The sequence below is a fragment of the Juglans microcarpa x Juglans regia genome, unplaced genomic scaffold (assembly GCF_004785595.1).
Source record: "Juglans microcarpa x Juglans regia isolate MS1-56 unplaced genomic scaffold, Jm3101_v1.0 JmScfU0001, whole genome shotgun sequence".
NCBI lineage: Eukaryota > Viridiplantae > Streptophyta > Magnoliopsida > Fagales > Juglandaceae > Juglans > Juglans microcarpa x Juglans regia.
Window position 1 is genome coordinate 387,602 of NW_024475745.1, and position 144,179 is coordinate 531,780.

General features: G+C 37.8%; 3 protein-coding genes and 2 long non-coding RNA genes across 7 annotated transcripts; 2 read left to right on the forward strand and 3 right to left on the reverse strand.

Annotated features, from left to right (window-relative positions):
• Positions 1–24,223: 24,223 nt before the first annotated feature.
• Positions 24,224–30,971, forward strand: LOC121245214 (endoribonuclease Dicer homolog 2-like). The gene is made up of 11 exons (XM_041143488.1): positions 24,224–24,238; positions 25,041–25,264; positions 25,348–25,523; positions 25,665–25,930; positions 26,025–26,434; positions 26,555–26,658; positions 27,138–27,334; positions 27,890–28,099; positions 28,824–29,228; positions 29,883–30,161; positions 30,350–30,971. Exons 1-11 carry the CDS (start codon positions 24,224–24,226, stop codon positions 30,710–30,712), a joined length of 2,649 nt encoding a protein of 882 aa, XP_040999422.1. The 3' UTR covers positions 30,713–30,971.
• Positions 30,972–33,679: 2,708 nt separating this feature from the next.
• Positions 33,680–84,255, reverse strand: LOC121245183 (dehydrogenase/reductase SDR family member 7). Of its 3 annotated transcripts, XR_005936578.1 has the most exons (14): positions 84,060–84,255; positions 83,854–83,909; positions 83,705–83,738; positions 70,143–70,241; positions 69,920–70,068; positions 64,599–64,637; positions 64,295–64,387; positions 63,860–63,958; positions 37,687–37,788; positions 36,174–36,257; positions 35,785–35,825; positions 34,512–34,628; positions 34,344–34,409; positions 34,051–34,124 (listed from the first exon to the last, which is right to left on the reverse strand). XR_005936578.1 is itself a non-coding variant. In XM_041143457.1 (12 exons), exons 1-12 carry the CDS (start codon positions 84,136–84,138, stop codon positions 34,038–34,040), a joined length of 987 nt encoding a protein of 328 aa, XP_040999391.1. In that variant the 5' UTR covers positions 84,139–84,255; the 3' UTR covers positions 33,680–34,037. The 3 variants fall into 3 exon arrangements, 1 of the variants encoding a protein (XP_040999391.1); XM_041143457.1 differs by lacking the exons at positions 34,512–34,628; positions 35,785–35,825 and having other exon boundaries at positions 33,680–34,124; XR_005936579.1 differs by lacking the exons at positions 34,051–34,124; positions 35,785–35,825.
• Positions 82,160–83,698, reverse strand: LOC121245184. Its single transcript, XR_005936580.1, has 2 exons — positions 82,483–83,698; positions 82,160–82,347 (listed from the first exon to the last, which is right to left on the reverse strand). It is a non-coding gene; the product is annotated as an uncharacterized LOC121245184 (long non-coding RNA).
• Positions 84,256–98,041: 13,786 nt separating the features above from the next.
• LOC121245202 lies at positions 98,042–100,466 on the reverse strand. The gene is made up of 3 exons (XR_005936586.1): positions 100,347–100,466; positions 100,150–100,251; positions 98,042–98,299 (listed from the first exon to the last, which is right to left on the reverse strand). It is a non-coding gene; the product is annotated as an uncharacterized LOC121245202 (long non-coding RNA).
• A 30,159-nt stretch (positions 100,467–130,625) lies between these two features.
• On the forward strand, positions 130,626–131,429 carry LOC121245215 (uncharacterized mitochondrial protein AtMg00860-like). Its single transcript, XM_041143489.1, has 3 exons — positions 130,626–130,759; positions 130,880–130,997; positions 131,088–131,429. The coding sequence occupies exons 1-3, from the start codon at positions 130,626–130,628 to the stop codon at positions 131,427–131,429; spliced, it is 594 nt and encodes a 197-aa protein (XP_040999423.1).
• Positions 131,430–144,179: the final 12,750 nt, after the last annotated feature.

Below are 144,179 nucleotides of genomic sequence, written 5' to 3' on the forward strand. Positions count from 1 at the left end.
ATCTTCAGCAAGAACACTAAGCAGGATACTCAACTCAATATTCTGAATACTGTAGGTATAAAGGCCTCGGGTCCCTTTTAAAAATACTTGGGACTCCCATCTTATGTTGGCAGATACAAAGTAAGGGCCTTCAACTCAATATTGGACAACATTAAGACTCGATTGGGAAGCTGGAAAACAAACCTGCTATCCCAAGCAGGAAAGGAAATACTCCTTAAGTCAGTTATCCAATCGATCCCCACCTTCAGCATGGGTATATTCAAGATCCCCAAGAGCATTCTCAAAGGCATCAACAAGCTGATACAAACTTTCTAGTGGGGCCAAAAGGAGAACAAAGCTAAGATACATTGGATGAAGTGGAAATACTTGGGTAAGTCTAAGAAGGAAGGGGTCTTAGTTTTAGGGATTGTGAACAATTCAACGTGGCTCTACCAGCTAAACAAGGCTGGAGGGTACTGCAAAGCCCTTCTTCTTTGGTTGCTCGAGTATTACAAGCAAAGGATTACCCCAAAACAGGTTTCTTTTAAGCTAAGGTGAAAAACAATGACTCTTTTATTTGGAGGGGTATTAGTTCTGCAAGACCTCTCTTAGTTGAAGGTTTAATGTGGAAGATAGGCAATGGGGATAGGGTGAGCATCTGGAACGATAAATGGATCCCTTCACCTAGCTCATACAAGATCAAATCCTCTCCTATAATTCTCGAGGAAGGAGCAAAAGTGGCGCAATTAATAGACCAGGACATGCTGCAATGGAAAGTCAATCTGATCGAGGAAGTTTTCAGTGAGTTTGAAGCAGAAATCATTTCTAGAATCTCAATCAGTCTATGCAGGAGCCCAGATATGTTGACTTGGAGAGGCACCTCTAAATGCATTTTCTCAATAAAATCTGCTTACCACCTTCAAGGATCCATTACAGAAAGCAAGCTGGGTCAACCTTCTAGACCTCCCAACCAACTGGTACGTGGCATAGTATTTGGAAACTAAAAGGTCCTAACTCTATTAAGATGTTCATCTGGAAAGGAGCCAAGGAAATCCTTTGAACAAAACTCAACCTTCATAAAAGGAAAGTGGTACAATCACCCACTTGCCCCATTTGTTTATGCCATCCTGAAAATGTTGCTCATGTCCTATGGGGTCAAAGTTGCCCAAGCTATATGGAGCCTAAGCTTGAGGAGGATTTAGAAGTGCAGTGTACTCGATGCCCCTTTCAAGGAAGTATTAGACCACCTTTTCTCCATTCTGTCTAAAGAGGAACTCATTGAGTTTGCCATAACAGCAAAATATATATGGCATCACAAGAACACTTGGGTTTTTGAATCCAAGTTTACCTCTCCCCTGCAAGTCTTTACTACATTAATCTCTTTGAACCTACTTGATATTAGTCAATGTAGTGTTCAACAAAGACAGAAACCCAACCCTGCCTCATCCTCAAAGCAGTGGTGTGTGCCTCCTATTAATCATTTGAAGGCCAACTGGGATGTTGCTATTAACAAAGAAAGGTGCAAAGTAGGCATTGGTGTGGTAATTAGAGACTGAAATGGAAGGGTTACTGATGCCTTAATGTCTTCTCAGGACCTGTTTCCTGAACCCCAATTAGGTGAAGCCTTTGCAGCATTGAAAGTTGTCATACTATGCTCAAAATTGAAGATCTCCAACATTGTACTAGAAGGAGACTCCTTAAGTGTGGTCTTGACCATCAATGGAGCAGAATGCAATTCGAGCTTGATGGATCTACTAGTTAGAGACATCAAGAAATATTTAGCATGCCTTCATAGCTAGTTTGTATGTCATCTTCCTAGAAATTCCAATGTTGTGGCACACTGTGTAACGCCCGTCTTTGTAACGCCCGTCCTTGTGGTGGGTCTTCATATAAAATATTTTGAGAAAGGACGACGGGAATTATCGTCTGATTTAAAACTTTTTGCTTCTTCCCAGGGTGCGAGACTCTACGTTTATAAAATAAAAATGTGCTTTTACAATAAAAGAGGTTTACAGCGGAAAACATCATTTTTAATAATAAAAAAGACCTCTCTTACATTTAAACCTCGTGCCTAGACTTCCGTGCCCTTCCCCATGGGCCGTGTTCGTCCCGACGCGTACTTCATTTCCTTCCCTGTGGGGGGAGGGACATGCATAAAAACTAAAATGAGTCGAAGACTCGTAAGCATTACTTCATGCAGTTAAAATATAACAACGTAGGTATTCATTCATGCATTCATCATTCGTACATACTATACATACATGCATGCGTGCATACGTGCGTTCGTTTGAAAACGTCACTGGACGGGGTTTTCCTTTCTTTTCGTAAAACGTGTCACCCGTCAGTGCCTTCATTTCTTAAAGTGCATTCGTGCATGTGTACATACGTACATACATATATTCTTTCTTTTCACTTTCATAGGCCGGTACACACTGTTACGCCCAGTGTGTTAGGGTTAGGGGCCCTTTCACATGGATTTCGCCCGTGGCCATAGGTTGGGAATCCCTTTTCATAGGGAGCAGCACTGGGTACACTACCAGTACTACTTACCTGGCATTGCAATCTGCCCATTCATTGGTACCCATTCATTCATTCATGTGGCCGTTACGTATCTTCATACATTTCATGCTTTCATTCATTCTTTCATTCATTCATTCATGCTAGCTCTGAAGAGTTGGAGCTTTCATTCATTTCTTTCTTTCATTTAACATGAGAAAACATTTCTTTTCATGAGAAAACATCATTTCGTGAGCATGGGCTCGAACGTCCTCTTTCATGACGTCCACGAGCATCACCTCGTGGCCTTCCCAAAAGTATCGGTTCGCACCGTCCATAAAACATAAAGCACGGGCTCAAACTTTGCCTTTCGCGGCATCCGCAAGCATCACCTTGAACGTCGGCCTTCGCGGCGTCTGCGAGCATCACCTCGCGGCACTCGCGACAGCGTGCATTTACATCAATTCGTTTTCTTTGAAAATACGTACAATAGATACATCTTATAGTTATCCTTTCGCATGCGTACAATTAATAACTTTGGGTACGTAAAAATGGGCTTTCATGGAAGGGCCGTACATACATATACGTTTGAAAGCGTGGCATCTTCTTTCGTGAACATTTTCTTAAAGAGAAGAGCTTTTCCTTTTCGTTTCGTAATTTCTAGAAAACTCCAGGAGGGCATGAACGTAATACTTACCTGGACTCTATGCTATTTGCATATCATGCAGTCGATTCATGCGCGTGTCAGCTGGCAACCTACATGCATACATCACCTTAACGTCATTCTCTATCTAATGCATAAGCAACTGAACTAGAAATAGAACTACACTATACTTGAAACACTCTCCTTCTATCTCGTGCACTTACGTGTCATTCACTACGTTAAAACCTTCAGGGACCCATTTCGGTCACCCCATCTTCCAACTCAACGTCTTGCCTCGAGTGCTCATTCACTAAAGTGAACCCATGATTCATCTTAGGATTAAGATACTAAGTCCTCTGTCTCATTCTTCTCATTAACCACGTTCTAACGCATGACTCAGACCAACTAAGTCACGCATCCCTTCCATAGACAGTACACTCGTCACTATCTTCATGCATCTTAGCCCATACTAATCCTCATTCCCATCCATACAAGACACACGGTTCTACACCAACTCTGAGGCTTAAGCACCGTGTACCTATGCTTTCGACAGATTACCCATTACATATGGTGAATCCATCCGGCACATGTGTCTAACCAGATTACACATGTACCTTACCCCTTTATCACCTAAAATCAACATATAACATGTTGATTATCTGCTCATAGGGATGAGGGCCATATTCTGATACCAACATTCTCTTAACTTGGCTAGCATGACTCTTCATGCTATCCGTCCCTTCTTACAGTTCATCCCAACACTTAACGCGACAAGACTCCGTTCACAACTACGCCCTATGTCACATCATATAGCTTAAGACTATTCCCAAGCTACATAGTCACCTTGTCACATCACCTGACATCCCGCTACGTCATTTCTTACATCAACCCTTAACTCATCACGAGTACGGTTCCTCACGTACTCTCATAACATCGTGACATCTCGTCACGTTCCCGTTACGCCATTCCAAAGCTAACTCCTTATCCATCATAAGCATGACTGTCAATAACCATGTCACTTCGTGACGTTGCCCAGTCATGCTTCCGCTGTGTACTCTTATACTTGTTCTGCTACTACACCCATACTTCTAGCCATAAGTCCATCACGGTGACACTTGTCACCATAGACTACAGGCTACGCCATAACGACTTCGGGACACTGTTCCACAGTTCCTGACACTATTCATCACATTCTACGCCCATCAACAGCACAACCATCCTTATTTCTGCGACACGTCACATGGAGTGTCACTGCCTCGTGGAGTACACTCCACGTATACTCCATTTCCACACGCTACAACCTATCATCAATATGGCATACCAATCATACGATGCATCACTCTACCATAAAGAGTACACTCTGCGTGTACTCCCTTTCGACATGCCACATCACCACTATGGCATACTTGCCATATGGTGCATCTCTCCACCACATAGAGCACACTTCACGTGTATTCCATTTCTATTTACACTCGTTACGCCACATTACCATGATGGCCTATCCGCTGTATAGTGCGTCACTCCATTATATGGAGTACATTCCACATGTACTCCCTTCATACCCGCTACAATCCATCATCAATATGGCATACCGGCCATACGATGCATCACTCCACCACATAGAGTACACTCCACGTGTACTCCATTTTCCACACGTTACGCTACATCACCACTACGGCATACCCGCTGTATGGTGCGTCACTCCATTACATGGAGTACACTCCACGTGTACTCATCCCGTTCCACAATACGCCAGGAGGGTATATTTTACATATACTCACCTTATCTCACACTACACCACACACAGAGTACACTCAGCGTGTACTATTCCCACTCCACATACGCCAGGAGAGTATATTCTACATATACTCTCCTTATCCCACACTACGCCACACACAAAGTACACTTACCGTGTACTATTCCCACTCCACATACGCCAGGAGAGTATATTCTACATATACTCTTCTTATCCCACACTACGCCACACACAAAGTACACTTAGCGTGTACTGTTCCCACTCCACATGCCATAACATCCATACAGCACATGCCCCACAACTACACTGCACAGCACAACCATGCCATAATTACGGCACAACTCCACAACTACATTACACAACACAGTCTACAACACTTCGCACATACGCCCAACACTTCACATACACAGCACTACACAATATGCCCAACACTTCACATACACGGCAAATCACATCACCACACTACACAGATATGCCAAACACTTCACAGCGCACTACATAGCGCATCTCCATACAACCCAGTCAATCCCCTAATACCAACAGCACAGTCCACAACCTAATCAACTAATCAATATCTAACATAATTAAAAGGTATAGTGAGTTATACCATCGACGGGATAACCCATGCGTTGCCCATTGACCCTCACGGTCGACGACGTTGGAAGGGTCGTACGTGGCGGTAAACCCACGTACGTTGACTGTTTGGGCGTTTGGATAGCTAAGTGTGGTCTTGGAAGGGCTCGTGATGGCATCATGATGGTGGTAAGGGGCATAACATGGCGGCTCTAGCCGTGTACAATGGCGGTCAGTCACGCGCAGTGACTTTCCATCACGTCAATGATTACCCACCACGTAAAGTGGTGGTTTGGACCTAGGGCTTGGCTAAGGGAGGTACGGTGGAACTTGTGGTGGCGTCGAGGTGGCGCCAAGGTGGCTCACGACTGCAGATCTGGCCGCACGATGGAGGAAAGGCCGTGGGAGAGTGAGAGAGAGTGTGCATGCATGGGTGACAGATCGGGGCCGTGGAAGGTTGGGTTGGCCTCGTGGTGGCCTAAGGAGACCGGAGAGGGTGGTTACCCACCGTGGGTGGCGGTGCACGACGGTGGAGGACGTGCAACTCATGCGTTAAAGAGAGAGGGAGGTCGTGCGATGGAGGAGGGCTACTGGCCTCGGGTCACACGGAGGAGGAAGGGGAAGGGGAGGAGAGGTCCATGGTGGTGCCTGGTGGCCGTGGGTACCGCGCACGGCAGTGCACAGTGAGGAAATGGGTTAGAGACCCATTTCGGGTTCTTGCCATGGAAGGAGAGGGAGGGTTGCGCAACAGGGGCTGGCTTCGGTGGAGGATGATGGCCGGCAGGAGGAGAAGTTGTCGTGGGAGTGGTGGCGCCGTTGGGCGGCGCTACGTGCATCAAGCCCATTCGGGCTTTGCACTTCCAGCGGAGAGGAGGAGAGAGCGTAAGAGGGAGAGGTTACTACGGGGAGGCTCGCCGGAGGAAGGGGGAGCTGGTGGTGACGGTGGTGAGGGTTGCCGATGCACGGCAGCGTCGAGCTGAGGCATGGAGCAGTTCGGGCGTAGGAGCTGCGTACAACGTATGCCGAAGGAGAGAGGGAGGAGAGAGAGAGAGGGCTGGGGAAAAAGTGAGGGAAAGAGAGAGGGGGTCTGGGTTTATAAGGACTCGTTTGTTTTCAGGAAACATCTCATCTCATCTTATCTCATCTCACTTCATCATTACAATTTTCTCAAATTCCCACACAAAATAAAATAAACAATTCAAATTTTTCAAATCTCAAAACAAAAATAATATTAAAAAATATATTCTAACAATATTTTATTCAACTTTTTAACTTTAATCTCATCTCATCTCATCTCATCTCTGAAAACAAACGAGCCCTAACTTAATTAAAAGCACTTAGAGGAATTAAGGTAAATATTATTTTAAACTAACTTTAGTTTATAAAATAATATTTCTTCATCATTAATAAAATGATAAAGTCTTATTTAATATCTTTAAGAGAATAAAACCATTAAATTAATTAAAGCTTTCAACATAATTTAAATCCCATAATATTTTAAATAACTGGAATCATTTTAATATTAAATATTAAAATGATCTCCAACAATTATAATATTTTGGAGCTCATCAAAATATTATAATTGTCTCATTTAAAAGTAATTTTAACTCAACGATACTGGAAACACCTCATATAAATATTTTCAGTACATTTAAAACACTAGGCGTACCTTAGAAGTCACCTAATATCTCGAGAGGCACGTTGTCATGGTTCGGCACACATGACGATGCTCGCAGTCGCCAGAAAGAATGGCAGACTGTTGCATAATTCCGTCATCAGAATTTGCTTACGTCAGAAAGGAGGAACCTTAAGTAAGAAAGAGAGAAGCTTACGTAAGAAAAAAGGAGCGGGGGTTACAGTCTTTGTGGTGGGTCTTTTTATAAAATATTTTGAGAAAGGACGACGGGAATTACCGTCTGATTTAAAACTTTTTGCTTCTTCCCAGGGTGTAAGACTCTACATTTATAAAATAAAAATGTGCTTTTACAATAAAAGAGGTTTACAGCTGAAAAACATCATTTTTAATAATAAAAGGCCCTCTTACATTTAAATGCTCGTGCCTAGACTTCCGTGCTCTTCCCCATGGGCCATGTCTGTCCCGACGCATACTTCATTTCCTTCCCTGTGGGGGGAGGGACATGCATAAAAACTAAAATGAGTCGAAAACTCGTAAGCAATACTTCATGCAGTTAAAATATAACAACGTAGGTTTTCATTCATGCATTCATCATTCGTACATACTATACATACATGCGTGCGTGCATACGTGCGTTCGTTTGAAAACGTCACTGGACGGGGTTTACCTTTCTTTTCGTAAAACGTTTCACCCGTCAGTGCCTTCATTTCTGCAAGAGTGCAGTGCCTTCATTTCTTAAAGTGCATTTGTGCATGCATACATACGTACATACATACATTCTTTCTTTTCACTTTCATAGGCCGGTACACACTGTTACCCCCCGTGTGTTAGGGTTAGCGGCCCTTTGACCTGGATTCCTCCCGTGGCCACAGGTTGGGAATCCCTTTTCATAAGGGGCAGCACTGGGTGCACTACCAGTACTACTTACCCAGCATTGCAATCTGCCCATTCATTAGTACCCTTTCATTCATTCATATGGCCGTTACGTATCTTCATACATTTCATGCTTTCATTCATTCTTTCATTCATTCGTTCATGCCAGCTCTGAAGAGCTAGAGCTACATTCATTCATGCCAGCTCTGAAGAGCTGGAGCTTTCATTCAGTTCTTTCTTTCATTTAACATGAGAAAACATTTCTTTTCATGAGAAAACATCATTTCGTGAGCATGGGCTTGAACGTCCTCTTTCATGACGTCCACAAGCATCACCTCGTGGCATTCACAAAAGTATCGGTTCTTACCGTCCATAAAACATAAAGCACGAGCTCAAACTTCGCCTTTCCCGGCATCCATAAGCATCACCTTGAACATCGGCCTTCGCAACATCCGCGAGCATCACCTCGTGGCGCTCGCGACAGCGTCGGTCCGTAGGATCCACGAAGGCGTCGGCTCAAGCTCGTCTTTCATGCATTTTCATTAGTTCGTTTCTTTGAAAATACATACAATAGATACATCTTATAGTCATCCATTCGCATGCGTACAATTAATAATTTTGGGTGCGTAAAAAGGGGCTTTCATGGAAGGGTCGTACGTACATATATGTTTGAAAGGATGGCATCTTCTTTCGTAAATATTTTCTTAAAGATGAGAGCTTTTCGTTTTCTTTTCGTATAATTTCTAGAAAACTCCAGAAGGGCATGAACATAATACTTACCTGGACTCCATGCTACTTTCATACCATGCAGTCCATTCATGCGCGTGTCAGCTGGCAACCTACATGCATACATCATCTTAACGTCATTCTCTATCTAATGCATAAGCAACTGAACTAGAAATAAAACTACACTATACTTAAAACACTCTCCTTCTATCCCGTGCACTTACGTGCCCTTCACTACGTTAAAACCTTCGGAGACCACTTACGGTCACCACATCTTCCAACTCAACGTCTTGTCTAGAGTGCTCATTCATTAAAGTGAACCCATGATTCACCTTAGGATTAAGACACTAAGACCTCTGTCTCATTATTCTCATTAACCACGTTCTGACGCATGACTCAGACCAACTAAGTCACACATCCCTTCCTTAGACAGTACACTCCACATGTACTCATCCCGTTCCACAATACGCCATGAGGGTATATTTTATATATACTCTCCTTATCTCACACTACACCAGACACAAAGTACACTCAACGTGTATTATTCCCATTCCACAATATGCTAGGAGGGTATATTTTACATATACTCTCCTTATCTCACTTTATGCCATACACAGAGTACATTCAGTGTGTACTCTTCCCATTCCACACAACGCCACACCATCCATACGGCACATGCCCCACAACTACACTGCACAGCACAACCACGCCATCATTACGGCACAACTCCACAACTACATTACACAACACAGTCCACAACAATTCACACATACGCCCAACACTTCACAGTGCACTACACAATAAGCCCAACACTTCACATACATGGCACATCACATCACCACACTACACAGATATGCCCAACACTTCATAGCGCACTACACAGCGCATCTCAATACAGCGAACTCCACAAATACTAACAGCACAGTCCACAACCTAGTCCACTAATTAACATCTAACATAATTAAAAGGGATAGAGAGTTATACCATCGACGGGATAACCTGTGCGTTGCTCGCTGATCATCACAGCCGATGACGTTGGAGAGGTCGTACGTGGAGGCTAACCCACGTACGTTGACTGTTTGGGCGTTTGGGTAGCTAAGTGTGGTCTTGGAAGGGCTCATGAAGGCCTCGTGATGGTGGTGAGGGGCATAACATGGCAGCTCTAGCCGTGGGCAGTGGCGATCAGCCACGCGCAGTGACTATCCATCACGTGCAGTGGTTACCCACCACATAAAGTGGTGGTTTGAACCTAGGGCTTGGCTAAAGGAAATGCGATGGATCTCGTGGTGGAGTCGAGGTGGCGCCACGATGGCTCACGGTGGCGAATCTGGCCGCACAGTGGTTGAGAGGCCGTGGGAGAGTGAGAGAGAGTGTGCGTGCATGGGTGGCAGATCGGAGCCATGGGAGGTTGGGTTGGCTTGGTGGTGGCCTGAGGAGGCTGATGACGGCGGTTACCCACCGTGGGTGGCGGTGCACGACGTGCAGCCTGTAAGTTAAAGAGAGAGGGAGGCCATGCGATGGAGGAGGGCTACTGGCCTCGGGTCACATGGAGGAGGACGGGGGAGGTAAGGGGAGGTCCATGATGGCGCCTAGTGGCCGTGGGTGCCGCGCACGGCAGCGCTAGAGGTTGCACACGGTGAAGTCATGCGTGGGTCTCCTTGTGCGTGCTTGTGTGCAATGGAGGGGGAAGGTGGCTGCATGGGAGGTGGTGGTTTTGCTGGAGGGTGGTGGCCAGTGGCAGAGGAAGCTGCTGTGGAAGTGGTGGCGCCGGAGGACGGCGCACGGCAGCGCTAAGGACAGCAAGCCCATTCGGGCTTTGCACTTCCAAGGGAGAGGAAGAGAGAGCATGAGAGGGAGGGACGGCCACATGGAGGTTCACCGGAGGGAGAGGAGTGCGACGGGCGGTGAGAGCTGCCGACACACGGCGGCGCCGGGCTGAGGCATGGAGCAGTTCGGCGAGAGAGGGGCTGCGTACTACCTTTAGTTCATAAAATAATATTTCTTCATCATTAATAAATGATGAAGTCTTATTTAATATATTTAAAAGGATGAAACCATTTAATTTAATTAAAGCTTTCAACATAATTTAAATCTCAATAATATTTCAAATAACTGGAATCCTTTTAATAATTAATATTAAAATGATCTCCGACAATTATAATATTTTGGAGCTCTTCAAAATATTATAATTGTCTATTTTAAAAACAAGTTTAACTCAACAATACTGGAAATACTCATATAAATATTTCCAGTACATTTTAAACACTGGGCGTACTTTAGAAGTCACCTAATATTTCGAGAGGCACGTCGTCATGGTTCGGCACACATGACGATGCTCGCAGTCGCCAGAAAGAATGGCAGACTGTTGCATAATTCCGTCATCGGAATTTGCTTACGTCAGAAAGGAGGAATCTTACGTAAGAAAGAGAGAAGCTTACGTAAGAAGAAAGGAGCGGGGGTTACACACTGCCTAGCTAAGAAGGCCCTAACTCTCTCTGTGGAGTGTATCCTTGTAAAGGATTATCCTCCATCTATTCACAACCTTCTCCATTTGAATTTATAATGAAAGAAGTCCATATTTCCAAAAAAAAAAAAAAGGAATAGCTTGGGCCACATCTTTTATTAATATTTCCCAACCAACTTGTGATAAGAGTTTTTCTTTCAAACCTTGTAATTTATTTCAAACATCAGACTTCAAATACTGAAAAGTTACAGATTTAGAACGTCCAACAAAAGATGGCAAGCCCAAATAACGATCATATGCTTGAATGGAGTGTACATTCCAAATATCCTTGATAGTCTGAATTTCATTCACACCAGCATTTCTAATAATTAATAACTCTTTATTTTTCAGATTTAATTGATGTCCAGAAGCCGTTTCATAAATCCATAGTAGATTCTTGAGAGCATAATTTCCAGCAATAGTAACTTGACAAAACAACAAACTATCATCAGCAAAAAACAAGTGACTAATTGTTGGCACCCCATTACATACTTTTACCCCCCCCCCCCCCTCCTCAATCATCCTCCTATTTTCAACATCTTGAATAAGAGCAAATAAACCTTTAGCACACATAACAAACAAGTAGGGTGACAACAGATCAACTTGTTTCAATCCCCGTGAGGGGACAAAGGATGATGTAGATACATCGTTAATTAAAATCTTGTATGATACCGAAGAGATACATGACAAAATCAGCGCTTCCTTAATCAACACTTATTCAAGAAACTTCCACTCCACCCTATCATAAGTCTTATTCATATCAAATTTAATATACATAACCCCACGTCTACCCCTCCTCCTTTTTATAGAATGGATAGCCTTATAAGTAAGAAGCATATTTATCTGTGATAAGCCTCCCCAAGAGAAAGGCACTTTGACTAGAAGAAATAATTTGTGGCAAAATATTTGTCAACCTATTTGTAATCATCTTAGCAATTATTTTGTAAACATAAACTAATAGACAAAAAATCTTGGATTTTCTCAGGCTGACTTTTCTTTGGGATAAAAACAATAAAAGTTTCATTCAATTTAGAAGGAATAGTACCTTGATTTAGAATGGACATCACTATCTTTTTCACCAAATATCCGGCAATATGCCAATACTTTTGGAATAAAATCAGAGACATCCCATCCGAACTAGAAGCCTTCATGGGTTGCATTTGGAATAAAGTTTGTTGTATGGAGAGGTCTTTTCAACCTTGTTAAATGGCCCAACAATACCGATTGATGCCTATACGAGAGGCCCATTGAGTTGGAAGACTACGGGAATACTGTACACTCGCTACCATGAAATTGTGCCACCTAACAGGATTAATACGATAACCAATACTGATAGCTAGAGATATTCCCCACTAAGGAAATAGCGGGATATTCACCTAAAAAAGGTAACTCATTCCTTCTTCATCTGAATCCTGGGAACTCAATAATTGAGTCCCCGAGATCAAGGGAAAAGATCAAACTATCCTTATTAGCAAGAATTCAAGTCTATATATGCTAGCACTGGTGATCCAAGGTAATTTTTCCCAAATCTTTCGTTATAGTACGTCGCACCTATATTTCTAACTTAGGCATCAGAGATGCACCAGGCACACCGGGCTCACATCTTTTCTTGTCATAGGCTGATAGCACAAGGTGGTGAAACACATCCTCAACAATGTTGCCGTCAATGGGATCAACACATAATTCCTTGTGGCATCTCAACGTGTTTTTCACATGCCTACTACAACATGCTTCCATACAACCTGTGACCAAGAAACTACTTCAATGAATATGGAAGCATGGCTTTTGGAGATGGAAGAACAGTTGAGGAAGATGGGTATAGCAATAAAGGCCCTCTAGTGAGAAAATGAGAGCCTTAGACGGAAAGATCCCGATTATGGCAAGGGTGCCCAAGCCATAATGAACGACTAGATGAGGAGGCACACAACGCTGGTGGAGTGAATGCCGAGGATGCAGAGAAGAAAAAGATGCATGACGAGTTGTGCAGTCTCATCGATACATATGAGGAGATGGTCAAGTAGATGGGGGAGTCCTCCTCAATCGATCAGCTGCTTATGTGATGCCCTAGATTCCATTGGGATCGAACAAATATCTCAAGCATCAGGACATGTAACACAAGGTTATTTGCTCCTGTTCATAACAATTAAGAGCACTCTCATTGGATTAACTAAAGTTAAAGGACATTTTTTATGAATGTAAGAGAAATTTGACTTTTGATTATTCCATTCACATAAATCTTCACATTGGAATAGCTATTTTTTTATTATATAATAATAAAATAATATAAAATGAATTTAGTTTTAGTTATTCACATCAAATCTCCACATTAGATTATACATTTATTCATTATATAGTAATGAATCACTAATCATTTCAAAATTATTTAATTTTTTTAATTATTAATTTATTTTATTTTATCATATTTTACTATTCTACCTATTATATATTAATTAATAATCATATTCTTATTAAATTAATATATCACTAACTCAAATTAATATATTAATTATGATAAAATATGTGATAGAAAGAAAGGGAGAGAGAAATAATTAATAAAATATGTATTTGATGTATGTACAATAACCTTCAAATTTGAAAAAACTTTTGAAAGTCACTATAGCCAAATTCCAACATATTTGGAATTTGGCTAATCTAATGTGAGCATATTTTGCTCTCTAATAGCTAAATACTTATTGGATTTAGCTTTTAGCTAATCCAATAAGAGTGCTCTAAAGATGTAATACACCTAGCATGCATCTAGCAATACATAAGATTCACAGCAGATAATTGTTTCCTTTGAGCAATACTATGCACCAAACTAAAATATTCCAAATACTTAAACAAAATCCATACATATTGGAATACTTAACATCTATGATTGAAATATGAGTCTCAAAAGGACTGTAATCTCAAAAGTGATGGAGACAGAGCTCCATAATTAAATCACCAAAACATAATCACTAGGCTAGTTCATCGAGCAACTCGCGTAACTCGACTAACGATGCCATCATATTGTCTATAAATCTAACTATGGAGGCCACAAACTCTGCGTCGCGTCGACGCCGCCTAATCAACCTCGTCCAATCCGCCAAGCTCAATTCTCTCCTAGTCCTAACACATTTCCTATCATTTGAGGGAATGATAGTTTGGACTACCATGATGAGATTTGAGTATAAATCTCAAGAAGTTAACAGAGAACTTCCACATAAATTAATGATGCATGCATGGTAATAAAGGCATGAATGTATAATCTAAGTCATAAGCAGGCATAAAATAACTTGATGTGTAACATGGTATAATCTGACATGACTTGAACTAAAATGTGAACTGAACTTGGAACTTGACATGACGTGAACTTGATCTGCACTTGAACAAAAAACTTGAAACTGAAACATGGACTGAACATGAACTTGAAAACATGATTGAGCGTGAAATACATGAACTTAATTGAGCATGACTGAACGTGAAAAACATGAACTAAGCATAGCATGAACATGAATGTAAAGATTCATGAACTTGGAATCTTTTCAATGAGCATGATAAATAAACGTGAACATATGGGTGAGACACAATTTCCACTCGATCCGTGTGTCCCTACCGATTATCACATCATAACACAAGTGTAACGTCCCATACCCATAAGCGGTCGGAGATTTACTATATGTCACTTAAAATCATCTCCACACAATATAAATAATATTTTCAAATATTCCATAAACATGAATTCACCTATTTCAGCCAAACATATATACAATCCTTACCAAGCTTTCAATGAAATAACCCAAAAGGATAAATTAATAACTCCACAAATTCTCCAAAATAATAATAAAACTCCCAATAAATCAGATCAAAAAAATAACAATATCATGATCTACACTAAATAAACTCCCTCATAACCACAATATCCTTAGGTAGTCAATAAACAATCCATAGCCAACCATGCCCATGCTTCCTAATCTTGCTTCTTAGCTACGTCATCAATATCATTTGAAAATATTATGAAAATAAGGGTGTGAGTTATCAACAACTCAGTAAGTAGATGACATATATCAGTATGTAAACATAACAATTTACAGAGTACAGAATGCATAACAAAACCTTTCCAGTGCCAGCTTGCAGAACAAAGCACGTTATCAAAGTTAACAGAGCAATGGTTCAAAATATTTCTACTCCAAAGTCCTTTGGGCATGGCATAAACTGAGCACATCATCATATCACATGAACGCATCACATCATAGCAAAGGCCATGTTTTACCCTCGTGGTAGGGTTGTGCTATTCCTAGTGGCTAAACCAGACAGAAATAGAAATAAATCTTCTCCTTATCATTTTCAAAGCCTCTAGTGTGCACACAAGAAAAATCAAACAGAAATTACTTTATTTACAAAGTGGGTGCAATCAAAGATAGAGAAGTTGGTACCAACCATATAACAGAGGCCACAGTTTTATGCCCACAATAACGTTAGAGCAAAGTAGAGACATAATCAAATACAAAATTAGAATGTCATGCCAAAAGTTTTCAGATGCCACATCATATCCAAAAAAGTACTAAACAAAATCATATCATCTTCACATAACATGCACAAATTTCATGAGTAATGCAGAATAAATAACTAAGGTTATTTCAAATTTCTTTTCATTCCCAACCACTCCAATACGGAGGTTTGATGAAGACGCAGATCTTGGTAAAACCCATGTGAACACATCTTCAACACTCACTAATAAATTGCCGAAAAGAAAAAGAAGTGCAAAGGAGTGGAGAAAAAGGACTTACCGTCGTTGATGGCGATCTCGGTGAGAAGGCTCAATGGTAACACCTCTTTGAATAGACCCATGAATGATGGCACTCTAAGTCACAAAAATTCCTTGTGTGAGTGAGAGAAATACAAGGAGGGAATTCAGAGTGGGTGTGTGCTTGTGCGAGAACAGAGCGTGAGTGAATTGGGGTGTGTGTGCATGAGTGAAAGTAGATAGTGAGTAAGCGGAAATGGAAAACCCCTAACTGGCACTGCTTAGGCTGTGGGAACCGTCAGTGACAAAGACTTGAGAAGCAAGGAGCAGTGGCGTGAAACGCCAAGTTCTCTGACTGACACACGAATGAAGGAGAGCAAGAGCAAATTTGTTGTGGGTGAAATTAGAGGGTGAGGGAAAATGAATGTGATTGAGCAACAGAAAGGGAAGTGGGGAAAATGGGATTTCATGGGAGAGAAAATGAGGGAGGAAGGTTAACAAGGAAGAGGGGATTTTGGGAAGAAGAAATTGGAGAGAGAGAGAGAGAGAGGAGAAATCGTCTAGGGTGGGGAAAACAGAAGGGAAGAAGAGCATACCTGACCATATGGCATCGTTTTATGTGGTCTTCAAAGGAACGACATCATTTGGCTAATCCAATTGAGCTCGTCTGGGTTTGGGCCTGGGTCTTACAACAAGTATCTGCACCAGCTATAAATGCGTTAACATAAGTGCCAGTTCACAAGTAAATGCACATGTTGTGGACACACATAATGTACGTAGTATCTGCACCATCAGCATTAGTGTTTGACTTGCTCCGGTGACCAGTTAATTAGGCCTCATTCAAAACCTATTGATCTTTACCTTATCAACCCAAGGAATTTCACACTAGTTTAGATATTCCAGCATGAACAAAAGAGTTCCACTAGGATATTACTCCATCATAGCGCATAGGGTCGTGATAAACAAAAACAAACTTGACTTGACTTGAAAGATTGTTCCCGAGATACACAAATTGTACTCGAGACAAAACGTGACATGAGATGAAAGGATAAATGCCCTGACGTAACATGACATGAGATGAACGTGAGATGAAAGACATGACGCGTAATACGAGACAGACAACATTCATAGCATGGCATAACATATAATAGAAAATATTTTATAACATGACATAATGTGTAATAGATAGCATTAAATAACATAAAATACGTGTAACAGATGCCATTACGTGACATGACATACGTGTAACAGATTGTAATGACAGAATAAGTTATGTAACAGATAAGTATTTCATGACAGAGTGTAACACATGAGGTGACATGGCATAACATGGCATATAGGATAACAAAAATAAATAAACAGTAGTTCCCTTACCCAACACACATATACAATAATCTGATAGTAAGTTAAGAGCTAACTTACACTCGCTATCGCATTTTACGAAAAAAAGAACGAAACACGAGAAACTGTAAGTAGGAGTTCTAAGTGTTAGAAACTTTATCACTAATAATTTAGAAACATGAAAACTAATATCTTAAAGTAAAATTATCATTTTACCTTCTACATGTGAAAAAATGATCATTTTACCTATAACTTAGGAATTTCACATCCTAACTCCAAAAATACCAAAATTTACATTGCTCATGTAAATTTTATCCTAAACTCAAATATCTAATTATAGAAAGTTAAAACAAAACACAACCATGAGAAAAACACCATGGCCGCACTCCAAAGGTCATATCTCTTGATTTTGTTGTAATTTCATCTAACTTCAAAATTTATGATCAAGTCGAAATGTTGCAATAAAGATCCCCATATCCTAAGTTTAAAAATATGCTAAAAACATCCAACAAAATATACTTCACAAAACAAAAAGTTTTTAAGCAAAAGATTCAAGCTTTTAATCAAAACACAAACCCTTAACTCAAGGTTTTGACTATTTTCAAAATAAATCTCCAAGAACTCCAAAAGTTCAAAAAATCTCTTCTAACATATTCATAACATACTCCTAAGAAAACTAACATGCTATGAGTCAATACATAAATGTTACCAAAAATTACAAAATCCCACTTGAAGTACTCGGCTCCAACACTTGGACAAAAACATAATTTTCTTAACTTTGGTTTTTATCAAACCTCTTCATCTAAGACATATCATGATAAAAACCACAAACTAAAAACATCATATCGTTTAAAAAATATATGTTATAGAAGATCCAAGCGTTAAACTTAAAATCACATGGTGAAGATTAAATCAAGACATGGATCTATCCAAAAACCTCATATGTTTTACTTAACCAAGTATCTTCATGCATAAAAATCATATCTTTATAAATAAACTAATTAAATCTTCAAAAAAATATTCTAACATGTAGATAAAAGACTTAGAATCATAAAATAAAAATATCAAAGTCATTGGAGTAAGATTAAACCACAAAAGATCCAAACTTTCTTAAAACATAAACTATTTTTCTCCTTCCAGCTTCTAAGTTTCTAGATCTGAGAAAATATTTAATCAAAAGCTTTTATCATGCAAAAACTCCCTAACAAACATTCATATAAACATGTTAGCAACACTCCATAAAAATTTTGGACCAAGATCTGTCTATTAACTTGGTAAAAAACTACAAAATGAAAACACACTATCCTGTTTATCACCTAGAATAACCTTTACATGGTTAAAGCAACTTTTGACCATTAAAGGCCATGAAATAAAAAAAAAAACAAATGTACCCACAAAACGTAGACTCAAAGGGGAACAAGTTTAATGATGGAATCATCATGATAAAATACTTACAAGGATTGCAAAAATTGCAAGTCACAAGGCTCAGAAAACTGCTCGAGAGAGCTTTTAAGTTCATCTCTATAAAGCGTGTGGGAAAAGAGATGAAATGAGAAATAGAATGGTCTGCACTCTTCTTACACAAACTTAAGGGTGAATTGAGGTCTTGAGTGACACTTGAGTGATGGAAGTCTTGGCCAAAACTAGGGGCAAACTGCCCATGGTATGGGCTGCTTTGATGTGTCGTGTAGGTGGTTATGATGAGGTGGCCTTTGCTTTCCCATCAAGGACTATTTGAGGGCTCTCTTGAGCAGTGGGTGGTCAACCTTGGGTAGGTGGAAACTTCCTCAAGAAACTTTGCCAAGGTGGCCAAAATTCGTGGGTTTAATGGGCCTTAACCAAATTAGCTTTATTTCGGGATTTAAAGAGGGTTTGGTTAGGGTTTGAGATGCTATCAAGCTCAAATCCATTTTTTCTTGACCTAATCAAATTTCCAAGATTTAAATGGATGAATATATATCATAACATGAATTTGAGGGATTAATAGAATGTGAAAGTGATTTAATCAAGTGATTAAACACAATGCTGAAATCAAGTTTGGGGTTTGGGGTAACTGTTTAGGATTTCGGTTTCATCCAAACCTTTTGGAATTTCAATTGAATTCTAGGTATTTAGGGTTTCACTAGGGTTGAAACCCTATTTGGTTTGGTTTGACACAAAATGGATGATTGAATGGAATAGTGTTGTCCAAATAAAACTTATCTAACCTTATTTGGACATTACACATTGTGATTTTGAAAATACTTCACTTGGTGCTACTATCGAGGTTACTATTCACTCCGGAAAAAATGAAAATAAACTTAGCGTTGTAAAATCCTAAATATACATATTAACCTAATAGTGGAGACCTTTTATCAAAATTCAACCCTAAAGTGTCTCGAAATAATCAAAATGCATTTTCGAACAAGCGTTTCATCCAAAAACCTAAAATGGGTTTTGTTGCCCACATGACTAACACAACAGGGGGTGAATTGGGTTGTACTTAAAAACTAACAATTATAAATCAAATGCACAATATAAAATATGTGCAAAATACAAAGCATCAATAAATATAAGGAGTGAGGGTAAGAGAGAAGCAAACTCAATATTTTAACGAGGTTCAACCCCACTGCCTAGTCCTCGCCCCAAGCTACCTCTTGAGGATTCCCAAATTCACTATTCAACCTCTTTCAAGTGGAGATAGAAACCTATTACACCTTTAAGCAATACCACTACAAAGAATCCGTGTAGAACACCCTCTACACTTGCAATCACCTTACACGTGGTGATTCAACTATTCCCTGTGTAGAACTTCTTTTACACACACAATGGTTATACACACTCTTTTACTGATACAAGAGCTGATATTGGGTAGGTTATCGGAAAACACTTCTCAATGAGTGGAATAAAAACAATACAACGCAAACTATATATCTCTCAAAATAAATAAGGGTTAAGGCTCAATGCTTAGAGAATAGAGAATGAAAACTTTGAATGGATGTTGTAAAACTTACAATTGATGTGTATGTGCTCTTATTGTTGTATTCTTGATTTGAAGATCTCAAATGAGCTATTTATAGGCATATGAGACTACTTTTTCAAATTTTAAAAGATTCACATGTCAAAGACAACATCATTCATTTTTCAAAATTTACAAATCAAAGTTTCACTTTTCGTAATTGTAAAAAACAACATCATTCACTATTCAAAATATTTAAATCAAAGTTTTATTTTTTGCAATTTTCAAAGACAACATCATTCATTTTTCAAAATATTCAAATCAAAGTTTCTCCTTCTTGCAATTGTCAAAAACAACATCATTCACTTTTCAAATTTTCAAATCAAAGTTTTACTTTTCGTAATTGTCAAAGACAACATCATTCATTTTTTCAAAATTTTCAAATCAAAATTTTACTTTTCACAATTGTCAAAAATAACATTATTCACTTTTCAAAATATTCAAACAAAATCATTTACCTTTTGCAAATTTTAAAAATAGCATCAATCACTTTTGAAAAGTTTCAAACAAAACATGCACATGTGAAATATAGCAATCAATCATCTTTCAAAGTTTCAAAATTCAAACTTTTAATCATGTCATGCACATGTGAAAGATGATAATCAATCATCTTACAAAAATTCAAACGTCAAACTTTTAATATTCAAATATGTCATGCACATGTGAAAAATGCAATTTGATGCTTTATGAGAAAATATTAATTTTGAGCCTTAATCCAATTTTGAATTTTATTTAGAGATATACAAAATTACTCTAAGATATTCATTTGTGATTTTGTTCCCTTTCTTGCTCATGCTTGGTTCATTGATGTGCTTGGCTTCCTTGTGTAAGCAACTTGAGCTTGAGACTCCTTTATGCTTGAATTCATTTGTTATCATCAAAATTTATATGTAGATGTGTAATTATATGGAACTTGAAACCTTGTGTTCAACAAGTTTATGGCGCAGACCATAACCTATTCTGAAATTGTTAACTACCTGAAATAAATAAAATCGCATTTTTGGCCCCATAGTGAGTGGCAATACTAACTATGCTGATAGACCAAAACCTACGCAATGGGTCGATTTGTGAAAACTTACGAAGTTTTCATGAGATTCCTAAAGCCTATAGAAATTCCACGATTGAATTTCTAGCTAGCTGTTACACCTTCCCTTCCTAAAAAAATATTTCGTCCTAGAAATCAACATGAGTACTAACAATCAATAATACTAAGGAGAAGATACTGCTCACCAAGCCTACTGTCCATCACTGGACATATCTTCGCTGGTCGGTGCCGGTGGTGGTGCGTCGATATCCATTGGTTTGATGTGCTAGGGTAAGTAGTAGAACGTGTCGTCGTTCGAATCATACACCACGTTATGACCAGGGCCGGGGTGCTACTCGACCTCTTCGTCATCGCTATCTAGTTCTTGACCCTCTACCGGCAAACTTCTATGGTGAGTCGATGACATAGATGATCCTGACATTGCAGGCTTAGTGTTGGTGGTTACGGCGCGAAGCTTTACCGATTCGCTGCATTCAACTTGGTCCTGAACCATCCTTGCCTTGAAACTGTCCCAGTCTATCCATGTAGTCAGGTGTAAAGGCAGGTAACATTCTTCACAAGGTAACGCCTTCCTTTCGTAGCCCACACCGTTACTATTGAAATCCATAATGTTAGTACGGTGGTGTTCTTGACATTCCATCTTTTGCCAGTAAGCGACTATCTCTCTATGTAGTTCAGCAAGTTGCCTCCAATGACGCTCTTCTCTCATCTCACGCACTCACTGTGCGGAGAGGGTCAATTTCCTGGTAGTCTTGCGCTATCGTGCCATGGAACTACAAAAAGACAATCAAAATTGAGAATAATCCATAACATACACACTAAAGATGGCCCACATAACTTTGAAACTTAAACACACACCTTTATTCGATATCCAAACAAAGAAGTACAATATCTAATACAAACATCCTGAACATAAGTGAACCACAAAAATATTGGTTGAGCCAAGACCAAAACAAAAACAACAATGGCTTAGATGTTAAATAACTGGGAGTACTTGGCTTGCATGTCAACTCCTTCTCTCATGTTGCCTATTGAACATTATGATTTTGCCACAATACTTTGACCAATGGAATATTGCAGCTCCATAACTCTTTTTCCTTCTAGTCAATGATCTGTACCGGCTTCTCTTCATAGGTCAAGTTGGATTGCAAAGGTATGCTATCGAGATCTACCATTGTTGGTGTCTGATTCCCAAAATTCTTCTTCACTGAAAACACATGGAACACATTGTGGATTCCATGGAACTCAGTTGGCAACTCCAGACAGTACGCAATTGCTCCCACTTTCTCCACTATCTCATAGGGTTCTACTTATCTTAGACTAATTTTCTTCTCACTCTGAAATGGCTTACTCCTCTCATAGGAGATACCTTCACATAGACCCAATCTCCAACTTCAAATTCTATACTCCTCCTTCGGTTATCAGCGTAAGGCTTTTCTCGACTTTATGTTGTTCTCATCCTTTCTCTGATTGTGTGGAGTTGGTCTTTTATCTCTTGCAAGACTTCCGGTCCAAACACTTTACTTTCTCATATTTCGTCCCAATACAATAGGGATCGACACTTCCTACCATACAAGACTTCATATGATACCATCTAAATGATGGCTTGAAAACTATTGTTGTAAGCAAACTCTACTAGAGGCAGTTGCTTCTCGCATTTCCCTTCATGTTCCAATACACAGGCTATTAGTATATCTTCTAATGTCTGAATCTTCCTTTCTGTTTGTCCATCTGTCTGCGGATGGTAGGCACTACTAAACTTCAAACTAGTGCCCATTGAATTCTGCAAACTTTGCCAGAATCGTAACTTAAAACGAGGGTCTCTATCCAACACAATTGTCTTAGGCACTCCATGCAATCTAACGATCTCTGTTATATAAATTCTCGTCAATTTCTCCAGAGAATCTATATTCTTGATGGGTATGAAGTATGCGCTTTTTGTTAGACTCAACTATCACTCTAATAGTATTATTCCTAGCTGAAATTCTTGAAAAACCTACTACAAAATCCATCGAGATATCTTATCACTTCCATTCTGAGATTGGCAGTGACTGCAATTCACCTGTCGGCTTCTGATGTTCTACTTTAACTAATCTGCAGACAGAACACCTGTTCACAAATTTTGCTACGTCTTTCTTCATTATTTCCCACCAGAAATGCTGCTTCAGATCCTGGTACATCTTCGTACTATCGGGAAGAGTGGTGTAAGGTGTGTTATGAGCTTCATTCAACACCTTTTTCTTTAACTCTTGATCTGCTGGGATGACTCTTCGATTCTTGTAATACAGAGTCCCATCTTATCTGATATTGAAGTCTTTTGGTCCTTCCGACTTCTCAACTTTTCTGACGACTTACGAAAGCTTGCTATCTTCTTGCTAACAGTCTTTCAATTCTTCTCAATCCAATGGAATGAACTCTTGAGCTGCAGTTAGAACGACTTCTTGACTATAGTTCCCGATCAACAGTTTCATACTACATAAGAGGGAACTTACTTTTGACAACAGAATAGACGAATCTTTCGAATTGTTCTTGGGACTCAAAGCATCGGCTACCACGTTGGCCTTTATGGGGTGGTACTTGTAAGACGGCATGCTTTTCTTCTCCTGGCCCTCGAACGCATCAGCCGAGCATATGCAAGGTGCTTGCTCGCCCACCCATGTGTTGGACTGGCTACACTTTGCAGCACCTACTGTTAATTCCTTAGACCACTGGTTTATCATCTTTTCCTTTCTCTCAACTCCAAGAATGGTTTGTCCCCTTTTTGGGTTAGGTTGTTCCTCACAACAAGTATTAGATCAAGTCTCAATTTATATAGTGCCACACATGTAAACGGTAACCTAGAAAACTCGGATCGGACCAAAAAAGCTAAAAGTTCCGGTTTTTATGATGAATTAGTCGGTATCGGTTCTTAAATTTTTAAAACCGATGTCTACTAATTCGGTTTTAAAATTTATTCAAAATCAGACCGAACCGGACCGATTATACCTCTAAATAAAATTTATTTAATAATTTGCCAAAGGGTATTCTCTACTTCCCGCCCTAAATGCACCACCCGTATTTATTTTTCCCTCCCAACTTTCTATTTCTTTCTTCTGCTGATCAAGTAATAAATCAATAATATTAAAGTGGAGCTCATGAGTTCTCACTTTACTTGCTGACCAAGTTTGAATAACTGTAATTGGACTCGTCTATTTTTGGAGATGAGATGAGTTGAGATTAAAGTTAAAAAATTGAATAAAATATTATTAAAATATATGTTTTAATATTATTTTTATTTTAGGATTTGAAAAAGTTGAATTATTTATTTTATCTTATATTGGAAGTTAAAAAAGTTGTAATAATTAAGTGAGATGAGATGAGATGAGATGAGATAAGATATTTTCTGAAAACAAAAGACAGTCTTTCAAGCTTTTGTTTCAATTTATTTGCGATCCAGGAGTCATACGTGCTATGATGCTATCATCGTCAATTAAACTTTAATTAGTATTACCACTATAATTAATAATTTAATAAAGAAATAGTCCTATGACTATGCCTACGGAGGAAAAACAGAGGCAGCAGCAGCAATGAGCGATAGCGATTGGTTTGTCTTTTTTATAATAATAATGATAGTAATGCTTTTTTCCGAAGCCTTGGGCAGGAAGTGCCTTTCCTAGGAAGCGAACAGAATTTTCCACGTCTTTTTCCCGTCACCCAGCACGAGCCTCCGCTATGATCTCTTAGCTGTCTGTGTATAACATAGCGTTGCAGCAAGCTTCATTCTCTGCAGCCCAGTTATTTGTCGAAGTGTTCTTTTAAGATTCTTCCCACCCACTCCCGTACGCTTTGGAACTCTCCTCTCTACTCCTTTCTCTTTTTTCCCTTCAATCACTCTCTGCTTCAACTATATTTGATTCAATTGACGAGAGATTTTATAGTGTTGCAAGCATTGTTGCAAGTTGCAACTGTGACTCTATCTTCAGATTGGTTAGTTGTTCCTCGTCGGTAATCTTTATTGTCTCATGCTGCTATGTGTTCTGTTCATTGACTTGTAAACTTCAAACTTTCAGGGATCAGAAGACTTGCACTTCCCAAGAGCTTTCCTTTGCAAATATCTTTGTTGAAAAAGGAAACATGAATTCTGAGATCATCAAAGAAACTGCCTGCCCTGAAGCATGCAATCAACATCGTGAGATTGGTGCATTGAGAGATAATCTTGTGGAAGAAGCTAATGCTCAAGAAAGGGGTAAAATTTATTGTATTGTGGGTGTTTATTTCTTCACGCATTGACTGTTATCAATTTTTTGCTTACAATGCCTTATATGTAAGGAGTAAACCTTTTGATGATTGCCACTTATACTCGTATCTGTAACTATTAAATCTACAGGGAACGAACCTTATATTGATGAGCAACCCAGTTATTTCCCACCTGAACTGGTCGGTCATGTTCCAAAGAATTCGAATTATCATTACTACTTAATGGAGCTGGAGCAGAAATTTGTTTACGATATTCCAGTTCATGATATTGTGCTTGTACTGAGTAATAAGCTAGAAGCTGAACTTGGAAGCTTGCATTTTGACTTGGATGTTGGCAGGGGTAGTTTGACGGTGAACTTTAAATATTTAGGAGTGATTAATCTCAGCACAGATCAGGTCACTTCTCTCTCTCTCTCTCTCTGTTTTTTTCACTTTGCTTTACTTTGTTAGTTTAAGTGATATATTAAATAATAAAGCATTTTGTTTGCAGGTCCTTTTGTGTAGAAGGTTTCAGAAAACTCTTTTAAGAGTTCTTATTTATCAAGATTTGAATATGGATGGAGATATTTTGGGAGCAGAGACTGATTATCTTTTGCTTCCAGCCACGGGAAAGCATCAGAGATCTGTGATCATTGATTGGCATTGCGTTAAATCTGTGCCATTTTCGTGTGAGAAGAATGGTGAATTTCACTTGAATTGTGCTTTACCCAAGGATTGTGCTCGTATTGTACAAACCAAAGATGGTCCTGTATGCACTTGCCTGCTACAGAATTCTTTGGTGTACACCCCTCACACTGGTCAGGTGTATTGCACAATGGGGATTTTGGGATTGAATGCAAACTCACGTATGCAGAACCGTCAAGGCAAAATCAATACTTACAAGGAGTACTATGAAGAACGGTATGTAACTATTATAGATTGTCGAATGTAAATGTACTGTTGTTCTTTAAGAATATATATATATATATATTGTAATTGTGGAATGCTAATTGTAATTAATCCAAAATTTTCCAAACACAGGCATGGCATCAAGCTGTGTTTTGAGCACGAATCATTGGTTCGTGCAAGACCTGTTTTTCGGGTGAAAAAATACCTTCAAAGATGCAGAAATCAGAAAAAGAAAGGTTTGAAGTTCTTACTTGTTATATGTCAGATTCTCATCCTTTCTTTTGACAAAAGCCCTAGTCAATCACGATTCTCTTGGGTAGGCTTTCAGTTTAAATGTTAGTCTTCTTGGCTCTACCCTATGTTTGGCATATTGATATGGTTTGTATAAAAAGAAATAATCCAGCCTTGTTTATTTCTTTTTTATTCCACTAGTCTTCTGGGTTACAAGCTTATTTAGATTATATTGTTGGCTTTGGACTTATCCGATTCATTTTAATTAGAACAAAATGAATTATCTCTGCTGGTCTTTTTTTTCTATGCTAGTTGTTCATCATCATTTACTCCTCAAATCTAGGTTGCATTATGATATTTTGATGAGGGATGGAGTGAGAATGTATAAGATACCCTAGAGGAAGTGTGCATGAATAAGATCTTTGACATGATTAGACCTATGATACTTCTTTATTAGTAAACGTTACATGTTTTATCTTTTCAGAATCAAGTATGATGTCAGTTGAATTGCCTCCGGAGCTTTGTTCTATACTTATGTCACCAATATCAACCAATACATTTTATTCTTTCTCATTTGTTCCTTCAATCATGCACCGGTTTGAGTCTTTGCTTATAGCTGCCAACTTAAAAAAGATGCATTTGGATCATTGCACACAAAATGATGTTATCCCAATTTCCAAGGTGCGTTATCCTTCTTATAAATGTGCTCTTTATAGTTGTTGGCATTAATGTACTTAAGGCTTGGTTTGGGTAGTGAGAATACTTGAGAAGTGTTGAAAATGTTTGTAAATAGTAGTAAAAAAGTAATAAAAAAATAATAATAAAATATTGAATAGTAGTAAAAAGTAGGTGAAAAGCAATGAATAGTAGAAAAATAGGTAAAAAATAATAATAAAGTAAAGAATAGTAGTGAGAGTACTTGAGATACTCTCACTTGCCAAACACACCTTAAAAGTCTTACCAGTCTATCATCGGCGACTATTTATCATTGAGAAAAGATTTGAAAAGATTACAGTTGCTGTTACGAGCGGGCAAGATCAAGCATGCTACTGTTAGGACATTGGGGATAAGCCGTCATTTTTTCCATATAGTTGCTTGATAAAGCATATTTATTAATATTTTTACTGATATTTTGTATTAGTAAGACTTTCATTCCTTTTGAAGATATGCGGTATCAGTATCACTGTCATTAACGGCATGTTGAACATTTGTTAACCATATCTTCATGCATGGCAGGTCTTGGAAGCAATTACTACAAAGAAATGCCAAGAGACATTTGACTTGGAATCCTTAGAAACGCTTGGAGATTCATTTCTCAAATATGCTGTGAGTCAACAACTTTTTAAGACCTATCAAGATCAACCCGAGGGTGTACTTACTTCGAAGAAAGTAAAAATAATTTCAAATGCGGCTCTTTGCGAGTTTGGATGTCACCGCAAACTTCCGGTAAATGTGTTTTTACTAGTTCTTTAAATTCTTGGTGTTGCCATTCTCCTCGTGAATTTGTAATATTCATATCTCTCTCTCTTTTTTCCCTATCTGTAATAGATGTATTGTTGCTATCATATACATATATATATATATATATATATAAAACAATCTATATTCTTGTGTGTGTTTGTGTATCTGATATCTTTTCTTTTTGGTATTAAATTAAATGCCAAAAGGATGTTGACTTTGTGTTTGGATTGAAGGTTGTACCTGTTTAGATCCTTCGACACATCTAAGATTTTCATTCTCAATTCTGATAGTATTAATTTATGTAATCTCTATTTATTTATTTTCTTGTTGTAACGGCTTGCATATAATTCTTGTGGGCTCTTTGTTTTTTTTTTTTTTTTTTTTAAGTTTAGTTGAAGTGTATACTCTGCCTACGAAGCCCTTCTCTACTCCCTCTTGTAAATATTTTTTCCTCAATGATCCTGAGCTATTTGTATGAATCGACTCGAATAATACTGCCAAACCTCCTCTTTTAGTGGATTTGTTTTGAAAAAATCTTTAGGCATTTAGTTAACTTATAGATCTAACTTTTTCATCGAAATTTAAGGTCATTTTGGATCTCCCTTTGTGACATGATAATCTATATTGCTTTTCTATGACTATACTGATTACTTTTGTTTAATTTTTTTTTATCGTATATGTGATTAGCTTTACATTCTTCAAATTGTAGGGATTTATTCGAGATGAGTCCTTCGATCCGAACAAGTGGATCATTCCGGGTGATAGATCGGGTAGTGCATTAAGTGAGGAGTTACTTTTTAACATGAGAAAAATCTATATTAGGGAAACTAGGAAGATGGAAAGTGAAACTGTTGCTGATGTTGTGGAGGCACTGATTGGTGCATTTCTAAGCAATGGCGGTGAAACATCAGCATTATTATTTATGGAATGGTTGGGTATAAAGGTGGACTTTCACATAACACCGTATGAGAGACCCTTCCTAATTCACGCTGAGAAGCGTCTCAATGTCAGACATTTGGAGTCCCTATTGAACTACTCATTCCGCGATCCTTCATTGTTAGTGGAAGCATTGACCCATGGTAGCATGCTTCGTGAGATTCCAAGAGATTATGAGGTAAATTTGACAGCAATTTAGTTGAGAATTATGCCATTAATTTCCTCAGGCAACTTGCATAGCAACTTCATATTGTTGATGGTATATGTTTTTTATACAACTTTTTACTGCATGTTTCATGAGAAAATCCAAAGAGCAATAATTTTTCTGTCTACATATACTGTCAATAATATGAATTTTCTGATGAAACACAGACACAAAACCCCTCAAACACGTGATCTATCTCATGATGCCTCTCTTAGTTCCGCTTCATGAGTTTTAGCCTTGTTTGGATTAAAAGAGCCTCTCAACTCATCTCATTTCATCTAATCATTACAACTTTCTCAAACTCTCACACCTTGTTTGGATTAAAAGAGCCTTTCAACTCATCTTATTTCATCTAATCATTACAACTTTCTCAAACTCTCACACACTAAACACAATAAACAATTCAACTTTTTCAAATCTCAAGACAAAAATAGTATTAAAAAATAATATTCTAATAATATTTTATTCAACTTTCATCTTATCTTATCTCATCTCAACTCATTATCCAAACCTTCTTAGTTATCTTACTTCTCTTTGTTTCCTAGTCTTTATGACCTTCTTAAACTAATTAGAGATCCCTGAATTTTTGTTATTCTTGACTTTGTTAAAGGTTTGTTACTTGTGCAGCGTCTTGAATTTCTTGGGGACTCGGTTTTGGATTATCTCATGACCAAGCATTTCTACTATGAATATCCTGGGTTGTCACCAGAACAGTTAACTGACATGAGATCTGCTTCTGTAAATAATGAATGTTATGCACGATCTGCAGTTAAGTTTGGACTACACGAACACATCCTCCGTGACTCACAAGAACTCGACAAGCAGATAGTTATAACTAGTAACAATTTTGAGAAGTTATCATCAAAATCAACTTTTGGATGGGATGCCGAGACCACATTCACCAAGGTTATTGCGCTTACTGCTGTATTTGTTTTCTTGTTGACTTTTATGTTGATGTTTGGTGTCCTCTTTCTTCTTCTTTTTTTTAAAGGACCTAACCTTTATACTTGTGGGTGTAATACAGAAAGGTTTTGGCTTTTCATGTTCTTTGATTTTATTCGAGAAATCACAAGATATTTTCTTATTTGTGACAGGTACTTGCTGATATTATAGAGTCTCTAGCAGGTGCCATTCTTGTTGATTCTGGATACAATAAGGAGAGAGTCTTTGGCAGCATAAGGCCCCTTTTAGAGCCTCTGATCACACCTGAAACAGTAATGTCTCATCCTGCAAAAGAGCTGAATGAACTATGCCAAAAACAGCATTACATTATGAAAGAACCCATCAAGTCCCGCAACGACAACGAGGGTCTTACTTCCATTACAATAAAGGTATATGCTAAAGGTCTCTCATTCGAGCATACAGCTACAGCTGGCAACGGAGAAACAGCAAAAAAATTAGCTTGTAAACAAGTTTTGAAGTCCTTGAAGGATTTCGCTTTACATGGTAAAAGTTAAAAGGATAAGAATATAAAGCCTAGGAGAATTTGCACTTATCCATGTTGAGTTATTACTGTTATATTTCTAAGTATGATCTCTTAAAAAGTTCTCATTTGATGTAAAGTGATTTTGTAATTCCTTTTCTTGTTTTTTGTTTTCTGGCTCCCTCTCTAAAAAAGCGGTGTTGGTTGTTGATTTGGCAAATTTTGCAAGTCGCTGCAATAAAAGCAACGTTGTAATTTTGGAAGTGTACTTGTTTTTAGGAAAGGTATTGTCATTCCCTTCGGCTTCAGCCTGACTGTTAAAAGAATTTTGCTAAACAGAATACATTATGTGATATGGCATAACGTATAACAGAATACATTACATAATATGGATATAATATTGTATAACAGATAAATATTTTTCTCTCTACTAATAATATATATATTGAATATTTTAACCAACTCTGATATTTACACGCAAATGTAACGATGTGTCTATTTAGAAATACAACTGTTTTTAAATATTTTTAAACTATTTTATTATTATTCACAAACTATATACTATTATTTATAAACTATTTATTACTATTTTACAGATTATTTTCATTATTATTATGCACAAATATTTTAAGATATTCTTAATTTCCAAACGAACCTAAATGCTTATTACACCAGAGCAATTTTAAGTTCTTCAAACAAATCAATTATATCATAAATAACTTTTCTTTTAAATAATTGATTTATGAAACCAGTCAAAGTGTGATACACTGATGTGATTGAAATGGTAAAATCCATAATAAAGAGAAGCATTGCTCATTATAACGTACTAATAACGTTTCTAGTACTTTTCAAATTTTTATAATACTGCATTGTCATTATCCGCATCTCATTATATTGATGCGACCATCTCTCATAAAAAATTATTTTCATCAGTCATATCATTTAACACCTTATATTTTATAAAAAATACGCTTACATCTTATAAAAAATATATTTACATTCTATAAAAAATAAATAAATAAATAAATTTTTAAGTCATGTGTAAGATATATGATGTGAACAGTTATTGATTTATAACAAAACTTATCTATCAATATATGAATTTATTATTTAAAAAATAACAGAGGATTCAATAATTGATAGATGGTATCACATAAATACAATGGAATGATAATAGAACGAGTCTAGGATATCTTGCATATCTATGACTATATAGAAGAAGATAAAGGTGTGAGTGGACAGACAATAGGATTGCCCTTTCACTGTGGCTAGACCTTTTCTTTTTTTTTTTTTTTTTTTTTTTTTTTTACCGTTGGATTTCTTACCTCTGCCAAAAACCTTGATGTAACTGCTGACTGCACTAATAACAATGTTGCAATTTTGGAAGTGTACATGTAGATATTATCAGTACCGTAGGCTTCAGTTTCTTATCTTCGCTGTTTGATAAATGTTTGAATAAACCAAAAAAATTTATAAAATTAAATTTATGAATGGATGCATTTTCTTGTGATATGTAAGATTGTAACACTATTTTTATTATAAAGTAGATTTAATATTTCACATCAAATCATATCAGTTTATAAGTTTATTTTGTAAGATCTCTTTGTAGACTTAAAACTCCTCTGTTTGTTTTGACCCAGGGGCGCGAATAAGGTTGAAAGACATAGCCATACTTAATTTTTAAAAGAATCTAGTATCTAAATAATTTTTCGAAGCATTTCTTTAGTCATATTAAGTTTAGTCAATAATTTATCCTAATTAATTTTATTATAAACATTTAAACAGATTTGATTTCATACAACCTTTTTCTTACTCATTAATTTTATTTAAATCTTAAATGACCTTTTTTTTTCAAAAGACCTTTTGATTTCTACTTATTAACATAAATTGTCGTAAATTTAGAATAATCTTAAAGGTCATGCAGTTTAAAAACTGTCTTCTCTTATCATATAGCATTTTGTCTTCTTTCGACTCAGCCATTTTATTTGTTCATGTGTTAAATAACTATAAATGTAAAATAATTTAATGTATAAGATTTTTAAGGCTAGTACCCTTTGTTTTCTTTAATTTATAATATTTTTTCATCACCAAGGCAAGTGGCTCAATAGTTTTTTTTTTTTTTTTCTCTTTTTTAATTTATTGGGGGAAAGAGATTTCAAACTCCATATCTCTATTTTTAGAGGCTGAAAGTTATACCAATAAGGCGTTTGGGCTAGGGAAGATTAGTTAGAGTTTATTGATAGGCCATAGGCCAAAAAATTTATTAAAGCGGTTAAGGAGGATATTGTTGGGTCCTATAATTCAGTTAAGGTCATTTAATGTTTAGGAAACAATGGGCCCCATTTATAGAGTAATACGCCTAAGAAATTATTTAAAAGCTTGTAAATGTTTATGCGACGTGTTGAGGTTACTTTGTATATAAAGGCCCATTACTGGTTGATAAGTGATTCTAGGCCCATGAAAACATAGCCCAATGGACCTTGTTAGACCACTACGTAGCCCAAGAGAGTTGCTAAAAGCCCATAAAAAGGCCCAGTAAATTTTACTACTATACTAATACATACAGTTAGATTGGTTGATTTAAAAATAGATGTAAAACAATATCAGACATGTTTTATCTTACTGATCTTTGTTGAATGCTTCCTGCAATGTCTGTTGCCACAAGTGAAAGCCAACCTTGTAACAAGATTACTTCAGTACTCCACGGGTTATCCTCTGTCACTTTCTCTGTAGGCAATCTCAACCTACAATCGTTCTAATGATTAAGGTTTTTGTAGAATAACATAACATTGATACTTTCAAATGCCTTTATCATGTACAAGAAACTAATGTAATGGTAGCGTTCACAAATGATATTTTATTTACCTAAATCTAAACTACGAGTATTGGTAGGTAAAAGCGGTTTGACGCACCAAACTTCATACCAACACTCACATAACTTTTTTTATTAAAAAAAATAAAAGAAAAAAAATTTTAAGAGAAGAAGAATGTCCTCTATCTCACGAAAATCATTTTTTTCTTCATTTCGCACTGTTTCATTAAACGGATGCCTTACATTTAACATCAGTGTGCAGTTTAATGCGCGAAATCGCTTGTAAGAAAACTTTTCCAATTATAAAATGGGATATCCTTCCAACTCAGATAAAGTCACAGCATTGTGCACAATGTCATGGCTCCAAGCCCTTCCAACACAAAAAATATCACCTTCGATACCATCTTTGCCTCTTTCCTGGAACTTCATCTGTGTCCTGACTTAAAAGGGACCTCTATATAGATTTTGTGTTGGTGCATGAACAATTCAGAAGCTATAGACGTGCTAGCATTTATTGAATGTCTGTAAGATGGGTAGACAGAGCTATCTATGCTGTCTTCTTTTTCCCAAATAGTAAGCCCAATGAATATGTGTTTCCCTTATGTGCAGCAGCTTCTACTCGATTCGCACCGATCTAGAAATGTTTAAAAAAAAAAAAAAAATGGTGGTAAACAGTACTGAAAATAAATATAAATTCCAAAGCAGTTCATAGCATCAATTGTAAGGTGTATTAGATAACAAAGAGTCACTTTGCATTGATATATTTGGTCCATGATGCTGTGCTAGGAATTTATAGATGGTTAACCACCTTTTGTGTCACAAGAATTTTATGGAATGCGTTGACCATAATTACCTTGTCCATGAGCCAATAGCCAACAGTTGGCATGTACTGCACCATATACATAACAGCAAGCACAGGCTGCATGAAATAGCGAAAGGACTTCAGATTTTTACCTAACAAGAGTTGTGCAATGATTAAAAAATGTTGAATATCCTGACCAAGAAGAATGTGCACCCCTACATTTCTCATAAAAATCTCAAAAACCAGGAAATGTGGAGTATCAAAAGCAGCCAGCCTTGTGGCTGCAATCGATAAATTTTCTTGCATGCCTTGATCAATTTTTCAAAATTTTGAAATCTGCATGATCATATTCAAAATGCAGCCAATCGGCACAATTGTATAAATAAAAACAAGGCCTATAGAAAGGGGGAAAAAATCAAGAAACAGAACCAAGAGATAAATAAATAAATTTAAAGGTGGCATGCTAAGTTATCCGCTAGAATACACTCTAAATTAGCTCCAGCCCAGATTGCCTAAAAGTGCACCTACCATATTTGCCATTCAGATGTCCAGGGATAGAAACTGGGAAGCCAGAGATCAATCTGCCTATGGACACATTATCACCTTATTTTAATTCAAAAACACTATATGTAGTCACTTTTGCGTACTCCATTAATATGATTGGCAGCATCACTTTTTTTTAATATAAAATAACTGTTTCAACCAATCACATCAGTGTAGTGCACAAGGAGTACAAAAAAGTGACTGTATGTGGCAGAACTCATTTTAATTACATTCATCATTATCCAATACCAGATTATGCCTCTTCCAAAACGCTTCAATTCCAAGTTCAGTTCAGACACTACCTCCTGGTCATACTAACTATACCAAGAAGGTTTTGCTTTTCATTTTTTTTATAACTCTCTCCCTAACATTTCTCTAAGACGTCTTCAACAATTTGTGGGCATCCACTAGACATATTTGCATAGGACTGTCAATGACCCTTGCCTGCTTGGTATCAGCAAAGTCAAAACTTGGTCAATAGCTTAGCTTGGCTAATTTATTAAGAAAAGAAACTTCGTTGAAGCCCACTTTTGAGCTCATTTGAATAAAGGTTAGCTTACAAGCTCACAACACCACCATTATGTTTTGAACTTCTCACAGATCTGGGAGGGGATTTATGTGTGTCTCCTTCTCAACTACCCCCCTTAAAGTCCACATTAAAAGTTAGATCTAAGGAGAGCCATCAGCAGGCAGCTGAAACTCCAGCGATTAGATTGTACTAGTTTTGGCCTAAATTGTTTCCCAGAAATGTTTTCCGCATTTTCTGGAATTTGACGTAGGCAGAAAATATTGGTCAACAGAAAATAGTTCCAGGGCATATCAGAACAAGATTTCAACCTCAATAGGAACATGGAAAGTCTTAACAAATTGACTTGCAAAGTTGACAACTGGTAGGAGTTGAGGCATCAAAATCAACTTCAGAATCACAAAGTCATTTACAATTACTCACCTCATTGAAAATTGATTACCGTGCATAATTTGCATGATGATCTGGACGCCAAAAATCATAATTCATAATATCTCAAATTTAGCGAGTCAGATAATCACAATATATTTTTTGATAAGTTAGATAATCACAATATATTTGAACTGTTGTACAAGTCTTTGTTTTTATCTTGATCGGCCTTCTCAGGTAACAAGTGCATAAACGTTTAAATAGCATTTCGTTCATTCTCTTATTTTTGTATGTCTCTTGTTTTAAGTTTTCCAAGCATTTCTAGATCTTATGGCAATCTTCTAAACCCAAACCAACTGACCATCAGAGTATGTAAAAAGCACATCGCAATATAACTTATGTACGTGTGTTACAAAGTGAGTTGCTAATACCAATATATATACCTGATATGATATCCAAACTTCCTTTAGACCATGGGTGGCAGCAATAATAGTGAGCTCAGCACATCGTTCTGATGACACTCGCTTCTGCATATGAAAGAAAATAACATAAAATACACCGAGTAATTTGAACATAAGATTAATTGATAAAATGCCCATCGCCATTAAAACCCAATGATTGACCAAACAAGAAGAATGAATGCAGAATAGAAATGGCGTCAGAACGAATGTCCCTACTTGCTATTCAAGAAAGGATGGGGCAAACATAACTGAAAATAATCAAATTATGATATTATCATCGCCTTCTGAAAGAATTTCTCAGTTCATGACAGCTAAAACATAAATGCTTTAAACGCATCATTGGCCCAATATAATATAAATCTTGTAAAATCACTTGAGAGTCCCCAGACACAATTATCATAGATGTAGGATCTATTCTAACAAGCCAACTGATATTAACCAAATATATAAACCAACTTTTTATTACTCTGATATGTAAAAGGGACCAACTATCATGGTTTAATGACCCAGATGCAGTCTGATGCCACACATGATATGCCTTATTTTTCAGTAGTCTGTAAAACTACACTTGTTTGTATCTTTTAGGAATATGGTATGCTTTTCGTCATTGTTCAAATGCAAGGGTGGCAATTGTGATATACCCGACAATGTGCAGTAATATCAACATGAACGTGTTATGTTTGCATAACCATTTTATGAAATAGACACTATTTCCCCCCAGGATCGATGGCACAAGGTTATGCTGAATATTGTTTGAGCTCAAAACAGACTGAAAGGGATTCCCTTTTTAAGATGGATCAAATCTTGTAGATATCAGAATTAGAAAACAAATGTGTAGAAAAAAATGAAACGTAAAAGGAGGGAAATAAGACGATTTCTAAAAATCTTCAAAATTCAAATATTTGAGGAAGGCTTCGTCTGAACTTTTCAAGTTAAATTATCATATAATATGAGTAAAGCGATGGAAAGGCAATTTTTAACAGATTTGAAAGATTAGTAAATGTTTCATGTGATTTTACATATACTTTATTTTAGACCAATTAAGAATTTCATCATTTTAAATGAATTTGTTGAAGTGGAAAGTTTGATTCAAATATCCCACAAGGATTATAATGTACTCTAGGTCCTTGACGAGGTCTTTGGTCCTACTGTAAAAATGTATTATGCTACGTGTTTTTAGCGTGTGCCAAGGGTTGGAACACCATACAGAGCTATTAAAAAAATTGACACCTATCTTAAGATTGGGCATCAAGATTATACCACCTCGCTTATTTTCACATATTTTTTTATCCACCTTAATGACCAATATTGAATGATGGTACTATTTGAACGTTGGCAACAGTTGAAGGGTAGAACGTGTACACCTCACAAAACAGAGTAAAATGTGTTTTTACCCTTTGTTTTTTTATAATTATTACTTCAGCGACAATTTCTTTCATGTCGAAACCCATTGACTTTTCCAATTTTCTCTAAGAAGAGTCTGATAATAACTCACCTCAGGGGAACCCTTCTTTGCTGAGGCTTCTACATTGGAATCATTCGACGTATCAATTGGCCCAGGACATACAATAGTCACCTTGATTCCTTTTTGGAAGAGCTGTGATCATGAATGAGTAACATATCAAAACAACAGCAAATGAATAAATTTTAAGAACAAATATAATAATAAGAAGCTAAAACCCTGATAGTAGAAAGCAATGTGAAAGACAATAAATTAGCAAATTATTGACACACTTCCCAGTTTTTTTGCTTGTTATATGTGAAAGTAAAAGTTTATTGGTTGTAAAAGGCATAGCCCAAGTACAAAAGAAGTATGCACTGAATCACTTCTAAAAAAACGTATACACTGAATACACCTAATAACCACTAAGCACTAGTGATGGATACAGCAAATTATGAAAACTAGCTCCATGACAAACAAGACAAACAATGACTGAAGCCCAGGAAAATAGAGTGCTGAAAAAGAATCTCTTCAACTCATCCAAGGAAAGATCCCGGTCTTCGAAGCACCTACCATTTCTCTCCATCCACAAACACCACATGATATAATGAGGAATCATTTTCCACACAGTGGCGATGTGAACACGACCCCGAAGACATTTCCAACACTTCAAAAATATCCACTACTCTTCCAGGCATAACCCATGCCACACTTTCCAGTCAAAGATCTCAATCCCACACGAACATATCCATCTCACAATGTAGCAATACATAATCCAAAGTTTCCCAGTTTTTCTTACATAAGAAAGACATCCATAATGATGAGACCTCGTTTCCTCAAATTGTCAATGGTGAGAATTTTCCCAAGGGAGGCAGTCCAAACAAAGAAAGCAATCTTGGGAGGTATCTTAAATTTCCAAATACTCTTCCAGGGAAAGTTACTATGATAGCCTGAAAAAGCCTTATAAAATGATCGCACCAAGAATCTTCTACTCTCACCAGGAGTCCAAATCATCCTATCATAGCATACAACAACTGAAAAAATCAGCAAAGGTTCCAAGTTCCCAATTCTGAGCCGCTCTCAAGAAACAAACATTCCACTAGGTAAAGCCATAGGAACAATCCAACAAATCAGCCACCAAAGCCTCTTTGTCACTTGCCAACCAGTAGAGAGTGGGAAAAACACACTTAAGAGCCCTTGCACCACACCAAAAAACAATAAAAGGGGATTTATAGCTTTGGCACGAACAGACATTTAACAATGAAGAACATCAGATACAGTCTTTTACGGAAGAGCTACAAGCCAATGAAAGTGTGGAAAAAATGTGAGATTTATGTGTCAAGAGAAGATGAGAAGAAATCAAGGGAGAAATGAGCTTGAGCAGGCTACGTTAGAAGAAGAGGTGAATGGAGGCAGAAATCCAGAGCTTTTCGGTTGAAAGAGGGAGACTGGTGCAACATTTTTTTTATCGAGTGGCCAACTTATATCAGAGAAATAATTATAATGATACTTATAAAAAAAAATTATAATGATGCTCTTGGTTGATGGCTCAATCTCTACCGATCAAAGTGAGATTAGGAGACATATAATGCAGTTCTATGCAGTTCTAGGAGGCCCAAATTGGATGGCCTAGCTTTGACTCCATTGGGAGGAGTCATCTTTGAGGCTTGAAAGGCCTTTTTGAGGTAATGGAGGTTTTTAAACTGGTGAAAATTATGAATAGAGATAAGGCATGGGGCTCAAATGATTTCTACATGGTTTTCTTTTCTGCTGGGATGTGATCAAGGATAATATTATACAGGTATTTCACAATTTCATGCCCATGTAAGTTTGGAAAAAGTAATGATGCTACCTTCATTACTCATAAAAAAAATATCAAGGACTGTGGATCTTTTTTTCTTTTTTTTGATCGGTAAACAAGATTTTGTTGATCAAGTGAATAGGCAACAGCCAAAGTATATGGGACAAACAAGAGCAATGCCTAGGCATGCTTAGTTTAGAGATACAAGGAATTCATGAAATGACGAGCAATGAAAATCAATTACAATAGACCAATGGAGTAAACTATTGAAAAATAGACTTTTAAGCTCTTTCATTGACCACGCTTGATCTTCAAAACTTCTTTCGTTCCTCTCCTCCAAATACACCACCATAAACATATTGGAACCATCTTCCAAATAAGGGCAATTTGAGAGTTACCCTGAATGGTTTTCCAAGAAGCTAGAAGGTCCACTACCCATCTCAGCATCACCCAAGCTAATCCCACCCAAGCAAAAACTTCATTCCACAATGTCTTGGCAATCTCACAATGAAGTAATAGATGGTCAACCTCCACTCCTTTTACACATAAAACACCAATCCAAGAATATGAATCAACGCCTCATTAGATTGTCTAGAGTGAGGCTCTTCCCCAAGGAAGCCGTCCATACAAAAAACCTTGCCTTTAGGGGGGCCTTTGTCTTCCAAATACTCTTCCATGGGAATGAATTTGTAGCATGCATTGCCATGGCTTTGTAGAAGGAGCGGACTGAGAACTTCCCCATCTTAGAAGGGCACCAAAAGATCTTATCTTCAACTCCCACCAACAAATGGATGGAGTACACTAGATTATAGAACTCCGACAAAGCCTCAATTTCCCAATCTTGTGTATCTCTAGGGAATGTGACATTCCATTTTGGAGTGCCGTTAGAGAGTATGAAGAGGTCCGCAATCGAGGCTTCTTTCTTGCTTGCTATGCCATAAACTTGTGGAAAAGTTTCCCTCACCCTTCAATCCTTCCGAGACAGCAATAAAACCACACCTCACCTCTTTTCTGTATTCAGTGCTGGGCAATCAATACCCAATTCCCAATACCTCTGACGAACCAACCGGTGCACCACAAGCAAACACTACAGTGGCCAACCATTGCACGACATAAACATCCACCGTAATAAACTTAGTAACCTTGCGACTTTTCTCAGTGATCTTCCACCACTTGTCGTTTTCACGGTGAAAGTAAAAAGTCTTATAATCAATGGACAACTTCTTACTAAAATCCATCGCAAGATAAGGAAGAAAAGAATACAGGTAGTGAATTGTGACATACCAATTTTGGTTTTAGGGTATATAAGTAATTTTTCCTAGTAATCTTATATTTTTAGAATTTATATTTTTTTATGATTATAGTTTTATCAGAATTTATATGTACTTTATCTTTATATTTTCTATTATAGTTGTGATTTATGATTTGTTAGAGTTTTGTTTTAATAAAGATTTCTAAAGTGTATCAGATTTTGTTACTACGGTTTTGTTTTGAAATTTAAAGTTTAATTTTTCTTCTAGTCACCGAACCTCATCACTTTGTTAGCCTCTGTTGAGAACATCAAACCACCCAACCCGTATGTTTCTCTCGGTGATTTTGTTTGTTTTGCTAACGTCCTAGTGGAACATCAACTCTATTGCCGTGTATTCCTCTACTCATGCACGTCTACACTCTCAATCACTCTACACGTCTCTATCCTTCTAGAACTTTCCATATATTTTCCTCTATTAGCTACCATTATAAATATCGCTTACCTCGTACGAGAGGAGTATCTCGTGAGCCACTCCAAAGCATCTGCTTCTGAAACACCCAGAGTACCAAAACACTGCCGTTTTAGCCTTAGATTCTTCCAACCGCCGCCGACCACCATAGGCCGTCAGAGTACCACCCGTGGAACCAGAAACTGCCGACCAGCTCAGCCCCAGCACACCCACTCCTTTCCAGTAAGATCTCGACTGCCGCAGCCTTTGTTTTTGATTTCGGTAGTTCTCGGCTCACTCTCTCTCTCTCTTTCTCTCACTCGGTGCCGCACTACCATAGGAACCCTCAGTCGCGCCGCCGGTCACTCCCAGCCACCAGCGTCGCCATCGCCTCAGCCCTCCCTCGGTGAGCCACCATCGCAGACCCTCTCTCTCTCTCTCAGCTCTCTGTTTTTTTTTCCTTTGTTGCCGTGTTTTCGGATTCTTGAATGAATCCGAATGAATCCGTAGGTCTTTTTGGGCCGTTGGGCCCTAAGCCCTTGTGCGTACGTGTGTGAGCCTGTTCTTTTGTTTGGGCTCTTGTAGTATTATTATTATGGGCCAGAGTCCTTGACCTTTTTACAGACTATAATAATGTTTAATTGAATTTGATCTTATTTTATTTCAATAATTATTTTAGTGAATTTTATTGAGTTTAATATTACTAGTTGAGTTATTAAATAAATATAGTTAATTAAAGGTTCATTTTTTTAATTAAAATGTTTAAAGAATTAGAAATATGTTTTTAAAGAATAATGTTAAGTCTAATATTTGAGTTAAATTTCCTTTGTCAATTTAGTAAGATTTTAATAAAATTTCTATGTTAAGAATTTAGTGGAATTTGTTAAGTTTCTTATAAGATTTAATAATTATGTTGAGAAATGAAACTTAGTTTAAGAATTTAAGTTTTTTGTGAATTATTTTAAAATAGCTCGAGTATTTCTACTAAATTATAAATTAGTATTTTAAGTAATTTAAATACTATGAATTATTGATTTTAGTGTTAAACAAATATTAGTTTGACTATATTTTAGAATTTCGAAATTAGTTAAGTAAGATATTAGCATTTATTTATTTTCCAAACAATTTTAGTGATAGTTATTTATTGAATATAGGTCTCAAGTTACGAAATATTATTCAAGAAGACACGCAGCGAGGTAAGTAAATTTGATCATAAATTAGGATCATCACAGTTAGCTTATATGTATGTATTATCCAAGCCAGTTCATTGATAGCCACTATTTATGAACCGCTCATATCATATGCAAGCATGTCATCTAGTATAGCATACGACCATGTCATTCCGCATCATGTTTAAATTCTGAATTTATGATTATGTATGTAGTATGTCATGCATCTCATGTGTATAAGACACGTAAGCCATCTTAAATTTCAAGTGTAAGATAATATCAGATCAGTTAATAAGATGGTCATTCAGATGCATGGTACCAATGCAGTTCAGTTCAGTTCAGGGTGGTGTGCAAGCCATGAACTTAGTCGTGGTCCACCATAGTATGCTAGAATACTATCAGCGGTTCCCCTTGCTGCAGCGGGATGTGGGGCTGGTGAACAACCTTGCACACAGGGTTAAGTGTGTTGGCCAGTCAGATAAATCAGTTAAATCAGATAAATCAGTCAGATCAGTCAGTTAAAACAGTCATACATAGCGTAAGCATCAGTATGAACAATCATGAATTTTAAGCTCAGCATGAAAGTTGTTATGAAAATCTTATGTTTATTACGTTTACGTTGTGATAGATTTCTTACTGAGTCATCGACTCATTTTAGTTTGTTTTCATGTTTTTTTAACCACCCAGGTGAAGATGATGATTACGAGCAGGCAGACCAGGAGTAGAAGGAGCATTTATTTTTAGTTCAGACTTTCTAAAATAAACATGTTTTTATGACATGAATTTATTTCAGTTTATTTCATTTAATGTTTTGGAAGACAGTTTTATTAGACATTTTTCCGCATAATAAAAGTTCGGTTTTTTTTTAATTATGAAATTATGGATCTATTACCAGATTATTTTTATGAAAAATATGTGGCACTCCTAGCCTACGGGAAGGGGGTGTTACATGAATAAAATAAGGAAATCAAAAAGAAGAAGAGAGAAAGGCTAATACCCGTGAGAAGCGACAGAAAAATAGAAACGGAAGCACATGAGAGAGGAAGAGAGAGAGAGAGAGCTCATAAGATCTAATATCATTATCACTTTTTAGGGACTGTGGATCTTAAAGACTATACCTATCAGCTTGGTGAGTGGGGTCCAGAAGATGATCTCCAACGTAGAAGCAAATTGGCTACGAGTGGTGATAGACAATAACATTTCGAAGCCTCATAATGTATTTGTAAGAGGAAAACAGATCACAGACTTCATTGTAATTGCTAATAAGAGCATGGGTCGTAGACTTAGATCTGGAGAGTCATGGGTGCTCTACAAAGTGATGTCGAGAAGGCCTACAACCATGTCAATTGGGAGTTCCTTTATTGAGAAAATATGGTTTTGGGGAGAAATGTGATCATGAATTGTGCATTGTATTAGCACAGTGCATCTTTTCTTCTTAGTGAATGGAACTCCTCCAGTTTCTTCAGTAGCTAATGCAGCCGCAATAGAGAGATCCATTCTCTCCTTTGCTTTTTGCCATAATCATGAAGGTGCTCAGCAAAATCTTATTTGCTCAAGTCAATGGAACTTTTTCTCAGGTTTTTCTAGTGAGGTAGAAGCCCTGTAACATTAATTAATCACATCTCCTGTAACATTATATCCATTTTAGGAAATACTTGAATCACCCTCACTGTGTGCGCGCCCTATTCTTATGCTGCTTCAAAGCAGTTTCAGGGTTAAAAGGTTAATTTGGCCATGTCTGACTGGTTGTCGTGGATCAAGTTACCGATGTGGATAGTTTTTTTTTTTTTTTTTTTTTTTTTTTTTTATTAGTAAACAAATTTTATTGATCAAAGAATAGGCAAAGCCATGTACAGAATTCTAAAAGAAAAACAAAGGCAGTCCCAACGCTAAGTAGGCACATTATAGACAAGAAAATCATGTAGGTTCATACCATTGAAGTCAACAACAATGGCCCAAGTACATAGTGTTCTAAAAAATAAATCTTTAAGCTCCTCCAGCAATCTCCCCTTGTCTTCAAACGTCTGGTCATTGCGTTCCTGCCACAAACACCACATAATGCATATAGGGATCATCTTTCAAATAACTTTAATCTGTTGCACGCATCTTGAATTTGTCCAGCTAGCCAACACTATCATCACCGTCTCCAGCATAACCCAAGCTAAGCTTAATCTACTGAACACCTCATTCCATAATACCCATAACTGTCTCACAATGTAATAGAAGATAATTTACAGACTCGCCCCCTTCTCTACACATGCAACATCAATCTATAATGATTACCTTTTGTTTCCTCAGGTAGTCGGTTGTGAGAATCTTCCTCAATGAGGCTGTCCACACATAAAAAGCAACTTTGGGGGGGTGCCTTGTGTCTCCAAAGCCTCCTCCACGGAAACTAAATTTTGGGTCCTTGTGTGAGAGCCTTATAAAAGGAGCGAACCGAGAATACCCCTTTACCAGCGAGTATCCACCACAATACATCTTCCTGCTAATTGCTTGGTTTTATGGAGTACAAAAGACTGTAAAAATCTGCAAAGCTGCTCATTTCCCAGTCTTATGCCATCCTACTAAAATTGATGTTCCAATGGATTTGCCCCCTAATATCTCCATGACTTCTGCCACTGATACATCTTTATCACTTACAAAATGGAAAAGTGAAAGAAATACCTCTTATAAAGTACTATTACCGCACCAAATATCTCTCTAGAATTTAATCCTGAAGCCCTCTCCCAACTGAAGTCTAGTGTGTTGATTTAAGACCTCCCATCTATTTGCTCTCAATCACCAACTTCCATAGGGCTTCTGGTTCCTTATGATATCTCAACAACCATTTGCCAAGTAACGCCCAGTTGAAGATCCTCACATTTCTAATGCCCAATCCACCATTAGAAATGGGGCGGCATATCGTCTCCCACTTGACTAGTTGAAACTTAAACTGCTCCCCCATTCCACTCCACAAGAAATCTTGTTGGAGTTTCTCAATTCGAAACGCCACGCTTGCAGGTATAGGGAACAATGATAAAAAATACGTTGTGGTTAGATAAGGTACTTTTAATCAAAGTAATCCTACACCTTACGACAAATATATCATTTTCCATCTTGTCAGTCTCCACTCTACTTTCTCAATCACTCTGTCCCATAAAGAGGATGCTCTCGAAGGAGCCCTCCATCGGAAGGCCCAGGTAAGTCATAGGAAGTGAAGCTATCTTACACCCCAGTGTATTGGCCAGTTGTTGTAAATTGAGAACTCTTCCAATTGGCACCATCTCTGATTTGTCAAAGTTCACTCTTAACCCGAATATTGCTTCAAAACAAAGGAGCAAGGCCTTCAGTGCTCAAATCTGATTTTGATCAGCCTCACAAAAGATAAGTATATCATCAGCAAACAACAAATGAGATATGTTAATGATTCCCCTCTCCGAAGTTCCAATCGAAAAGCCATCCACGAAACCATTATTAACCAAAGTCGAGCTCATCCTGCTAAGCACCTCCATCACAATAACAAACAGCAATGGCGACAACGGATCTCCTTGTCGTAGGCCTTGTGTGCTATGAAAAAAACCCGCTGGACTACCATTTATCAACACTAAGAATTTCGCTGTCGATATGCACCAACGGATCCATGACCGCCACCTCTCCCCAAAACCACACCTCCCAAGAAGGTAGAGAAGAAAATCTCAATTTACGTGATCATAGGCCTTCTCCATGTCTAGCTTGCAAATGATCCCAACATGTTGTGCCAGCCTTCAATCTACTATTCAGACAGTCATTGCCAATAAGAATCGCATCTAGAATCTGTCTCCCTTTTACAAAAGCATTTTGGAGTTTTGTAATGATCTTCCCCAAAACCTCACTTCGACGGTTCGCAAGCACTTTGAATATTATCTTATATACCCCATTCACAAAGCTTATGGGCCGAAACTCCTTAAAAGCTTCGTAGCCCCCAACTTCTTTGGAATAAATGCAAAAAAAGTAGTGTTAAGGCTTTTCTCAAATTTTCCAACCAAGAATAACTCCTGAAACACCTTCACAAGATCTTTTAACACTTCCCAACAAGTTTGAAAGAAGTTCATAGAGAAACCATCAGGCCCCGGTGCCTTGTCTTTAACCATTTTCCTCACTACTTTGCAGACCTTCGCCTCCTCAAAGGCCCTCTCCATCCGAGATACATCATCTGATCCAATGGAGTCAAAAGCAAGACCATCAGGGGTAGGTCACCATCTTGCCTGCTCGGTTAGTAGCCTCAAAGAAATCAACTACATGATTGTGAATTACCTATTCTTCCCAACACTCAACACCGTCAATTTTCAGCATCTCAATGTTGTTCTTTCTCCTATAGGAGTTAGCAACTCTATGGAAGAATTTCGTACTTCGATCTCCTTCCCTCAGCCACAAGGCTCTCGATTTTTGACGCCATGACGTCTCTTCTAATAGTATAATCTTTTCCAGGTCCACAATCAACCTTGTCTTTCGTGCTAGTTCTTCCTGTGTAAGAGGCCGAGTCTCTTGTAGTCTCTCTAACTCTTGGATCTCCATTGCCTTGTTTTTCTTACGCTCCCCTATATCTCCAAAAGACTGCATATTCCAAAGCTTCAAATCCTTTTTTAGTACTTTCAATTTACCCGCTAAGATGAAGCTAGGGGTACCTTGAATCTGATACAAGGAACACCATTGTCTCACCCTTTCTACAAAACCTTCTGATTTCAGCCACATGTTTCCAAATTTGAAATATCGTTGCCTTCTTCGGAGACCACCACAATCAAGTATGATAGGCCAATGATCCGAACAAATACGAGGATACACTTTTGCCATACATCCGAAAAGTGACTTTCCCATTCTAATGATGTTAAGAAACAATCCAGTCGAGACCAAGTATGATTATTAGACCACGTGGTTGAACCTCTGCTAAAGCAAATCCACCAAGTTCAAATCAAAGATGCACTCCGAAAACTCTATCATTGCTGGCCGCACTCTTCTATTCCTCGAGCACTCGCTTGGGAATCTTGTAACATTAAGGCCATGTTTAGATTCAGAAAATATTTCATCTCATCTCATCTCATCATTACAACTTTCTCAAATTCTCACACAAAATATAATAAAAATTCAACTTTTTCAAATCTCAAAATAATAATAATATTAAAAAATAATATTTTAACAAATATGTTTTCAACTTTCATCTTTCATCTAAAACCATCTCCTCTCAACTCTGAATCCAAACCAGCCCTAAAATCTCCCCCAAAACACCAAGGGAGGTCCCACCAGCTATATACTCCAGCTAATTCTTCCTCTAATAATCTTCTGTTGTTGTCTAAGGTTGGACCATAGACACGTGCAAAAGCCCATAAAAAGTTATCTGATACACTCTTGAAGGAGCATGCCACCGAGTATGGCCCTATAAATACCTCAATTTTCTCCATCACCCGTCTATCCCACATCACCAAAACACCTCCTGATGCCCCAACAAAGGCAATATACACCCAATCCACGTGGACGCAACTCCATAAACTTCGCACAATTCTCCCATCAATCATTTTCATCTTAGGCCTCGTTTGTTTACAGAAAACATCTCATCTCATCTAATCATTATAACTTTCCTAACTTCCAATACAAAATAAAATAAACAATTTAACTTTTTCAAATCCCAAAACAAAAATAATATTAAAAAATATATTCTAACAATATTTTATTCAACTTTTTAACTTTAATTTCAACTCATCTCATCTCCGAAAACAAACGGGCCCTTAGTCTCCTAGAGACAAACAATGTCCGCCTTCCACTCACGAAGCAGGTTTCTTATTTGAAGTCGCTTATTAGCCTCATTGAGTCCGCGAACATTCCGCGACACTATTTTGGGTTTCATTGAGAGAAGGTCCGCCCCTTCCCTTTCGACCTGCTCCTACTAGAGCTACCCTCAGAGTTCATAGACCAAGTCAACCTCTTCAGCTCACGCTGTTTTTTTTTATCTAGCTTTTCTCTGACTTTGGTGACCCACTTCAATGGTTGGAAGCAAAGCCATAAATTGATCCTCGAAGCCTTCACACTCCAACCCCACACATTTTTGTAATTCTTTTACCTTATGAAATACCCAATCTGAGACATTATAGTGAACTGGTAACATGTAATTCAGGGGGATTGGATCACCCCCCTGCAATCCAACAACGTGCCTTGGGTCTCCTCCACCAAAGAAATATCCTCTAAACTCAACTGTCCACTTAGTGCCTGGGCAAGACTTTGTGATTGTTCTTCATCAGAAATTAGTAAATGCTCCCTATCGGGAAGCAAAAATCCATCATAGCTCACCCCATCTTCTTCGCAGCTCAGAGTCCTCAAGAAACTATGCAGTGGGATCGCTAAAGTGGGACTTGGTCCCATGACACATATTGGCAATTTTTGTTCCTCCTCCGACAGAGAGACACCACCCTATGGTGTCAAGGAAGCCATTTTGGGCTATCTGGACTTTTTCTGCATTCGACTCCTTCTGGCCTTCATCAGAGACCACCACTATCATTGCCGACATCGTCTGTCCCTCCTTCGACGGTGAGACTGTCAAAGTAAGTCAAAGTATTGTGTGAATAGCCGAATCAATGGCCTTTGAGTGATCTGTATATTATATATTAACTTTACAAGAGAACCATACATGAAAAGAAACTAATTGCCGAGTGATTCTAGCATTCTAGCCTTATATGGAAACTATATATTCTATCAATATGCTAACTGTACAAGCCTAAGTAATGAAGTAAAGGTAAAATAAGGAAAGAAGAATAGAAGGAAAGAAGATTGATTATGGATAGACAGCCCCCTCAAATTGATGCAGGTTGATCAACAAGCATCAATTTTCTACTTAAGAAGCAATGTCGGTGGCGAGGAGAGCTTTGGTGAAGATATCAGCAATTTGTAGTTCAGTGGAGACATGTGGAAGAGTGATAACACGAGCTTCATATGCTTCACGAATAGAGTGACAATCGACTTCAATATGCTTCGTGTGCTCATGATAGATAGAATTGGCCGTGATCTGAATAGCACTCGTATTATCAACATGTAGAGGCGTAGGATCAGTCTCAGAAGAATCTAGCTCAGCAAGCAAACCTCGAAGCCAAATAATTTCTGAACAAGCAAGAGACATTGTCCGATACTTAGATTTTGTAGATGACTTAGAGACTCTGTCTTTCTTCTTACTCTTCCAGCAGATCAATGCATCACCTAAGAACACACACCAGCCAGTGATGGATCGAAGTGTATCAGCACAACCGGCCCAATCAGCGTCGCTATAAGTAGTAAGACGAGGAGAATTGCCTGCAGGAAAGAATAAGTCATGGGCAAAAGTGCCCTGAACATAACGTATGATCCTACGGACAGCAGCTCATTGAAGATGACGAGGGGTCTAAAGAAACTAGCTGACTTGCTATACTTCAAAGGAAATGTCCAGTCTAGTAATGGTGAGGTAGACAAGACTACCCACCAACTTTCGGTATAAAGTGGGATTGGCAAGTAAATCACCCTCCTCTTTGTGAAACTTGACATTCAATTTCACGGGAGTATCAACAAAGATGGCCTCCTGTAGGCCAATTGTAGCCACCAGGTCACTAGCATACTTATGTTGATTGAGTGAAAAAGCAGATGGACTATGATGCACCTCAAGACCGAGAAAATATGTGAGAGACTCAAGATCTTTCATATGAAAAGACTTAGAGAGATGAGTCTTGAGCTGACCAAGTAAAACAAAATCGGAACCAGTAATTACAATATCATCAACATAAACCAACAGAACAACAATACCTATGTCTGATTTCCGAAGAAACAAGGAAGTGTCATACTTGCTCTGCTTGAATGAGAATTGTAATAAAGTGGTTCGAAATTTATCAAACCAGGCCCTCAGAGTTTGTTTGAGACCATAAAGGGAGCGATGAAGCTTACACACATGCGAAGTCGAAGAAGAAAACAATCCCGGGGGTGGCTTCATATAAATACACTCTTTAAGATCCCCGTGAAGAAACGAATTCTTGACATCCATCTGATGTAGTGGCCAATCATTGGAAGCAACAAGAGCTAGAATCATACAAACAGCAGTCATCTTAGCCAAAGGAGCAAAGGTCTCTTCATAATTGACATCATATTCCTGATTATTCTCAAGTGCAACAAGCCAATCTTTGTAATGATCCAAACTTCCATCAGATCGAACCTTGACTGAGTAAACCCATTTGCAACCCAGAGGAACAATTGTTGGAGGACATGGCTCAATGTCCTAGGTGTGATTGACCTCTAGAGCAGCAATTTCTTCCTGCATAGCTTGTTGCCAACAGTCATGCTTGGCAGCTTGTGAGTAGGATGTGGAAAAATTGGACAATGTAGTAGTAAGAGCTGAAATAGAATTGCTAGAATTGGAAGAAGTAAGCCCATACCTATCCGGGGGTACTGACACTCGAGGAGAGCGAAGTACCAAATGCACTGGAGGTACTGTAACTGACTGGTTCTGGAGCATGGTAGGATCAGATATTGGGTGAGCCACCAGGAGAGACTGTGGGCGGGACATCTCGTAACTTGATTAAGATCAGAGAATTGCTGCTCAAAGGAGGGAGTACCACAGTAGAAGGAGAGGGCACGGAGGACAGATAAAAGAAATGTTGATTTTCAAAGAAAATAACATTCCTAGAAATGCGTGTACGATGTAATGTAGGATCATAGCAAACAAATCCCTTTTGACACACATTATATCCCAAGAATGCACATCTAACAGATTGATCAAATAATTTATGTCGCTTATGAAGAGGTAAATGAACAAAACATACATAACCAAAAATACGGAGATTATCCTAACTAGGTTGCTTAGCAAACAAGCGAAAATAGGGAGACTCCATGTGTAAGACTTGGGAAGGTAAACGATTAATCAAGTGAGTAGCAATTTCCAGAGCCTCTACCCAGAACATGGATGGAACAGAGGGTTCTAACAAGAGAGTACGTACCAAATCAAGAAGATGATGATTTTTGCGTTCGGCTACTCCATTCTGTTGGAGAGTAGCATGACATGAACGTTGATGAATAATACCTTTAGAAGCCAAGAATGCCTAAAACTCAATAGACAAATATTTACCACCAGAATCTGTCTGTGCGTAATGTCTTAATAGTTGCATAAAATTGATTTGCAACAAACGCTAAAAACTCAATGAAAGTACGAAAAACCTCAGATTTAGAGCGAAGAAAATAGACCCTAGTAGATCTGCTATGATCATCAATGAAAATCACATAATATTTAAATTTATCATGTGAACTAACGGGGAAAGGTCCTCAAACATCACTATAGATAAGATCAAAGCAGTGAGAAGCTCTACTAGCATGCAAAGGAAAGGGAAGAGTTTTGTTTTTACCAAGTTTGCAAGAATCACACTCGAGATAAAGAAGAACATTCTTAATTACCAAGAAAGCCAGAATGCAATACATGAGATAAGGTCTGAGTATTGGGATGGCTTAAACAACGATGCCACACAATACTCAGATCAGGAACATTATTACAAGCAAAAGACTTAATAGAGGAAACTGGAGAAAGTGTTGGAATAGGTAAAAATACTGGAAACAAGCACCCCACTTTAGGTCCCTTGGCAATCGGCTCTCCCAATACCCGGTCCTACACAACACAACCATCACCAGAAAAAATAACAGCACAATTGTTATCAACTAATTGACCAAAAACAGTTATAGTGCCCATTTAATATAAGATTGGAGAATGGACTTGTTTTAATCAGAGCCATTCTTAAGGAAACCGCCGCCATCCACCATTTCCGCTGACATTCTAAAGGAGACTGCCGCCATCCACCATTTCCGGCAAGTGATCCCTCACCGCCGTCAGAGACAAAGCTGACGGGCCCCGGCAACTTCGCTGAGGGCCGTCCAGCGTCGGTCTTGAGGAGAGAGAAATCCTTACGAAGTTAGAAAACCCTAGATCTGCCGCCACCCACCCTTGCCGGCGAGAGATACCGCACCGTTTAGTCACAAATAAAGCCGACGGACCCCGGCGACTTTGCTGAGGGCCGTCTGGCGTCGGTCCACTCTCCGGCGACCTAGATTTCTCTATGTCCTCTCTCAGAGTACTCCGGCGACCTCCAAGACGGCTCTGTTGGTCTTGCCGTTGACACAGAACGAGTCGGCGCTTTTCGGCGAGTCTTCTGGAAGTACTCCGGCGTCAAGCAGTGGTCTTCAGCCGTGTTCCTGTGTCGCAGATTTCGATTCTCTGAGATGATGAATGGTTGTTGGAGGAGAGTTGGTTGGCATGGGTTCTTCTATGGAGTTGGTCATAGAATCTAAATCTTTTACTTTGATGAAGGAAGGGAGCATGTTGGTCATCACTAAAAGGCGTCGAAGGGTGATATCTAAGTTGGTTCTGGGTTTAACAACAGTACAGTGGCTGGCCAAGGCCATGGAAGCGTGCACAAAAGATGAGAAACAAGATTTTTTCTCTACTATCCGGGAAGGTAGACGCATTTTCATAGCGCATCGTTGCTCGAATGCTCGAGGACTTTATATGGCGGTGGAGGAGTATGGAGGTGGAGGGAGGAGGAATTTTATTTTCATTCCTGAGGAGGGGAGCAGTGGTTGGAGAAGGATGGGGAGGTGCTGCGTGATTTTTCCTTCGGCAAGAGAGGGAGTGACGGGTTGGAAGGACAAGGTGCTGTAGGACATGGCTCTGTCAGGGAGCCATGCAGTAGACATGTGGCGAGGCGATCCTATGCAGCAGCTCTAAAGACGGGTTAGGCTTCGGGGGTTCAGAGTGGGGAGGGTCTACAAAGTATGCCTCAAGACCAGCTAGTCGAGATGCACAATTCTTTAAAAGAAATGGAAACCCAACTTGGCAAGTTGAAGGCAGCGATAACTATATTGTCTACGAAAATAGACCGACTTTCAATTGGAGGCAACAGGGTTGTAAGTAACAAGATAGGCCCGAATCCTCTAAACTCAGAAAAAGGAAAACGGAAGATCGGATTCGGCCTTGTCCCTATAACCAGATCAATGAGAGTATGGCGGATCAAAAGGAAATCTAGGTTATTTGAAGCGGGGTCTACATCGGGTATCAGCATAGAGACATCAGTGGAATGTCATTCGCCTCATGTAACACAGGATAGACCGATAGTCGGTATTACACCCTTGGTCCCCAAAGAAACTATGGCTCCCTCGTCAGAGTTGAGTGTACTGCTGAGGTCTGAAGGAGATGTAGGATCCGTTATCACCCCAGAGGTGAAAGGACTTGCTGCCACCCCAGAATCTCCAATGGAGAGAACCAATGAAGTTGCTGGAGAACTTATGGGTTTGGCGTTGGTGCCTTGTGTAGAGTCGGGAGTGCAGTTGGATACTGTGTTGGGGGATAACATTGCTCCCCTGGTCTCTCTTCCTCCAATAGCAAACTAGATTCTGCCTAAAGTTAACAAGATTCAGCAGTTTGTGGGAATCTCACATGGAGGATGTGAAGATCAATTTAAAGAACTAATCACTATGATTGAGGCAAGCCACGCACTTGAAACCAAATCAAATTTCAGGAAAAGCAGGGAGTTACAACGTCTTTCCTGGGCAATCAACTACGACACTAAGGGTGGTAGCTCATCTAGAGGGAAGTCTAAAGAGAGGGCATTGTGAAGACGGGAGGAATCAAGGGGTTGGGGTTGGGTGTTCAGGTAGAGTTTTAGTTCTATGGGAAACAAGGGGTTGGGATCGGGTCTAGTATATTTTGGGTTGTTTTTCCACAGGTTTTTTGGGTCATTTTGGGCAAGGTGTTTTCTTGTATACATTCAGTGTACTTGGTTTCTCCTTTTGATATATATAATTTTTTACTTATAAAAAAAAAAAAAAAAACCTAATTGACCAACAAAAATAAGATTCGTGGAAAGTTGAGGAGCAAAAAACACATCAGTAAATTTAGAAGAGGCATCTCCGACAACAGCTAAGGGCAAAGAACTACCATTGGCAGTCTGAATGGCAAATTGACTAGCATAGAGCTGAACATGACACAAAGCGGTGGGAGCATTCATCATGTGATTAAAAGCCCCCGAGTCTACGGACCAGAGTTTAGTAGAATTTTTACCTTGAAACCCCATTGCAGATAATGTCGAAATTAGTATCTGTTGCACCATTTCTGATGTGCAGTAATTTGCTGCAGGAGGCGCAAGATTAGAGGAAGCACCTAAGGAAGAGCCATGTGCTATAGAAGTTACTGCGTGAGGAACAATAACATAAGTCTGAAGTGCTTGGGCCTGACGATTCTGGGGACGGAAACGACATTCTTTGATAATGTGACCCTTCTTCTTACAATAAGAACAATATTTCTTAGGAGAATTGGCAGCAATATGCCCATATTCCTTGTAGCAGAAAAACTGCAAATTTTTAGAATTTTTTTTTTTTTATAAGTAAAATAAGTATTATTAAAAAGAATGGGCAACAACTGCCAATTACAAAGTAGTATGCCCTATCCACGAAGGCACATTAGCAACTAAGAAATCATAAAGATCCATGCCATTAAAGTCCACAACAATGGCCCAAGTACATAGAGTCCTAGAAAAGAAAACTTTTAGCTCCGCCATAGATCTCTCTTTATCTTCAAACGTCCTCTCATTTCGCTCCTACCACAAGTACCACATAATACAAATAGGAATCATCTTCCAAATCACTTTGATCTGATGCCCAACTCGGATAGACGTCCAGCATGCCAATATATCAACCACGGATTCCGGCATAACCCATGCTAAATCCATCCTTTTAAACACCTCATTCCAAAGAGTCATGGCTATCTCACAATGCAAAAGTAGATGGTTCACCGACTCACCCCCTCATTTACACATACAACACCAGTCTGCAATGATCATCCTCCTTTTTCTCAGATTATCTGTAGTAAGGATCTTGCCTAATGACGCTGTCCACACAGAATGAAGCTTTGGGAGGAGCCTTGTGTCGCCAGAGCCTTTTCCAGGGAAATTGTATCTCCGGCACTTGTGCAAGGACTTTATAAAAGGAACAAACAATGAAAACCCCTCTCCCTGCAAGAATCCACCATAGACCGTCTTCATGCTGGGTATTTGGATGACAAGAATACAGGAGACCATAAAAATCTGCAAAAATCTCCATCTCTCAATCCTGTGCCACCTGGTTGATATTAATATTCCAGTGAATACCCCCTACTGAGATTTCCATAACCTCCGTGACTGTGGCATCTTTGGCACTTGCTATCAGGAAAAGTATAGGAAACAAATCTTGGAGAGCACTGTTACCACACCAAGCATCCTTCCAAAATCTGATCTTGGCACCTGTACCCAATTGAAACCTAGTGTGCCGATGAAAAACCTCCCACCCTTTTCTAATATGCTTCCATAGCCTCATTCCATGGGCCCCTCTAACTTCTCTAGTACAACAACCCTCCCCTAAACCACCATATTTATTTTCGATCACAGTTTTCCATAGGGTTTCTGATTCCTTGATATATCGCCATAGCCATATGCCAAGTAACGCCCGATTAAACAACCGTAAATTTCTAATGCCCAAACTGCCACTGGAGATAGGACGGCACACCTTCTCCCACTTGACAAGATGAAATTTAAATTCTTCTCCTAATCCACCCCACAGAAAGTCTCTTTGTACCTTTTCAAGACGACCCGCCACACCTGCCGGTATAAGGAATAAGGATAAGAAATAAGTGGGTAGATTAGAAAGTGTACTTTTAATCAAAGTAATCTAACCCCTTTCGACAAGTACATTTTCTTCCACCCTACCAACCTCCTTTCCATTTTTTCAATCACTATATCCCAGATCGAGCGTGCCCTCGAAGCTATACCCAATGGTAGTCCCAGGTGAGTCATCGGAAGAGACCCTATCTTGCACCCCAACGTGTCAGCCAACTCCCTAATATTCTGAACCTCTCCAATCGGCACCAACTCGGATTTATCAAGTTCACCTTTAGACTAGACGCTGCTTCAAAACAAAGCAAACATGCCTTCATAATCCGCAATTGGTCTCGATCAGCTTCGCACATAATAAGCGTATCATCTACGAATAGCAAATGAGAGATAGTGGTAATACCCCTGCTCGGAGATCCAACTTGAAAACCACTAATAAACCCATTATCCAACAAAGTTGAGATCATCCTACTTAGTGCCTCCATAACAATAACAAAAAGTAGAGGAGATAACGGATCCCTTTGTCTCAAACCATGAGAACTCTGAAAGAAGCCCTCTAGGCTGCCATTAATCAACACAGAGAAACATACCATAGATATACACCAGCTAATCCAAGACCTCCACCTTTCACCAAAACCACACCTACCCAGTAGATATAGAAAGAAGTCCCAATTAACATGGTCATACGCCTTTTTCATATCCAATTTACACAAAATCCTGGGTTGCCAGCCTTCAATCTACTATCCAAGCATTCATTGGCAATTAGAACCACATCAAGGATCTGTCTACCCTTAACAAAAGCATTTTGAGGCTTAATCACAATCTTTCCCAACACCTCACTTAAGCGACTAGCAAGCACTTTTGAGATAATCTTGTATACTCCATTCACTAAGCTAATAGGTCGAAAATCTGTGATCTCAATAGCCCCAGCCTTTTTAAGTATTAAGGCAAGGAATGTGGAGTTAAGACTTTTCTCAAATTTTCCAAACGAGAACAACTCCTGAAACACCTTCAAAAGATCTTCTCTAATCACCTCCAAGCATTTTTGAAAGAAGCCCATAGAGAAACCATCAGGTCCAGGAGCCTTGTCTTTTACCATTTTTCTTACTACATCAAACACATCTTCCTCCTCGAAAGCCCTCTTCATCCTGGCAACATCCCCTGGTTCAATAATGTTGAACACCAACCCATCAAGAGTGGGCCTCCACTCTACCTGCTCAGTAAGGATCTTCTCAAAGAAATCAACCACATGATCTTTCACAGCCTCTTCTTCTCTACACTCCACCCCCTCAATTTTCAACACCTCAACGTTATTGTTTCTTCTATGAGAGTTTGCAATACTATGGAAAAACCTCGTGCTCCGATGCCCCTTCCTTAACCATAATGCTCTTGACTTCTGATGCCAAGACATTTCCTCTTGCAAGATTATCCTCTCAAGATCTACGACCAGCAAAGTTTTCTGTGCTTGCTCTTCCTCAGTAAGAGGTCTCCCCTCTTGTAGTCTTTCTAACACCTATATTTCCATCCACTTGGTATTTTTGTTCTCCTCAACATTGCCAAAAGACTGTATATTCCATTCTTTTAGGTCTCTTTTTAAAGCTTTCAGCTTATTTGCAAAAATAAAGCTGGGTGTGCCCTCGAACTGATACGAAATCCACCATTGTTTGACCCTCTCCACAAAACCTTCTGATTTCAACCACATTCTCTTAAAATACCGTCTACCACCCTGAATGCCTCCACAATCAAGCAAGATAGGCCAATGATTCGAAGCTAAACGAACCAACCGCTTTTGCCATACGTCCGAAAAATGGCTTTCCCACTCTGGTGAAATTAGGAAACAATCCAAACGAGTCCATGTATGATTATTAGACCATGTGGCAGGGCCCGTACTAGTGGTAGGTCTATCAAGTTGAAGTCAAAGATACACTCTGAGAACTCCAAGCTTGCTAGCCTCAATCTTCTATTTCCAAAACTTTCACTTTGGAATCGAGCAACATTGAAATCACCTCCAATACACCAAGGAAGCTCCCACCAACACTGAATTCCTGCTAGCTCATCCCACAATAATCTTTTATCCACGTCTAAATTGAGCCCATAAACACCTGCAAATGCCCACAAGAAACCATCTGACACACATCTAAAAGAGCACGCTACCATATATCTCCCTATGTAGTCCTCTACTTTCTCCACCACCCGCCTATCCCACATCACTACAACTCCTCCCGATGTCCTTGACGAAGCCAGGTACACCCAATCTACATAACTCCTGCTCCATATACTCCTCACAATCTTCCTATTGATTAACTTCAGCTTCGTCTCTCGTAAACAAACGATGTCCGCTTTCCACTCACCAAGCAAGTGCCGGATCCGAAGACGCTTTACCTCGTTAAGATCACGAACATTCCAAGACACAATCTTTGGCTTCATTTATGAACAGCCAGCCCTTCCCTTTTACCCTACTCCTACTGGAGCTACCCTCTGAATTCATCGACCACATCAACCTTTTAAGCTCACGATTCTTCTTCAAGTCCCCCTTCCTTTTTTGTTGATACCCAGCTTCCATAGCAGTTAACAAAGCAATGAACTGCTCTTCATACCCCTCACAGTCAATCCCCACAAAATGTTGGATCTCTTTCACCTTACGTATTACCCAATCTGAAGCTTGATATGGAAAACAATAGTTCAATGGGATAGGATTTCCCATCTTGTTACTTTGAAAGTTCTGAAAATCTTCCCCCACAGATAACTCCTCCAAACCCATCTGTTCACACGCCTCAAGGAGGAATAATTCATCCTCTACAGAGTGCATGAGGTCATCGGACTCCTCATCCCCTTCCTCCAACTCAAAACCCTCAAAGGGTTTGACAGACAGTGCCGCCATAGCCAAGCCCAAGCCACCCACAGTTGTCGGCGAAATCTAGGTCTCCTTCAGCGAAGAATCATGCGATTTGAACTCCACCAACGCCTTTTGCACACAGTACACCGGCGATGCCTCGTCGGCGACCTCCTCTACCTCCGTGGACGGTGTCTGTGCTACCGTCGCCGTCGGTAGGCTCTCCGACACTGCCATGAGATTGCTCCAGAATAGCTGGAGTACTAAGACGTTCTTCGCGAAGTAACTCACCAAAACAAATATCAAGAGAAGGAACAGGAGATCTGTTCAGTAGAGAGGAGTGAATAGATTCATATTCCGGGCGTAATTTTATAAGAAACTGATCACGCCGGCTAGTCTCATGAAGAGTCCGAATAGTCGAAAGAGTGGCAATAGGAACATCCGCTATAACCAAATCAGTATATTCATGCCAAAGAGTCAGAAATGCCGACTAGTAGTCTTGAATGGAAAAACTACCATGTTGAAACATGGCAATCGTATGTTCTAACTAAAAGCGACGAGCATCATTAGCTTGATGATAAACCTTCTTCAAGTAATTCCACATGGATTGAGCGGAGCAATGAGCCCACAAGTTGGTAACAATATGTGGCTCCACTGAACCAAGAAGCCAAGACATAATCCGAGTATCAAGTACAGCCCATGAAGGAGAAGCCCTGAGATCTTTGGATTTGTCAGTATTGGATGTTTGGGTGACATCCGTGCCATCAATATGACCCCAAAAATCTTTTCCCTTGAGGAAAAGTTCAAATTGAAATGCCCAACTAGAGTAATTTGTGCCCGTAAACTTAACACACATAGGTGCAGAGTCCATTACAAATAAATGAATCTCAAGACAAAGCAAAAAAGAAACAACGGAAATCAACCAAGACCAAAACAAATAAAATGAAATTTTCAAAAGTCACGAACCACAATTCAAAGAAGCCGAGAGCCATAGAATATACTGACCACGCCGAAAATCCCACGAGACAGTTGCTGCGACAATAGACAAAGAAGACTCGAGAAAACCAGACATGTCGAAAGTCACCAAAGGGCTACGACAACAACTACCAACACAGAGACACCGGAAGCACCACTAGAGGGCTGCTCCGACAGTCACCCAACCACAGAAACTGCTAAAAGACCTAGAGAAGGTTGGGCCGATAGCAACTAAAACTCAAAAGACACAGGAAATTTGCAGTAGAGAACCACGATTGTCGAAAAACATGAAGAACTGACGTTGGGTTCACCTCAAGAGAAGACAAAGCTTAACCAAGAAGAGAAAAAAAATTCACGCGGGCAAGAACAACACAAAACACATAGAAATACGAGACCGAGAAGGAAAAAAATTCAATTGGCTCTTGAAACCATGTCAAAGTAAGTCAAAGTATTGTGTGAATAGCCGAATCAATGGCCTTTTGAGTGATCTGTATATTATATTAACTTTACAAGAGAACTATACATGGAAAGAAACTAATTGCCGAGTGATTCTAGCATTCTAGCCTTATATGGAAACTATATATTCTGTCAATATGCTAACTGTACAAGCCTAAGTAAATGAAGTAAAGGTAAAATAAGAAAAGAAAAATAGAAGAAAAGAAGATTGATTATGGACAGCAAAGCTGTCCATTGACAGAGACACCACCCTGTGCTGTTGAGGAAGTCATTTTGGGCTCGTCGAACTTTTTTTGCACATTCAACACCTTCTAGCCTTCATCGGAGGCCACCACCATCATCATCGGCATCTTCTATGTTGCCACTAGCTGTTCCTCCATCATCGGCGTATATCACGGCGTAGTGACTAGTGGGTGATTGAGCACCACTCCCGCCACTAGAAGGAGCCCTAGGGCTTTCCTTCCATTTGGGTTGGGCTTTAGGCTAAGGCCCATAAGCCTTTTGTTTGCCCCTGGGCTGAGGCCCAACCCATATGCCCTCTCCCTAGGCTAAGGTCTAATGAGAAGGCCCATAATGGGCCTTAGAAAGCCTTCTACAAACATCCGGCCCCTTCCCCTTACTTTCCCCCACATCTTTTACCTTAATACTCCCGCACTCCTCAGCACCTCTTCCATCAACTTCTACAATTGCCACATTTGCTCCTGCATTTCCAGCAGAGCACATCACACATCCCCTTCTTCCTAGCCAACACCCACCCTGCCAAAGCCCACAGTCCGTACAACCAGAGGGGCTCAATGCATATTTTTGTCCTTGTACCTCTCACCATCGTCCCCACCTCCTGTGCACGAAGCGCCACCGCCTGTACAAGGGCCTCCTTGTAGGACCAAGTGTTCGATCTCCTCCTCTAGTCACCTCCATGCGAACCACCCCTATACCTTCCTTCTAGAGTAAAATCCCATAGAGCTTCCCGCAATCTCCTTCAACCCCTCCCCCTCCCCTTCAGGTACCAACAGAAAGCTTCTTCTTCCTCCCTCGCAGTACTCTACTATCACCATGTAGCGCCCTTGACTGTTTGAGCACCTCTGTGCTATAAAACTGCGATATCCATCTCTGTTTGCAGTATAAAAATCCTTCTTTTCCCCTCTGAAGCATTCCTCCACCGCTCCCCCAAGCCATTTTAGTTGGTCCCAGCATTAGAGTAGTCTCTCCTTTCCACCCTCTCTCTATAATACGTAACAAACCACCTTCCTTCACAAGAAAGAAGAGTTTTGATTCTATCACTATCTCTCTATTGAATCCCATCATACCCAAACTGTAATACTATTCTACCATTAACGTACCACCATCAAACAATGGATTCTACATGTTTTTTTCGCATGTGTACGGAGAGAAAAGTGTTTAGGAGAGAGAAAAGTCGATGTGGATAGTTTGACAAGCATTATTGGGTGTAAGCTTTCATCTTTACCTATGAACCTAGGCCTTCCTTTAGGATGCCACGTTCGAGGCTAATATAATATAGAGAAAAATGAGCAACAGTTGGCTTGTTGGAAAAGGATGCATCTGTCCAAAGGTGTGATAGGATTACTTTGATCAAGAGTACTCTTTATAATCCACCTACATATTTCATGTCCTTAGAAAAGCTGTAAAGGGACTTTCTTTAAGGTGAGTTAGGAGAAGAGGTCAAATTTCAACTAATAAGCTGGATCGAAGTATGTTCTCCTATCCATGAAGACAAACGGGTTAGGAGTTCAGAACTTGCTTCTCTATAATCATGCACTCTAGGGGAGATGACTTTGGCTCTATTAGAATGAGAGAAAGGCCATGTGGGGGGAACAACGGTAGATTTTAATTACGAATGTTCACGGGTGGGTGGTGTTGAAATGAGGTCCAAGGACCTTATGAGATGGGATTATGGAAAGAACGAAATGAGTGGAGGCAGTTCTCTAAACATACTAGATTTGAAGTGGGATATCATGCTAGATTCATATTCTAGCATAATTTGTGGCGTGGTGGTAGGACTTTCAAAGGGGCTTGTCTGGAGTGTAGAGTGTGACTCATGCTAAGAATGCTTTGGTGGTGACCTTACGGAGATGTAGAGTGAATTCCCTCATTGGTGATTAATTTTATTAGAGGCTCAACTCCAGGAGCTTGAGGCCTTTACCACATTTAATAATATGTTACCCTCCAATAGTTTGAGAAACGAAGGTGAAGAGAAGATGCTTTGGGCCCCTTCCAATAAAGGGATCTTCACAGCTGGTGCTTTTTATAATGCTCTCATTCCTCATACTAACAATCCCTTTCCTTGAAAGAGAATATGACAGGCTAAACTACCTTCAAGTGTTGTATTTTTTGCTCGAGCAGGCCATGGATAATCTTCAGAAAAACCACATTGTTGTGATTGGGTGGTGCTCCATATGCAAGAGTGAGGAGTCTGTAAATCACCTTTTACTACATCGCAAGGTAGCTAGTGCCCTATGGAATGATTTTTTCAGCCGGGTTGGGTTGATTTGTATCATGCCTAGAGAGGAAAGTGGCTTCTACATGCCTCATATGGTATATTTGGAGGGAAATGAATGACAGAAAACTTGAGACCGAGAACAAATGATGGAGGAGCTCAGGACTTTCTTTTACAACATTCTCCTCCTTCAAACATCGTCTATAGACTGTAATAGGTTCGCACTTTTCAATGGCATTCTTATTATTTATCAAAAGAGTTTTTTCTTTCTATAAATGACGAAATAAAATGGCATTTCCTAAAAAAACTTTTCGAACAAAAGCCTAAACAGTATTTGCATGTTTGGATAAAGAATTTTTCAATATTTTTCACAAAAAGCAAGTTCTAAAACAAATTTTCTATTTCTCCAAAACAAATTTTCCATCCAATCATTTGCCTAAGTTTCCGTAAAAAATAAAAAATAAAAATCATAAACCAAAAACCAAAAACAACTTTTACAAAAACTCAAAACAGAAAAATCTAAAAAATTATATTCAAACAACTTTTCAAATCTCCCTACCCACTTTCACAAACTCCAATACAAAACATATTTCAAAAAACTTTTATGAAAATGTTTCTGGCTACTTTTATGAAACACAGCAAAAAACAAATCTCAAAATTTTTCTCCCCAAACATATCTAGTGTAATGCAGTCCCAAACAATAACACTTATTAAAAAGCCTTCACCACATATGGCATTACCCAACTCCACTAGACTTTACACAAACTTAACTCCAAAGTTATGTCTACAGAAAAAATATACTGGAAAATCATTTCAAGTCAATAAATTGTTAAAAGCTTTCAGTTTCATATCTGATGAGTTTATGTTAAATATTAAATAAATGCTTAACCATTATATTTATGATAGAGGGCTGAGATCATCTCCAACAGGTCCGGCAGGCACATATTGACATCAAAATAAACTGTAAAACAGTGGAAATATTTGCTTTAATAATACGGTCCTACATAACTTTATTATTTTTAATTTTACAGGTGAATACAATTCACACACTGGTGCAGGTATCTTGCAATCTCAAGCCTTGGAGATTGTCCAATTGTTGAGAACTGCTGTAATTCAACATGTTTAACTTCTAAGTCTAACAAATACAATATTGAAGCACCATGAGTCTTATCCATCAAGAAGAAATAATTACCTCAGAGCGCAAGCTGTGAAAGTATCCATTTAGAGCAAATTTAGAAGCAGAGTACACAGCTTGACCTGGTGCAGGTGTCTTCCCTGCAGCACTGCTCATCTGCATTGTGCATATAGCTTATACATGCAAGAATGAACCAATAACAGAAGAAAGAGAAGGGAAAGGGTAAAAACAAGTAATTGATATTCAGCTCTCAATAGTCATGCAATCTGCCTATCAAGAAGTACAACTGGATAAAATGATCACAAATCATGCTACTAATTTATTTCTACAGAGGATATTAACATTCCATAATGAATGCCAATTGATAAATCCAGCTAATTAAAGCCAATGTGCAGGTCTCACAGCAATAAATATATATACATAAATTCTAATAATGAAACTGTATCTTTCGACCCAAAATTTGATATTGAGAGATCATAAAATCGCACATACCACAACAAAATGGCCCCTCCCCCGCTTTAGCATGAAAGGCACCAGGAGCCGTGTGAGAGATATTGTCCCCAGGACATTTACAGCGAATGTTGCCTGCTAGCACGAGAATGTAATATGGTAACTTTCAGAATACAAACAAAAATGGTCCACATAATCTGTATAACCTTGGGTAAACTTCCTGATGATTAGGGTCAATTTTTTATTCTATAGGCAACAAATGCCCAAGCAACTGATAGAAGCGGCATAGTCCAAAGACCAGACAAGGTCTAACCATCAGTACTTCCCAAGGACAACCTTGCCGTACCTTAAGGCTTTCCTCGGTAGAATCCAATGCTGAACTTTTCTGCCACAACATCAAATACAAAAATGCATCATAAATGTATAGAGACGTAATAAGTGGCATCTACGAAAGGTAAATATGTTAGAAAAGTCTGCATTAAGTAAATATATTACTTCAGCACCCTTTCCTAATTGGTAAATCTAGATTTGAGGGGAAAATTCAAGATATTGCAGGGTATCATTTTTTTTTATAAGCAAGAATAAATTTTATTAGAAACGAATGTATAAGCGAAGCCCGTATACACAGGAAGTATACAAAAGAAAACACCTAAATACACTCTAGGAAATGGAAAGCGATATCAGAAAATCATGAACGGAAGAACCATTATCACTAAAGCTGAAAACCAAAACAGCAAAGAGTGCATTGAAATTCCAGAGTTGCTCCAAAGCACACTCCTTGTCATTAAAAGACTGCTCATTCCTTTCATCCAAATACACCACATGAGACACAAAGGAACCATCTTCCAAGCCGCATCCACTTTAGAGCACCCCTGAAGCCCGTTCCACCACGCTAAAAGATCAACCACTCTCAAAGACATCACCCAAGCCAAGCCGGTTCTACAAAAAATGCCATCCCACAATGCCCTTGCCACCTCGCAATGCAAGAGAAGATGATCCACAGATTCTCCATTCTTTTTGCACATGAAATACCAATCCATAACTATAATACCCCGCTTCCTTAAGCTATCCAATGTCAAAATATTCCCAAGAGAGGAAGTCCAAATGAAAAAAGCAACTTTGGTAGGCACATGAGACCTCCAAATACACTTCCAAGGAAAAGGACTATTCTGAGAAGTCAACAGCTTATAGTATGAACGAATACTGAACTTTTTATACCCTTTAGACTTTCCACAACATCCTATCCTCAACATTACCACCAAGCCTCAAAGAGTAAAAGCTGAAAAAAGTTGAGACTTCGTCAATCTCCCAATCAAGTACAGCTCTAGTTAAACGAAAATCCCACTGAATTGAGCCATTAGAACAACAAAGCAAATCAGAAAATGCAACAAACCAAGCCAATCGAAAAATAACCAGAAATATACTATTGAGGGCCCGGTCACCACACCAAATGTCAAACCAGAAATCGATCCTAGATCCCTCTCCAACATCATAACTAAAATGATTACCTGAACGTTCACTCGAAAATCGAGTAATGTTGAAGTCCCTGCACATGCACCACGGCACATCCCAAAGAGAATACAAACCCACCAATTCCTCCCACAAAAAGCTCCTTTCCCTATCTGAATTTGGACCATAAACACCTGCAAAGGCCCATTGCCACCCACCCTCCACATTTTTAAAAGAGCAAGCTACCGAAAAATCCCCTATATATTCCTCCAATGACACCACCACCCTTGTGTCCCACATCAAAAGAACGCCTCCAAAAAGCTCCCATAGATGCCAAATAAGCCCAACCCACAAAAGAACACCCTCATAGACTACGAATTAAACATCTATCAACATAAGGTAACTTTGTTTCTTGAAGGCAAACAATATCAACCTTCCAACCACGTAATAAAGACTTGATACGAAGGCATTTGTTTAGATCATTAAGCCCCCTAACATTCCAAGAGAGGATCTTAGGCTTCATGAGAAAAGATGAGACCCCCTTCCTTTCAATTTGTTCTTCCTCCACTTCCCTCCTTAAAATCATAATTAATAGAGCATTCTAATCGTTTTAACTCCCTTTCTTTCTTAGAAGCGAATTTCAAGCCAAGGAACATCCAGATTCAATGCAATGAGAAGAGCTTTGAATTGTTTTTCAAAACCACCACAAGAGATCCCAACACAATCCTGTATTTCCTCAACTTTTCTTAAGTCCCAATCTAACACCACACATGAAGAAGTGTGACAAGGAGGAAGAGCACAAAGAGGGGTCGGATCAACCTCATTCCCATCGGAACAGTCCCCTTCACACAGTACCATTTACAAGCTCGAACCATCAAGAACCTCCCCTGTAAGCTGAAGCTCACCAGTATTGAACAGTACTTGTGAAAGGGGCCCTCTGTCCATTCCCAATTGCAAAAGAAACATCTACAAGAAGCAAAGATGGAGCAACCACTGGTTCAGAATCCATAGAATGCAAATCCTTACCATATGTGACCAAAGGGAATGACCAAATAGTATCCTTCTCAACCACCGTTGTCTGAAGCTCAGATCGAGGAAAAATTCCCCTTCTTCACTTTCTGGGTACATTTTCATCACTGACACACCAACCAAGAGGTCGGTTGACACCAGCAACAAAGTCTATACCAGTTCAGATGACAGCTGGACTTCGGCCAGCATCATGGATGATGAAAGGTCTGATCCTGATATTCCCAAAACAGCCCCAGTATGAGACTTCACCCTCCAAACATGTAACACCCCCTTCCCGTAGGCTAGGAGTGCCACGTATTTTCCATAAAAATAATCCGGTAATAGATCCCATAATTTCATAATAAAAAAAAAAAAAAAAACTGAACTTTTATTATGCGGAAAAATGTCTAATAAAACTGTCTTCCAAAACATTAAATGAAATAAACTGAAATAAATTCATGTCATAAAAACATGTTTATTTTAGAAAGTCTGAACTAAAAATAAATAAATGCTCCTACTCCTGGCCTGCCTGCTCGTAATCATCATCTTCACCTGGGTGGTTAAAAACATGAAAACAAACTAAAATGAGTCGATGACTCAGTAAGAAATCTATCACAACGTAAACGTAATAAACATAAGATTTTCATAACAACTTTCATGCTGAGCTAAAAAGAATTCATGACTGTTCATGCTGATGCTTATGCTATGTATGACTGTCTTAACTGAATTAACAGACTGATCTGACTGATTTAACTGATTTATCTGACTTATCTGACTGGCCAACACACTTAACCCTGTGTGCAAGGTTGTGCACCAGCCCCACATCCCGCTGCAGCAAGGGGAACTGCTGATAGTATTCTAGCATACTATGGTGGACCACGACTGAGTTCATGGCTTGCACACCAACCTGAACTGAACTGAACTGCATTGGTACCATGCATCTGAATGGCCATCTTATTAACTGATCTGATATTATCTTACACTTGAATTTAAGATGGCTTAAGTGTCTTGTACACATGAGATGCATGACATACTACATACATAATCATAAATTTTGAATTTAAACATGATGCGGAATGACATGGTCGTATGCTATGCTAGATGACATGCTTGCATATGACATGAGAGGTTCATAAATAGTGGCTGTCAATGAACTGGCTTGGATAATACATACATATAAGCTAACTGTGATGATCCTAATTCATGATCAAATTTACTTACCTCGATGCATTTCTTCTTGAATAATACTTCGTAACTTGAGACCGAGGGAGGACTGAGGCGATGGCGGCGCTGGTGGCTGAGAGTGACCGGCGGCGCGACTGAGGGTTCCTATGGTGGTGCGGCACCGAGTGAGAGAAAGAGAGAGAGAGTTTAGAGAGAGAAACTACTAAACCGAAACCAAGAGAGAGAGAGAGAGAGAGTTGTGGCGGCCGAGGCCTTACCGGAGAAATGAGTGGCTCGACGGGGGGTTATGGGTCGGCGGCTTCTGTGTCGTCGAGGAGAGGTTCGGCGCCTCTTGAGGTGGCCACCGAGGAGAAGGGGCGACGGCACTGGTTCGGCAACAGGGGTTTTTCGCAACTCACAAGTTTGTCTTCTCATGCACAGGTAAGCACGTTTTATAATGGTAGGTGATAGAGAATTAGAGAAACCCTAGAAGAGCATAGACGTGCACGTGCAAGAGAGTGGAGACGTGCATGTATAGAAGATACACGGCACTAGAGTTGGTGTTCCACTAGGACGTTAGCAAAACAAACAAAATCACCGAGAGAAACATACGGGTTGGGTGGTTTGAAGTTCTCAAAATAGGCTAACAAAGTGATGAGGTTCGGTGAATAGAAGAAAAATTTTAAAACTTTAAATTTCAAAACAAAATCGTAGTACATAATCTGATACACTTTAGAAATCCTTATTAAAACAAAACTCTAACAAATCATAAATCGCAACTATAATAGAAAATATAAAGATAAAGTACATATAAATTCTAATAAAACTATAATCATAAAAATATAAATTCTAAAAATATAAGTTTACTAGAAAAATTTACTTATATACCCTAAAATCAAAACTGGTATGTCACAAAACATGTTGTGGGATTTTTACCAGGCCCAACCTAGTAACTTTATTTTTTCCTTTCTTATCTTCAGACTGCGTAAAGCCCACAGGACAGCCTAGCCCATCTTTGTCAGCCATCACCTGCTTATCCAAAAACGCCGGAAACACTACCCACACAATCCGCAGACAAGCGCAAGCCCATGTCGACCTAACGAAGCACAGATTCCACCTTTTCCCTCATGTTCAGTAGGAATTTCTGCATGGCTAACAGAGAGGGACAATCAATTACCCCTGTCGAGTCCCCCTTGGGAAAACAAACGTCTTTCTTGGGCAAATTCAATTCTGGCTGCACCGCGATCTTCCCAACCATCCCACGGTCCTCCCGCCGGCCTACCGAGCAACCATTAGCTTCTGAAGACGATGACGATCTCATCAAGACCTCCACAAAAGTCCCATTCGATTCCAAAACATCATGAGCGCAAGGAGTAGACCTCTGAGATGCTCTATTCTTTAAACTCGAAGCATAGTACATGGAAACAACCTCTCTCAGCTTATTGGCAAATCACCTCCAACCTTCACCCTTCAAACCTTCAGGGACAGCAATAAAACCACACCTCACCTCTCTCCCATATTCAGACTATCAAAAAGCGGTCATATTTGTTATGGCAACACTGGACCAACAGCACCTGACTCCCATTTCTTCTAGACTAGTAAAATTCCAATAGACCAGCCGACACACCACAAGAGCCCACCACAATGACCAGCTAGTCCACAGTGGGTACATCCACAATGATATACTTGGTAACCTTGCGGCTTCTCTCTATAATCCGCCACTTCTCATTCTCACGTTGAAACTCAAAAATCTTTAAATCAATGAGAAGATTCCATCTCGAACCCGACATGAAAATGAACAACTAAAACCAAAAAGCCCAACTAACCAGAAAAAAGATGAAAAGAAAATGAAACACGAGGAGCTAAAAAAAAGGGTTAAGAAAATTTCCAGCAAGAAGCACCGGAAATAGGAAAGCAACGGGAAGGCATGAGAGAGAAAGCGGTAAGAAGACTGGGTTATCATCAAGATAATTCAAAACTCTAAATCTTTGCAGATTCCATCTAGCTTCAAAATGCAACTTTGTAGGAAAGCAATATCTCACATACAGGACGCTCAAAAGCTGCATTATGGATCATATAATCAATGCCAGCACCCGGAAAAAGGGATTCAGCTTTCTCTACAACCTCCTTGAGAGAATCTTCTCCAGATGTCAAATCAAATGGTAAAATCTTCACTTCATCCGGTGCATGTTTACCTGCAGGCATGCCAGCCATGTAATAAGAAAGAATATAGAGATGCTTACATCAAGGTTCAGTGGAAAAGACATACCCATGAGCTGCTTCTTGACTAGCTCCAATTCAGCCTCATTCCGTGCAGAAAGAATAAGCTTGGCACCTAATCTTGCAAGTTGTTTAGCAAGAGTTTTCCCTTCATACATAAAATCAAAAGGGACACGTGAGGTGATATACTCATTTATGTAAAACAACAATCAGTGACAAAAAAACAACATGATAGATATAAAATCAACAAGCATGCCACAACAAAGACCTCAACATCTCAACTGCATACAAAAGGAACAGAATATGAGCCTTGAATAGAGTCTTATTGATAATGTAGCTTTCTAATATTTCTAATTCAATATTTTATCAAAGAAACATATCTTGACTTCTCAAATAAAAAGTTGAGAATACAAAGCATAAGTTGATTTCTCCTATTATATTGCATCATTTACATTAAGAAAATAAAAACATAATGAAAAACAACCTAAAGAAAAACAACATTTGTATATCAGTTTTTTTTTTTTTTTTTTTTTTTTTTTTTTTTTTTTTTTTTTTTTGCTAGGTAAGAGATTTTCTCCTATTATATTGCATCATTTACATTAAGAAAATAAAAACATAATGAAAAACAACCTAAAGAAAAACAACATTTGTATATCAGTTTTATTTATTTATTTTTTTTTTTTTTTTTTTTTTTTTTTTTTTTTTTTTTGCTAGGTAAGAGATTTTATTATATTTAAAAGAAGGAAGGCATTGGCCTAGTACACAGGACGTATACAATAGAAAACTATAAGTTTTAAAATATTTTAATCTCAACAAGAAATGAGGAATAAAGAACACTCCAGGAAAAAACAAAATCCAACGCAACAAATATGGGACTTTGTTTTCAGAAATGTAGCTACTATTCACTAGGAGGTTTCACAATAGCCTCCCTCTATAAATAGAAAAATTGTTCTACTTGGGTAACAAGAGTGGCTGGGCAGTGTCAGATAAATCACTCTCAAGCCATCAATGTTATGAACACCAAAGCCATAACCACTATAGTTACCACAATTTAAAATGCGCTCTGTAGAGAAAATTTTCTACCAGAAGGAATGTTTCAGCACAGATACCCTATGTACATCAGTGGATCAGTGAAACAATATAAAAATTGACAGTTTCATATGGTTCTTTTCTACCAAACAAAAAATATATCCATGTAAATTGCGCATCAGATTCAGCCACTTCCTTGAAGTTTGATAACCCACAGTAAGGTTATCGCAGTACAGATATAGGTGCACTAATCCTCCTACCGAGATTAATGGATGAAAACAAACTCACCTTAAATCCCCATATCGCAGGCCCCTTGTATCTCACCTACTATGACTAGAGCTAAGCCCACACTTGCCATATCTCAACTAGTCTAACATGCAAAGCTTTTAAAAGTTACAATATGTGAAAGACTTGTATGTAGGACAAGATGATAATAACCCTAATAACCACCGAGTCCCCCCCCCCAAAAAAAAAAAAAAAAAAAAAAAAAAAAGCAAACATTCTTAGCATAACAATGAGAAAATAAACAAAATCCAGGAACTGGATGCTAAACATTCTGAAAATATAAATGGTTAGGTAGGTGTAAAATATATGTGGTTGTATGTATGTATGCATGTATATATGCTGTAACACCTCCTTCCCGTAGGATAGAGATATTACTAACATTCATAACATAATGCCCAGTGAAGAGATTCGAATACATGAAAAATACCTCAGTTAAAAAAAAGTCAACTAAAGTGAACCTAACTGTCTTCGAATCATGAAACTGAAAGCATAAAGTAAAAACATAACTAAACTAATTCTTGTGTAAATAACACTTATTCATTTCTAAGTCTTTACACTAGATCTATTCCTGGTCCTCTAGCTCTGCTACTCATCATCTGTGAGAGTTAAGCATAGAAGAAAATAGATAAACAAACAAAAAATAGTCGAATACTCAGTAAATAGCACATCATACCGTAAAATACATCTTAGCCTAGCATAGACTTAATTTTTGAAAGACTCTTCATAACATACGTACATCATCACAAATTCACAACCATACTATACACATAACTTAATTTAACATAGGCTTAATTTCTGAAAAACTTTACATACATACATATATTGTCACTGATTCACATAACATATCTATTCATCATTAACATGAGATGAATCATACATAATCATGACAAACATGTAACGTGAATGCATAAATGACTGACTTCATGCATTTTCTAACAATCATACATGACTTGTTCATCTTGTCTTTCACTTATTATATGGTGACCCACGCTTGAGTCCGTGGCACCGCATAACTTGTAATAACATGGAGTGAAACATGTTTAAGTCCGTGTTTCAACTAACATATGGTGAACCACGCTTAGGTCCGTGTCACCGCTTATCATAACTTGTAGTAAACACGCTTAGGTCCGTATCATTCTTAACATAACTTGTGATGAACACACTTAGGTCCGTGTCATCCTTAACATAACTTATGATGAACACGCTTAGGTCCGTGTAATCCTTATCATAACTTATGATAAACACGTTTAGGTCTGTGTCATCCTTATCATAACTTGTGATGAACACGCTTAGGTCCGTGTCATCTTAACATAACTTTTGGTGAACATGCTTAGGTCCGTGTCACCCTTAACATCTTATCTTTCTTAATGCATGAGAAGTTTGTTGGACTTCATGAACTTTTCTAGCATGGCATATACTTGTACATAGCATAACATAACATGACATGACATATACTTGCACATAGCATAACATAACATGACATGGCATAATGTGATCTGAACATAAATGTAACATACAGGTCCAAATTTAGGGCTTAAAACTAGTATTTTATTTATTTATTTATTTTTATTTTTTTATTGTCTTTATTATTTTCATTATCATTTTAGGAAATATGCTATATGTTAAATCGATGATTCTTTTCCTATCAAAACTTTTGTATAGTTATCCATTAGTTTCTATATTAGATTAGTTTCCTAGTTTGAAACTACATCTCGACTCTTCAAAATCCTCCCAGAATCCTTATCCTAGTAGGAATAATTTTCAAGTGTAGCCATTTTAAAACCCTAGCATATCTATGGAGGACTCGCGCCGTTTCCCTCCCCATCGTCTATAAAATCCCACATAAACCCTATGCTTTGAACACACAAAAATTACAAAGAACTCACTTCGCATAAGCCATATATACTTTGCTCAGCCACCGCCGACCACTCTAGGACGTCGGAGAACTACCCCGGTTGCCCAGAAATCGCCGACCAGCCTAACTCCGTTGAACCCACTCCTTTCCGGTAAGTTCCCGTCGAGATCTCTCTCTCCCAATGATTTTCACTTCTCGGTCTCACTCTCCCTCTCTCTCTTGCATCGCACCAGAGGACCCAATTGCGTCCCCGATCGCTTCCAACCACCCCAGAGCCGTCGTCGCCTCAGCCTCCTTCTCTCGGTGTGCATCGCACAACCACTCCCTTTGTTCTTAGTTCAACCTCTCTGTTACACGATGAGAGCCTTTCCCCATAAGCCTATATCTTCCTTATATCCAGTTTTCCCATAATACCCAAGCCCATTAGGATGATTTCCCAAAATACCCTTAAAAACCCTTTTTCGAAGGCCTCCGTAAATCCTATTGAAGAAACTTTTTAAATTAATTACATTGTAGCCTACAGTGTCTTTGGGAGATTTCATGTTTTTAAACCTATGCATTACGTGGGCTGATTTCCTATATGGGTTGGGTGAGTTCAATTAAACATGTGATTTTAAATTGGACTTGCCTTAAGTGTGGGCTGTGTTGTAAGAGTTATTGCTCAAAGGGTCCACATTATGTTAATCAGGGGGAGTTCACAAACCATTTTACAGCAGTAAGTCTAAAGGGATTTAAACCATACATTATTGGGTAATAAGTCACGATTAGCCTATCGTATTAATAAACATATTTCGAGAAATCATTATTTACACGGTTATTTTATAATATATATATATATACATATATATATAATCCCTACTAAATTATATTTAAAGGACTAGATATGATATTATTGTTTTAGTAGCCCTAAAATAGTGGGATTAATCAATAAATTCAGTATATAGCTAGATGTTTTATTAGATTTAAAGTTTTTGATATGTGCTCTCAAGTGGGAAGCATACTAGGATACTTTTTCCTAGAAGATTAGTAACGTCATGTACCTCATATAGGTAACGCGCTATCACTTGGAAGTCAGGAAACAACGCTAAGAGGTAAATAGCATGATCATGTAAATGCATGCATACTGTGAATATTATTGTTATGTATGAAAATATGATATGCTTATGATGGTTAACTATGCTACGCTAAGAGGCAAGTCAAGGTTAGATTCCTTTTACAATCTTTGATGAAATATGAGTTTATGCTTGAATGAATAAATTTGTTGTTCGATTGATTGAATGTTACTAAAATCATATAAAAGCCATGAGATGTTCATGTAGTAATTCAAGTCAAGTATGCCATGTAATGGAATAGTCAGATTATGCAAGCCATGTCCATGTAATACATAGATTATGCATGCCATGTTCATATAGTACTTAGATCATGTATGCCATATTCATGTAGTACTTAGGTCATGTATGCCATGGAATGTCATAAAACGTTCAGAGCATATGTTATGTTATAAAAGCCATGAGATGTTCATGTAGTAATTCAAGTCAAGTATGCCATGTAATGGAATAGACAGATTATGCAAGCCATGTCCATGTAATACATAGATTATGTATGCCATGTTCATATAGTACTTAGATCATGTATGCCATATTCATGTAGTACTTAGGTCATGTATGCCATGGAATGTCATAAAACGTTCAGAGCATATGTTATGTCATGTCATATTATGGTATGCCATGTATAAGAAAATGCCATGTTATGCTATGTCATGCTATATACCCTGTACAAGAGTATGCCATGCTATGATATGCTATGTACAAGAATATGACATGTTATGTCATGTTATGCTATGCCATGTACAAGAATATGCCATGTTATGTCATGTTATGCTATGCCATGTACAAGAATATGTCATGTTAGAAATGTTCTGCCATGTACAAGAATATGCCATGTTATGTCATGTTATGCTATGTCATGTACAAGAATATGTCATGTTAGAATGTTCATGAAACCTAATAAATTCTCATGCATTAAGAAAGATAAGAAATGTTATGGTGCCACGGACTCAAGCGTGGTTAACCACAAGTTAAATGAAACACAGACTCAAGCATGTTTCACTCCATGTTATTCAGTTAAGTAAAACACGAACTCAAGCGTATTTCACTCCTTGTTACTTAGTTAAGTGAAACACAGACTCAAGCATGCTTCACTCAATGTATTTCAGCTAAGTGAAATACGGACTCAAGCGTGTTTCACTCCATGTTACTCAGTTAAGTGAAACACGGACCCAAGCGTGTTTCACTCCATGTTATGACAAGATAAATAAGTTATTATGCATTCAAGTTACATGTTTGCCATGATTCTGTATGTTTCCGCTCAAGTTAATGACGAATATATATATGCTATGTGAGTATGTGACAATATATGTATATATGTGAAGTTTTCAGAAAGTTATATTACGTGTATGATTGGGAATCTGTGATGCTATATGTATGTTGTTAAGAGTCTTCAGAAATTAAATCCATGCTAGGCCAGATTATATTTTACAGTATGATGTACTATTTACTGAATATTCGACTCATTTTGTTTCTTTCTGTTCCCTTCATGTCTAATTTTACAGATGGTGTTTATGATGATGCAGAGCTGGATAACCAGGAGTAGATCTAGTATAAAGACTTAGGAAGAAATAAGTGATTTTGACACAAGAACTATAATCCTTTTATGTTATTCGTAGGATGGGTTTATGTCTTTCCACTTTACGTTCAGTTTTGAAACAATTATGTCCATTTCAATTTTTGATGCTTTTCAATAAATGAGGTAATTCAGGATATGAATCTATTTACCGGGTTTTATGTTATGAATGTTAATAACATCTCTATCCTATGGGAATGGGGTGTTATAATAAACATTCCATGGCATACATGATCTGAGAACTACATGAACATTACATGACTTATATGATCTAAATACTTCATGACATTACATTGCATGGCATACATGTGATTTTCATAACATATCATCCATCAAATCGCAATCCATATAGCATAACATACATATGCTCACTTACATGCATATCATTATATTTCATCAAAGATCATGAAATGGATCTAACATTGACTTAGCTCATAGCGTAGCGTAGACAAACATTACATTTTCATATAAAAGTAGAACATTTACAGTACACATGCAATTATATGATCATACTAATTACTTCTTAACACCACTTCCTGATTCCACTTTGTGGCATTACAGATACAAGGTACTAGGCATTACTAATTTCCTAGAAAAGTGTGTCATAATACTCTACATAATTAAATACATATAATGGACCTTAACTAAAATAATACGCTTCATAGCATACTGTAAAAACATACTTTAAAATCCCTTAAATACTTTCTATGAAAATAAATCTATGAATAATATATTTATTCTAGTAAAAAACTTTGGCCTACTTAATTATCAGCCCAGCCCCAATTAGAGAAAACAACCCACTTAATATCACCAAAACAGTTTCTGTAAACACAATCAGCCCAATTTAAACCTCAAGCCCGCATGAAATCAACCCACTTAACCTAGTACTATAGTTTCTGAAATAAATCAAGCCCACCAGATTTAAAAACCAGTCAAGTTACAACTAAGCCCAGCCCCAATAAAACTCAGCCTAGTAGAAAGGGTATTTTGGGAAAACTGAAATAAAAGAAATAAAGAGAGAAGACAGGCTTACGGGAGAGGAGGCTGTGCAATGCTCACCGAGAGAGGGCTGAGTGCAATGGCAGCTCTAGGTGGCTGGGAGTGACCAGCGACGCAACTGGCAGGTTCCTATGGTGGTGTGACACTGGGGAAGAGAGAGTTTAGAGAGGGAAGCTGTCAAGCCGATAAGCACTAGGGAGAGAAAATGGTGGCCGACGGCAATGGGCTTACCAGAGAGGAGTGGGCTCGACGGGGTTGGGCTGGTCGGCGATTTCTGGGCAGCGTGGTGGTGCTCTGATGTCCTGGGGTGATCGACGGTGGCTGGGCAGAAAACTAGGCTATGTGGGAGTGAGTTCTTCCTCTAGGTATTTCTTGGGTTTTATTTATGAAGGGTCTCGGGTGAGTTTTATAGATGAGGGGAAGAGAAGTACATGAGTGTGATTAGGACACTAGGCTATAGTTTGAAGTTGTCTAGACTTTAGGAACCTATTCCTACAAGGATACACATACTGAGAGGATTTTTTTTTTTTTTTTTTTTTTGAGAGTTTGAGTTGGAGTTGGTTTCAAACTAGGAATCTATTCAAACTGGAAACGAAGGGATAACTATGTCGATAAGGAAACTTCCTAATGAAATACAAACCCCTTTAATCTGATTAGTTGTCAAAAAAAATAAAAATAAAATCACACTTTTGGTGTCTGGATGTTACATATGCACTAATTATGCAGCTTTGAAGCTGATCTTGCTGTCAAAGTATATTTAAAAATCAGCACTTATTCTCTCACAGTGCAATTCACTCCTGCACCTGCACTGTAAATCAGTCACCAACATTCAGATCAGGAGTTAAACAACACTTACCATTAATTAATTTCTTTTAATTTGCCGCAGTCAGTTTACGAGACAACAACCACATCAGCTTCAAGTAAGATTTCTAGTGAACTCAATTGTATAGGATCTCAGATCCTAAGTCAGACTCAATATGTTGCATGCACAGGAGAATGAACCAGGTTCTCTTTAGATTGATAGAGATCAGCCATCAGATGGGGCAGAGTTCTAGCTCAGGCTCCAAATAATTCAGATAATTGGGAAGCACCCTTCAGGTAAAGTTCACTAACAGGATAACAGGACTTGCTTTCCATTTTCTTATAATGAACTGCAGCCTGCTCAAATTCCAAGAAACCACTGTTAAACCACCAAATTTGACTCACCCAGAAGACCAAAAAGGTGATATTGCTATTCTGTGAAGTTCATTACAGCTCCCTGTATATTTTCTCCTCTTTATGTCCCCCCACTGATGTATGTATTTATTAACCTCACGCACATGCAAGCATGTGCAGACAAACCCAAGCGCACCCACCTGCAAGCATGCCCACATGGACACTGTACGCATGTGCGCACACCCACACGATTAATACTTGATGTGTGTGTGTGTGTGTGTGTGTGCATATACATATATATATATATACACACATATATATATGTATATATATATACTGTCTTGTTGAAAGTGATTTAATGAGTCATATAATAACCTTTGTCTATAAATCCCACAACAATTAAATTAACAGTCCCGCTTCTAAGTGGTCGGGCTGTTTTTTGAAGCAAAACAGCCTTCCTTTGCACTGCTGCCACGTCAGGAATCACACAAAAACATCAATAGTCTCAACCGCACACAAACCCCTCTCCTCTATCCAAATCCTGCGACCCTTAACCCACTCTCCTCTCTCCCATCCTCAATGTCTATAGTATCCAATTTTGCTTCAAATCCCAGCTCAGTGCAACCCAGTTTCACTTCATTCTCAAGCTCCACATCGAAGTGTCCCTCTTCCAAAGCTCCCATTGACAGACCTCAAAATCCCCAAATAATTACACAAACCCAGTTACCAAATTTCAACAAACGGAATGAAATAAATCCTCCTAATAACCAAAAGTCAACAATAATCAGCTTGAAATCTGCTTCTCAAATTTGTTTAACATGAAAACAACCCAAATTATTATGAAGATCAGCTAAAAGGAAAGGGGAAAAAAAAATTCTACCACGCGAAGTATTACCATCCCCATACTCCTAAAATCTGAGACCAAAAAACCAAGAGGAATAAGAATGTTATTTGCTTCTTGAATTTGTTCAAGATGAAAACACCCCAATCGTGAAAAACCTAATGTTTACACAACCATAAATAGCATATGAAAAACCTGATATTTACACAATACACTTGTGATTTTCTCTTCTACATTTTAGCAAACACCTTGAATGCAGACCGTGTTCTCCATCGCAGTAGCTCTTCTGTGTTTCCATCATTCTTTTCCATGATACAAACAACCAACCTTTTGGGAAATTTTTTCTAATCCATCAAAATAGAGAACAAAGAAATTCTTGTATCTGACTCCTTGATCTTGAGATTTCACCTCATGTGCAGCGTCAATAGGGGTGTAATCCGGTCGGTCCGACCGGTCCGGTTCGGTCTGAACCGGACCGAAAAAATGCATGGTCCAATCCGGTCCAATAAATAGGAAACTTTCGGTCTTCGGTCCGGTCCCGGGGTGGAGATTTCTCGGACCGGACCGACCGAATAAAAAAAAAATATTATATATATTATTTATATAATAATTGTACAATTCACAATATAAAATTTTAAATATGTTATTAATACTTGTTACTATTCTATAAATTTAACAATATTTTATATATATCTTCATCTAACCTATCACTATTAACAATATAAAATTTTAAATATGTTATTAACACTTGTTAATATTCTATAATTTAACTAATATATAATATCAATTAGTTAATTATATAGTAATTATATAAATTAATAATGCAATTTTCATCTAATTTATTATCATTGACCATATAAAATATCTTTTTATTGAGTTTGTTACATAATCCACATTAATAAATCACTTAATTTAATTTAGTATTTTCAATAATTTTTTTTATTAATTGATTTAAAAAATAAAAAATAAAAAATAAAATTAGGCCTGACCGATTGGACCGGACTGGACCGAACCGGACCGATAGTTATCGGTCCGGTCCAGTCCTTATGGGTATTCCGTCTGGTCTGGTCCGGTCCGGTCCGGCGATGGACCGAAAATATTCAGTCCATCACCGGACCGGACCAACCGTATTACACCCTAAGCATCAAGCACCCCGGAGACAACGACAGAGGAGATTTGCGGTCTGAGATGGAGTAGCCACCTGAGGAGAAGGAGCAGAAACTGGAGGAGTCACTGCCGGAGAGGTGGGAGATGAGATCGATGGAGATGTCTTCCGGGACGAGGTGGGAGACAAGCTTTTCTATAAAGGGTGAAATGAGTGCGAAGGGAGAAACGAGTGGGGGCTGAGATGCACAACATCTCCATGATAGTTGTGGTGGAATGCCTATGTGTCACTTAATTATTGGTGGGCGGTTAATTGGGTAACATTGGACAGACCGATGTTAAGGTTTTCTCTTAATTAATACTTGATATTGGTTTATGTACTAGTTGGGTTTCTACATCTACTAAATTAAGTTTAGGTATTACTTCAGCTCAAAATCAGAGCCTGCTTTCTTCATTTGTGTACTCCACATGCTAGACCCATTTCTTTTTGTTTAGATTTTCCTATGGGCTGGGTCTGTCTCGAAAGGATCTGGACAAGAGAAGGGTGATAAGGAATCCCATACTGACATGGCCGGTAGTTGATATAGGGCTATGCATTGTCAAAATAAGGTGAAAAACTGTATGAATGGTTGAATCAATTGACCTTGAGGATTCTGTATATTATATAATCTGTACAAAGCTACTTATCAAAAAAAAAATATAATCTGTAGAAAGCAATTCTATTCATGGAAATAAATCAGTATGCGCCTAATTCTAGCCCTATACATGGAAGTTATAATCTGTCAAATATTAACTAGAGAAATAAGGAAAGAGTTGAATAAGGAAAGAATAATGAACAATAATGGGCAGCGTTGTTGTCCATTGACAGCCCCCCTCAAATTGATGCGAGTTGATCAACAAGGATCAATTTGCTACTTAAGAAACAATGTCGATGGTGAGTGAGAGCTTTGGTGAAGATATCAACAATTTGTAGTTCTATGGAAGAGTGATAACACGAGCTTCAAAAGCTTCACGGATAGAGTGACAGTCGACTTCAATATGCTTCATGCGCTCATGATAGACAGGATTGACCGTGATTTGAATAACACTCATATTATCAGCATGTAGAGGTGTAGGATCGGTCTCAGAAAATGCCGACACACCAAACCGAGAAATCCACGCATGCAAGAACAGCCCAGAACACGCCGAGAAAACGAAACCGAGAAGGAGGAAAAAAAATTCAACCTGCCTCTTGATGCCATGTCAAAATAAGGTGAAAAACTTAATGAATGGCCGAATCAATTGGCCTTGAGGATTCTGTATATTATATAATCTGTACAAAGCAATTCTATACATGGAAATAAATCAGTATGCGCCTAAGTCTAGCCCTATACATGAAAGTTACAATTTGTCAAATATTAACTAAAGAAATAAGGAAGAGTTGAATAAGGAAAGAATAATGAACAATAATGGGCAGCGTTGCTGTCCATTGACATGCACTACTTAGATATACCACATACTAACTTAAGTTAGTTTACATTTTCAGGTTAGATGCAACTTGCTCAACACAACCACCTTTCTTCAAGCTCAAGAGCAGATAATATAACCAGAAACCATCCCTGTTGCCCATGCTTTTCATTAATGCATCTCATATCTTAAATAAATTACCACCCATTTAAAACCCTAATGAAACAATTATCTTAATAGGGATAGAAGCCCCACCAGCTATAAATGTGGATATCGGTACTAGGCCTGTGCAGAAAAGGCGCTGACCCGAGCCGTCTGTATAAACCAACCCGACATGACCGATAAAAGTGGGTTGAACTAACTTGTAGGTCAAACCCACTAACTGTCGGTTTCAATCCGACAATCACAGACATTATGCCATCCATCCCCAAATCTCAAACCATAGCCGCCATCACTCCCCATTTCTCTTTGTTATCACCTATGTCATTGTTCCCGGCGAAGTCCGTGCCCTGCCTGCGTTGCGGCTACGCGATAGGTTCAACAGTAAGCCAAACTCGCGAGGTCAGAGGCATAATTTTGATGCAACGTTGGGCCCTATTTTCTTCAATGTGCTGTAGACTCGGACAGATTCGACGGAGAGCAAAAGGGAAAAGCGAAAGGGAAAAACTCATTCAACAGCACAAAACTCCAACCTTTTAGATATTAAATCCAAACATAAAAATGGAAAACACTACGACTCTCTAATCAGAAACCGATTAGACACAAAACAACGTCGATTTATTGGTAAGAGAACTACTTGGATCTCTGCCTCATCTTTCAGCACTTCCTCTTCAACCGCCTCATGTGCTTCTTCTTCCACTACGAAACCAAAGAGCAAACCCCAGTACACGATTAGGAAAATTAAAAAAAACGTCCATTTTTAAGTTTTTAGATCGAGCAAATAGTAGGGTCCGACAAATATCGTATGGCAATAAGACTACAATCAAATCTTACCTTGGCCCTCATGGTGATTCCGTGTCTAAGTTCCTTCTCACCCTTGCTTTCGAAACCCTAGTAGTCCGGAGTAGGCTGCGCAGAGAACGATTTGGAGGCTTTGAGAGAATTTATAGCAATTGAAGAAGAAACCCATGTATAGGTTGTGGGTTCGGAGGGGCTTCAAAAGACATTTCTGGAGATTGGTCGATATCAAACAAGTTGACCCGACTCAGGTCAGGTCGGGTTTTCGTGTTGCCTTGGGTGTCGGGACGGGCCCAAACACAATCCAATTTGGTCAGGTTGCAGGCCTAATCGGTATTATTTCCTTCATCAATGGTTAATACTTTTCAGCTTTGCAATCAACTCCTTTCCCATAATGAAGTAGTAGATGAGATACAAAAGCTAGAATTGCCACCTTTAATGCCTCCCTGTATAGCAGTTTTGCAGTAACGAGGAGACAGAGAAGAATTTTCTAAAGATACATCAAGGCAAATGATTAATGGGACCAACAGTTGAGGCACCCATCTTTTTCACGTTGTCAACTAATCTCTTCCAGGCATAAAGATAGATGGCATGCCCATAGTATCACTTATCACAGAGAAGTTTCATCAACTCACAGAGTAGTGCTATCCTCCATCGAATACAGGAAAACACTTCTCAGAATTCAAAGTTGCAGAAACACAAAAAGGCCCAAAGTATTACCCTCTTTTCAACACAAAACTTGAGTTTGAATTTTCAGGAGTGTAAAATAAAGCATAAAATGGGCCAAAAGGAAGGGAAACATTAATATCCTCCCATCCTAGCCAGCAAAATCAGGAATTTACTGGCACATAAAGGTTCCAATCAGAGAAGAATACTGTTTCATTGTTAAAATATGAAACAACGGTAGAAAATGTGGCTATCTGATTATTAAGACAATTTTCGTCATGACACCCGATATCCTGATTGTTGTCACCATGATTGTAGTGACAAAACAGTGATCGTTATAACAATGACAAGAGCAGCTGATGAAAATTTCAAAACATCCATGGATGTATATCCATAACCTACCACGAACCCCACCTCACATAAATGCTTTTAAAGGCAGTAAGAAATGCAATGAGTTTGTACATAACTATAATCAGGAACGTTACAACATTGACGTATTAAAACCTTTATTGCTCTTCGAAGGAGCATAAATTCAAGAAAGATCAAATATATTGGACATTGATTCACAATATAAAACCCTTATATCACATACCGATTCCGCGGCTAGCTCCAGTAATCCAGACAACCTGGAAGAACAACATTGTAATGGATAGACTAAATGTTTTAATTCAGAAATAGAAACAATAAAACAGCGCGAGAATTAAAATATTTGATTATACACTCGAAATTCATGACGGTTACCTTGTCTTCAATTTCTTCGCGCTTCGCATGTCTTTTCGACATCAAAGTGAAATCCCCTGCCGATAAATAATTAAAAACAAAAACCCACGAATTAAACTACAGAGAGAGCACAGGACACCGGTCTTCAACAGCCAAATTAAATTTATAAATGCGCACACGAAAAAAAAAATTACGATGAGATAGGGAGAAGGATTTTGAGCAGTTACCATCTGAGGTGACGAGTTTGAATAACAGGAAGAGAGAAAGAAAGATAGAAACGAAGAAGAGGGAAAGCAATATGCCCATACTTCAGAGGTTCAGTTGAAAACTTGGAAAGAGTACGAATGCTGCAAGGCGAAACCAAAGTACCCGGGACCGGCTCTCCTCCGGTGCCTTCCACCATTCTGCACCGGTTTTTAAGGAAAATGTTATTATGCTCCGTGTTTTACCACGTGTATTTTATTTATTTTTTTAATTTTTTTAATGGTTCAAAAATTAATTATTAATAAATTGGTGTATTTTTAAAAAAATATTTAATGATATTTAAAAAATATTTGAAAGAGAAAAAGTGCAAATGCCATACGGGCACACTCATTAGGCGGCAGAGTAGCATTGTTCGATTTTTAGATAGGAGAAATGTAATTGTATTTGAGAAAAATTTACAAAAAATTTTATTTCTCTACATATTAGTTATTCATATATTACAAATTATAAAATTTAAAATAATTTCAAAAGAAAACTGATAAAATGTGTGACACCCCCAGATTTCGCTTAGGATCAAACAGACGTCTAAAGCATCGGGACATACAGCACAAGGTTATCTGCCCTTGTTTATAACATATAAGATGCAATGTTCCTAACATGTATTTAGCATTATGCAATAGTCGCAGCTAATAATTTTTTTTCTTGAGGAATATTATACATCAAACTTATAATATCGCAAATAATTAAAATATAATTCATGCATACTTATCAAAATAAAATTCACGATTACAGCACGGGTCTCAGAAGATTGTAATATCAAAACAACGGAGATCTGGCCCCATAATTATATTGCCTACATTATTGGGCTAGTTCGTTGGGTAACTCGCGTAACTCGACTAACGATGCCGAAATATTATCCAAAGACCTAACTATGGAGGCTGCAAGTTTCGTGTTGCGTTTACGGCATCTAGTCAACCTCCTCTAGTTTGCCAATGTCTACTCCATATTCTGATCTTGACACATCGCCTACTATTCAGGAGAAATAGTAGTTGGAATTACCACAGTGAGATTTGATTACAAATGTCAGCAAGTTAACAAAAAACTTCTATACAGGTTAATGATGCATGCATGACAGTAATAGTATAAGTGTATAATCAAAATCGTAAGTAAGAAAAGCATAGCTTGACATATAGCATGGCATAATAACATAACTTGAACTAAAACTGAAACTGAAACTTAGCTTAACGTGACATGATATGTACGTGAACTTAAAACATAATATAGACTATCAACATAGTATGAACATGAACTTGAAACATAGCATGAACGTAAACATATATAATTTGAATATGAACTTAAACATAACATAACATATACGTAAACTAGAAACATAACGTGAACATGAACATAATATAACATGAACGTGAACATAACCTGACATGAATGTGAACTTGAAACATAATATGGATTTGAAACATAACATGAACCTTAACATAACATGACATAAACATGAACTTGAAACATATTCTTGTCTCATGGGGTCACCATGATAGAGTAGTCTTATCTCATAGGGTTATCATAATTGCGTAATCTTATCTCATGGGGTTAATATGATTGTGTATTCTTATATCATTAGGTTAACATGATTGCGTATTATTGTCTCATGGGTTACCACGATTGCGTATTCTTGTCTCCATGATAGCGTATTCTTATCTCATGGGGTTACTATTATTGAGGATTCTCGTCTCATGGGGTTACCATGATTTAACAATAACTATAAATTGAACAATAACTTAACTGTACGAAAACGTACATGAACGTAAGTCGAAAGACATGACGTACTTGACAGAAAATATTTTGTAATTTGACATATCATGTAACAAATAACATTTCATAATATGACATAACATGTAATAGTGAATATTACGTGACATGGCTTACATGTAACAGTAAACATTATGTGACATGGCATACATGTAACAGATGACATAACGTAACATGACATACTTGCAGCTTATAGCAATACGTGACAGAATAGATAGTGCAACAGATAAACATGTAATGACATAGTATGGCATGGCATATATAACAACATACGAACATAAATTGCAGTTTCCTTACTTATCACACATACCTAGTAAACTGATAGTAAGTTAAGAGCTAACTTACCTCGATCGTTGCGTTCTATAAAAATAAAGCACGAAACACAAGGAAAAATTGTCGAAAATCTCTACGCAAAAAGACCCAGAAATCTGTTCGAAAGAGCTCTTTTGAGTTTCTCTCTAAGAACGATGTGAAGAAGTGGTGAAAGGAAGTGAAATGTGTCTTGCATGATTTTAGACTTCTGGAGAGGGAAGTTATGAGCTTGAATGACCCTTGATTGCAAGTGGGCTATGTGACATAAAGTTGAGAACAGTGAGGGGCAAGGACTGCCTGCAGCAGCTGTGAGATATGGAGGTTGATAATGTGGATTTCTCCTTCACATCAAGGCATTATTAGGTGTAGCCAAGGGCAGTGGATGGCCTGCCATGTGGGGGAGGAAACTTATTCAAGAAATTTTGCCACGGTGGCCAAATTTGTGGGCCTTGGTGGGTCTCAACCAAGTGGACTTCAATTTGGGGTTTAAATGTCGTTTGGTTAGGGTTTGGGATGCTATCAAACCCAAATCCAATTTTTCTTAGCCCAATCAAATTTTCAAATTTAAAAGGTTAAATAATGATATCATAATAAGGATTTGATTAATTAATTGCATGTAGTAGTGATTTAATTAAGTGATTAAATACAATACTAGAAATCAGATTAAAAGGGGTTTGGAGGCCAACTTTAAGGTTTGGGAAACCGTTTAAGGTTTTGGTTTCAACCAAAATTTTGAGGTTTCAATTGGATTCCAACCATTTCGGGTTTCACTAGGATTGAAACCCTCTTTGGTCTGGCATAATTTGGTTGATCATATGAAACAAAGTTTTGCTTAGATGGCATTATCTCATACCTTGATTTCCTTCACAAATCCATCTAATGGTTCCTCATGGTGCCAAGTGTCTAATATTATTTACTATGTGTGGTTAAGATCTTACCAAGTGTCCAAATAAAACTTCACTAACCTAATTTGGACATTCCACATTATGATTTTGAAAACACTGCACTTGATACGCTTATTGAGGTTACTATTCACTCCAAAAAAATGCATAATAAACTTAGTATTAAAAAAATCCTAAATATTCATATTAACCTACAGTGAAAATCGTTTACCAAAATTCAACCTCGAAGTACCCCTAAAAATAATTTCGCAATTTCGAACAGGCGTTATGTTCGAAATTATGAAAATAAGTTATTGCGCCATAAAATTATAAATAATCAATTGAATCTAATGGCATAGACCATAACTCATTCTAACACTTCTGGCTATCTCAAATAATTAAACTCATATTTCTAGAATCATACTGAGTGATAATACTAACTATGTTGACAGACTATAACCTGTGCGATTGGTCAATTCGTCAAAACTTATGGGATTTTTACGAGATTCCTAAAGTCCATAGAAATTCCACCAGTGAATGTCTAGCGGGCTGTTACATCCTCCCTCTTAAAAAAAAAGATTTCTTTCTCGAAATCGACGCAAGTACAAACATAAAACACGCTCAAAAGAAGAAGTTGCTTACCAACCAACTATCCATCACTGGATGCCTCATCACGCTCAAGGGGCAGGTAACGTTCTTCCTGAGGTAACCCCTTCCTTTTGTAGACAACACTATTCTTATCTATAACCATCACATGGTTACACAAAATAACTACCATTATAGCATAAGGGTATAACACTCCCAAAGGTTATTACCTAAACTTAATGACTTATAAGCTGGCCTTCTAGGATACTGAATCCTTACTTAAATGAAATCACTATTCTCCTTATTGTTCAAAGAATTATCCACAACGTATATATATCTACCATTCTTAACTCTCTCTCTCTCAAATCATATCAATTTGTACTAGAATCCTTGCACACAGTAGGTCAAGCCGTACCAGCATACTCTCTAAATCTAAAACTTCAAGTATTCACGCAGTTCAATTTAGAAGAATTTAATCCATACACAACTGAATTCACTTTCTCTATTTCCTCAAGGAATTCTATCCACTTAAGACTAGTTTACTCCTTCATAACCACAATGAATTGTTCCTTCTCCTAGGTGGTACCTCGATAAACGATCAGTTATTAACCTCAACTCAAGAATTTATCTCTTATGATAGGCACAGCTCTTCTATCGATCATGAGCTGCCTCTTATTCTGACTCTAAATGAAAGGATCTATTCCAACTATTCACGTAAGTCCTCAAGACCAAGATTTACTACCCATATAAAAGTCTCCAATATAATGGCGATCTACGTTTTCCACAAACACAATACTTTGCCAAAAATACTTAATGGCAGCTGGATAAAACTACCATCATAAACGAATCCTACTACCGCCAAAGCCTCTCCCAAGCACTTTACTCTTCCGAACACAAATTTCTTTGGATCCTCAAAATCAAAACAACTCCAAACATGCAGAATACTAATTTATCAACCGTCAATATTCTTCCTCCAACTGCTAAAGGGTATTATATATCTACACTGATATGAACAATAATACTCTTAATGAGAATTGTTACTCTTACCACCCCGGTAACAATTCGGCTTCTGAACTAAACTCTCGTGTAATATCACAATCACTAAAAATAGGGACTCACTTGAATCAATAGCGTACAGGTTACAAACTTCAATGACTTAATATTCCCCAAAATAACAATAATGCAACAATACAATCAATTGTAATCAAATCAACCTTACATAAGCTTAAAAATACCTACGTCTTAGAAAAAATACCAGTGACGGTGCCAGCTTCTTCAGTTCTTGGGGCGTCAGCATCCAACATACACTCTCATGGGCACGTGTTGCCTCGGCTTTGGTTTGCAGCCGTTGTGGAGAGAAACTTCATTTCTTTCATTCCTCAAAGCAACACTAGGGCGGTCTTTGATCATATGACCCAGTTGGCCACACTTGAAATGTGACGCCCCGACTCCCACGTACAAAAAAAAACACGGGCATCGTAACATCGGGATGATGACAACTCGGTCACACATCCCAACGATAGTATCAAGTATGTGCATATGCAACAATGTACAATAAACAACGCAGCAGATAATATACATAAATCTACTAAGTACCAGAATTTTAAATACAAATATTCAAAACAAATCATCTTTAAAAAGTTATACAGTCATCCCAAATAAAAATATATACAAGTCTCAAACTAGAATACGAGTGATCCCAATCACTCCTCGGGCAGAGCCGACTCCTCAGGCTCACCCTCATCCTCCTCTACATCAAAATCTGTGTTACCATAGAATGGTATCGCAGGTAAGTATAAACCAAACAACCACGAGATAAAAATATATTAGTGCAAATAACATGCATGCATATGATGAAATATGCATTAGATCCAAAAATACCATTTTTCCCGAAAATAGATATTTTCAACACACGCCAAAATCCCATTTTGGCCCAAAAATAATATTCCGTCATTTTTCCAGAAAATGACCCAAATCAATAAAACCTTATTTTTCCAGAAAATGAATCACATAAAATCCTTTTAATCAACACACGCTATTTTCCCAGAAAACAGCCTATTATTCCATTAACCAATGCACCATGATCTCCCCTAGGGATCATCCGCACGTTCTGGCTTCAAAGCGATGCCCAGTTCCGCACCCAGCGCGTTCGTGGCCAAGCACCCACTACGCAATGAGCGACGCCCAGTTTCGACCCCACCGCGTTCGTAGCCAAGCATCCTCTAGCCCCCTCCAACAGAGGGGCCACGGAGTCGGCACGAGACCATCTCGTCCGATCCCATTGTGGTCCAGCGACAACCCAGGGGACATCACTCAGTATATTCCGCTCCCGAGTGACCAGAGGAGCTCCACCGAGATAATACCCCATCTCGGCTTGGGGTCGTGATACATACGCACCCAAAATCCTTTAACACATGAAAACCCAGTTTTCATGAAACACATGAACATGAATGCATGTATACGAAAATCCAGTTTCCTTTACAAACATGATCATGCGTGCAATATGCCATGTACATGAACAACACCATACCAACAACCAACATTTCACAATACCAACCAAACACAACTCCGTCCACAAATCATCCGACCCCCGAACTCCTCGGACTCAGTTCGGCATAACCAACCAGATCACAATAATATGAGTTAGTGCAAGAATATATTTAAATCACGATAGTTATTTGGAAAAATACTTACAGTACTATATAATAATTTCTGAAGGATCTCGGAAATGCAAGAAGTGGCAACACAGCTGCAGATCAGTGCAAAATGTACTGTGGCCGTGGGTCTCAAAAATTCACTTTTGAACGGAGACAAACCAAGACCCGAAATTGATAGGGTATGGCTTAGAGAGGTCAGTGAAGCTAGTGGTAGTAGTGGTTTGCCGTGAGTGGCGGCGCAAATGGTGGTTTTAGGCAAAAAAATCGAAATTGGAGATGGAGATAAATAGGCTTCACCGGTGACGGATCGGAGCTGGGATTGGGTCCATTGGGTTGCTAGGAGGTCGAGGATGAAGTGATGAAGAAATGGTGGCTGGAGGTGGCGCGACGGCGGCGCTGGAACGAAGAGAAGGCTGCTACTTTGGGTGGTTCGTGGAGGCTAACGACGGCAAGATAGGGGTTGAGATTTACGGGGAAGGGTTGCCGGCCGGTGGGGGAGCGAACGGGAGGGGCGGTGTCGCGCACGGCAGCGCGACGGTGGTGGGCTGGGAGAGATGACGTGAACGCAAGGGGAAGGGAGAGGGAAAGGTGTCGCGCGGGGAAGGAAAATAGCGGAAGAAAGAAAGAAAAAGAGAAAAAGAAAAGTGGGAAAAAGAATTGAGGTTCAATCCTCATCTCTTGGGTCACAAAAAATGATTCAACGAAAATGATTTCAAAACAGCAAGTTAAATAAAATAATTTAAATATAATGATACAATGAAAATAAAATAATTAAATCCAACAAATCAATTAATTTAAAAAGAAGAACAATTTAATGCATAACAATAAATAATATTAAGAAAACATATCAAATTTAATTTTCACAATTTAAAGATCATAAAATAAACCATTTAAAATATCCGATAAATTTTAAAACAAGAGAATAAAATTTTGATTTATTAAAATAATCATTCAGTAAAAATGCACTAAAATACGGGGTGTTACCTGAAACAAGTTCCCAACGCGATTCTGCACTTACCTCCATTGTGTTTACCGCACTCTCCACAAGGTAGAAATGTGATCAGCATTGAGCTCCCAGTCTCAATGCCTTTTCCTTTATATGATCCAGTAAACATTTTCTTCATTTTTGAACTTTCTTCAGCAGCATATGATGAAGTCCTCTTTTTTTTCGAAATGATCAGGGTAGTCGAACCCTTCTACTCTGCCTCTGTTATGGCAACGACGTTTACCAACTCTTGGTAATGCCCTATCCTAAGGCAAGCTACTTGACTACGGATCCTAGGCTGAAGTCCTACTTGAAACTTCTGTGCCTGCATCCTTTGAGTAGAAATCATGTGTGGTGTCGTAAACTTAGATACGTACTGCTCTATGGTCAAACTGCTTTGAGTTAAAGTCGCAAACTCCTATGCTTTCAACTGTTTGACAGAATCTGGGAAGAGTCTGTTGTCGAACTCTTTCTTAAATCTCTCCCATGATAGTGCAGCCAAACTTCCTAGTTCCCTGACTAGAAGCTGCCTTCGCGTATCTTACCATATTCCAGCTTCTCCTTTGAATAGATATCCAGCATATAGAACCTTCTGGTCCTCAGTACATCCACAGATCTCGTAGGTCCTTTCGAGATCCATAATCCACTTCTTGGCTCTTAGTGACCCTTCATTACTAGAAAAATTCGAGTAACGGTGGATCAAAAACTTCTCATACGGACAACCCCTGACTTCGGGTCGGGGTACATGCGCTTGTTGTTGTTGTTGTTGTTGTCTAAGCATGTCAGTCAGCAGACGTACAACTTCAGCTAATTCGCAATCCATCGATGGATTCTAATTCTCCTGATTTGTGGCTCCCTCAGGGTTTCGAGGTATCCTACCGTGAGTCATGTGTCACTTCTTGAAACACAAAGAGTACAAGTATTACAACCACGTACTATATCTCATACTTCAAAAAATTCAAGTCTAATATTTGGTACGTTTCTTAAGGACATGTGGATTTAAACCCAAAGACGTATTGCTCTGATACCACCTGTGATGACCCTAGATTCCGCTTGGGATCAGATGGACATCAGAAGTATCGGGACATGTAACACAAGGTTACCTGCCTCCGTTCATGACCTATAAGATGAATGTTCCTAACATGAATCTAGCATTATGTAATATTCGCAGCGGATAATTTTTTTTTTCTTGAGCAATACTATGCACCAAACTTATAATATCTCAAATAGTTAAAACATAATCCATACATACTTAACAAAATAATATTTACGATTACATCACGGGTCTTAGAAAACTGTAATTTCAAAACAATAGAGATTGGCTCTATACTTATATTGCCAAAATACACTATTGGACTAGTTCGTTGAGTAACTCACGTAACTCGACTAACGATGCTGGAATACTATCCAAAGACTTAACTATGGGGGCTGCATGCTTCGTATTGCGTCTACGGTGTCTAGTCAACCTCCTCTAGTTTGCCAGTGTCTGCTCCCTACTTTGATCCTGACACATCGCCTACCATTCGAGGGGAATGGTAGTTGAGACTACCACGGTGAGACTTAAAATTAACAGGAAACTTCCACACAGGTTAATGATACATGCATAGCAGTAGAAACATGAATACATAATCAAAGTCGTAAGTAAGCATAGTATAACTTGACATATAGCATCACATAAATAACATAACTTGAACTAAAACTGAAACTTAGCTTAACGTGACATGACATGTACGTGAACTTAAAACATAACATGAACTTGCAACATAGCATGAACGTGAACTTTAAATATAATATGGACTTGAAACATAGCATGAACGTGAACATACATAATTTGAACATGAACTTGAATGTAACATGAACTTGAGCATAACATAACATAAACGTGAATTTGAAACATAACATCAACGTACACATGACATAACATGAACGCAAACATAACCTGACATGAACGTGAACTTGAAACATAACATGAACGTGAACATACATAACATGAACGTGAACTTGAACATAACATGAACCTTAAGATAACATGACATAAACATGAACTTGAAATATATTCTTATCTCATGGGGTCACCATGATATAGTAGTCTTATCTCATGAGATTACCATGATTGCGTAATTTTATCTCATGGAGTTATCATGATTGCGTATTCTTATCTCATGGGATTACCATGATAGTGTATTCTTATCTCATGGGGTTATTATGATTGAGTATTCTTATCTCATGAGGTTACCATGATTGCGTATTCTTATCTCATGAGGTTATCTTGATTGTCTATTCGTATCTCATGGGGTTACCATGATATCGTATTTTTATCTCATAGTGTTACCATGATTGAATATTCTTATCTCATAGGGTTACCATGATTTAACAATAACCATAAACTGAACAATAACTTAACTGTAAGAAGACATACATGAACATAAGTTGAAAGACATGACATACTTGACAGAAAATATTTTGTAGCTTGACATAACATGTGACAGACAACATTTCATAATTTAGCATAACATGTAATAGTGAATATTACGTGACATGACATATATGTAACAGTGAACATTATGTGACATGACATACATGTAACAAATGGCATAACATAACATGATATACTTGCATCTTATAGCAATACGTGACAGAATAGATGGTGTAACCGATAAACATGTAATGACTTGGCATGGCATAGCATATATAACAACATACGAACATAAATCGTAGTTTCCTTACCCATCACACATACATAGTAAACTGATAGTAAGTCAATAGCTAACTTACCTCGATCGTTGCGTTCTACGAGAATAAAGCACAAAACACGTGAAAAAATGGTCAAAATCTCCACACAAAAAGACCCAGAAATCTGCTCGAGAGAGCTCTTTTGAGTTTCTCTCTAAGAACGAGGTGAAGAAGTGGTGAAAGGGAGTGAAATGTGTCTTGTATGACTTTAGACTTTTGGAGGGGGAAGTTATGGGCTTGAATGACCCTTGATTGACGGTGGATATGTGACATAAAGTGGAGAATAGTGAGGGGCTCGAACTGCTTGTAGCAGCTGTGAGGTATGAAGGTTGATAAGGTTGATTTCTCCTTCACGTCAAGGCACTATTAGGTGCAGCTAAGGGCAGTAGATGTCTTGCCATGTGGGGGAGGAAACTTCTTCGAGAAGTTTTGCCAAGGTGGCCAAATTCGTTGGCCTTGGTGGGTCTCAACCAAGTGGGCTTCAATTTGGGGTTTAAATGGGGTTTGGTTAGGTTTTGGGATGCTATCAAGCCCAAATCTAATTTTTCTTAGCCCAATCAAATTTTCAAGATTTAAAAGATTGGATAATGATGTCATAACAAGGATTTGATTAATTAATTCCATGTGGTAGTGATTTAATCAAGTGATTAAACCCAATACTAGAAATTAGATTAAAAAGGGTTTTGTGGCCAACTTTAGGGTTTGGGAAACCGTTTAGGGTTTCGGTTTCTACCAAGTTTTTGAGGTTTCAATTGGATTCCAACTATTTAGGATTTCACTAGGATTGAAATCCTCTTTGGTTTGGCCCAATTTGGTTGATTAGATCAAAATAAAGTTTTGTTTAGGTGGCATGATCTCACACCTTGATTTCCTTCACAAATACATCTAATGGCTTCTCATGGTGCCAAGTGTCTAATATTATTCACTATGTGTGGTTAAGATCTTGCTAAGTATCTAAATAAAACTTTTCTAATCTAATTTAAACATTTCACACTGTGATTTTGAATATACTGCACTTAATGCGCTTATCAAGGTTACTATTCACTTCAAAAAATGCATAATAAACTTAGTATTAAAAAAAATCCTAAATATTCATATTAACCTATAGTGAAAATCGTTTACCAAAATTCAACCTCGAAGTGCCCCTAAAAATAATTTCACAGTTTCGAACTGGCGTTACGTCCGAAATTATGAAAATGGATTATTGCGCCATAAAATCCTAAATAATCAATTAAGTTTAATGGCTTAGACCATAACACATTTTGACACTTCTAACTATCTCAAATAATTAAACTCATATTTCTAGTATCACAGTAAATGATAACACTGACTATGTTGACAGACTATAACCTGTGCGATTGGTCGATTGGTAAAAACTAATGGAGTTTTCACGAGGTTCCTAAAGTCAATAGAAATTTCACCAGTGAATTTCTAACGGGCTGTTACAAAATGAGTCATGCATGTTTCTTATAAGTAAAACTGTAACTACATGTAGTACTACTCTTTAAATAGACGAAGGACATGTATAACAAATAAAATCCAAAGGTTAAGCTGTTGTCATGTCTAAAACTTAGTTGTAACTCTATTAATGGCATTGACGTCACACAGAGATTCTCTTTAGGTTTCACTTCTTTGCTAAGTCCAGTAATTTGTATGGAAAACGAAAGAACAGTAGGGTTTCAATGGAGCATGTATCTCACGTTTAATGATTTCCTTCTTTTTTGGAAATTTCTCATTCAAACACCAAACAAACTGGACTTTAAAAAATCTACTTAGAAGTCTTAATTTTAACACACCTAGCACACGGCTGACGTGGAAACTTTCCCCATCAACTATGTTAAAAAGAATTACTTCATATGAAAGCCTTTGCACCACAAACCATCCACATAGCATAATTTGACTTTGAAAATAAGTTTTAAAATTTAAATATTACAAATCAAATTATGCCATTTGAATAATGTGTGCATGTCATGGACGTGGTAAGGACTTGAGAAGGAAATGACAGTTGGGAAGCTGAAGACAAAACGGAAAGTTTAGAATTAGTGAAACACGTCGTTTTGAATATTGTAAGGGTGAGTGTAGTGTAAATGAAACATGGTGTTTTGTAATTTCTATAAGTGTTTTGTAAGTTATATGGAGCTTTGAGGGTATTCTTCATTAGCAATACGGTGCATTGAGGTCTTCTTCTTTTGGAATGTCCTTTGTATTTATGTTGATATAAATATATAGAGGGGGAGAAATTGTGAAGGTGTTGATTAGCTTGAAGGTAGATTATGGAGGTTAGAATTACCTCGAATAATTCCTCATTCTTGATTTGAATAAAGCTCCAAGATTCATTCTTTCAATTCTCTCTTTACATTCTTTCTTGTTTTCTGGATCTTGATACGTAACATTGGTGTCAGAGAGGTCGATACTCTCCATGGAAGAAGGCATAAGGTCTACGGCTTTGAAGGTGCATAAGGAGAATACCCAGAAGAAACAAGAAGCAATTCAGAGGCAGTTGATGATCAGCAACAATCCATTCATTCGATCATGGACAGGTTAGATCAATTGAATGATATGATTCATACATTAGCGTAGCATCATCACGTGTCTCCTTGCAAGATTCTCGTATGGTTAGTCAAGATGATAGAAATTGTATACCAAGAGGTGTGGGGCTAGAATTTCCTCACTTTGATGGAAGTAATCTGGCAAGGTGGATTTTCAAAGTAACTGAGTACTTTGATTTGCATTAAACACCACCTCACCAAATGTTGTTGATGGCATCTTACCATATGGAAGGGGAGGCCCTTATCTGGTATCAAGATGTGGCTGACAGTGGATTGTTCACAGGGCAAGACCCCTTTGTGAGGGCTTTGCAGAGCTTTGGTCCAACAGCCTACGATGACCCTATGGAAGCCTTAACAAGGTCTAAACAAACATCAACTATGGTTGCCTATAATGCATAGTTCGAATGTTTGTCAAATAGGCTTAAGGGTTTGTCTGAAAAGCATAAATTGAAATGTTTTTTAAATGGACTGAAGGATGAGATTCATTTGCCAGTGAGGATGCTCAATCCCATCAATCTAAGTCAAGTATTTGGGCTTGAAAAGATCCAAGAAGAGTACATTTGGAGTTTTAGAAGGGCTTTGAGATCTGTTATGTCGAGTGGGGAAGGTAGTGAAGATATGGGAAGAAGTTTCAAAAAACTTTTGGGAAGAAAGGAAAATATCTTCTTCTCATATGAATGAAAAGAGAAGAAAATGGTTATATTACCACTGTGAAGAGAATTGGAATCCTAGCCATGTGTGTAAGAACGCAAGAATTTATCTTTTGCAAATTGATGAAAATGTAGTTCAAGAAGAGGGGCCATAACATGGAAAATGTGAAAATAAATTAAAGAAGCAAGATATAGGTGGAAGAGGAGGAGGAGGAAAACTTATAAATATCAATACATGCTATTTTTGGTTCTCCTAGCTCTAACACTATGAGATTAATGTGAATGATTGAAACAAAGTCAATGGTTATACTAGTAGATTCAGGGAATACCCACAACTTCTTGAATCCCTTGGTAGCCATAGTAGCAGGGTTGAAGGTGGAGGAAGGTCCTAGGCTGCAAGTGAAGTTGGCCAATGGGGAAAAACTGTTAAGTTTTGGAAGGTGTGAACAAGTCAGTATCAAGCTGTAAGGGAATAGATGTCCTATGTCTTTTCACATGTCGACATGGCTAGGAGGCTGTCACAACCCCGCCCTAACCTAGGACGAGGCCGTGACCCTTTACCTGTTCTTTCCTTATTATATATGTATGTGCATACCTTATTATTCTTGTTATTAGTATTACATTTTTTTTTTACGAAGGTAATAAGGGATATGCATGAACATGTCACGCATGTACTCTGCACTTCTAGTTTAAAAAAAAGAAACACTTGATAGACAATCTGTTCAACATTTTTCATAAAAGACTCTCAGAGTCTCAGTCATTCATCAAAACATAAATAGTTCTAAACAAGAAGGAATTCAATCCCTACAATACATACAAAAATGTGTTAAGTCAACGTATGGGGGGATTACCATCACCCAACCATAGAAGTTACACAGTTACAATCGCCCCACCATAAAAATTATATCATACCCAAAAGATACATTGTCTTCAAGTTAATTCAACAAAACATCCCAACACAGGACCCATCCTAAAACATAAAAAGCATAAACCATTATCATCAAAAGGGTCAAACCGACAGGGGACCACTAAGCATCGGCCCCTTCCTCCTCGGTAGTGCCCGGCTCCACAACCTCTTCATCAATACCTGAACATTTAAAACATAAACGCAAAGTGAGTCTAATATTTAGTAAGCAGTACAACATGCTGTTACCTTATTAATCACATAATTTTCTCTTTTGAAAACATGCATACATAAACATTTACTAATTATTGACAATGTTTTCATGCATAAATAGTTTAAGGAATAAACCATACCTTCATGCATACACATTTAAGAAATAAGCAATACTTTCAGGCATAAATATTTTAAGAAATAACTTTACTTTTATATTTCACTTTCTTTGGCCGGTACACATTATTATGCCCTGTGTATTGGGATTAGCGGCCTTTTAGACCTGGATTCCACCTGTGGCCACAGGTTGGGAATCCTTTTCATGGGGCAGCATTGGGTGCACTACCAGTACTACTTACCTGGCATTGCAATCTGCCCTTTCATATCTTAGCCTTCATTTCATTTCTTTCCTTTCTTTGCAGTCAAACGTTTTCATTATCTTTCCTTAATCCAAATGCATATATGTTTCTTTGAAAAAGAGCATTTCATGTCATACTACATATAAGTAAGGCGTAGTTATTTAAGAGAGAGTATGTATGAAAATCTCATGATGCATTACCTTATACACATACACACAATTATAATCAATAGGGTGCTTAACAAGGGCTACCAAGAAAGGGTTGTACATAATATATAAATTTACTATTTCTTTAGAAGAACATTTGAAAAGAGAGAGAGACATTCTTTCATAAGAGAATTTTGTGTAAGGTGGTCATAGCTACTTACCTGCGAGCTTTACTAGTGGTTTCCTTTGAACTTGAAAATAAACTCATATTCAATGAAATGGAATAACCATATTAATATTCATCTCACTTTAAGCTTCACTAACGACACCCTTACACGCTCACTTTAATTCTAATCTAGAATTAAAGTGTTTTCCTAAAGCCCTTCTCACTTAGCATTATCTCAATTAACTAACCTCTCGTCTAACCTTTACAAGAATCACATAAATAATACTAAAGCATGTTAGCTGTCTATGAGAGGCCACTTGGGTATTTTATATGGAAAGGTAGTTGAGGACTTATAGGCTTAACAAAGTTTATTGGGTTTAGGCTTACTTTGAAATTAATGGAGATAAAGGCTCAATATCTGGAAATTTGGTTAGTAACGGGGGCTTAGGACATATTGGGCATCTAGGACAAGCTAATCAATTTAGAAAGACATGCCCTTTTTGAATGGCTACCCGTCCCCTATTAGAAAGGCTCACTTGTCATCGAAATAGGGTATATACATGGGATTATGCTTGCTGGACAGCTCACACATAGTAGTATAACATGCATAAATAATCATCTATTTCTAATACCAAATTCATACCATAAATCTAGTGACATTGGAATCAACGAAGTTTGTTAAAGCATAATTATTTGGTTAAACATAGCATAAGACAGCTAGGTTAAACCCATTAAGTAAACTTGAAAACTTTAAACACCCAAGAATGTAGTTTACTCATTTAATACACTTTAGTAGCAAGCTATAAAATTACAAGGAAAACCCTTTAAACCAATCCTCTAGCATCCTAATAACAAGTTACCAACCAGGCCTCAACACAACACACGCAACATCAACATATATATATATATATATATATCAAAAGATCAATTAATATCACTTATGACTAACCAAGTTAAATAGAAAAATACCAATTTCGAGTGACAGTAAAATACATAGCAAAACTGCTTCAACGCACTCGGTTTGAGCAAAAAACAGAGCATTCATGCTTATTAACAACATAGGTAATAACTAAAATTAAGATACAAGCTAAAACAACTCAATGGCTCTCCAAAAATCAACTAAAATCGTGTGGGTCAAGCTAGAGTTTTTACCTTTGGTGAATCCTTCCCAAAACATGAAAATGGAGAAGGGAAAAGGTAGGTTCAGCTTAGGGAAATAGAGGGCACACGAACCCCTTGGCTGGAAGTCCAAAACTGAAGCATCAACAGTCAACAAAAGAAAAACCCACTTGATTAAATCATGACTAAGTTTTGAAATACACAAGAAAGAAGGTTGATGGTACTCTTACCTTGCTATTTTTTTCTTGAGAAGAAAGAAAAATGGATGCTTGACTTGAGATTGGAAGAAGAATGGAATGGGAGAGAATGGGAGGTAGGCGCACGGGTGAGGGCTTGAGAGATTTCTCTTCTTTTTTACCTTAGAAGCCGATGAGTGCAAGGAAAGAAAAAAGAATATAATTGCTTGCCTTAGAAGCCTACGGGTCCAAGGGAGAAAGGGGTCAATAGCTTTAGTCAAAACTTGTCCCATAAGTTAGGGAGATGAATGGTGGAGATTAAGCATTGGAAGATATTTCCCTCACCTACTCATCCAATGGTGGAGAGAGTTTGGGTCATTTCTTGAATAAATGAAAAATTAAAGGACTTAAAAGAAAATATTGTAAGGTCTAAAAATCATGCCCTTGAATTATTTTAATGACCCACATAAAAATAAAAGCACACCCATCTTAAAATAAAATAATAAAATAATAAAAAATTTTTCTAAAAATATTTAACTTAAAGAATTAATAAATAACGTAAGCATCTACGTAGTTGGATTCGGGTATTACAAAGGTTGTGATATAGTTCTAGTGGTTCAAAGGCTCAAAACCTTGGGCCCAATTATGTGGGACTTCTTACAAATGACAATGAAGTTCCAATGGTGTAGTAAGGAGATCAGTTTGCAAGATTTATGTTTTGGGCACAGTACAGTCAAGGATGGAAGTCAATTTTTCAAGTATGCATCTTTGAGGAAATCTGGATGGGTATTGCAATTGATTCACCAAGGGGAGAGATGGTAATGGTGGTAATAATCAATATGAAGGCATGAAGGAAATTTTGATGAATTCCAAGACGTGTTTGAAGAACTTGCTTGACTTCTCCCAAACAAAAGTTGTGATCACCAAATTAACCTAAGGAGGGCATATCTCCCACCTTAGTAAGGTCATACAGGTATCCTCATTATCGAAAATTGAGATAGAAAAAATTGTATAAGAATTATTGATGTCAAGGGTAGCTAGGCCTTGTCAAAATCCATTTTCCTCTCTTGTGTTGCTAGTAAGAAAAGATGATGTGAGTTGGAGGCTATGTGTGGACTATAAGGCCTTAAACCAGCAGACCAGACCATTAAGGACAAATTTCCTATCATTGTGATAGACGCTCCTAGATGGTTGTTTGGGGCAAAGATTTTTTGAAATTGGACTTAAAATTTGGTTATCACCAAAATAGAGTAAAAAAGGAGGATATTTTCAAGACAACCTTTATAACATATGAAGGTCATTATGAGTTTTTAGTGATACCTTTTGGGCTCACTAAGTCTTCTGCTGCATTTCAGGGTTTGATGAATGATATCTTTAAGTCTTTCTTGAGAAGATGTGTTCTTGTCTTCTTTGATAATATCTTAGTATACAACAAAGATTTCAGTGAGCATGCAAGGCATCTGCAATTGGTATTAGGGGTTCTGAGACAGCACCATTTGTTGCCAAAGGATCAAAATGTAAATTTGGAGTTACAGAAATTGATTATCTGGGCCACTTGATATCAGGAGAAGGGGTTAAAACTAGTCCATCTAAGATATTTGCTCTGCTAGATTGGCTTGTGCCACATAATTTGAAGTCCCTCAGGGACTTTTTATGCCTCACAGGCTACTATAGGAAGTTTATAAAAGATTATATGACATGATTGCAACACCCTTAACTAACCTACTTAAAATGGCTTTGAGTGGACTGCTATAGCTGTTGAAGCATTCCAAAATTTGAAGAACTGTTACACAACCACCTAGATTGAGACTTCCAGATTTTTCTAAACCTTTCACAATTGAATGTGATGCAAGTGGTGGTGGGTTGGGAGCTGTGTTAATGCAAGAGGGTCAAGCCATTGCATATTTTAGTAAGGCCCTCAAGGGCAAAGCTTTGTTGTTATCAACTTAAGAGAGAGCATTGTTGGCTCCTGTATAAGTTGTACAAAAATGGAGGCCATACCTCCTTTGCCAGTCTTTTAAAATTAAAACTGACCAACAAGCCCTCAAATGTTTACTAGAGTAGAGAGTGGTTAATAAGTTACATCAGAAGTTGGTGACTAAATTGATGGAATATGATTTTTTCATTGATTATAAGAAAGGGACAGAGAATAAAGTTGTCGATGCTTTGTCAAGGAAGCTGGAAGAGGAAGAAGGGACATTCGCAGTAATTTCATTTCCCACCCCACTTTGGATTGATGAACTCAAGAAAAGTTATACTCAACCTCAAGAGATTCAAGACTTGTGCACAAAGCTTCAGAAGGGAGGGCAAGTAGTCAAGCATGATTCATTACAGCAAGGGCTTCTATTGAGTAAACGAAGATTTGCTATGATTCCAGATTCAGACTTTAAGTAGAAAGTGTTGCAACAAATCCACGCTAACCCTTAAGCTGGACATTGCCTCTGTCGCCATCGCACGAACCATTTATGATGGCCGCGTCTGGGTGGATTGTGGTGCTACCATTCCTTTAGGATACCTTTAGGGCCAAGATGGATGTTCACTAGCATGGAATGCTTGGGTTCATCAAGAAAATGGTGAGAGAATGTGATGCTTATCAGATTACAAAATATGAAATTGTATATCTTGCTGGCTTTCTGCAACCTTTTACTGTCCCAGTTAGTCCATGGTCTTATGTTTCTATAGATTTTATAGAAGGCTTGCCTTTATCACATGGTGCTAGTGTAATATTTTCTGTGGTTGACAAATTGACAAAGCATGCACATTTCTTCTCTTTGCTTCATCCTTATACTGCAACCAAGGTGGCCCAAGTGTTTTTCTCAAGAGTGTTTAGATTGCATGGGATGCCTAAAACCATAATTTCTGACTGAGATGCAATATTCACTAGCAAATTTTGGAAGGAATTATTTGAGTTGCAAGGTACTACCTTAGCTTTCATCTTTGCCTATCATCCACAAACAGATATGAAGACTGAAGCTTTGCATATATGCCTTGAAGGGTATTTAAGGCGTTATGTGGGGTCTCAGCCTAAGAAGTGGAGTTTGTGGCTTCCTATGGCTAAGTGGTGTTATAACACCACTAGCCATTCATAAACTAAAATGACTCCTTTTGAAGCCTTGTATGGCTATGCTCCTCCCAAGTTGTTGTCCTATGTTTCAAGGATAACAACTAATGCTGCTATGGATGAACAACTGAAGACAAGGGAGCAACTCATGTTAGAGTAGAAGCATAATTTGAATCAAGCCAGAGAAAGATTGAAGTTCTTTGTAGATAAATATATATATATATATATCTGAAAGGAGCTTTGAATTAGGAGATTGGGTATTTTTGAAGCTGCAACCTTATAGACAAAAATCAGTGGCATTGAGGCACATTCTTAAGTTGGCACCAAGATACTATGGTCCTTTCAAAGTTATAGCCAACATTGGGACAGCGGAATAAAATGGATCTGCCAGCTTCATCAATAATTCACCCAGGGTTTCATGTTTCATGTCTTAAAAAGAAGCTTGGGCAGCACATTGCACCTCTACCAACTTTACCACCAATGGACAAGGAAAAGATTATTTTACTAGAACCCGAACTTGTACTGGATGGAAGATTGAAGAATAAGGGTGATCAACCTATCACATAAGTTTTAATTCAGAGGAAATGAGTTTTGCCAAAAGATAGTTTTTGAGAGTCGTTGTGAAAGCTAAGGGAGTTGTATCCCCACCTTGTGGGCAAGGCGCTCTAAGAGGGAGGAATGGCACTGAAAGCCTTGTGGTCAAGGCTTTATTAAGATGGGAAGAATTGTCATGGACATGGGAAGGACTTGGGAAGGAAATGACAGTTGGGAAGGTGAAGACAAAACAGAGAGTTTAGAGTTAGTGAAACGGGTCATTTTGAATGTTGTAAGGGTGAGTGTAGTGTAAATGAAATGGGGCGTTTTGTAATTTCTATAACTGTTCTGTAAGCAATATGGTGCATTGTGGGTAGTCTTCATTAGCAATATGGTACGTTGAGATCTTCGTCTTTGGGAACGTACTTGGTATTTCTATTGAAATAAATACAGAGGGAGAATTGTGAAGGTGTTCATTAGCTTGAAGGTAGATTGCAGAGGTTGGAATTACCTCGAATAATTCATCATTCTTTGTTCGAATAAAGCTCCAAGATTCATTCTTTCCATTCATTCTTGTTTTCTTGATCTTCATACGTAATAGTGTGGTATAGAAGTTTTCAAATAAGTAACTCATATTAAAAAATATTTGCGTTTTGATTTTTTTTTAAAAAAAATTTATAATAGGTCTCACTATAAGTGGTGTGCTAACACACTGACTTCTATATAGCAAAATTTTAAACAAATTTTCTATCAAAACATTTTTCTCTTAGAAAAACCCAAAATCAAAATCAATGTGAATCAACTAATCCCAGAGAGTAAAAAGGCTACTTGAAGGCAATAGCACTTACACATCTAAACATGTCAATAAAAATTTTCAATATTACGAAACAATGCAAAACTGAAACCCAAGAAAATGAGAAAATCCTAAAAAGAAAATGACAAGAATTATTGTAATCTGAGTAGTATAATATGAGTAGTGGTGTCAATGGAGTTGTCATATACTTCTTCTAAAATTTGCTCTCTTTGCTAATTTCAGTTGTTCCAACAAGCATGCTAGTGGACTTGAGCTCCTCCAACTGACCTCTCTCTTTAATTTTCAAACTTAACAGTAATAGAAATCTAAAAAATTAAAAGTAAGGAGTCTCTTTTGTTGAATTTTTTAATACAACTATGTTGGCGATACTGGCTGCTATTTTAAAAGACATGCGCAACAAAAAGCTTTTCTTTTTTTGGTAAAGAGCCCATAAAATGTTCTAGCTCTCCAACCGACCAAAAACTCAAGCTAAAATCTGGGTTTTTAGAGAGACAAAAATCTACTTTTTTTTTTTTTTTTTTAAAAAAGAGCAGGAAGTCACATGTCCAATAGTGACCCCTCCCAAAGTTTATTAATAAAGACCTCACTTATGGCGGAGGAATACCGTGGTTACAAGAAAGGATCATGGAAAAACAGGCCCATAATCAAGAAAAAATCTAGAACAAAAATAATAGACCACTATTTAAACAAAACCCCTTTGATGAATCCAATCATTAAAATCATCCATAGCCACATTTGGCCGAGGTCTTCCTCTTCTCCTTTCCGAATCATTCTTGATAATATTAAAATCCCCCACAACAACACAAGGATCTACACCCACATGATTACTACTAAGCTCTTGCCATAGATAGAGCCTCTCCACCTAGGAACATTTAGCATAAATCACATAAATCAAAATTTTATCCGCACCATTCTCTACAACAACAGAAATAAATTGCATACCCAACTTATCAACTTGCACCTTATAAATACTATCCCACAAAAGCCATATTTTCCCCCCTTCCACCACATTAGAAATAACCATATCAAAATTTAGACTTCTAGCCAATTTACGAGCACCCTCTAAATTTTGAAACGGTTCTAAAAGTGCAACAATTTTCGGTTTATATCTTCCCACCAATGTCTTTAGTCTGGTTCTAGATGTTCTCCCCCCTCTAATATTCCATACCATGATGGAATCAATCATTAAGCAATGTTAGAATTTTGGGCAAGAACCCGAGAAGAACTACGCATTTTAATAAACTTTTTTTTTATTATACCTCTTTTTACCATCATTCAACTCAGATTCAATAAAGTAGTCTTTAGTTTGTGAAAAAACCTCTGGATGCTGTTCCGGTTCTGGTTCTGAAGAACAGTTCTCTTCCATCATGATTTCTTCATCAACTTCTTCATCAACGTCCTCATCTATTTCCTCTTCCACCACTGGTTGCGTTTGCTCCATAATCGGACCATTATCTTCGGCACGCAAACTCTGATTTACGTCCATACTAGACGCCACATAACACGCACCCATGACAATCCCTGCACCATCTGTGTCCCCAACGTGTAACATTAAATCTGTTTCATCCTCTGTTTCAACAAGAGGTGTCAACTGCACCACCTTATTAATCACAGGAGGAATTACTTCTCCCATCTGCTCCGGTTGTTCATCATTCTCAGAACCCAACTGCACCATTTGGTCTGCCACCTGCACTGGCAATTCTTCCTTCTCGGCATCCAACTGCACATGAACTGCAACTGCTACTTCCGTCGCCTTCTCCACCCCAGACTCCTCTGTTTCTTTGTCCATCCGCATAGAATGTTCACCCACAGCATTATTTTCCACAAGAACCAGCGGAGGAGTTTCAACCTTATCATCATTATGCTCTACCCTGTGATCATTCGAGAGGCCTTTCCTACTCCCTTTTCTTCCCCCTTTCTTACCAGCTTTTCCAGGATTACAAGTCCGTACATTATGACCCTGCATCTTACATGACGAACAGAAAGCTGGGAGTGTTTCATAAAATATTTCTTGCTTTCGGCTAGAAGACAGTCCAGGCGCTCCAATCCAGAAATGAGACAGTGGCAGTTTTGCAGCATCCACTTCCACACAGAGCCGTGCACCATCCGTTCTTGTTGCGCACCGTGTCGGATTATCACGGCGAATGAAAGTTCCAATCGGTGCCATCAAAATCTTCAAGAAAGATTCTTGATAAAAGTTTGGAGGAAGACCCGGCAAAGAAACCCATACCGGGACCCTTGATGGCTCGGCATCCTCATTGAATTCTGGTGACCATCTGAATGCACGGTAGAAGATCCCATTTATTTCACAAACCTTTCGTGATAATGCTTTGGTGAAATCAACTTCATTAGCCATGCGAACGAAGATGTTACGAAGTCTCCTCATGGCAGAAACTACTGGACTGGCCGTAAGGCCCCATCGACTGTGAATGAAAGCCCTCACAGCATCCAACGACGGACGATTCTTTAAGAACTTGAGGACTACATAGTAGCGGAAAGGTTCCGCTGATCTTGCTATTTCTTCTTTAGTAAACTGAAAATATACCTCACCTTCCAACATCTTTGGAAGCCTGGGTGCAAGAAGCATCTCCGGTATAGGTTGAGGGACGACACCCACCAGATCGGCAAAGGAAGGCCGACCGGTGCCACCCTCTACTGCTGCCATGCAGCCTCACGTAAAGCCCAGACCCCGTGCAGCAGCAAGAACCCTATTCTTTAGAGAGAAAAAGGGTAAGATAAGAGTGAAAAGCAACCATATGTTATCTTCCCAAAAGTTTTGGATTTGATATGACAAAAATCTACTTTTGAAGACTTTGAGGCCCGGTTTGGCAACACAATATATCTCAAGTATTTTAAGATATTTCCTTCCCAAACATCATTCAAATACAAAGTATTTTTCAATTTCAAATCTTCAAATTTTCATTTAATAATTACCTAAACATTGCAACTTTTCCAAATTTTCAAACAAAACACGAAAAACAATACTACTTTTTCAAATTTCAAAAACAAAAATAATGTTAAATTATATTCAAACAATTTTTTAATTTTATAATATTTTTATTCAATTTTTTTCTCTCATTTCTCAAAACCCAATACAGCATCTTAACTCAAATTATTTAACTACTATTCATAGATATACTGAGATATCCTTAATGTTCAAACTGACACTGAGAGTTTTTCTTGTGAAAGAAGAAGAAGACTATCAAAAGTCATGGCGTTAATGACCCTAGCGTAAAGTTAAGATTTAGTCTTTGGTGGCAAAAACATAAACTTTGGATTTTATATTTTACTGATGTGCTTCATCTATTTCAAAATGAGTTATTCTGTTTGTAAGTCAGTGTGTAAATCAAATCAGTTATGTTGTTGACATGACAAAACTTGAAAACGAGGGGATTCACGCTAGAGCAGAGCTTTCCCAGGCCAATGATCCATCTACTATGGGTAGATTTTCTTATGTAGGTACAAAATTAATTTTCCGTTCATTGTTTCATTTTTGTCCTCACCCATTTTGACTAATATAAATTGTTACTAAACTTTTTGGGTTTTAAGGGTTGATTTTTTTTTTTTTTTTAACTCAATAACGATTTTTTAAAGATGAACAACTGGTCTTCTCTCATTAAAAGTTATCTCCATATTGCTCAACATTGCTTCCTTGTCTAACCTATGAGCCATTTGATTTGCTCCTACCACTTTGGAATGACATCTTCTTCTAATATTGCTTCCTGCAATCTAATCTCTTTGGAAAAACGAGTTGTTTTTCAGCCAATCCACTTTCCACATCTAATGAGGGGATCTCATGTGCAATAGGATAAAAGTTTCAACAGACTTGCTAGTATTGTTGAATTTGGAGAATTCGACTATGCCAAGATCTCATGTCAAGCCATTGTAGAAATTTATTAAAGAAAGCATTATTGTAGCCTTTAGAGAGAAGAGCCCAGTGGTTCTTCCAAGCCTAATATTCACTCTCTAAAAAACTCAAAGTGATGAGATGTATAGAGTTAAGAATGAATCTAGAGTATATGGGGGGACCATAACTTATATATAATACCCGAATTTCAATTTTTCCCAAGATAAAATAATGGAATTACATGGATCTTTAATGGGTCTCTACACATGAGTTGGGCCCATACCACTTTGATACCCATGATCTGGCCAAAAGCACGAGTTTTTAGAGATGTGTCAATAGCACAATTATGTCACTTTATTTATCACACTTACTGGGTCTTACAAGCATTACCCAAGTCTTTTATTTCACAATTATACAATGTATGATTTATGATCTATGTAGATTCATTAATTTAAAATATTTCTAACAATCTTCCACTTAGACCACATTGGTCACTAAAAAATTAAATATTGTAAACTTATGAGCTCAAATTATAATTGTCAAATTTTATAGATATCATCTTGAAACAATTTGGTCCATTGAATAATATCAATATAGGATCATGTCAGTCGTTGTCACATTTATAGTGACAGAACCCATCCATGGTCACAAACAATAATGCCATTAACAACATGGATCAAGTATGAAGGTGTAGAATGGAAATTTCATGTAATATGATCATTTATCATGCCTATTTCCAACTGGTCGAACTTTATGACTCAAACATGAGCCCTTGCATTATTATTTCAAGCCTTATGTATCACCACAATTTGAAAGAAATGCAATTTTATTTTAGAATCATCAATAAACCCAAATATGATCATAATAAGTGTCAAATAAACTAAATACATAACAGACAAATTCTCACTAATAAAATATGTCACTAAGATTAACCACTCCTGTATGAGCTACATGCTCCTTAAGCACTTTAGTTGGTAAGCCCTTACCCAATTGACATGTGATGATTTTGAACTCTTTCTTTCACAACAAGAAACTTTATGTCAATGCGCTTAGACTTTGATGAACTCATCACTCATATCATTCTTGAAATATAACTATGCTGCCTTATTATTACTATAAACCTTCAGTGAATCCTCAATGTTATCCATGACTTGAAGTCCAGTGATAAATTTCGCAACCATATTTCTTGATTGGAAGCCTCTAGCAAGCAATAAATTATGTTTCCATAGTAGAAGAAGCTATAAGCATTTATTGACACATTTTCATGACACAACTCCCCCAACTAACATGGAAATATAACCTAAAGTGGATCTCCTACTATCAAGGCAATCATCAAAGTCGAAGTCTGAAAATCCAATAATCTCTAGATGTTCAGACCTCCGATGCGTGAGTATATAGTCTTTCTTTCTTTGCAAGTATTGTATTACCATTCTAGTGGCTTTCTAGTTATCTATGCCTAGATTGCTCAAATATTTGTTAAGCATTCCAACTGTATACGCAATGTATGGACGTGTGCAAACCTAAGTATGGTTGTCCACACTTTCAAAAATTTCAACTCCGCCCGACTTCCACTCCGATTTTGACTTTGATGGAGTCGAAGTGATCGAAAATTGGAGTAGGAATCGGAGTAGTTCCAAATAAGGAGTTGGAGTCAGAGTCGGAGTTCGGAGCCCCAAGCAGCTCCGAACTTCGACTCTGATTTTTTTTAAAAAAAAATCCAGATGTAAAACAACGTCATTTTACATCTGGATTTAAAAAAAATTAAACGATGCCGTTCCACTTAATGTGGAACGGCATCGTTTCATCACATGGGGGTTCCAAAATGCAGGACCCCCTTCCCTTCTTCCTTCTTCCTTCTTCCTTCTTCTTTCTTCCTTATCCTTTTTCTTTTCTCTGAACCAGTGAACCTCTCGGATGTCGCCGCCTCACTGCCTTGTTCCCTCTCTGTTGCCGCCATTCCTCTTTGTGCCTCCGTAGTGCGCAACACTCCATTCCCCTTCAATTCTTAGGCCAGCCTCTGGTAAGTTTCCAATTCTAAGCCCTAAAATTGATTTAATTTTATGTTTTCTTTTTTTTCCATGTTGTTGGGTTGCCTAGAATTAGTTGTTTTGAGATTAATTGTTGTGATTCTTGTGAAGTTGTGTTGTAGTAAGGAAATGTAACAAAAATTGAATATGGTTGATGGCAACGGACTTTGCAAATCAGTATGAATGCAAAGTGTTTGATAAGATATGTAAGAGATTTTATGGATGATTTGTGTTTTATTGCTTTGTTTATGCTGTCTTTGGTGGTGCTGGTGGTGATGTTTTTGGTTTTGTTGTGATAATTTTTCTTGCAAAAATTGTAAAAGGTCTGAGTGAGCCATTGAATTGATGAAATGATGAACTAGTATTGTGTCTAATGAGAACCATTGAATTCTTACAACTAAGGACATGATCATGAGTCTTGTAGCAATATATCACTTAACAGTAGTGTTCACACTTCAGAAAAAATATTCATAAAATAATTTAATCCCATATTCTATTTTAATCAAACCAAATTAATTGGTCATGCGTTTAATGGTATTAATCTTCTGGTACTTGGTACTTGCTAATTTGTTTTTGTGTTTCAAGGCAATTAATATATATTTTGCAGCCGATATTCGTTCAAGTAAAGCAAGATTATAAAATATAGGGATATTCGTTTATGGCTACTGCATGCATGTGTGTGTGTAAGACTCGAGTCCTACTACGTAGGTACTTACGTCATATTATTAATTCTTTATGTTAAATATTTTGAGATAAAGATTTTTATTATTTTTAATTATTTTATTTTAAGATGAATATGCTTTATTTTTAAAATATGATTTATTAAAATTAATCAAGGGTATTATTTTTAAGACTTTGAAATATTTTCTATTAAGCTCTTTAATTTTATTTATTTAAGAAATGTCCCCATTATTCTCTACCATTGGATTGGTAGGTGAAAAGCATCCTTGAGGTGGATAGATCTCTATCATCCATCTTCCAAGCTTATGTGATAAGCTTTGACCAAAGAGAGTAAATCCCTTTTCACCCGTATTAGGCTTCTAAAGTAAGCCATCAAGCCCTTTGACCCATAAGCTTCCTAAGGAAACCATTGACTACACTTTTCCTCCCACCCATCGTCCAAAGCAACACAAAAGGAGAAGAAGAAAAAAAAATAATCCTAAAGCGTTCTACCCCTTTACCTGTCGACCCTCATCCAAGAGAAAAGAAATAAATTTTCACTCCATTTTCAAGCAAGCTAAAGCTTATCCTCTCTCTCCGTCTCCTCTCTTTTGTTCTTAAAGAAACCAAACTCCTCTCATCATATTCAAGCTTATGACTCCATAGCAAGATAAGAGTACCCTTAATCCTTCTCCTTTGTGTAATTTGAATTTAGCCATGGTTGATCAAGTGGGTTTTCTTTTGATGATTTTTTTGATGTTTCAGTTTTGGGATTTAAAACAGTGATTTCGTGTTGCTCTTCATCCACACGGTTGTCCTTCTATTTGGTCTTCCACTTGTGTTTTGAAAAGGGCTAAGAGATTAAGATAAAAATCTTAATTTGACTCATTTATTTTTAATATGATTTTGGAAGCTAGCCAATTAAGTGTTTTAACTTGTGTTTTGATGTAATTAATTTCCTGTATTGCAATTAAATATGTATGCCTTATTTTTTGCCCAAACCGAATGGTATTATAGTTGTTTTGCTATGTATTTTCTATATTTCGAAAATACTATGTTGTCATTAAACTTGGTTTAATCAGAGGTGATGATTAAAGTAATTTTAAATTATATATGTTAGTATCATGTGCCTTGTGTTGAGGTTTGGTTGGTAATTTATTTTTAGGATGCTAGAGGTTTGGTCTAAAGGTTTTGCTTGGCTCTATAATTTTACATTTTGCTTTAGAAGGTATTACGTGTGTAAATCATAAGTTTAAGTGTTTAAAGGTTGTAAAATTTCTTAATAGGTAACTTTGCCATACTTTATGCTACTTTAATTTTAATGAGAGGTTTTATCTAAACTAATTGAATATTGCTTATGTGAATAGGTTATAATTTAGTTAGTTTAGATATAAGAGATTAATTGTATAGGATATATTATGATATGCAAAGCTGTCCAAGTATTCCTAAGCCCATGTCACGCCATGTTTTGATGTAAAAATAGCCCATTTATGTTGTCCCTCGTTTGGTTAAATTCTACCTAACACAAAAGTCTAAAATATTGATAAGCTAACTTTTTTATAATGAGAGACCACAAGTTGATTTAAAGGGCATGTTCCTAAGCTTGTTTAGCCTACTTGAGATATCTAAATCTATTTCAAAGCCCATTGTTGAGAATTTTCAGATTTTATCTCCTAATGTCCATAACCCAAAGTGGGCTTGAACCAAAGAAACCTTGCTTGAAGCCTATGAATTTTTAATTACTTTTCATATAAACTTTTAAAATAACCTTTCTATGGATAGCTAGCATGTCTTAATATTTAAGTTATTTCTTTTGTAAGTCGAGGTGAGGAGTAGTCATTGGGTTAATGTTAAGCATAGAAAGGATGTCAGATTGTAATATCGTGGCATTCTCTTTTAAAGGGAGGGTTAAATAATATTGTATGAGTATTAACACGCTTATGCCATTTTTTGGAATAGGACCTATATTGATGATGGAAGTATCCAGGAGTATAGAGGTAAGTAGCTATGACCATGCTTCTTACACCAAGTTCTCTTTATGAAAGAATGTCTCTCTCTCCTATTGCAAATGTTCTTCTAAAGAAAGAGTAAATGTATATAGTATGTACAAGCCCTTTCTTGATAACCCCTGTTAAGCACTCTATCAATTATAATTGTGTGTATGTGTATAAGGTAATGTATGCATGTAGGTTCTAAGTCATAGGATTTCCATACATGCCCTCTCAATAAATTTATTGATTATTCCTATATGTAGTATAGTATGAAAATGTATCTTGTTCATAAAAATGCATGTGCATCGAAGTAAGAAAGTTGATGAAAATGTTTTGATTGCAAAGGAAAGAAAATGAATATCTCATGCCTTATGCTTCAAGTGATACTTTTTAAATGAGTTTTAAAATGTTCTTATGAACTAATGCTTTAAATGACGCGAAGAAAGTATTTTAAAATGCCCATATGAACTGATGTTTTAAATGACGTGAAGGAACATTTTAAGATGTCCCTATGAACTGATGTTAAATTTTTTCTATGAACTGATGTTAAATTGTCCCTATGAGCTGATGCTTTATGGATGTCATGAAAAATAATGTTTAAGCTCATGCTTTTAAAATGATGTTTTCTTCATGAATGCACTGTTAAATGAAAAGATGATATTTAAGTCCATGCTTTTAAATAACGTTTTTCATGAATGAACTGTTAACTGATGAAAAGGACTGAAAGGATTGAAATGAATAAAAGAAATGAATGAATGAATGAATGTCTTATTGTATGAAAATACGTAACGACCATATGAATGAAAAGGGTACCAAAGGAATGGGCAGATTGCAATGCGAGGTAAGTAGTACTGGTAGTGCACCCAATGCTGCCTCCTGACTGAAAAATGATTCCCAACCTGTGACCACGTGCGGAATCCATGTTCAAAGGAAGACCGCTAACCCCCAACACACGGGGCGTAATAGTGTGTACTGGCTAAAGAAAATGAAACATGAAAGTATGATTATTTCTTAAAATGCTTATACATGAAAGCATAGTTATTTCTTAGAATGCTTATGCATGAAAGTATGACTTATTTCTTAAATTGTTATGCATGAAAGCATTGTCAAGAATTAGCTAAAATGTTTATGTATGCATGTTTTCAAAAGAAAAGAATAGATGCATAGTATGTTCACTACATGGTGTACTACTTACTGAGTATTCGACTCATTTTATTTTAAATGTTTTAAACGTCCAACTAATGATGAAAAGGCTAGGGAGCAAGGCATTACTACAGAGAGAGAGGCAGACATTTAGGATCTTCTCTAACCAGAACAGTTATGCTTATAGATGATGAGTTATGTTTATGGGTGTTGCTTTTATGTTGGGACGAAGTCTCTTCTTAACTAGAATAGTTATGTTTTTATGAACGTATGGACTTTGAGAGTCTTTTTGGATAAATGTTCGATTAGAATGTCTATCAGGTGATCCCTTTATTAAATTAGAAATTTAGAGTACACGTGTGTCACGTCCATACCAAATGCATGTTATTAGAAAAAGAAAATGAAAGAAAAGGACAAGTATGTACGTCGCGATCCCGACCTTCCCGGGACGGGGTTGTGACTCTGTGTGTGTGTGTGTGTGTGTGAGTGTGTGTGTGTAGTAGCATATATATTGTTGATCATTTAGTTTTAAAACCTGTATAATGAGTCATATTCAATGACCCGTGGCCTCTTGAAACGACATGTATCATGAATTATATTAATGCAAATGCGTGATCTTTTCCATGGAATATGTGATTACATACATGATCATCATAATTATTTGTATATATTAATTGGATTTCGGATTTTGGAATTTTCTCAATCTTAAATGAGTTGATGACTTTTAATATAGCCTAGTTATTTATTAAACTAACTTTTTGCTTCTAATTTATTTTTTTAGCTTCTTTGATTGTGGTATGGATCCTAGACCTAGCGGAGACGATCGTCCATAAGGGGATGTAGTAGATGCCAATGCTACAGCTCCTACACCGGTGGGTACTTTCACCCCTAGAGCCACATCTAGTGCAGCTACATCTAGAGCAACTACATCTTGTGCGAGTAGTCGACTCTCAATCCTAGTGGTATATTTTAGTTATTAACTTGGTGGAAGGTTAATTCCACCAAGTATCTATTCCTTTCTAACTCGAGATGTGTTAGTCATTCCTGTCACTATGGTTGCCTCAGAGTCGGCGTTTAGCACTGGAGGTTGTGTGTTGGATGCTTATCAGAGTTCATTATCATCGTCAACCGTGGAGGTCCTCATTTGCACACAAAATTGAATAAGTGAAACGCCCATTAGACTAGATACTATTGGCGTTGATGCCGAGAGGGATAGGCTTAAATCAGGTAACTTTATATGTTTTTAAATGATTATTTAATTATTTTTAATGTTTCTAACTTTTACTTTTTATGATTTTATAGACCTAATTATGAATTCTAACATAATTGCCGATGATTGAGAGTCTGAGACGAACCCCCCTTGAGAGTTGGGATGGAGTTGAGAGATTATGGACTATGGAGAACCCCATTTCTTGGTAAGAATCAAATTCTACTTTTACTGTGTTCAATTTTTTATTATCAGTTTTTTTCATTTTTTGATTGCAACTTTCTATCTTCATTTCAGGCATGACCAATGGACTATTGAGATTTGAGTGAAATCCGTGTTTAATATTTATGTAATTATCTTTCAAGGCTAGGTCAATGTTGTTATCATGTTATAAATGAAATTGTTATAACTTATGACTACATCATACATGTTATTTAGTTTTTAAAATATTTTATTTAATTTTTCTTTTTATCTTTTCAGTATTTTTTTTACAAGTTTGGACTTGGGCTTTGGTGAGCCCGAAAGTCAAAACAGGCATTCATTTAACCAAATAGATGGTCGGAGCTCCAAACTCCTATCGGAGTCAATGGGCGCATCCCCAAATGCACAATTTTGCATGCCAAATCTAGAGTATTCTCTCAACATATGCATTATGTGATAAGCCAACTATACCACATGATCTATCACGATGAATCTGTATGCTTATCACAAAAGACGCCTCCCCAAGATCTTTCATCCCAAAGTATTTTGAAAGAAGTTTCTTGGTTTCATGTAACAGGCCTATGTCACTAATCACTAATAGGATGCCATTAACAAATAGTACCAAAAATATAAATTTGCTCCCATTGATCTGATAAATATATTGATTGACATTTTTCTTAAAACCAAAAAAGGACACTACTCAATTAAATTCTTGACACCATTGTTGCGATACCAACTTTAAACCATAGATCGACGTCTTCAGTGTGTAAACCAAATTACTTGATTCATCTGTCTCAAAGCCCTCTGGTTGCACCATATATATTGTCCCCTCAATGTCGCCATTGAGAAAAAACGATCTTTACATCCATCTGATAAAACGCTAAATCATAATGAGCTACAAATGTCATAATGATCTTAAAAGATTCTTTCGATGAAACTCGAGAGAAAGTCTCTTTCTAGTCAATGTCTTCCTATTAAGTCAAGCCTTTTGCAACTTTAAGTGATTTATACCTCTTGACATTACCTTTAGAATCTAACTTGGTTTTTAAAAACTCATTTACATGGATCTCCTCTCCCTATTTAATCTCCTTATTGGCACTTTTTGCTGAGATAGTTTAGGTTCTTCCATATTAGTAAGGCAACTCAGAAATGGTTTGATGATCTGCATCCACATCCTATACTATGATAGGTGTGACCTCCTCACCACTCTCAGTATTTTTCAAGGGAATTTCAATTTTTTCCTCTTCAAATACAATATCCCTAGGTTATGTACTCTCACTCTCCTGAATATCCTCAATGAGTTTGGCATTATCCGTCTCAATTATGGTATTACTTGAAGAACAATAAAACTTGAAACCCCTTGATCTCTCAAAGTATCCAACATAGTAGCAGCCAAATGTTCTTAAGTCCAATTTTCTTACATTAAGCCTATAGGGCCTAGACTCAACTAGATAACCCTAGACATAAAATACCTAATACTAGAGCTTTTTTAGTCCATAACTCATATGGAGTTTTAGCTACTATTTTACTAGGTATTAAATTGAGGATATGATATTTACTAAATACGATAGTAAATGGCTGATGAGTTAGTTCCATCTTGAGTACAAATGGGATGAAAAGTATGCATTGACTGTAAGTTGAATTCCATGACAACGAAATATCATTTCCCTCTACCTTTTATAGATCAAATGTTAGAAAGGTTAGCCAAACATGCATAATATTATTTTCTTGACGGGTACTTCAGTTATAACCAAATCCCCATTGCACTAGAAGATCAAGAAAATACCACTTTTACATGCCCATTTGTCATCTTTGCCAATCGCCACATGCCTTTTGGCCAATGCAATGCATTTGTCACTTTTCAGAGGTGCATGAGTATTATTATTTTTATGTGGGAGGGCAATTCTTGGAGGTATTTATAGATGATTTTTCTATATTTGGATTCACGTTGGTAGACTGTTTGTACCACCTATCCTTGGTGTTAGTGAAATGTAAAGAAAAAAAAAATCTTGTGCTTAATTGGGAGGTGTTATTTTATGGTAAATAAGGAATTGTTATTGGGCATGTAATATCAGGTATTGAGGTTGATAAGACTAAAGTTGATTTAATTTCTAATCTTTCACTTCCACAAAATGTGAAAGGAATTAGATCATTTTTAGGCCATGCAGGATTTTATCGAAGGTTTATCAAGGATTTTAGTTAGATGCTCCGTTTGTGTTTGATGATGAATTGACTAAAAATTATCTAATTCCAACCACCTGAATTAATGTTAGCACCTGTTATCCAACCATCTTATTGGAATTTGCCTTTTGAGATCGTGTAATGCCTTTGATTATGCAATTGGTGTTGTTTTAGGGCAACATAGTAAAAAACATTTCCATGTGATTTACTATGTCAGTCGTACCCTCAATGATGCTTAGCTAAATTATTGCATGATAGAGAAAGAGTTGTTAGCTATTGTTTTTGCATTGGATAAGTTTAGACCCGATTTGTTAGGGTCTAAAGTCATGATTTATTCTAATCATGCTACATTGCGGTACTTGTTCTCCAAAAAGGATGCTAAGACTTGTTTGATTTGGTGGACTTTGTTGCTACAAGAGTTTGATATTGAGATTCTGAACAAAAAATGGACGAAAAATGTGGTAGCTAACCATCTATTTAGGTTGGTGGGGGAGCATAAAGAAGATAGGCCACCCATTATAGAATCCTACCCTGATGAGAAATTGATGCAGGTCTCTCAAATATCTTGTCACTGATCTTGTGAACTACCTTGTCACTGATCAAATATCGTTGCATCAGAGCAAACAAGATAGATCCAAATTTTTTGTTGGGGTTAAGCATTTCTTTTGGAATAATCCATACTTGTTCAAGTATTGTTCTGATTAGATAATCAGGAGATGTATCCTTGAGAGTGACCATAAAGATATCATCTCCTTTCGCCATGACCAAGCATGTGAAGGCCACTTTAGTTCAAGAAAGACCACTACAAAGATTTTGTAGTGTGGTTTTTATTCGCTCTCTATTTTTTGCGATTCTCATGCTTATTGTTCAACTTGCAAGAGATGTCAAAAGTTTGTTGGAATGAGAAATATGATGTCATTGAACCCCATTCTAATTGTTGAGATATTTAATGCTTGGGGTATTAATTTTATAGGTTCCTTCCCTAATTCATTTGGAAATATTTACATCATTGTCGAAGTGGAGTTTGTGTCTAAGTGGGTAGAGGTCGTTGCTTGTAGAAGTAATGATAAAAAATCCATCGTTAGTTTCTTAAGGGAAAATAGTTTTGCATGCTTTGGCACACCTCATGATATTATTAGTGATGGCACATTTTGCGATAGAATCTTCGAGCAGTTAATAAAGAAATATGGTATAAGAGCATCCACATTGGTCTATGCATATGTATATGCAAAGTCATATTTGCATAATATGACCTTAAAATCCTCTACATTGACTTATGCATATCCAAATATTTAACTAGCTATGAACAATGCTTATCTAAAGTTGGATAACTACTATTCACTCCACAAAACATATTTTAATCATTATTTCTCTCTCCTCCCACTCTCTCTTTCTCACAATCCTTTCTTTTTCTCCCTCTTTCAACAATACAACAAACCTTCACCCGCACATTCATTTTATTATTATAATATATTATATATATTTTCATTTTATTATATTTTTAATACAATATATAAAAAATTATATTTTTTATTATTACATTTGTATTATTAATGTCAAATGTATGCAGTGGATGCTAATTGCAATATATATATATATATATATATAAAATTGATTTTAGCCAATGTGGAAATTTTGCTTGAATGGTAAAGTGGTTATGGAAAAGAGGTGATTTTGCATATGTATATGCATAGACCAATGCTAATGCTTGTAGAAGTAATGATAAAAAATCCATTGTCAGTTTCTTAAGGGAAAATAGTTTTGCATGCTTTGGCACACTGATGGCGCATTTTTGTGATAGAATCTTTGAGTAGTTAATAAAGAAATATGGTATAACCCAAAAAGTTGCTAGAAGAAGGCAACATGTTTTATGAGGCAGTGGAGGGTCTAGTCGGTATAACAAATCCTATACATAATTGATCATTTTTATATGGACCAAATGGCCACTAAAAAATGTCGACCATTCTTCCAATCATTCTTATCATAATATGGCGCCCCTGGTCCCGGTTGCTATTTGACAAGGAATCGCAGTGCTTGAGATGCATACTGAATAGCTGCATCCCTCATGTGAAGTCAGAACTTGTGCACTCGTATTCCAAGCACACGCGTGTATCAAAGTCATAGCGGAAAACAGTAAGGTATTAGTCGGAGACTAATATTAATAGCATCAAAGATTTGTACATTACTTGCCCATTAATAAAAATATCCACAAATCACTATCACTCCATCCATAAAATAATTACAAATCAATATTTGTTCATCGCCCAACTCAAATAATATCACATAAAAAATTGTTCGTCACCCAAAAAGAATAAACATCCTAAACCAAGAAAGATTATTAACTTAATGGGGACAAGGCCCCATGGCTATTCCTTGGGCTGCATTCCTTCTTGAAGTAACCCTCTAAAGCTACATTTGCATCAAAATATACAGTTCTAAGGGGCGAAACTGTTGTGGGAGTATCATAGTGAGATTTCAATGAAATCACAGTAAGTTAAAACCCATAATAGTGCTAACAATGTAAGACAATGGCGATAAATATGAATGCATAAACTTTATGTAAATAATAAAAACCACATATATCACAAGTATGCCAAGGAATAAATCCTCCAAGTAAAACACCATAACCACGAGCCATCGTAAATCTTACCTAGCAATCAGAGTCCAAATACACAGTAAACATCTCGTAACATATCATTTCGCGAACCCCAAGTCCAAACCAACACATGGAATCACTTTACAAAATCAACACGGGGAATCTTTCAACCAGAGTCAACACATAGCATCTCTCCACCAAAACTACATGTGGAATCTCTCCACCGCATCAATACGGGGAATATCTCAACTCGAGTTAACACGTGGCATCTCTCCATCACGCACACCCATTTGGTTTATTAAGACATGTCATTACGGCTCCCTATCATAGGCCGTGCACATGTCCTAGCTCCCTTCGTCACACCTTGAGTAACAACTACAGAAATGACTTCGTAACAAGCGATGACTAGTTCTGCACCCGATGTGTTTGTGGCCAAGTATCTTCTAGTTTCTGCCAATAGAGAGACAACAACGTCGATTTGAGAGCGTTACCATCTCGCTCAATCCCATTGTCGCTCGTCGACAACCCAAGAGATGTTACTCAATTCTTAAGCGCTCCTAAGTAGCTAGTGAAGCTTCACCGATATAATGCACCATCTCGACCTAGGGTTCGTAATATACGCACGCAACCAAAACTCCTCATCAAACTAATATATTAATTAGTTTGAAATCACGTCATCAAATTAATCAATAATCATAATGAGAAAACATGCACTTTCATGAGAGAAAGTGAATAAGAAGTTGAAGATGAATACTCTGAACATACCTATAGACATTTACCCTACATTACTAGCACCTTCATTGGAGTCAACCTAGCAGAACAGTGAATTCCCACTAAGAGTCACGTTGAAATTGTTGGCTTCCTTGTCGATGATGACCTCGAACTTAGCTCCCTCATTGAAGTCTTGAACACAAAGAAGAGAGAAAGAGAGTTTATTGAAATACTTAGAGATCTCAAAAGTGAGATGATGACTAACGACAAAATATCTCTTATGCGTGCCGTGCAGCTAATCATGGTTCCAACAATTCTTGTTTCTTATTGGTTGAAGGGGAAATTGTGAATCTCAGTTTTCCATGCATACGCTGGAAGCTTGGAATGAAGAATGGTTGATATCGAGTAGATTGATGTGAGACAAGACTCGCACGTCCGTGCAGCTTGTCTTAGAATTAGATGCACAGTCCACGCCTTTATGAGAATCACTCACACGGAGTTGAGCCTTACTTGAGTGGTCAAATGTATGCTCTGTGAATCTATTTTCCTTTTTTCGGGCTCCTGTTGAAACGTCATTGTTGGAGTACATACCTCGGTACATCATCTATTACTGAATAAGCACTCATGTGCTATCTCTAGGCGTTCCTAGTTTCATACCATGTTGTCTGTTGCTCTCCCTAAACTACTTCAATGTTACATGTTGCTCGCTTGACAGCGTTTGTTTCCTTCTACATTTGCATGCCTTAAGTATCGCTAGCATGCCTCTGCTCGTATGATACAGAACACATATCCTTTTGGTCGCATTGTTCATTGTCGCCCAAGGCGACATTCAACTTGCTCACATGTGCTTCTTGTCATGTGTCTTTACTGGCCATAATATACTGCTTGTCCGACTGCCTTCTTTCTGGTTGTGTTTGCATGTGTCATTGTCAATTCGTTAATCTCCTTCTGCACGGTTCGTGCATTTCTTCAATTAGGCGAGGTCCTCACAATAATTATATAAACACTTTTAGTCTCTTTTAATCTTTTTATTATTTATTACTTGATTTTATTTCAATGGCCTTTCGATGCACAAAATCTCTTCGATTCCTCTTCTCAAAATGCCATTTTGATTTAAACATTCCATGATAAACGATCATGTCATCTATTTATGTATTAAATATATAAATTTAAAATACTTTTTTTCGTTTCTTTCATTTATAGCATTTTTACTTTCATAGATATTTCATTGAAACTAGTAATAAAAGAAAGTTATATTCAAACAACTTCACAATCGGGTTATAAACAAAGTTTAAAATAAAATAAAATAAAAATTTCTTAATTTTTTAGTTTTAATATTTTTTTAACTATGTTTCCTTGTTTTGCTAATTTATTTCAATAATGTTTCGGTTATTTTTGTATCAATTTTTTTTAGAGTCTTTATTGTGGCTCTTATACTTCAAAGGATTTTGTTAAATATTGGCTTTAGGTCTCGTTTAGTTACACATATGAGATGAAAATTAAAAATTGAATAAAATATTGTTATAATATAATTTTTTAATATAATTTTTATTTTAAGATTTGAAAAATTATATTTTGTGTAGAAATTTAAAAAAATTGTAATGATTAAATGAGATTGTTTGTATAACCAAACCGAGGCTTTTAATGTTTGGCTTGTACATGTCCATATTTATTAAAATTGTTAAATATATGCATACATCTAACATTATTATATATTAAAAATGAGATGCAAAAACCAAAGAAAGTATAGAAAACCAAGGTAATTATTTAACCATCACAGTATATATGGTATAATGTAAGTGTTTTGATATTCAGTGTCCATACACACGGCACACTTGCCAGCTTTGATTTTTTTTTTTTTTTTTTTAATTTAAACTGATGCATTTTTTAAAAAAATAATAGGGTCAAATTATTTTTCGAATTCCTCCCCCATCCAACCGAGTCATTTGCCCTCTTCGCTATTTCCCCAACTCTCTCCTGACGACTTTTATCCAAAAACAAAAAAAAAAAAACTCTCTCCTGACGACGGCGTTTGTGGTGTCCATCACAAAAAAAAAAAACTACGACCACATCAAAATAATAAGCGAGAGACCAACGCATTCACATTGCATTTGAGACCTTTGTTTCCTTTTTTAGTAGACTTTATTTGGATCTTCAACTACTCTCAACTCATTATTATAATTTTTTTAAATTCTAACACAAAATATAATAAACAATTCAACTTTTTCAAATCTTAAAATAATAATAATATTAAAAAATAATATTCTAACAATATTTTATTATCTCAACTCAACACACTTTAACATCCAAACGCACTCATAATCTCCTATCTTTTTTCTCTACACATTTTTCTTACTTTCTCTCTCTTTCTTTACACATTTTCCAACAAAAGGCACACTTCGAACAAATGAAAAACTTAAACAATAGCCGTTGATTGGAGAGATTAGAGGCTTAGTCCTCCGAGTGATGAGGGTCTGAATCAGTGAAAGGAAAGAAATGGAGGGTGCAGAGGAAAAGCTAGAGAGGACCAAGTTCCTCAACGGTTTGATACAGAAGAAGAAAGCGATTGAACAGCAAGAGCAACATGACTACCTGAATGTGCGCGCCAGAGCTTGTGACATGCCGCTTCCTTTGTAGAACTGTGCCTTTCGCTGTGCACGTGACCAACTGTACCCCCATGTTGATAGTAAACGCCTCCCTCACGCTCAAAAAGGTAAAATGTACTACTTTACTTTTAGCATGTTTGCCATCACGGTGTGCGGTGTGCTACTTCAAACTGGCCGCCGTTTAGAGTTTTCCATAATATAATATTATACATTTTAGCATATTATATGCAGTAAATAAAAATTGTAAAATAAAAATATATGCCCCACATCATGAGTTGAAGAATAATAATATAAGATTGTAGCAAAAGAGGTTTTACGAGTAAGGCCTAGTTTGGATAATGAAAATCTTTTTATCTCATCTTATCATATCTTATCTCAATATCTAAACATAAAAAATATAAACATTTTTCAATTTTAAATTTTAAAAATTTTCATCTAATCATTACCTAATCATTATAACTTTTTCAAACTTCTAAAAAAAAAATTCAATCTTTTCAAATATAAAAATAAAAATTATATTTAAAAATTATATTCTAATAATATTTTAATTTTATAATATTTTTATTCATTTTTTTTTCTCAATTCTTAAAATTTCATAAAATAAAATATTTTAATTCAAACTATTTTCAATTCATTTCATTCTAACTTAAATATTTCTTAGAAAATGGTGATAGACATACATAACTCCCATATATCATAACTAATACGTGTCACGCTTGTACACAGTCAACGTTGCATAGTCAACATTCATTAAAAATATAAAATAAAAAAAGAAACATCTGGCCAGCACCCACATCCCAAATTTATGCTTTAAGGAAGAAAATCTTTTAATGCAATAGTCAGATAAGATTAGAAGAGATAAAAATTTTATGAATAATAATAAGATGATTTGTAAATAGTAATGAAATAGTTTAAATTAAGATTTTTGTTGGGTTTTGGAAAAATAAAGAGAAAAAGTTAAACAAAAATATTATAAAATTAAAATATTGTTAGAATATAATTTTTTAATATAATTTTTATTTTGAGATTTAAAAAATTGAATTGTTTTTGTGTTTTATATAAAAATTTGGGAAAGTTATAATGATTAGATAAAAAGTCTAAAAGAGAAAATGAAAAATGTTAGTATTTGAGTAGTGTTTGGATATTGAGATGAGATGAGACCAACTGTATATCCAAAAAAGACCTAAGAGTCAAAAGAATAAAAATATAAGAATAATGTTATTTATCATCCCAATTCTCATTATCCTCTCATCATCCTATGGTGTGAGATTATATAATAGATTCACAAATGAAATATAATAAATAGTCTATAATCATCTAATACCACATCATATGATGATGAAATGATGATAAGAAAAAAGATGATGAATAGATTTACTCAAAATATAAAATCATAGCGAAAGAGGTAGTTGGTGGTTTACTGGTTGCAGTTTTTGGTGGTTCTCTCTTCACTAGGTAGATTTTGATTTTCTCGACCGTGGATGGATAGTGAGCACTTTATATTTTAACTGAGGTGGACGGACGAACCAGGGAGTCAATCCACCCCAACAACCGGACAAGAGGCCCGCCCATAAAAAATGAGACCGGAGCCCGAAGATCCAAACCCCCCCCATGCGGGGGGCAGGGCAATGGCCCCTGTTCGAAGCTGTGGGTAGCACCCCTAGTGGCTGGTAGCATTAGTTGACGACAGTAAAGTTTTGAAATCCATTCCATTCTAGCGGAAATGGCCAGAATTTTTCATTCTGGAACAATGACCGAAACTGTGTAGCTATATATTTCGTACAAGGTTCAATTCTGGTGGTTTCGGCTCGTTTCGGGACATTCAAGCCGAATTTTGAAATTTCGGCCAAAATGAGGGTTTCTGTTTGAAATTGTATATATGATCGTTGTTTTTGTAAATATGTTGAATCCCGTGGTATATTCGTAATTTAGCTACTTTTTCTCATTTTTCCCTATTTCTTTTCTGATTCTCCCCCTTCCCCTTACGAATTGATCCGAGTTTCAGCAAGAAAAAATTGAAAACCCTTCATCGCCAGTGGCAAGTCGCAAGTCAACTCCATCACGTCACAGCTCCTGTTGCTCCGTCCCCTGCGCGAGGATTCCATTCCAAATCCAAAACCCGTACATGTATATGCTTTATAGTTCTACAACCCCATCAAATACTTTAAAGGAATCCTATCCGACAACCAATGTAATACTCGGGCCCCAAATCCAGGCCCACAAAAAAGAAATTTTCAGCTTCTGAAGACCTAGTGGACGACGTCATTTAGGTGAGTTTTTATTTTCCTTTTCAGTTCTTCTCCTTCCCCCGCACCCACTTCTCTCTCTGTCAGCTTCTTCAAAACCGATTTTCACTCCAACCCAATCTCCATCCTCCCACGTTTCTGCACGGTTTTATTTTATTGTTCTCTTTCTTTTTTCTTTCCTTCCTGTTGCACAAATTCTGCTCGCCACTTTATTTTTCTTTCTAGTTCTTTGTTCTTTTTAGGTTTGCATTAGGCCTTCACAGCTCCTCTTCGCAGAGCATTCCACCACCTCCCAGTCGTGCACCTCCTCCATCAAAGGCCATAACTGATTTTTTATTTTTATTTTTTTTTTGTGCTCCACATTTGTAAGTTTTTCCCCTCTACCTTTTATTCCTACGTTCTCTCTCATTCTCTGTTTCCATTTCATACCCACACACACACACTCAAGCTCTCATGAACTCTCTGTATTTTTATTTTTACCCAATCACACACACATTTTAACCAAACACTCATTTTATTTTCATAGAGTAATTCTTTCCAATGAGCAGTGCCCCCTTGTGTTTGTCAGTTTTTGTCAAAGAGCCCAATGCCGGTAAGCCCACGTTACTCGCTTCTTCTCTTTTATTCACCGCTTAGTAAAAGAGGGATTTTATGTGATTTTAAGTTTAGTTATTTTAATTACTTATGTTAAAGTGTGGTGATTTGGTTTGATGTATGGCGAATGGAAGTGATTGATGGCTACAAGGGGTGGTTTATTGACTGTGTATGCAATGTGTGTTTGAGCTGGTTGTGTTGAGTGTGCTATGAGTATCGTGGATACCCAAGATTTGAAATGTTGGATGATTAAAAATACATGATGGTTGTGCTGAAGTCTTATATTGAAGGTTGGAGTTGACGTGGTTGTTTGTGTTATGTTTTAAACACAAGAGTAGTTGTTGTTGGTTTTGGAGATGTTTTTATTGTTGGTTTGGCATTGGTAAGAGGTAGCTGTATGGGTTGAGTTTGGCTGTTGGATGGAGATGTTGGTGGCTGTGTTGGCGTTTAAATGCTAATGGTTTGAGGAGGAGACTGTTCGGGTTTAATTTTATGATAGACTTTGAGTTAAAAAGGGGCTGTTTTGGATTGTTACTCAATAAATAGTAGCTTACTGGTTTGACTTATTAAATGTTGGGTATATGTTTTGTTTAGGTGGTATTACTGTTAGAGTTCCGACCCAAGGCGGAGATACTACACGGAAGTCAGGTAAGATGGGTTCCTATAATAGCTTTGCACAAAAGAAATGAAATGAGATTGACTTTGAAAATTATGCATGTTTATCTTTGAAAAGAAATCTAAAAAATGACATCAGATATTTGTTCTGCATATGCATAAATCCTATATAAGCGAAAGTATCTTTGTCATAACTGGTGTAGACATGAACTGATTTTAACATTCTATTTCTGAAGAATGAAAAAGAGTGAATATGAGATCCCAAAAGTTTTGCTTTGATTAAATGAAAAGGTTTTGTGCCTATTATGCTTGGATATGTGAAATATTCAAAAAGTGTTCAATATTCAGTTTTGATATGATGTGTCATATGAAAATCTTGGTATGAACTTCTGATTTTGTATCTGAATATGATCTGGTTCTGATGATGCTTTGTTTTGTTTTTGTTAAGGCTCAATCATGGGTATAATGGTAGTTTATAACCCTATCACGGGGTGAAACATGGTATACGGCCCAGTCACGGGTACAATGGTGGTTTATATCCCTACCCCTGATGTGATACTCTGATATGCTACGAAGATGAGATTTCAGTCTGTGATATGCCAAGGGATATTTTTGAAATAAGAAAGTTTTTTTTTTATTAAAGCTTCGCTCTGACTTTTTGATAATGTGTTTCAGTTTATGCATTTCTGAAAGTAAATATGTAGTTTTTGTTTTCTAAAAGTAAATGTTTTGTTATGCATACCGAATTTTATAATTGCTCATGTTTACATACTAGTATATGTTCTCTGCTTACTGAGTTGTTGATAACTCACCCCTTAATCTTCATAATATTTTTCAAATGATATTGATGGTTTAGCTGATGATCAATATTAGAGTTTGTGGACAAGATTAGCTGTGCATAGTTATTGGGTACCTAGTGGTACTAGTGCTGTTGGTGGATTTATTTATTTAGTAGGTTGATTTCAATATGTTTAGACGGTTTATGGAGATTTATGTCAATTCTATTTCTATTCTATTTTGTTAATTGAGACCTGAAGAGAAGTTGATATTTTATTTGGGTTGTCGTATTGAGGATCTGATATGTGAGTACGTGTGGTTTATTAATTTGAAATATTTACGTTTGATTTGGAGTTTTGAAAGTATATATTATTGGATTTGGAAATATATTAGTATTGTTGGAGTTGATTATCAGGTGTCATGAGTTAACTCCCTGGAGCTCCGAGGTCGGGGCGTTATAGTTGGTATCAGAGCTGGATTTGAGATGCTGCATACTATAAACATTTGACGTTTAGATGTCTGTGGGTTCATAGGAAGTAAAAATTTCAAATGGGAAGTGTAGGAACTTGAGGACTATAAGGATGATCATGTGGATTTTTAAGTTTGAACTTCTGTAAACATTATGGTTGATTTTGATGGGATTTGAGGTTTTATATTTGGCAGATGTTAGGAATTGAATTCATAACTTTGAGGTTTTAGATTCTAAAGATGTATGTGAATATTAAGCGATGTCAGGCTTAAATAGTTATCTGATATATATATATATATTTATATATATTTGTGTTTATATGTATATTTTATTTATTTTATTGATTTAACATTTTTGTCTTTATTTATTTTAGAACTTTTCACCAAGTTTAAGCTTTCAGGATGGCGTCTCGTCGTCGAGTTCGAAGCCTTGAAGATTTGAACGAAAATAACAATGATTGGGGTTGCACGTTTAAACAATTTAATCGAATGCATCCTCCTATCTTTGATGGAAGAGGTGATACAAACGTTGCGGAGGATTGGATTCAAGACATTGAAGAATTATTCAGTGTTTTGGAGTGTACCGAGTAGCAGAAAGTTCGGTTCGTAGCTTTTAAACTAACTGGAGAAGCGAAGAGATGTTGGAATTCTAAAAAAGTCATCAGGGAAGCTGAGGGGATTGGAGTGATTGTTTGGGCTCAATTCAAGCAGAATTTCTTTGACCCATTTTTCCCTAAAGCGGATAGGGAAGCTAGAGTTCGAGAGTTCACCTACTTAGTACAAGGGTCTATGACTGTGCGCCAGTATGCTGCAAGGTTTGAGGAATTATCACGCTTTGCCACATACCTGATTCCTAGTGAGGAGAAGAAGGCCAGGAATTTTGAGGAAGGTTTGAACTACAGGATTTATGAACGAGTGATGGTCCCACAGATACAGAATTTTTTAGAGTTAGTGCACAAGGCGATGCTAGTTGAGTAGAATCTCAAGAGAGGTGCTGAATTGCAAGAACAAAGGAAGAGAGCTACTTCACAAGGATTCTCTAGTATGGATCAAGGGCCATGGAAGAAGAGAAATGAGGGGAGCAGCTCAAGTCAGAGACAGATTCAGGGAAATCATACAACTAACCCCTGTAAGTTCTGTAACCGCATACACGTTGGGTTATGTTTCAAATGCAGTAAGGATGGGCATTTCATTAGAGAATGTCCATTGCTTGCAGAGAATAACAGAAGGCCCAACCCCCCTCAAAGCTTTAGGCCGAATAACCAGGGCAACAACCAGCGGAGGACTGTACTGGCACGGCTGTTTACTTTGACGCCAGGAGAAGCTGAGGACAAGAATGATGTAATCACAGGTATAATATTTCTGACTTTCCTATTTAGCTTTTTATGTTAAAAATTTAGGAGTACTTATCTTGTTATCTCTATGGATTATATGACGTAAACACAGGAATTATCCCTTGTTTCTCAATAAGGCTACTGCTTTATTTGACTTGGGGGCTACCCACTCTTTTATTTCAATGGATTATGTCAAGTTCTGCCCCTTTGAAGCTGAAAAGATGGATTACAATTTGAGGGTCTCAACCCTAGCAGGAGATATAATGACCTGCAACAAGATTTTGCTTAAGTGTCCAATAACTATTAGCGGGAGGGAAATGCCAGCTAACTTGATAGTCTTTCCCATAATTGGGTTTGATGTGATATTGGGAATGGATTGGTTAGCTTCTAGTTATGCCAGTATTGATTGTTTTAAAGAAAAGGTGGTGTTTAAATTTCGGAAGGGAGAGGAACGTCAGTTTATGGGTTCCAGAGTGCGTACCCTTCCATTAGTTATTTCTGCTTTTCAGGTTGGCAAGTTAATACGTGATGGGTGTCAGGGGTACTTGGCTTTCGTGGTGGATGAACCAAAGCAAGAATTGGAGTTAGAAGAGATTCCTATTGTGAGAGAATATCCGGAGGTTTTTCCTGAAGATTTGTCTAGATTGCCACCCGAGTAGGAAGTAGAGTGCCTTTGAACTAGCCACAGGCACGACACCTCTTTCCAAAGCCCCTTATCGAATGGCACCATCAGAGTTAGCAGAACTCAAAAAACAGTTGCAAGATTTATCAGACAAAGGTTTCATCAGGCCCAGTGTGTCACCTTGGGGAGCTCCAGTTCTATTTGTGAAAAAGAAGGATGAGACAATGAGAATGTATATAGACTACAGAGAACTGAACCGAGTGACCATAAAGAATAAACATTTGTTGCCCAACATAGAAGATTTATTTGATTAGTTGCAAGGTGCTCAAGTATTCTCCAAAATTGATCTCAGATCAGGGTATCTTCAATTGAAGATCAAGGTAGAGGACGTGCCTAAGATAGCTTTCAGGACCAGGTACGGTCATTATGAATTCTTGGTCATGCCTTTTGGCCTAACCAACATCCCAACGGTATTTATGGATTTGATGAATTGGGCATTTCATGAATTCTTGGATAAATTTGTAGTGGTGTTTATTGATGACATATTAATCTACTCCAAGAACAAAGCTGAACATGAAGAGCATCTGAGACAAGTACTTGGGACACTCAGGGATAAGAGATTATTTGCTAAGTTAAAAAAGTGTGAGTTTTGGCTTAAGTCTATTTCATTTTTGGGACATGTAGTCTCAAAGGATGGTATCTTAGTAGACCCCGGGAAAGTTGAAGCAGTAGTTAACTGGACCCAACCAACCAATGTGCATGAAGTTAGGAGTTTCTTGGGTTTGGCTGGTTATTACCGTCGGTTTATAGACAATTTCTCAAAAATAGCAGTTCCCCTTGCCGCCCTTATCAGGAAGAAGAATAAGTATGAATGGACTGAAAAATGTGAGGAAAGCTTATAGGAATTGAAGAAGACATTGGTGACAACTCCAGTTCTTATAGTCCCTAGCAAAATAGGAAGATTTGTGGTTTACAGTGACGCTTCACGATTGGGTTTGGGGTGTGTATTGATGCAGCACGGGAAAGTAATAACATACACTTCTCAGCAATTGAAGACATATGAACAAAACTACCCCCACATGATTCAGAGTTAGCCGTTGTTGTCTTTGCACTTAAAATCTAGAGGCATTATTTATATGGTGAAAGGTGCGAAATCTACACGGATCACAAGAGTTTGAAGTACTTCTTCACTCAGAAGGAACTGAATATGAGGCAGAGGAGATGACTTGAACCAGTCAAGGATTACGATTGCAATAGTAACTACCATCCATGCAAAGCTAATGTTGTAGCTGATGCACTTAGCAGGAAGCTAATGGGACTAGCAGTTGCAACTCTTACCACTCATCCCCACTTAATAATGGACTTAGAAAGAGCTGCTATTGAGGTTGTGATATGAACCCGTAGGAAATAGAATCCATTGAACTCACAATAAATTTGAAAACTACCCAAGAAAGCTAAAATCAAGTCAATGAATGGAGAATCTAGACCCGATGAGAACTAGTTTCAAGAACCTAGATTATATTAAAATCTAGATTCATTGAAGAACCCGTCTCAAGAACCCAGATTACAAGGAGGAACCCCACAAAGGTTGTGATTTACCTTTGATAAGTTCAAGAGTTCAATCAAGAACAAGAGAAGTAAACTCAACTCATAAATAAAATTCAATATTGTCTAAGGCTTCAAATGAGGCTACAAAGAGTATTTAAACCAAACCAAATTAAAACCTTAGCCAAAATAAAGTCACTTTTACCCAAAATGCCCCTGGATGAACAGTGTCGCAGCTACAGTACGCGCGGCTATAGTAATGCTACAATAACCTCTTGAAACCCTAATTCCTAAAAAGTAACTTTCCAAATAAGCCCTTGGCCAAAATACAAGGCCTTTCTGAAAATCCTAGTTCATTAAAAATAAGATACGTGGGCCAAGCATCTTCAAGCCCACTTATTCTAAACTAATAAAATAAATCCTTTAACCAAATTGGATGCCTCCAATAACAATTGACCTTATCTCTAAGTCATGTCTTCCACAACTTGAATCAAGTGGATCAAAACTGGTTCTCCTTCTTTCAAGCCCATCTTGAGTGTTGAGCTCTTGCTAGCTTCATCCCAAGTGGATTGCACCAATCTGTGCATTGCTTCCTTGATCTTCTTGGCCCTTGATCTTGTAATTGGCTCATTTGGAACTTGCAAAGGATCTTTAGGAGTAGGCATACCTTAGTTCCCATCATTCCCCCTCTGCTCAAAAGGATTTGACCTTGAATCTTCACCTACATCAAAAAGAGAAAGATCAGAAATATTGAAAGTAGCAAAAACATTATACTCACCTGGAAGATCCACTTTATATGCATTGTCATTAATTTTCTCAAGAATTTGGAAAGGTTCATCTCCTCGAGGATGCAACTTAGTCCATCTTTGAGTTGGAAATCTTTCTTTGCGCATGTGTACCCAAACCCAATCTCCTGGTTCAAAGATGACACGCCTTCTCCCTTTATTGGCTTGGGAAGCAACCCTTTCATTCTTTTGGGTAATTTGAAGCCGTACCCTCTCATGAAGTGACTTCACTAACTCCACCTTCTTTTGTCCATCCAAGCTACTCCTGCCATCAACAGGTAAAGGCATCAAATCCAAATGAGTAAGTGGATTAAATCCATAAACAATTTCAAAATGAGAATATGAAGTAGTAGTATGCATGGTCCTATTATATGCAAACTCTATAAATGACAAACAATCCTCCCAAGTTTTTAAATTCTTATGAACAACAGTGCGTAAAAACTGAGTTAAAGTCCTATTAACTACTTCAGTCTGACCATCAATCTGTGGATTACAAGTAGTGGAAAATAAGAGCTTAGTACCCAATTTCCCCCACAACACCTTCTAAAAGTAGTTAAGGAATTTAATATCCCTATCATAAACAATACTCCTAGGTACACCATGGAGTCGCACTATCTCCCTAAAAAACAAGTCAGCTATGTTTGTGGCATCATTTGTTTTATGGCATTGAATGAAATGTGCCATCTTACTAAATCTATCCACAACCACAAAAATTCCTAGGCAGCCCCAAAACAAAGTCCATAGATATGTCTACCCATGGCTCACTAGGAACGGGTAAGAGTGTATACAACCCATGTGGCAAAACCTTAGATTTGGCATTTCTACATGTAATGCACCTTTCACAAATACGATTAACATCTCTCTTCATCTTAGGCCGAAAGAAATGTTCATGCAAAATGTCTAAAGTTTTCTTGACACCAAAGTGTCTCATTAATCCCCTACCATGTGTCTAACTCACCAATAACTCACGCATAGAACAACTTGGCACACAAATTTTATTTTTTTTAAACAAATAACCATCATGCTTGTAAAACTTACCAAATACCGCCTTATCATATGCCATATACACATTAGAAAAGTCAGCGTCATCGGCATACATTTCTTTCACATATTGAAATCCAAGCATTTTAGCACTCATAGAAGAAGGGAAGTACATACCTCTGGGATAGAGCATCAGCAACAATGTTCTCCTTACCTTGCTTGTAACGGATGACATAGGGAAATGTCTCAATGTATTCCATCCATCTAGTATGCCTTTTATTCAACTTACCTTGACCCTTGAGATGCTTCAATGATTCATGATCAGCATGGATCACAAATTCCCTTGGCCATAGGTAGTGCTGTCAAGTCTCTAATGCACGAACAAGAGCTTAAAGCTCTTTGTCATAAGTAGGGTACTTCAGGGATGCCCCACTTAGCTTTTCACTGAAGAAGGTTATGGGCCTCCTATCTTGCATCAAAACGGCTCCAATCCTTATTCCTGAGGCATCACATTCAATCTCAAACGCTTTGTTAAAATCAAGTAATGCTAACACAGGTGCAGAGCATAACCTTTCTTTAATAATGGCAAAAGCATTCTCTTGATTAGCCCCCAAATGAAACCCAACATTCTTTTTAATTACCTCAGTGAGTGGTGCAGTAATAGTGCTAAAGTCTTTAACAAAACGCCGATTAAAGCTAGCTAAGCCATGAAAGCTTCTTACCTCAGTGATGCTTTTTGGCATTGGCCACTCCTTGATGGCCTTGAATTTCTCTTCATCCACCTCAATACCTTTTGTACTAACAACATAACCGAGAAAAATAACTTTTTCCATGCAAAAGGCACATTTCTTGAAATTAGCATACAACTTTTCACATCTCAACACATCAAACACATATCTCAAATGCTCAATATGTTCATTTAAGTCCTTGTTGTACACTAAGATATCATCAAAGTACACAACCACAAACTTGTCTATGAATGCACGTAGGACATGGTTCATTAATCTCATGAAAGTACTGGGTGCATTTGTAAGTCCAAATGGCATAACCAACCATTTATAAAACTCATACTTAGTCTTAAAAGCAGTTTTCCATTAATCACCCTCTTTCATTCTAATTTGATGGTACCCACTTTTAAGATCAATTTTACTGAAAATACATGAGCAATGCAATTCATCAAGCATATCATCCAATCTAGGAATGAGATGGCAATACTTTATCGCGATATTGTTGACTGCCTTGCAATCAACGCACATCCTCCATGTCTCATCCTTCTTTGGCACTAGTAGCACTGGTACTACACAAGGGCTCATGCTCTCCCTCACGTACCCCTTGCTCATCAAATCCTCAACTTGCCTCTGAATCTCCTTTGTCTCCTCTGGATTACTCCTATAGGCTGGTCGGTTTGGAATAGCAGCCCCGGACACAAAATCAATCTGGTGCTCAATGTCTCTAATGGGTGGCAACTCATTTGGCATCTCCTCCGGGAATACATCTTAAAACTTCTGCAACAAAGAAACAGTCAAACTAGGAAGAAACTAGTTAGTTTCATCAAGAGTAAGATAGGACTCTTTATAGACAAGAAAAATCATAGGGTGATCTGCGAAGAAAGCCCACTTAACCTCACTTTCTCTTGCATAGAAACTCACTTTTGCCTTTCGTTTTCTCTCTGCAGACTCTCTTTCTTTTTTCTCTTGTGGCTCCACTCTATTTTCTTTACTCTCAGCCACCTCTCTACTTTCTTTTTCACTCTTTTTTTTATGCTCATTTTCACTCGCACTCTTTCTTTTTTGCTCAATCACTTTTTCACTCTTTCTTTTTTTATCACTCTCATTTTCACTCTTTCTTTTTTGAGCAACCTCACTTTTCAATTTCAGTTGGTCCTCATAGACCTGGCTTGGAGTTAAAGGAGTAAGCTTGATTGTTTTGCCCTCCTTTTCAAAGCTGTACATGTTCTTGAACCCATGTGTCACCCTCCTATCATACTGTCACGGCCTCCCCAACAAAATATGGCCAGCATGTATTGTAACGCCCGTCCTTGTGGTGAGACTTTTTATAAAATATTTTTATAAAGGACGACGAGAATTACCGTTTGATTTAAAACTTTTTACTTGCATACCTAGGGTGCAAGACTCTACGTTTATATCAGAAAATGTGTTTTTAGAATAAAAGAAGTTTACAACGGAAAATATTAATCTTACAATAAAAGGGTCTCTCGTACGATTAAAACTCGTGCCTAGACTTTCGTGCTCTTCCCCATGGGCCGTGTCCGTCTTGATTGTTCGGTTCCTGTGAGGGGGAGGGACATGCATAAAAACTAAAATGAGTCGATGACTCGTAAGCATTACTTAATACGGTTAAAATATAACAACATAGATTTTCATTCATGTATTTATCATTCATACATACTATACGTACGTGCGTGCGTGCATACGAAAACTTCACTAGACGGGGTTTTCCTTTGAAAGAGGGGCTTTCTTTTCTTAAAACGTATCCCCCATCAGTGCCTTCATTTCTGCAAGAATGCGGTGCATTCTTACATACGTGCATTCGTTCGAAAACATCACTGGACGGGATTTTCCTTTCAAAATGGGCTTTCTTATTGTAAAACGTTTCCTCCGTCAGTGCCTTCATTTCTTAAAAGTTCGTGCGTTCTTGCGTACGTGCATACATGCATTCATACATTCTTTCTTATCACTTTCATAGGTCAGTACACACTGTTACGCCCCGTGTGTTGGGGTTAGCGGTCTTCTTTTGGACCCGGACTCCGCTTGTGGCCACAGGTTGGGAATCCCTTTCATAGGGGGCAGCACTGGGTGCACTTCCGGTACACTTACCCGGCATTGCAATCTGCCCATTCATTTAGTACCCTTTCATTCATACATGTGGTCATTACTTGTCTTCATACATTTCATGCTTTCATTCATTCCTTCATGCCAGCTCTAAAGAGCTGGAGCTTTCATTCAGTTCTTTCTTTCCTTTCATTTAAAATTCAGTTTATGAGAAAACATTCATTTTCATGACAAAATATCGTTTGGGGCGTAAGCATGAAAACGTCTTTCCTTTTTCAGTTCATTTAAGTTCTATCCTTCATTTAACAGTTCATTCGTAGAAAACTTCATTTTAAAACATACATGAGATTAAACGTCAGCTTTCATGGCGTCCATAAGCGTCACCTTAAATGTCGTCTTTCACAGCATCCATGAGCATTACCTCATGGTGCTCACGAAAGAGTCGGTTCGTAGGATCCATAAAGCGTCTGTTTTCATGCCTTTCGTGCAGTTCGTGGATTTTCTTAGAAAATACATACAATAGATACAGCTTATAGTCATCCATTCACATGTGTACAATTAATACTTTCGTTGCGTAAAAAGGGGCTGCCAAGGAGGGCCATACATATGTATACGATTGAACAATTAGCATTTTCTTTCATAAAACGTCTTTTGTATCTTTTCGTAAGGCATCGTGAGGAAAAATGTTTCTTTTTGTTTCTTTATATTTTAGAAAGACTCTAGAAGAGTATGAACGTAACACTTATCTGGACTCCATGCTACTTGCATATCATGCAGTCCATTCGTGTGCATGTCAGATGGCAACCTACATGCATACACATAACCTTAACGTCATTCTCTATCTAATGCATAATCAACTTAAACTAGAAATAGAACTACGCTTTACTTAGAATACTCTCCTTCTATCTCGTGCACTTACATGCCCTTTACTATGCTAAACCCTTCAGGGACCACTTACGGTCACCACATCTTCCAACTCAAGGTCTTGCCTCGAGTGTTCATCCACTAAAGTAAACCCATGAATCACCTTAGGATTAAGACACTAAGACATTAGTCTTACTCTTCTTACTAACCTCCTTCGACGCATGATTCCAACCAATGGAATCATGCATCCCAATCCTAACAATACACCGTCACTACCTTCATATACCCTAACCCATACTAAATCCTCATTCCCATCCATACAAGCCACACAGTTCTAAGTCAACTCTGAGGCTTAAGCACTGTGTAACTGTACTCAGGTCAGATTACTCATTACATATGGTGAATCCATCCCGCACATGTGTGTAACCAGATTACACATGTACCTTACCCCCTTATCACCTAAGATCAACATATGACACGTTGATCACCTGCTCGCAGGGACAAGGATCATACTCCGATAGCAACCTTCTTTTAACCCGGTTAGCATGACTCTTCATGCTATCCATCCCTTTTAACAGTTCATCCCAACACTTAGCCTCGTTTGTTTTCAGGAAACATCTCATCTCATCTCATCTCATCTCACTTCATCATTACAACTTTTCCAAATCTCCATACAAAATAAAATAAACAATTCAACTTTTTCAAATTCTAAAATAAAAATAATATTAAAAAATATATTCTAACAATATTTTATTCAACTTTTTAACTTTAATCTCATCTCATCTCATCTCATCTCTAAAAACAAACGAGCCCTAAACACGACAAGGTTCCATTCACCACTTCGCCTTATGTCACGTCATATAGCTCGAGACTACATCCGAGCTACACCATGACCTTGTCATGTCACCTGACATCTTGCTATGTCATTTCTTACATCAACCCTTAACTCAACACGAGTACGGTTTCTCACGTACTCCGGTCACATCGTGACATCTCGTCACATTCCTGCTACACCATTTCTACAATAACTCCTCACCCATCATAAGCATGATTGTCAGGAACCACGTCACTTCATGGCGCTGCCCAGTCATGCTTCCGCTGCGTACTCTTATACTTGTTCTGCTACTTCAGGCATATTCCTAGCCATAAGTCCATCATGGTGACACTTGCCACCTTAGACTACAGGCTACGCCATAACTACTTCGGGACACTATTCCACAGTTTCCGATACTACTCATCACATTCTACACCCATCAATTACACAACCATCCTTATCTCTGCGACACGCCACACGGAGTGTCGCTGCCTCGTGGAGTACACTCCACATGTACTCCCTTTGCACACGTTACAACCCATCATCATTATGGCATACGCGCACATGCTGCATTGCTCTACCATATGGAGTGCACGTGAACATGGAGTACACTTCATGTGTACTCCATTCACATGCACTACGCCACATCACCATTATGGCATACTCGCCATATGGTGCATCACTCTACCACATGGAGTACACTCCGCGTATACTCCCTTCATACACACTACGCCACATCACCATTATGGCATACCCGGCATATGGTGCATCACTCCTCCACATGGAGTACACTCCGCGTGTACTCCCTTCATACACACTATGCCACATCACTACTATGGCATACCTGCCATATGGTGTATCACTCCACCACATGGAGTATGCTCCGTGTGTACTCCATTCACACATTCTACGCCATATCACCACTATGACATACTCGCCATATGGCGCATCACTCCACCTCATGGAGTACACTTCACATATACTCTTCCCATTCCACAATACCCAAGAGGGTATATTCTACATATACTCTCCTTATCCCACACTACGCCACACACAGAGTACACTCAGCGTGTACTGTTCCCATTTCACATAAGCCAGGAGGGTATATTATACATACACTCTCCTTATCCCACACTACGCCACACACAAAGTACACTCAGCGTGTATTGTTCCCATTCCACATAAGCCATGAGGGTATATTTTACATACACTCTCCTTATCCCACACTACGCCACACACAGAGTACACTCAGCATGTACTGTTCCCATTCCACATAAGCAAGGAGGGTATATTTTACATATACTCTCCTTATCCCACACTACATCACACACAGAGTACACTCAGCGTGTACTGTTCCCATTCCACATAAGCCAGAAGGGTATATTTTATATATACTCTCCTTATCCCACACTAAGCTACACACAGAGTACACTCAGCGTGTACTGTTCCCACTCCACATGTCACGTCACCAATACAGCACATACTCCACAACCATACTACACAGCACAGTCCACAACATTGCACAACACAATTCTCAACTACGCTTCACACTTCATAGCGCACTACATAGATATGCCCAACACTTCACTACACAGAACATCCCAACACAGCGAACTCCACAATACTAACAGCACAGTCCACAACTTAATCAACATCTAATATAAATAACGAGAGATAGAGGGTTATACCATCGATGGGATAACTCGTGCATTGCTCACTAATCATCACGATCGATGACGTCGGAAAAGTCGTATGTGGCGGCTAACCCATGTATGGTGACTGTTTTGGACGTTTGGATAGCTAAGTGTGATCTAGGAAGAGCTCGTGGTGGCCTTGTGATGGTGGCAATAAGCGTAACACGGTAGATCTAGCCGTGTACAGTGGCGGTCAGTCATGCGCAGTGATTGTCCATCACGTGCAGTGGTTACCCACCACACAAAGTGGTGGTTTGGACCTAGGGTTCGGCTAGGGGATTTGCTGGTGGAGCCGTGCAGGCTCGGAGGTGGTGGCACAGTGGTCCACAGTGGTGGAGGGAGGAATGGCCGTGTGAGAGGGGGGGAGAAGCCCGTGAGAGAGTGAGAGAGAGTGTGCGTGCATGGGTGGCAGATCGGGGCCGTGGGTGGTTGGCAATGATCGGTGGTGGCTTGAGGAGGATGAAGGTGGCGGTTACCCACCATGGGTGGCGGTGTACGATGGTGGAGGATGAGCAACCCGTGTGTGAAAGAGGGAGAAACCGTGAGATGGAGGAGGGGGCTACTGGCCATGGGTCACGTGGAAGAGGAAGGAGGAGGGAAGGGGTAGTTCATGGCGGTGCTTGGTGGCCGTGTACGGCGGCGTAAGGAGGAGAAATGGGTTAAAAACCCATTTCGGCTACTTACCATGAGGGGAGAGGGAGGGCTGCACGGTGGAGGATGATGGCCGGTGGGAGGGGAAGCTGCTGTGAAAGTGGTGGCGCCGTTTGGTGGCGTACGGCGGCGCAACGAGCACCAAGCCCATTCGGGTCGTGCACTACCGAGAGAGAGGAAAAGAGAGCATGGGAGAGAGAGACTGGTGTGGGGAGGCTCGCCAGAGGGAGGAGGTGCCGGTGGAAGGGGCGGTGAGACCTGCCGATGCACGGCGGTGCCGGGCTAAGGGGTGGAGCAGTTCGGCGAGAGAGGGGACTATTTACGACGTAAGCTTGAGGGGGAAGAAGGAGAGAGAGAGAGAGAGCTGAGGAAAAGTGAGGGAGAAAGAGAGGGGTCTGGGTATTTAATCTAGTCCCTTCGTTTGGGGATCCTCAAAACGATCTAATGATGAGAGATTCAAACACTGATTTGAAAATGCGTAAACATTAACTTAATTAAAAGTACTTAGAGGAATTAAGGTAGAATATTATTTAAACTAACTTTAGTTTATAAAATAATATTCTTCATCATTAATAAATGATGAAGCCTTATTTAATATATTTAAAATGATAGAACCATTTAATTAATTAAAGCTTTCAACATAATTTAAATTTCAAAATATTTTAAATAGTTGAAATCATTTTAATAATAATATTAAAATAATTTCCAACAATTATAATATTTTTGGAGCTCTTCAAGAATATTATAATTGTCGTATTTAAAATCAAACTTAATTCAATAACACTGGAAATACTTCTTATAAATATTTCCAGTACATTTAAAATACTGGGCGTGCCTTAGAAGTCACATAATATCTTTTAAAACACGCCTTCGAGTTTCAGCATGCCTAACGAGTCTCGCAATCGCTAGATAGAAGGGGCAGACAATTCACATAATCTCTGTCCTCGGGATTTGCTTACGTCATAAGGAAGGAACGTACGTCAGAAAGAGAGAAGCGTACGTAAAAATGAAGGAGTAGGGTATTACATGCATAGGTACAATATTACAAAGCACCTCATCCTGATACTTTCCAATAGAAAAAGTAACTAACATTTGTTTGTCCACCCTAACCTCCCGACAATCATTCAACCATTGCAATTTGTATGGTCTAGAGTGTTTTAAAGTTGGTAAATTCAATTTCTCAACCAAAGTAGTGCTAGCCACATTAGTACAACTCCCCCCATCAATGATCATACTACATACCTTATTGTTGACATGGCATCTAGTATGGAAAATGTTCTCTCTTTGTTACTCTGCATCATCCACCTTAATGTGTGCATTAAGAGCACGCCTAGCAACAAGAGACTCAACTGTCACGGGGTATACCACTCCATCATCATTACTAGCATCAACCAACTTGGGCACCTCATTACTATCATCCTCACTCTTAGTCATCACCTTCCCATTGTCACGCATAATCATCACCCTCCTATTTGGACATTGAGAAGTAATGTGCCCTGAACCCAAACATTTAAAACATTTAATATCTCTATTCCGTGAAGGTTGGGATTCTACCTTCGGTTTGTTGCTAGTTCCCTCATCTTTCCCTTAGGTGGTTCGGTCTTTCCCTTTACTTCAGCTGGATCATTCCTATCCCACTTTGATTTCCAAGTGGTGCTAGAAACCGAAGTATACCTTGTTGTCCTTTTTCTCTTTAACTGTCTCTCCACCTTTATAGCCATGTGCATCATGTCCTCTATCTCCACATAATGCTGCAATTCAATTACATTGGTTATGTCCCTATTCAAACCACTCAAAAATCTAGTCATGGTGGCCTCCCGGTCCTCCTCTATAGTAGCCCAAATCATCGCCACCTTCATCTCTTTATGGTAATCGTCCACACTCCTAAACCCCTATATAAGATTTTGTAATTTCTGGTAAAAGTCTCTATAGTAATGGCTAGGTACAAATCTCCACCTCATGAGAGTTTTCAACTCTCCCCATGTCTCTACAAGCCTCTCATAATTCCTCCTCCTATTGGTCACTAATTAATCCCACCAAATAATAGCATAATCAATGAACTCAATTACCGCCAACTTCACTTTCTTCTCCTCAGAGTAATTATGGCAATCAGACACCAACTCTATTTTTTTCTCCCTCTAGATAAACCTCAAGGTCAGCTCTACCTTGGAAAGATGGTATTTTCATTTTGATGCTTTCAAGGTCTTTATCTACACCATCCCGACCCCTGATATTCCCCTCAAGTCATCTTTCACGCCTAACTCTTCCATGTCTACCCGACCCAACTTCAGATGCTAGGTCTTTCTCATCCTCACCATCTCCTTCATTCTCATAGTCATTTTCAACTCTATGCTCACGTCGCCTCCTATCTCTCCCACCTTGTAGATTTCTAATCGCTACTTCTTGATGATCCATCCTATCCCTCACTTCACCCATCACAAAGTTCAACCGCTCAAACTGTTGTTGCATGGCTTACAACACAAAGGATGAGTTATCTGCTCTCCCCCTTGGTGATGAGCTACTCCGATGAGACATTATAAGGTGCTGCACAAAAGAATGTTAGTGGTAAAAAAAAGAAAACCTTACCACTTCCTTACGTGTTTACACTCGAATAATGGCACTCCACTCGTGTTTCACTCTTAATTGGCTTTTTCCCGATAATAGTCTCACACTCTCTTGCATTTTACCTCAATAGTTTTCCCACTCAAGTTCTTTAAGAATTAATTGAACTCAATCAAGACGAAGCAACCTTGTTTTATCCCAACTAGTAATTAGGTCCAAAAAACTAGAACAAGAGAAGCACGAAAGGAATAAAAGACGACATGTGAATCAAGAAAATTATACGAATGAAACAATAACTATAAGACTAGATACCAACTAGAATAATAATATGTGTAGCCCCTTTGATGATAAGGCTGAAGAAAAAATTTCGGATTTTTTTTTTGGCCATTTTTTTTTTCTTTTCTTGTCTTTTCACCAATTGATTTGATCACAATCAAGAATAAGCAATTGAGAAAACCCTAACAATAACTCGAAAACCCTAGGACAAGTGATATATGACAGCCCTTAGAAAAAGAGATTTTAGTCAACACAAACCTTAGAACAAGGAAATTCAGAAACCCTAACAATAGTGAAGTAATTTGGCAGCCACATCTGTTTTTTATTTATTTTTTATCTTTTGGTAATCAATCCTAGAACAATGATGTCCTAGAATTAAAAATGCAAGAAATAAAAATAAAATCAGACCTGATTGGAAATCTTGCTCTGAATACCGAATGATATGAACCCGTAGGAAATAGAATCCCTTGAACCCACAATCAATTCAAAAACTCTCCAAGAAAACCAAAATCAAGTCAATGGATGGAGAATCTAGACCCGATGAGAACTAGTTTCAAGAATTTAGATTATATTAAAATCTAAACCGATTGAAGAAACCGTCTCAGGAACCCAGATTACAAGGAGGAACGCCACAAAGGTTGTGATTTACCTTTGATAAGTTCAAGAGTTCAATCAAGAACAAGATGAG

Bases quoted from the DNA above. Each gene is read 5' to 3' on its own strand.
- LOC121245214 (XM_041143488.1), top strand. The intron at 25,524-25,664 runs GTAAAATTTATT...TTAAATCTACAG, and splicing joins AGCTAATGCTCAAGAAAGGG to GGAACGAACCTTATATTGAT. The intron at 26,659-27,137 runs GTTTGAAGTTCT...TTATCTTTTCAG, and splicing joins CAGAAATCAGAAAAAGAAAG to AATCAAGTATGATGTCAGTT.
- LOC121245183 (XM_041143457.1), bottom strand. From the start codon at position 84,138: ATGGGCATATTGCTTTCCCTCTTCTTCGTTTCTATCTTTCTTTCTCTC. The intron at 83,910-84,059 runs GTAACTGCTCAA...ATTTATCGGCAG, and splicing joins CAAACTCGTCACCTCAGATG to GGGATTTCACTTTGATGTCG. The intron at 34,410-36,173 runs GTATATATATTG...TATTTCATGCAG, and splicing joins AAGTTTGGATATCATATCAG to CCTGTGCTTGCTGTTATGTA.
- LOC121245215 (XM_041143489.1), top strand. From the start codon at position 130,626: ATGGCACCATCAGAGTTAGCAGAACTCAAAAAACAGTTGCAAGATTTA. The intron at 130,760-130,879 runs GTATATAGACTA...AATTGATCTCAG, and splicing joins AAGGATGAGACAATGAGAAT to ATCAGGGTATCTTCAATTGA. The intron at 130,998-131,087 runs GTATTTATGGAT...ATCTACTCCAAG, and splicing joins GCCTAACCAACATCCCAACG to AACAAAGCTGAACATGAAGA.